Source organism: Brassica napus, chromosome C3 (assembly GCF_020379485.1).
Source record: "Brassica napus cultivar Da-Ae chromosome C3, Da-Ae, whole genome shotgun sequence".
In the NCBI taxonomy this organism is placed as follows: domain Eukaryota; kingdom Viridiplantae; phylum Streptophyta; class Magnoliopsida; order Brassicales; family Brassicaceae; genus Brassica; species Brassica napus.
Genome location: NC_063446.1, coordinates 38,964,261 through 39,105,211, shown reverse-complemented (window position 1 = coordinate 39,105,211; position 140,951 = coordinate 38,964,261). Strand labels below are relative to the sequence as shown.

At 35.8% G+C, this 140,951-nt stretch overlaps 19 protein-coding genes, 2 long non-coding RNA genes and 3 other non-coding genes across 29 annotated transcripts; 14 read left to right on the top strand and 10 right to left on the bottom strand.

Annotated features, from left to right (window-relative positions):
• Window positions 1–7,783: 7,783 nt before the first annotated feature.
• On the top strand, window positions 7,784–9,279 carry LOC106416734 (uncharacterized protein At4g04775-like). Its single transcript, XM_013857651.3, has 2 exons — window positions 7,784–8,875; window positions 8,958–9,279. Exons 1-2 carry the CDS (start codon window positions 8,702–8,704, stop codon window positions 9,246–9,248), a joined length of 465 nt encoding a protein of 154 aa, XP_013713105.2. The 5' UTR covers window positions 7,784–8,701; the 3' UTR covers window positions 9,249–9,279.
• A 326-nt stretch (window positions 9,280–9,605) lies between these two features.
• On the bottom strand, window positions 9,606–11,884 carry LOC106407009. Its single transcript, XM_048749617.1, has 5 exons — window positions 11,315–11,884; window positions 10,955–11,224; window positions 10,847–10,903; window positions 10,351–10,765; window positions 9,606–10,276 (listed from the first exon to the last, which is right to left on the bottom strand). The coding sequence occupies exons 1-5, from the start codon at window positions 11,882–11,884 to the stop codon at window positions 9,606–9,608; spliced, it is 1,983 nt and encodes a 660-aa protein (XP_048605574.1).
• Window positions 11,885–18,624: 6,740 nt separating this feature from the next.
• On the top strand, window positions 18,625–24,317 carry LOC106385333 (cellulose synthase A catalytic subunit 6 [UDP-forming]). The gene is made up of 14 exons (XM_048750663.1): window positions 18,625–19,150; window positions 19,421–19,616; window positions 19,703–19,905; window positions 19,980–20,085; window positions 20,164–20,329; window positions 20,413–20,679; window positions 20,753–21,098; window positions 21,195–21,332; window positions 21,601–21,726; window positions 21,803–22,015; window positions 22,095–22,371; window positions 22,454–22,650; window positions 22,949–23,299; window positions 23,389–24,317. Exons 1-14 carry the CDS (start codon window positions 19,070–19,072, stop codon window positions 23,968–23,970), a joined length of 3,249 nt encoding a protein of 1,082 aa, XP_048606620.1. The 5' UTR covers window positions 18,625–19,069; the 3' UTR covers window positions 23,971–24,317.
• On the bottom strand, window positions 24,047–34,196 carry LOC106409089. Of its 3 annotated transcripts, none has more exons than XR_007320565.1 (5): window positions 33,779–34,196; window positions 33,372–33,665; window positions 33,149–33,243; window positions 32,916–33,040; window positions 24,047–29,529 (listed from the first exon to the last, which is right to left on the bottom strand). It is a non-coding gene; the product is annotated as an uncharacterized LOC106409089 (long non-coding RNA). The 3 variants fall into 3 exon arrangements; XR_007320566.1 differs by lacking the exon at window positions 24,047–29,529 and having other exon boundaries at window positions 29,961–33,040; window positions 33,779–33,977; window positions 34,089–34,184; XR_002658985.2 differs by lacking the exon at window positions 24,047–29,529 and having other exon boundaries at window positions 29,961–33,040; window positions 33,779–34,192.
• Window positions 34,197–37,037: 2,841 nt separating this feature from the next.
• Window positions 37,038–37,370, bottom strand: LOC125583071 (secreted RxLR effector protein 78-like). Its single transcript, XM_048749616.1, has one exon. It carries the CDS (start codon window positions 37,368–37,370, stop codon window positions 37,038–37,040), a length of 333 nt encoding a protein of 110 aa, XP_048605573.1.
• A 2,371-nt stretch (window positions 37,371–39,741) lies between these two features.
• On the bottom strand, window positions 39,742–40,509 carry LOC125583557. Its single transcript, XM_048750662.1, has one exon. It carries the CDS (start codon window positions 40,507–40,509, stop codon window positions 39,742–39,744), a length of 768 nt encoding a protein of 255 aa, XP_048606619.1.
• Window positions 40,510–49,412: 8,903 nt separating this feature from the next.
• Window positions 49,413–51,539, bottom strand: LOC106393208. Its single transcript, XM_048749615.1, has 3 exons — window positions 51,336–51,539; window positions 50,328–51,218; window positions 49,413–50,252 (listed from the first exon to the last, which is right to left on the bottom strand). The coding sequence occupies exons 1-3, from the start codon at window positions 51,537–51,539 to the stop codon at window positions 49,413–49,415; spliced, it is 1,935 nt and encodes a 644-aa protein (XP_048605572.1).
• A 2,634-nt stretch (window positions 51,540–54,173) lies between these two features.
• Window positions 54,174–57,021, top strand: LOC106385325 (ethylene-responsive transcription factor ABR1). The gene is made up of 2 exons (XM_013825258.3): window positions 54,174–54,880; window positions 56,069–57,021. The coding sequence occupies exons 1-2, from the start codon at window positions 54,442–54,444 to the stop codon at window positions 56,806–56,808; spliced, it is 1,179 nt and encodes a 392-aa protein (XP_013680712.1). The 5' UTR covers window positions 54,174–54,441; the 3' UTR covers window positions 56,809–57,021.
• A 19,001-nt stretch (window positions 57,022–76,022) lies between these two features.
• On the bottom strand, window positions 76,023–76,735 carry LOC106374311 (protein GOLVEN 2). Its single transcript, XM_013814368.3, has 2 exons — window positions 76,608–76,735; window positions 76,023–76,481 (listed from the first exon to the last, which is right to left on the bottom strand). The coding sequence occupies exons 1-2, from the start codon at window positions 76,681–76,683 to the stop codon at window positions 76,315–76,317; spliced, it is 243 nt and encodes an 80-aa protein (XP_013669822.1). The 5' UTR covers window positions 76,684–76,735; the 3' UTR covers window positions 76,023–76,314.
• A 3,358-nt stretch (window positions 76,736–80,093) lies between these two features.
• On the bottom strand, window positions 80,094–81,640 carry BNAC03G49490D. The gene is made up of 3 exons (XM_013815554.3): window positions 81,319–81,640; window positions 80,635–80,715; window positions 80,094–80,505 (listed from the first exon to the last, which is right to left on the bottom strand). Exons 1-3 carry the CDS (start codon window positions 81,475–81,477, stop codon window positions 80,221–80,223), a joined length of 525 nt encoding a protein of 174 aa, XP_013671008.1. The 5' UTR covers window positions 81,478–81,640; the 3' UTR covers window positions 80,094–80,220.
• Window positions 81,641–84,649: 3,009 nt separating this feature from the next.
• Window positions 84,650–85,328, top strand: LOC106375601 (CLAVATA3/ESR (CLE)-related protein 21). The gene has a single exon (XM_013815553.3). The coding sequence runs from the start codon at window positions 84,650–84,652 to the stop codon at window positions 85,109–85,111; it is 462 nt and encodes a 153-aa protein (XP_013671007.1). The 3' UTR covers window positions 85,112–85,328.
• On the top strand, window positions 84,896–96,630 carry LOC106375600 (probable WRKY transcription factor 51). 4 transcript variants are annotated; one of them, XM_013815552.3, is made up of 4 exons: window positions 84,896–85,107; window positions 94,755–95,495; window positions 95,582–95,737; window positions 96,244–96,630. In XM_013815552.3, the coding sequence occupies exons 2-4, from the start codon at window positions 95,251–95,253 to the stop codon at window positions 96,461–96,463; spliced, it is 621 nt and encodes a 206-aa protein (XP_013671006.1). In that variant the 5' UTR covers window positions 84,896–85,107; window positions 94,755–95,250; the 3' UTR covers window positions 96,464–96,630. The 4 variants fall into 4 exon arrangements, with proteins under 4 accessions (XP_013671006.1, XP_013668634.2, XP_048606617.1 ...); XM_048750660.1 differs by having other exon boundaries at window positions 84,918–85,107; window positions 94,731–95,495; XM_048750659.1 differs by having other exon boundaries at window positions 84,920–85,107; window positions 94,736–95,495.
• A 3,164-nt stretch (window positions 96,631–99,794) lies between these two features.
• Window positions 99,795–102,400, top strand: LOC106375599 (small GTPase LIP1). Its single transcript, XM_013815551.3, has 7 exons — window positions 99,795–100,202; window positions 100,767–100,858; window positions 100,937–101,078; window positions 101,176–101,480; window positions 101,579–101,632; window positions 101,715–101,851; window positions 101,919–102,400. The coding sequence occupies exons 1-7, from the start codon at window positions 100,109–100,111 to the stop codon at window positions 102,118–102,120; spliced, it is 1,026 nt and encodes a 341-aa protein (XP_013671005.1). The 5' UTR covers window positions 99,795–100,108; the 3' UTR covers window positions 102,121–102,400.
• A 566-nt stretch (window positions 102,401–102,966) lies between these two features.
• On the top strand, window positions 102,967–103,492 carry LOC106375596 (uncharacterized protein At5g64816). The gene has a single exon (XM_013815547.3). The coding sequence runs from the start codon at window positions 102,967–102,969 to the stop codon at window positions 103,351–103,353; it is 387 nt and encodes a 128-aa protein (XP_013671001.1). The 3' UTR covers window positions 103,354–103,492.
• Window positions 103,403–104,004, bottom strand: LOC106375592. Its single transcript, XM_013815543.3, has 2 exons — window positions 103,765–104,004; window positions 103,403–103,694 (listed from the first exon to the last, which is right to left on the bottom strand). Exons 1-2 carry the CDS (start codon window positions 103,998–104,000, stop codon window positions 103,490–103,492), a joined length of 441 nt encoding a protein of 146 aa, XP_013670997.1. The 5' UTR covers window positions 104,001–104,004; the 3' UTR covers window positions 103,403–103,489.
• A 167-nt stretch (window positions 104,005–104,171) lies between these two features.
• LOC106375589 (programmed cell death protein 2-like) lies at window positions 104,172–105,949 on the bottom strand. Its single transcript, XM_013815540.3, has 5 exons — window positions 105,744–105,949; window positions 105,485–105,657; window positions 104,867–105,412; window positions 104,591–104,798; window positions 104,172–104,492 (listed from the first exon to the last, which is right to left on the bottom strand). Exons 1-5 carry the CDS (start codon window positions 105,834–105,836, stop codon window positions 104,388–104,390), a joined length of 1,125 nt encoding a protein of 374 aa, XP_013670994.1. The 5' UTR covers window positions 105,837–105,949; the 3' UTR covers window positions 104,172–104,387.
• A 219-nt stretch (window positions 105,950–106,168) lies between these two features.
• Window positions 106,169–107,125, top strand: LOC125583556. The gene is made up of 2 exons (XR_007320564.1): window positions 106,169–106,660; window positions 106,730–107,125. It is a non-coding gene; the product is annotated as an uncharacterized LOC125583556 (long non-coding RNA).
• A 5,583-nt stretch (window positions 107,126–112,708) lies between these two features.
• LOC125584609 lies at window positions 112,709–112,815 on the top strand. Its single transcript, XR_007321521.1, has one exon. It is a non-coding gene; the product is annotated as a small nucleolar RNA R71 (small nucleolar RNA).
• A 6,427-nt stretch (window positions 112,816–119,242) lies between these two features.
• On the top strand, window positions 119,243–121,155 carry LOC106433519. The gene is made up of 3 exons (XM_013874342.3): window positions 119,243–119,549; window positions 119,748–120,032; window positions 120,841–121,155. Exons 1-3 carry the CDS (start codon window positions 119,532–119,534, stop codon window positions 120,886–120,888), a joined length of 351 nt encoding a protein of 116 aa, XP_013729796.1. The 5' UTR covers window positions 119,243–119,531; the 3' UTR covers window positions 120,889–121,155.
• A 224-nt stretch (window positions 121,156–121,379) lies between these two features.
• Window positions 121,380–121,460, top strand: TRNAL-AAG. Its single transcript has one exon. It is a non-coding gene; the product is annotated as a tRNA-Leu (tRNA).
• A 463-nt stretch (window positions 121,461–121,923) lies between these two features.
• Window positions 121,924–122,119, top strand: LOC125584740. Its single transcript, XR_007321649.1, has one exon. It is a non-coding gene; the product is annotated as a U2 spliceosomal RNA (small nuclear RNA).
• A 1,398-nt stretch (window positions 122,120–123,517) lies between these two features.
• On the bottom strand, window positions 123,518–125,422 carry LOC106433517 (flotillin-like protein 3). Its single transcript, XM_013874340.3, has 2 exons — window positions 124,988–125,422; window positions 123,518–124,761 (listed from the first exon to the last, which is right to left on the bottom strand). The coding sequence occupies exons 1-2, from the start codon at window positions 125,349–125,351 to the stop codon at window positions 123,713–123,715; spliced, it is 1,413 nt and encodes a 470-aa protein (XP_013729794.1). The 5' UTR covers window positions 125,352–125,422; the 3' UTR covers window positions 123,518–123,712.
• Window positions 125,423–126,501: 1,079 nt separating this feature from the next.
• LOC106375585 lies at window positions 126,502–128,201 on the top strand. The gene is made up of 2 exons (XM_013874317.3): window positions 126,502–126,909; window positions 127,766–128,201. The coding sequence occupies exons 1-2, from the start codon at window positions 126,682–126,684 to the stop codon at window positions 127,997–127,999; spliced, it is 462 nt and encodes a 153-aa protein (XP_013729771.1). The 5' UTR covers window positions 126,502–126,681; the 3' UTR covers window positions 128,000–128,201.
• A 6,576-nt stretch (window positions 128,202–134,777) lies between these two features.
• Window positions 134,778–136,410, top strand: LOC106433504 (elicitor peptide 1-like). Its single transcript, XM_013814367.3, has 2 exons — window positions 134,778–135,062; window positions 135,933–136,410. Exons 1-2 carry the CDS (start codon window positions 134,898–134,900, stop codon window positions 136,086–136,088), a joined length of 321 nt encoding a protein of 106 aa, XP_013669821.1. The 5' UTR covers window positions 134,778–134,897; the 3' UTR covers window positions 136,089–136,410.
• The last annotated feature ends 4,541 nt before the right edge of the window (window positions 136,411–140,951 follow it).

Below are 140,951 nucleotides of genomic sequence, written 5' to 3'. Positions count from 1 at the left end.
ATTATCTTTTCTTATTTTTATATTTATTTATTCTAAATTTCTTGATTTTATATCAATGATAATATTACGATATATATTAAAAGTAATATTTTTTTATTTCTTATATACTATATTTACTTATTATTTATTTTTCTTATATTTTATATTTACTTATTCTAATAATACGATAATGTTTAGTATAATATTTCTATTTCTTATATTTTGTATTTAGTTATTATTTTATCGATGTTTAATTTAGTTTTTTCAATTCTTTATTGTATATTTGCTTATTCTAATTTTTTCCTTTTATATCATATACCAATATTATGATAGATGTTTAATGTAATATTTCTATTTATTATATTGTATATTTACTTATTATTTATTTTTCATTATATTGTATATTTACTTATTATTGTTTAATGCAATGTTTCTATTTCTTATATTGTGTATTTGCTTATTATATATTTTTCCTTATATTGCAAATTTACTTATTATTTATTTTATATTTTTGGTAATAATGCCACGTGTTATCTTTCGGGATAATTTTTTTCGCTGATGTGGACGCTCTATGGAGCCTCAAAAGGTCTCTTTTATTAGTATACTTATTCTAATAATACGATAATGTTTAGTATAATATTTCTATTTCTTATATTTTGTATTTAGTTATTATTTTATCGATGTTTAATTTAGTTTTTTCAATTCTTTCTTGTATATTTACTTATTCTAATTTTTTTCCTTTTATATCATATACCAATATTATGATAGATGTTTAATGTAATATTTCTATTTATTATATTGTATATTTACTTATTATTTATTTTTCATTATATTGTATATTTACTTATTATTGTTTAATGCAATGTTTCTATTTCTTATATTGTGTATTTACTTATTATATATTTTTCCTTATATTGCAAATTTACTTATTATTTATTTTATATTTTTGGTAATAATGTCACGTGTCATATTTCGGGAGAATTTTTTTCGCTGATGTGGACGCTCTACGGAGCCTCAAAAAGTCTCTTTTATTAGTATAGACTAGATTTTATACTCGCGCTACGCGCGAGTCTGTATTAATAATTTAGTTTAGTTTTTATAATAACTTTGAAGATAACAATTTAACTGATTTATATAATTTTCTTATTTGAAATATGGTTTGTTGATTTTATTATTTATCTTTATTTATAATTATATCATGCTATTAGCTATTTAGTTATTTGTATTTATAGATGCAATAACTATGGTTATAAACACATTCATAGTTTTTGAAATATTAAATTATATTTTAAAATATTATGTAGATTACTCAATGTATATAAACTGTTAATAAATTATAATATTTTTATCAAAAATTTATACATATTTTATTTGAATAACATAAGCGATTAAACTATTTGTATAATATCTAATTTTTCTTTATATTTAGAAAAACTTTATAATTAATGTGTGATTGTTATACATATATATATATATATGTAATAGTATAATATTTAGATTTAAAATTTAATCGCAACAAATATTTTGATGAACTTTAATTAATATTAATTAATCTTTGTAAGATAATATAAATTTAAAGTAAATATAATGAATTAAACAAATGTTAAATAATATTTTATTGAAATAATAATATAGAGAACCTATAGTATAATATTTATCTATTACTTGATCTAATTATTTAGTTGTATAGTATTTAAGCTTGTATGATTGTATAATGCACTACAATATATCATAATTTACTTTTTTATATGAAAAATATTATTTTGGTACGATAGATAATATATGTTTGTTTCGAAGTTTCCATGAATATTTTTAAGATCCTTTATAAAATATTATATAATTTGATAAAAAAATATTTCTAGTTGCTAAATGCTGGTGATAAGACAACGAACGTCTTAGATAGCGTACTCATTGTAATCTTGAGATTTTTTTAAATGTTATAAGTTTGTAAATTGGTATGTTTTTAGTTTGTTGATGATAAATTCATATTGATTATTTTTTCTATCATTCTTTTATGTTATCCTTCATGCTAATTTATTGCTCATTATCTTTATAATTTTATTCAAAATCTTAACTAATTTATTTGACATGCTTTCTTAGACTCTTTATTTTTTTATCTAACTTGTAAACATTGTTCTCTAAATATTTTCTTCAACATAACTCAACAGGGAGCATCTTAAACTTTATATGTTACATGAGATGAATCAGACTAATGATTATAAGAATTCATCATTTAGTTTGCTTTGATAATAATTGTTTTTAAAAATCTTGTAGATCACATCATGTTAGATTTATTTCAGTATAGCTATTTGTTTAGTTTATATGAAGATTTTAACTGTAACTGACTAAAAAAATATTTGTACAAACATAAAATAATAATGTTGATTAATATTTAAAATTTTAATGGATAAAAAATTCGTTAGTTTTTTGATTGATAAAAAATAATTTGAAACTCATAAATAAATTATGTCTTGCGATTCTCTCTCTCTATCTATGTTCTCTTTCTCTCTATCTCTGTTCTCTTACTTAACATCTTTTAGAGAGAGCAAATGTAAATTTCAAATATTTTTTTTATATTGAAATTATTCTCTACTCTATCCAATTTTTTGGTGTGATACATTTTTTGTATATTGGATTTTGTCTTCGGCGTTGTATGTCTACTTTCTGTCGCTGATGTTTTACATTTTTCTTTGTACTATTTCTCATTCACTATTATTGTTCATTCACTTCAAATCCTATATTCTTGACGCGTTCCTTGTTCATGAAGATTATGTTTGGTTTTTAGAATTGGATATTATTAAAGAAAATATATTTGATATTGATTTATAATTTATTTTGAAAATGCACTTTGAAATTTTATTCTGAAGAGTATATTTTTATTTTGTGTTCTGGAAGGAAACATATTGTATTATATCTATGAATCAATTTAATTTAATGATTTATTTAATAATTTACCTTATTTGATGTTGAATTCCATTTTGTATTATCAATTTTGGAAATTTTAACATTTTAAAAATAGTAAACTATAATTATAATTTTTCATATTTTAATTGTTTTTTTCTAATCCTATGTGTATACTCTCAATGACTCATAGCCTCATTATAGTATATTATAACTTAAATTAATCAATTTATAATTGTTTGAAAGTCTTGCATTTTTAATATAAATTCTTATTTTGTATTTTATTACATTTTTAGAAATATTATATATTAAGTAAATTTATTTATAATACTTTACTTTTGTTAACTTACCTTGTTTGATATTGGTTTCTTTTTTATTTTAAATGATTTAATGGAATTTCTTAAATCCTAATCAAAATATAATGAACTGTTTCTCACTGATTTATAGTCTTAACTTATATATAATGTATGTTATTTATGAATATTTTCAATAGCATATAGCCTAAATTTTGAAAATCATGAGTTAAATTTATAGTTATAATTTTTTGAATTATTCATTTTAAATTAATTATTATTTTTAGTTATTTTATGTTAAATTTCAAAATTAATTATTATTATATATATATTAAGTTAATGTATGTATAATGTTTTTACTTTTGTTAGTTTGCCTTATTCGATATTGATTTCTTTTTTATTATGAAATAAACCATTTTTGGAAACATTGACATATTTAAAAATAACAAATTAAAATGCTTATTTGCCTTAATACGATTGATTATTTTAAATCCTACGTGATCGGTCTCAATAAATTAAAGCCTCAATTTTTATGTGATAGTTTACCTTATTTGATGTTGAATTCCATTTTGTATTATCAATTTTGTAAATTTTAACATTTTAAAATAGTAAACTATAATTATGATTTTTTTATATTTTGATTTTTTTTCTCTAATCCTGTGTGTATACTCTCAATGACTTACAGCCTCATATATAGTAAATGTTATTTTGAGTATTTTCAATAGTATATAGCCTAAACTTTGAAAATCATGAGTTAAATTAATTTACTTATAATTGTTTGAAAGTCTTGTATTTTTAATATTAATTCTTATTTTATATTTTATTTTAATGTTACATTTTGAGAAATATTATATACTAAGTAAATTTATTTATAACTTTTTAGTTTTGTTAACTTACCTTTTTTGATATTGGTTTCTATTTTATTTTAAATGATTTTATGGAATTTTTTAAATCATAATCAAAATATAATCAATTGTTTCTCACTGATTTATAGTCTTACCTTATTTACTTATAATTGTTTGAATCTTCTATTTTTAATATTAATTATTATTTTGTATTTTATTTTAATGTTACATTTCAAGAAATACTATATATTTCTTATATTGAAAACCTGAGTGAAATTAATATACTTATAATTGTTTGAAAGTCTTGTATTTTTAATATTAATTCATATTTTGTATTTTATTTTAATGTTATATTTTGAGAAATATTATATATTAAATAAATTTATTTATAATGTTTTACTTTTGTTAACTTACCTTGTTTGATATTGATTTCTATTTTATTTTAAATGATTTTGCGAAATTTTTTAAATCCTAATCAAAATATAATGAATTGTTTATCACTGATTTATATTTTTAGCTTATATATAATGTATGTTATTTATAAATATTTTCAATAGCATATAGCCTAAATTTTGAAAATCATGAGTTAAACTTTTAGTTATAATTGTTTGAATTATTGTATTTTAAAATTAATTATTATTTTTATTAATTTATGTAGAATTTCGAAATTAATATTATATATATATATATATATATATATTAAGTCAATATATGTATAATGTTTTTATTTTTGTAAATGTATCTTATTTGATATTGAATTATATTTTTATTATGAAATAAACATTTTTTTTGTAATATTAACATTTTTAGAAATAGTAAACTTAAATAATGATTTGTCATACTACGATTGGTGGTTTAAAATCCTATGTGGACGTTCTTAATGGCTTATAGCCTCAACTTTTATATAGTATAGATTTCGTCTATTTCTTTGGGCTTAATTGTATAGAATATGACTTTCCAAATTTATTGCCACCACAAATAGTTTATTTTTTACAGGGTAAAAACTTAAAGCAATCGAGTCCCTGGCAAAAATAAAGAAAAAACAGAGGGGACAGTTTTGAAACAGAGCACTACAACATTCAGCAAATACAAAACGTAACTTAGAAAGGATTTTATCTAATCCAAGCGGCCATGAGGCAGTGATATCGTTTTCTATGTCGTCTACCATGGATGATGTTGAGAACCTCTCTATCAATGATTTTGAAAAGTGCTCCACTGGAAACAGACTGATTGTTATGAAGGTCATTATTTATTTGTCTCCAAAGATGGTAGATGGTGTCTTGGACAACAACTAGACGGAGCAAATCATTGGTTGAGTTATAGTTTTAAATTTTATAATGTAAAATTTTGTCTATATAACTTTTTGGTGTAAATATATCAGTTATACCTGTATAATTTGTTTCCAACATATAAAATTATTACTTTAAATAGGGTTTTATGGTCATTTTTTATGTTTTTACTGTAACTTTGGAAATTAATTCCAAGCATGATTGGTATTTACCGCCAGTCATACCTTTAATAAAAATGTTACTATTGATTATTGCAATAATTTACTTAACTAAAATTTCAATATTCATGTGCCAAACTGTATATTTTTCTTAGTATGCTATATACGTATTCAGAGTATCGATTTGATTTTTCCAAATAAATATATCATTTCTTTTCTACGTGCTGTGTTTTTTTTTTTGCAGTTCTTGGAACTTTTGTATTGTTTCTGCATTCTTCAAACTTTCTCAGAGTTAAAAAAAAAAGTTATTTAGGAGAATGATTTTTATCAATCTTTCTAGACCCTCCACCGACAGGAGAATTATCATTCAACACGTGGCATTAATAATTATTTATATATTATTGTCGTTTGTTATAAAATGAACTAGATTTAAAAGAGTAGATTTGTTTTTAAAATTAAATATTTTTCTTAATGAAATTCTATATAACATAGTGCTTGGACTTATTTGTTCGGAACAGGAAACCGAATCGTACTAAACTGAAAAACTCGAAACCAAAATTGAACTAAATCTCATAATAACCGAGCATATCATATATTTCTAGAACCAAAATAATTGAAACCGAAACTAGAACAAAATAGGTCCTGAATTTTTAAAATAAAAATTATGTAATTACAAATATTGATATATTTAATATCTAAATAACCATATTCTAAAATACTATTTATAAACCAAATTATCCTAATATTTTTTATTCAAAACATTATAAATTATCTGATATTTTTATCTGAACAATACGTATTACCTGAAATTTAAACTTGAAACCTCAAATTATCCGATATTTTTATCTATAAATCTTTAATTACCTGGAAAAACAGAATTGAACCGGAAGTGAATTGGACCTAGATTTTTTTTTTTGCATATTAGCCGGTTTCCAACTTTGCTATTGAACTGAACCAAAAACTGAAATAACTCAACTGAAACCAAAAAGAACTTTGTAAATACCTGGATGGTTCCTAAATATCTAGAACTGAACCGAATGATGAGGACTAATAGTGCATCTACATTTAAATGGTGTGAAGAAGCATTCTGTTTTTACAAATTATTTAACTCTTGTGGTTTATAGACGAATTAAAATATAAAATGTATTTTATATCTGATCCGAACCCGCAGTCGCATCGGTAAACCTGGCGACCGTGTATAATCCAGACATGCTTATGTTTTTCATGTAGCATTTTATCATAGGTTCTGTGAATTGATTTATTCCATAAAATTCAGATTTAATGAAAAATTATTTATTAAAATTTCGATAAAACCTAAGGACCAACCATTAACCCCTCAACTAACATCGGTTGACCCGAAAAAACCCAAAAAATTTCTTATAATATTTTTTAGAAAAAAATTGATCAAACTTCTTGTAATTTTATAATAGTACACATAACTGAATAAACTATTTGATTTATCGTATAAAGTAAATGCATTGTATTTATATTATGCATTTTATAATGATCAATACTATTACATTTCTAATGTAAATAATTTATTTATTTTGTTTAAAAGCATACAATGAGTTTAGATCTATTAATAAAATTAAATTTATGATTGTTGGAATAAGCTTTTATAAAGGGTCATAGATGCAATAAATTAAATTAATGGTTTTAAGCCGAAAGACAAAATTGCCATTAATTAGAATTAGATTTTCTTTGTAAATTTAGAAGTATTACATTTTCATCAAAGAGAAAAAGTAGTATAGATGAAACATGTATTAGCAGATAGGTTTTGGTTTGTATTTAGAATATGCTAAATGTTTGTATTGGAAATATGCTAAATTAAAAAAAAAAACTAAATCATGGAAAATATTTATAGAGAATACATACATAGATTCAAACTATACAAGAAAATAATGAGATTCAAATAAGTATATGAAACAAGGTATAAAATATAGGGTATAGGATATAGGGTATATGATAGAGGGTATAGTGTATATGATTTAGGGTTTTGGTTTGTATAGAAAATATGATTAATATTCGAAGAACATATATTTTGAGAGTTCATAAAAAAATTCAAGAAATACATGACTAACATATCACTTAATAAATATAATGAATATCGTTAAGTTTGTATTACGAAGGTATATATCAAAATAAAAAAAAATGGTTGTATTATGTTTGGTTATCTCCTTAGGGCCAAAAAAATGTATACATTGAATATTGGTACGTTGGTTATGACCATTTCCTTGCATTATGGCGTTTTCTCTATATTAGTTAAGATAATTAAGAGTAGTGGATGTTGTAATTGAGTTTCCATCAATGATGGTGTGAGAAAAACCAGAAATAAAAATTACAGTGCTTCAAAGATTTATGATCGTCATCTTTATGTCAATGAGCTCTACAATCAAGTAAGAGATGTAAAATTCTCAGTGTCAATTCTTAGGGATATGATCAACCCATGAATTTGGTTATCAGACAAATAATATCACAATTCAAAAACTTTACGAATATGCTGAAAATCTGGGCATAAATGGCTAAGAGAAACATAACAGAGATGTTGCAGCTGTTGTTTCTGTTACCGCAACCATCGAGGGAAAGATGTGGGTTGTGTTAGACGATTTTTCATCATCACTATTGGATTTAGGATTAGTTTAATAAATTAGATTGCTGTGAGTGGTTATTGAATCTTAAGACTTGATTCATTTTATGTGTGATGGGCTTTAACAGGTAAATTAATTCTGTTATTTTTTCTTAAGACAGTGGTTCGCTTACAATAAAATGATCTTCAAGCTAGATACAAGTCAAGCAATCTCTTGCACAAACACGGGCTGGCGATCTATTTCCCCACCGGAACTATGGTGTCGCACTATTTCTCCATCAAACTATTGCCTCGTTTCATTTCCCCACCAAACGAAAGTTAAATATCTATATACCCACCATATTAAAGTTAAATATCTCTTTCCCCACCCGACCAATTTCGATGGTTAAATGTCGAAACCCCAGTATCAAACCATCAAACCTCCGTTAGTAAACCGAAGGAAAACCCAAATATTGCTAAACCGGACCTATATCTCGGTGATAACCCGACACAACGGTCAAAAATCCCAAATCTAAAAAATCCCAAATTGATAAGAACCCTAGAAAAAACTGTAGAATGTGAATCTCAGAGTTCTTCTTCTTTTCTTATTGTCGAGTGCTTTTTGTTCTTAATCTCTTCTCACTTTGTGTTAATTTTCAGATCTAAAGCCATGAGTAACGTGTCTGGAGCTTCTAGTGGTTCGTCAAGTGGACGTTCTGGAGACAGAGTGTTTGGTGTGCCGAGAATTTGTCATTGTGGGGTTCAAATAATGGAATTGGTTTCTAAATCCAGCAACAATCCGTACCGGCGTTACTATCGTTGCGGATATGCTGTATCTAAGAAGGTAATTTGATTAATCCTTGCTTCTTCTTCATTGTATTAGTTAATGTTTTCTTTTCATAATTTTTTGTCTAAATAATGCCCAGCTCTCGAATGACAACCACACTTTCAAGTGGGTCGATGAGGCTTATTTAGATGAGATAGAGGCATTAAAAATGAAAAATGCTTCACTTGCGGCAAAACTGGAGACAGTTACAATGGAGAGGAAAGAGTTTGAGAGAATAGTGTTTGAGAATGTGCAAATGAAGCTTGAGAAGGAGATTTTCGAGAGAGTTGAAGAGGCTTTGGTTGAATCATCTTCTACAATGAAGAAAATGATGGTTGTTGTAGTTGTTTTGTGTATGGTCATGGTTGGGTTTAGTAAGCTCTTTGGTTGAAAAGGTTTATATAGGAATGGCCTTTGTTTTAGTAATCTTATGTTTTGTGTGTTTGATCATTGTGGTTTGTGTACTTTGACATGGTTTCAATTTTATTAATGCAATGACTTTGTCTATTTTAAGATGGTTGTTAAGCCTATTTTATTCAGTAGAATGCAATGATTTTAAAGAAAATATACAAGCTTTTAGTTGCAGTAACAAAGATAATATGAAGTGCAAAACAAAGATAGATAAATGTCATTACATTACATGGATCCAAGACCATTAAGTTCAAAACCAAAGATATATGTCATTACATAGCTGTCGAAAATTAAGTTCAAAACAAAAGATAATAGATGCCATTACATATCAAATCATTCAAGCTTGAGAAACACTAGCTTGAGTGAGAGTTCCTTGTGAGGATTCACCTGCAGTTTGAGATGTGCTTACCGGTACCGAATCATCATGCTTGCCCTGCTTTGTATGCCACCTCGAGTTGTGATTAGCCTTACCACAAATGCCACAATGCATAGTCCTTTTCTTGGCTTTTGGTAGCTTCTTGGTTGGTGACTCATTCACACCTCTTTTCCTTGTCTTATCCGCTCTGGTGAGCTTCTTCTTCTTCTTCCCTATTTCTTTCCCTCGTTCTCCCTCTGTTTCTTCCCCTTGTTCATCCTCTACAGGTGGAGCATGTACATCAGGAGCATCTGTTTTGGGCCAAAACATAGAACCCCGGACTGGAACAATTCCATCTGTGTAGTTTCTTCTCCACTTAGCCGTGCGAAACCACTCACAAACATAGTATGACGGATCAACCTTTAACTTCAGCATCACACCATATGCATGCTTACATGGAATTCCAGTGATGTCGAACTTTCTGCACGAACAAGTTCTTTTCTCCAAATGGACACGATGAGTTTGGCCATTCAATCTTGAGTCAAAGTAGCCTTTAACGCTTCTTCTAACAACACATTTGTTGGCTCCGTCTTTAAAGGGCTTATCAACAAGAGCCTTAGCGAGAACTCTCTTCACATATGGTGTACATTTTCCTGACAAAGAGAGAGCCAATTAAGTTAATTGAATTTATATTTTTTAGATATTAGAAGTATTGAAAAAAACTTACCTTGGTGTTCATGAGGTTCTCTGGATCTTGTGGCTATACGCACCATAGCAAGTCTTGCTATTGTTTCGAGCATATGCACAAATGGATTCTCTCTTGCCTTGTTGATGGAGCTGTTAAAGGACTCTGTCGAGTTGTTCTCCACATCTTCGCAGTAATTTCCCAGCTTGAAGAAAGCTCGGCACCAACTCCTCGGATTTGTAGCCATAACATCTGTATACACACCTGTATCGTAGCAACTTAACCTGTCCAAGTTTTGCTGATACTTTGCTTCATTGTAGCTCCATGCTACACTCCATATGTAAGACTTCATCTGTTTTTTGTTGCCATGTTTCTTCTTCAAATTCCCGTAGATGTGTCTTACACACTTCCGATGCTCCATCTTAGGCAACTCTATCTTAATAGCTCTGATCAATCCCTGATACAGAACCACAAACTTAATCAAACAACAACATAAAGAAACAGTGATTTCAACCAAAAAAAAAAACAAAAAACTTACCGGGCTACGGTCTGAGACAGCAATGTAATTGTCACCATCCTTTAGATCCAAATCAACCTTCAGTTTTTGCATAAACCATTGTCAATTCTCGTTATTTTCCACCTTTACAACAGCCCAAGCTATTGGATAAATTGCATTGTTTGCATCTCTACCTAAAGCAACCAATAACTGTCCCTTGATTCTTTCTTTGAGAAAGCAACCATCAAGTCCTATCAATGGCCTACAACTCTCCTTCCAAGTATTCCTGAGGGCGTCAAAGCAAATATAGATTCGATTGAAGACATCTTGACCTTCATCATTCTGGAACGTGTCTACTTCAACAGAAGAACCAGGATTTGATTCTACTATCTCGGCATCATAATCTTTAAGGCGTGCAAACTGTTGATCATGTTCACTCTTAATCCACTTCAAAGCTTTATTCCTACCAGCTTAACACTGAGGTCTAGACACACTAATATACCAATTTGCCATGATCAATTCCTCGATCTTCATAGGCATATAGTATGCCGGCTCTTCACGGATCTTGTTCACACACAACCTAGCTATCACAGGGACCTTCACCATCTCACACTCTCCATTAACCTCACATGTGTGGTTATCTACAAACAACCTAACTCTCCAAATTTTATCCTTCGGAAGGATCGAAGCATAAATTTTCCAGCCACAAGCTTCATCATTCTCACCATGACCAGCACATTCGAAACCAAGCATATCCTTATCATACCTGTATTGTCTGATATTGCAGCGAGTCCTAAGAGCATAATCGAGGACTCTGTCTTTGAAAGCCACACCATTGAAGAATGTCTGGTCTCGGTACAAATGCCCATCACCACGGCGTATATGCGTTCTCATTCTCTGTGGGGCTTCAGGATCTTCTTCTTCCTCATTATCTTCATCACTCTCAGGCAAGACGTCATGCTGAATTGGCGGCTCACTCACGAAATTTCGCAACAATTCGTCGAGTTCAAACTCTTCTCGCTCAACTTCTTCATCATCAATTTCGAACTCTCCTTCGCCGATTATAGGTACTACAGACATGGTAAACACGAATTCAATCGATTTCCTGTTGTTTTCTCTCAGGAATTCTCTCCCACTCTCTCTATTTCACGTTCTAGGGTTCTTGGGTTTTTGATTTGGGGATTTTTTGGGTTTAGATAGATTAGGATGTTTAAGTCGGGTTAAAAATAATTAAGTTCGGTTAAGTCGAGATTCGGTATTAGTAACCCGTCTTAACCAAACTAATAAACCAACTAAACATGGTTTTATGTGGATTTGAGTGTTTAATTTTTGTTGGGTGGGAAAGGGATATTTAACTTTGATATGGTGGGTATATAGATATTTAACTTTCGTTTGGTGGGGAAATGAAACGAGGCAATAGTTTGATGGAGAAATAGTGCGACACCATAGTTCCGGTGGGGAAATAGATCGCCACCCCCACAAACACATTATTCATGCCTCTCATGATCACAATCACAGCTTTAGAACAAGTACAGTCGATGGGAATATTATAGAGCTTACTCTGAGTACAAGGCTTCAATGTTTTGGTGGCGTTGCAAATGACAAGCTTTTGGACATTGGACAGAATAGATACTTGCTAACTTTGGTTACGTCAACGAAATATTGCTAATGAATGTATAATCAATTGTGTAAGAAGATGAAGAGTAGAGAAAAAAAAAACTTAGAGAGTCTTTGTCTTCAAAAGTTACGATGTCGAAGTTTACCCAAAAGAAAAAGTAACAATCAAATCGTACGTCCTCACCCCTTCTGACCACAATTGCTTTAGCTCTTCTATCAACGGTTGAAGAAAAACATCAAAAGACCGTTTTGGATGCTTCGGCCCAGGGATTAATATGGTCAAAAATAGAAATTCTTGTTCCATGCACATATCTGGCGGTAAATTGTACGGCAAAAGAATGACTGGCCACAAAGAATATTGTCTACCAGACATTCCAAATGGACTAAATCCATCGGTGCATAACCCAAGATAGACATTCCGAATATTTGTAGCAAAATCTGCGTGTACCTTGTTGAAATGTTTCCATGCTCTTGCGTCTGATGGATGTGCAACCTCACCATCTCTCTGGACATATTCCGCATGCCACCTCATCGACGCAGCAGTCCTCTCAGATTGATATAATCTTTTCAATCTGTCTGTAATTGATAGGTACCACATCCTTTGGTATGGTACCCTATTCCTCCCACGGCCTTGCGGTTTGAATCGTAGTTTTTTGCAGAATCGACACTCTTCTAACTTGTCATCTTCTTTCCAGTAGATCATGCAGTTGTCGATGCAAACATCAATCATCTCCGAAGGCAACCCAAGACTATAAACCAATTTCTGAATCTCATAATAAGATTCAGCAGACACGTTGTCTTCTGGCAAATACTCTTTAAACAACTCCGCCCATGCATCCATGCAATTCTCAGGTAAATTATGATCCGTTTTAATATTCATCATCCTAGCTGCTAGAGACAATTTAGAGAGACCTTCTCTACAACCAGTGTAGATTGGTTGATTTGCAACATCTAGCATTTCATAAAACATTTTTGCATCCAAATTAGGTTCTTCTACATTTCCAGTTCCATCAGCTATTGTTGTAGTTGTTTCTAAAAATGCATCACTAATCATATCTTGAACCCTATCATGATCTACCATCTGCTCATGATCTTGATGATAATTATATTCATTATGCAAATGATTCGGTTCTTCACTATGATGACCATCCTCAAAATTATTATTACTACTATTAGCTTCATTTCGCCCATAACCCTCTCCATGTTGATACCAAATGTAGTACTGTGGTGTAAATCCTCTGTTTACTAAATGCTTCCATACAGTTTCACTACGTGCAAATTTTGAATTTTTGCATTTCCGACAGGGGCAGAACATCTTACCGCTTTCCTGTGTAATCGGTGTACAGCCCGCCTGGTGCATGAATGTCTCTAGCCCGCTTAGAAATGCGTTCGTCACCCTCCCGTCGGAATCTTTGTGCAAATACATCCAACTCCGTAACTCGTAAATACTACCGCCACCGGCCATTTTTTTCTTAGATTTTTTTTGAAATCTTTTTTTTCGGATTTTTTTTTTCCGTTTGTGTGTTGTGAGGAAGAGAGTTGTGGGAAATAACATATATATAGAGAAATTTTCGAGTTGGGTAGTTGAAATATAACAACGATTTTACGAGGAATATTTTACATGTATTTTACATGGTTTTAACATAATATTTACAACGACTTTACGACGAAATTAGGCAAGTTAAAGCACATTGAATACATGTTTTCACCTAAATATAACGGTAACATGTTTCGTTGTAATGTCGATGTAATGATTGCGGCGTATTTCTCATTCCACGTACATTCGTCGTAAACTTACATGGATTTTACGACGAACAATATTCGTCGTAAATTTACATGGCGTTTACGACGAAAGTTGGATTCCTCGTAACTGAGTTGTAAACACCATGTAAATTTACGACGAAAATTTTCGTTGTTATGGGCACGTTTTCTTGTAGTGTAAAGTGAGAGAACAAATAAGTTAATTTTTTTATCAACTGTAAATATCATATAAATAAAAAAAAATTTAGAAGGTAATATTCTAGGTTTGAGTCATTTTGGCAAAAAAAAAACAAGATTGATCAGTGAGAATTAAAACCTGCAAAAAAAACCTATGCAGCCACATTGCCATGAGAGAGTTGAAGGATTTTTTTTAGTGTTTATCAGTTCTCTGTCAATACCATAGAAGACAATTGCAGCCGGGATTGACGTATGAATGTGTATGAGGTTGTTCCTTTGCTTCCACGGGTGGAAGATGACCATCTGAACTGCTAGCTTCCTCAAGAGTGTTTAAACAAACAAACCTCACAAATGGACAATTTTTTTTTGGTGCAAGAATCATGTGAACGACAAACAAACCCCACAAAATTGTGTTATTATCTCACTCGTTAACTATGTTATGCGTCGTTCAACAAATGGATCGAAGCAAATTGTAGGCGAAGCCGAGAAAACAAAACTAAACGTAGGCTTGATTAAGCGTTATGTGATTTCGATTTTAATAACTTTTGCCATTGTGTTTCTGTTGCAATATTCTAAATTATATGGTTTGCCAATTCCAATGGATTTATATAATTAGGTTCAAAACATCGAAAGTACGTTCCTGAAACTTGATGATCCAAAACAAATTGACAACCCGTTTTTGGTTTTCCTATTAATATGATATTTTACCTTTTGCAATTTTAAATAAGAAACGTGGGTTTATGTATTGATTAGGATATATTTGTTCATTGACAAAACCAAATTCATGTGTTTTTAACACAGGCGTCATGTCTAATTAACCAATACTCCGTATATCACAAATAGGCAAATTAACAACGATGACATACACACTTTTACAAGAATGATGTATTTTTTTAGGTGCACAACAAGAATGATGTATATATTAGGCACAAAGTGTCTTACATCACTGAAAAAAAAAAAAAAGTGTCTTACAGTTGGAATGGATCCTAAGTAATATATAAAATATATAGGTCAATTCATTTATAACCAATTGATTTTAGGTTGGAAACTCATCTAGTTTAACATGGTACTAGAGCCTGATTCACGTAGTCCAACCAGATCCACGTCGATTAGTCCAAAGCTGGTCCATCGATCATTGTCCGAACATTCTGAGATTGACGCTTAAAAAACCATCATCTCGAGGGGACATATTAAAGTGTCATGTAATGATAGTTGGAAGAGATCCTAAAAATGTATAAAATAAATAAATCAATTCATTTATCACCAATTGATTTTACGTTAGAAGTTTACGTAACTCAGCTGTATATTACCAAAAGGAAAAATATAGTCGTTACCTTTTGTCAAAACTTAAATTTATTTTGTTCGTCTCTTTCGACATCCGGTTCCCTCGTATTCTTTTAGCATTTTCTTCTCAAAACTAATCATTCATCCATATAATTCAACGGATTCAAACAAGTTCATTTTTAATTACATATATCTTTCTTTTTTTTTGATCGAATGGTTACATATATCATGATTCAGGTTTTAGATACAAAAGAAGTTAATTGAGAAAAATATTTATGCGAGTGAACTATTACCGAATTAAGTCAAATAACATGTTATACAATATGTATCAACAAATATAATAGTAAAATTTTATAGTATTCTTACAAATAGTTTGCATTTCAATATGTATAAGAAACCACATGCTCTATCGTTGAATTTACTGGAATATAATTTTTTTTTTTTTTTTTTGTCGTCCAAATTATATTCCAGTAAATTCAACGATAGAGCATGTGGTTTCTTATACATATTGAAATAGCTGTGATACGATCGAATCATGCTGAAGTACAGCAAATACGTTAATCGGTTTGACTTAAGTTTCTAATGACGAAATGTTTTAACGTATTTAAAGTGTGATTGGTTATTTTAGAGTAAATAAAAGAAAAATAAATAGGCGGGGAAAAGAGGAAAATAAAAGTAGGAAATAGAAGAAAGTGAAATAAATATATCTAAATAAATGGTAACCGGAAGAAATACATAAATAATGTTTTTTCCTTGATTGGTTAATTTAGAATAGCGAGGAGTAAGGGATTCAGAGAGAGGAAAAAAGCAGATCTGGTTTTGGGTCCGGCGTACAGCCGGTACGTGAGCGTTCGTGCCGTCGCCGGAGCCAATTTTCTGTTGGTTAGAAACGTTCCCCGACTTCTTCTTCACCTCCTCTCTCTGTTCGTTTTGTCGGAGCTCTGTCCAGTTTCCATCCGGAGTTGTCAACTCGGGGAGTGAACAGACACATGCGGTGGCGCGGTGGCAGGAGTAACGACGCGACTGGGTGAAGGGTGAGGTGGGGTGATGTCGGTTTGTCAGATTAGGGTTTCCTGGGAGGATGAGGCTTCTACAGATCCATCGCCGCCGGTCTAGTCTCCAGGAGGCGGAGGCTTCGTTAGCTCCGCTTTCGCCGGCTTCAGTTTCCAGGAGGCGGAGGCTTCGTTAGCTCCGCTTTCGCCGGCTTCAGTTTCCGGGGGGTGAAGGCGTTCTTTGCCTTGCGCCGCCGGCGTTTAGTCCCCTAGGTTTGTTAGGGTGTGTTTTTTTTTATCTTTGGTTTTTGCGGTTTCGGTTTGGTCTAGTTGGAGGAGTTCTCGTCGGAAGACGATTGAAGCTATCCGATGTTGAAGGGTTGGTTGTGCCGGCAAGCTTTCTTCCCAGTTCCGGTGACGAAAGGAGGCGGATGAGATCTTGGTTACCGATTGACTCTCTCCACTATTGGGAACTTGCGGTTGGAAGCGTTTGCGGCGAAGAGGTTGTGAAGCCAGTGAGTGAGGGTTTATCCGGTGGATCGTTGGGTTGATCACCGATGATGGCTAGAAGCGGGGGGACGCCGTGAGCGAACGGAGACGCCGCTTTTAGTTTTTCTCTAGGGTTTCGTTTGATAGACCTTGGGCATTTTTGTAATGCTGGGTTTGGCCCATAAAATAATAAAATTAACTATTGACGGAAAAAAAAAGAATAGCGAGGAGTAAACAATTTGTTCACCTTAATATTTTACTCTAAAGGTGCTTCTCAGTCGTAGTAATATTGTTGCTATATTCAGATTCCTGGTAAAAACAAGTAAATTTGTACAATAACAATAATAAAAAAAATGATATATAAGGGCACCGACAGTTTGTATGAGATCATGTGGCACGAAGGCTTGGAGAAGACAGTACACAGTATTCAAACAATCATGAAAACGACATTTGATGTGTAGTAACCTAATAAAGTTCCTCTTTCTACATTATATAATATATTTATGTTTATTGTGCAACATTATAATATATAGTTCTTATAATCTTTATTTCTCCCGGCTATCAACAAGTCAATAAATACTGAATTCCTAAAAGCCAAATATTGCCGTCTAGGTATGTTATATAAACCACGACCTATTTGTCGGCAAATGTATACATATATAGACATAATTCATGGGCATATATGTATTTCTGGTATGATACGATAGTGTCAATAATTTCACATTTTCTCTGGGAGAAAAAGTGAAAGTAAATTTTATCAATATGGCGACTGGGGCTGAGATTTAAAGTAAATAACTAAACATAAACCAAAACAAGTTACTATTAGCAGGACGAAATAACAAACAAAAATAAATTACCAAACAAATCTTTGGAAGGACGAAGATAAAAGTGAAACCAATGCAAGTCAAACAAATAATAAAGTGAAAAAACATGAAACGGCCCGTGCACAAAACGGTAGTTACATAATAATCTCTAAACATGGAGTGGAGTATGTTATCAGCATTAACACGCATAATTAGAACCAAGAAATAAAAAGAAAAGACCTAGAAAATAGCTAGGATCTTGGACACGATGCGTACAGAGTGTTTTATGTCTGGGACAGTAAATAAATGGGTGCCACCAATATATCTGTTTCTCAACATTTTTAAGTCTCTTTACATAATAAGTAGAAGACAATAACAATGACGTTGATTTTATTTTTTTTTAAATTCAGATGAAATTTCACTATAAATTATTTTCTTGCACATGCTGCAGTAATAATAAAAAGAAAAATTCTATCAAAATAATAATATAATTGGCTAGAATAATTGAGGTTAAATGCACATAACCAGATTTAATTTCAGAAGAAAAAAAAGACAAAAGTAGAAAAATGTGTAGTTGGGGTCTTGTTAACACAAGAAGAGCAACAAGTGGAATGGAGGACAGAGAGAGCACACATGTCTAATGGGTCCCCTCCCCAACAATATAATAATCTCACCATTTAACTAATCACTCTCTCTCACTAATTTTCTTCTCTGTTACGCGTTTGTAAAGATTTTGGGCCTGCCCGCCCCTTTACATCTTCCGCCTCTCTCTCCCACCATTGACTCTCTCTCTCTCTCTCTCTCTCTGTCCGGAATCATCCTATATTTCTGTGAATGTGCACTTTCGGAGAAGAGGAGGAGGAGAGAGGAAACAGATAAAAGGGCTGTGGCTTGCAGCTAAATCAATTACCATCACACACACACACACACACACACACACACACACATCTTTTCCCTTTCTAATTTCCTTGCATTATTTTGTAATCTTTCTTTTAGATATTTTTCTTTTCTTCTTTTAATCTGGTCGGACTCCGGAGACAAGAAGTAACCTCTGTTACATACAGATCTGAGAAACCGAGCTCTGCTTAATTTATCAATCACCTACTTTTCAACCGATCTGTGAGAAGAATCAATCCGACGAAATGAATACCGGTGGTCGGTTAGTCGCCGGTTCACACAACAGGAACGAGTTTGTTCTGATTAATGCCGACGAGAGTGCCCGAGTAAGAACAGATCTCTCCCTCCTTTACTTTTAATCAACTCTCTCTTTGTCTTTGGATCTGGGTTTCTCTGTTTCTGTGCTAAAAGTCTTTTCCTTTTTTTCTCTCTCTTCTGGATCTGTGTTTGACCTTTACAAATTTCAATTTAGATTTAGGGTTCCTTCTGCACATTGGATCTATACGTTGCCTGACACAAAGTGCAATCATGAATCTGAGATCCAATCTATGTTTCTTTTGATTTTTAAATGATGGTATTTGATTTGATTGGTGCAGATAAGATCAGTGCAGGAGCTGAGTGGGCAGACGTGTAAAATCTGCAGAGACGAGATCGAATTGACCGTCGATGGAGAGCCTTTCGTGGCGTGTAACGAGTGTGCATTCCCTGTTTGCAGACCTTGCTATGAGTATGAGAGGCGTGAAGGCAATCAAGCTTGTCCTCAGTGCAAAACCCGTTACAAACGGATCAAAGGTTTTTTTTTTTATTCTTTAGACTTGTCTTGTATTATATGCTTTTAGAGAGTTTGCTGATTTGTTGTTGTTGTTGTTGTTTGATAGGAAGTCCAAGAGTTGAAAATGATGAAGAGGAAGATGACATTGACGATTTAGACAATGAGTTTGAGTACGAGAACGGTGGGGTTGGATTTGATCAGGTCTCTGAGGGGATGTCTGTCTCTCGTCGCCACTCTGGTTTCCCACAGTCTGATTTGGATTCAGCTCCTCCTGGCTCCCAGATTCCATTGCTCACTTATGGCGACGAGGTAATTAGTCTCCTTCATTGCTCACACATCTTCAGTCTCTCTCTCACATTTTGGCTTTTTGTTAATAATCACAGGACATTGAGATTTCTTCTGACAGACATGCTCTCATCGTTCCTCCTTCAATTGGTGGTCACAGCAATAAAAGTCACCCAGCTTCTCTCTCTGACCCAACCATTGCTGGTACTTTACTTAATGAGTAGAAAAATGTGATGGACCTATGGTTACTGAGTTTTTCATTTGCTTTGTTTTAATATGCAGCACATCCGAGACCTATGGTTCCTCAGAAAGATCTTGCTGTCTACGGTTACGGAAGTGTGGCTTGGAAAGATCGTATGGAGGACTGGAAAAAGAAGCAGAATGAGAAACTCCAGGTGGTTAGACACGAAGGAGATCCTGATTTTGAAGATGGTGATGATATCCCAATGTAAAGACATAACACACACAAAGTCTTTTGCGTTTATGTCTCTGTGATATTTATGAACGCATTTTTTTTGTTGTATTTTATAGGATGGATGAGGGAAGGCAGCCATTGTCTAGGAAGATACCAATCAAATCAAGCAAGATCAATCCATACAGGATGTTGATTGTTCTGCGTCTTGTGATTCTTGGTCTCTTCTTTCACTACCGTATTCTTCACCCTGTCAAAGATGCTTACGCACTCTGGCTTATCTCCGTCATCTGTGAGATATGGTTTGCTGTTTCGTGGGTTCTTGATCAGTTCCCTAAGTGGTACCCTATCGAGCGAGAAACATACTTGGACAGACTCTCACTAAGGTAACTTGAAAAACATTAAGACTTTTGTTTTGGTAATAATATAATTTTTCACCTTTTTTTTCTGTTTTTGCAGATATGAGAAAGAAGGCAAACCATCGGAGCTATCAGCTGTGGATGTATTTGTCAGTACGGTGGATCCGTTGAAAGAGCCTCCACTTATTACAGCGAACACTGTCTTGTCTATTCTTGCGGTTGACTATCCAGTTGATAGGGTTGCTTGTTATGTATCTGATGATGGTGCTGCTATGCTTACTTTTGAAGCTCTCTCAGAGACTGCTGAGTTCGCGAGGAAATGGGTTCCTTTCTGTAAGAAGTACTGTATCGAGCCGCGTGCTCCTGAGTGGTACTTCTGCCATAAGATGGACTACTTGAAGAATAAAGTCCATCCTGCTTTTGTCAGGGAACGCCGAGCCATGAAGGTTACTTACTTCTTTGCTTAGTATCAGTCTTTTGTTATATTAGAGGATAATGATGGCTTTGGATATTGATTTGGAAGATTGTGTGTGTTTTGACAGAGAGATTATGAAGAATTCAAAGTAAAGATCAATGCTTTAGTAGCGACGGCACAGAAAGTGCCTGAGGAAGGTTGGACTATGCAAGATGGTACACCTTGGCCTGGTAATAGTGTAAGAGATCATCCTGGCATGATTCAGGTCAGTTTCATTTCATCATATGCTGCTTTTAATAGATGATGTTTTAAAACATAGATTAAGAAAATATTTGGTTCCTTACATTTTCTGAAAAAAACATCATTAACTATTCAACTAACTACAGTTTGACCAAGAGTAAAATAGACTGCTAATATCATTGGTCATATAACATAATCTAATTTGGAACCAAGAAAATTCTCTAAAACATCAAGTATTTAAAAACAGAGGGAGTATGTAATATGTAAACTTTAATGGTTTTCTCTTGTAATAGGTGTTCCTTGGAAGTGATGGTGTACGTGATGTGGAAAACAACGAGTTGCCTCGGTTGGTTTATGTCTCTCGTGAGAAGAGACCTGGATTTGATCATCATAAGAAGGCTGGAGCTATGAATTCACTGGTAAATATCAGCTCTTAAAACCTTCTTGTTGTAAATTCATTTCAACTGGTTCTTGACTCTTTTGATTCATCTACAGATACGTGTCTCGGGGGTTCTATCAAACGCTCCGTATCTTCTGAACGTCGACTGTGATCACTACATCAACAATAGCAAAGCTCTTAGAGAAGCAATGTGTTTCATGATGGATCCTCAGTCCGGAAAGAAAATCTGTTACGTTCAGTTCCCTCAAAGATTCGATGGGATTGATAGGCACGATCGATACTCTAATCGCAATGTTGTCTTCTTCGATGTAAGTAGTGCATCCACGAGTCTTCTTGAACATTCATGTTACATTTTCCCAACTAATAATGAATCTTTGTGGTTTACAGATCAATATGAAGGGTTTGGATGGGTTACAAGGGCCTATATACGTTGGGACAGGTTGTGTTTTCAGGAGGCAAGCGCTTTACGGGTTTGATGCACCAAAGAAGAAGAAGGCTCCGCGTAAGACATGCAACTGCTGGCCAAAATGGTGTTTCATGTGCTGTGGTTCGAGGAAGAACCGTCAAGCAAAGAAGGTGGCTGCGGATAAGAAGAAGAAGAATAGGGAAGCGTCTAAGCAGATCCACGCTCTAGAGAATATTGAAGAGGGTAGCGTCACTAAAGGTACATTGCAATTCCATGTGTGTATAATAAACTTCTTTCTTTGGTATCAGAAACGTTTGCTAAATAAATGCTTTTTTTTTAGGCTCTAATGTAGAACAATCAACGGAGGCGATGCAGCTGAAGTTGGAGAAGAAGTTTGGTCAGTCTCCTGTGTTTGTTGCGTCTGCTCGTATGCAGAACGGTGGGATGGCTAGAAACGCAAGCCCTGCTTGTCTGCTTAAAGAAGCTATCCAAGTCATTAGTTGCGGATATGAGGATAAAACCGAATGGGGAAAAGAGGTACGCAACTCCTCATTTTTCTACACATTTTCTTGTAGGTGTTCAATTCGGAAAATTAGGTACCATATTAAAACCATATCTACTTTAGTTTGGTTCGGTTTATATACCAAAACCATATCCATGCGGCTTTTAGAAAATAACATCCATTCCTTTTTTCGGTATTACCAAATCTAAATCACTTACTCTATTTCAGTTCGGTTTTAATTGGTTTGGATTACCGGATTGAACACTCCTAAATTTCTTGTGTGCAATAGATTATTGATTTTGATGATGACTTTTGTACCCAAAAAAAACACAGATTGGGTGGATCTACGGTTCTGTTACTGAAGATATTCTTACGGGTTTCAAGATGCATTCTCATGGTTGGAGGTCTGTGTACTGTACACCTAAGCTACCTGCTTTCAAAGGGTCAGCTCCAATCAATCTTTCAGACCGTCTTCATCAAGTTCTTAGATGGGCGCTTGGTTCCGTCGAGATTTTCTTGAGCAGGCATTGTCCTATTTGGTATGGTTATGGAGGTGGTTTGAAATGGCTTGAGAGGTTGTCCTACATTAACTCCGTGGTTTACCCGTGGACCTCTCTTCCTCTCATCGTTTACTGTTCTCTCCCTGCCATCTGTCTTCTCACAGGAAAATTCATCGTTCCTGAGGTATGAAACATTCATCTTCAGCTCTCACTTCTCAGATTATGAATCTTTATTACATGATGATTCTGAATTGGTTCTTTGTTTTTTTGCAGATAAGCAACTATGCGAGTATTCTCTTCATGGCGCTCTTCTCGTCCATTGCCATAACGGGTATCCTCGAGATGCAATGGGGCAAAGTTGGGATCGATGACTGGTGGAGAAACGAACAGTTTTGGGTCATAGGAGGTGTCTCTGCGCATCTCTTTGCTCTCTTCCAAGGTCTTCTCAAGGTTCTTGCTGGTGTGGACACTAACTTCACGGTCACGTCAAAAGCAGCTGATGACGGCGAGTTCTCAGACCTTTACCTCTTCAAATGGACTTCACTTCTCATCCCTCCAACGACTCTTCTCATCATAAACATGATTGGAATCGTAGTTGGAATCTCTGACGCTATAAGCAATGGATATGACTCATGGGGACCGCTTTTCGGAAGGTTGTTCTTTGCACTTTGGGTGGTGATTCATCTTTACCCTTTCCTTAAAGGTTTGCTTGGGAAACAAGATAGGATGCCGACCATTATTATCGTCTGGTCCATCCTCATTGCTTCTATTCTTACACTTCTTTGGGTTAGAGTTAATCCGTTTGTGGCGAAAGGTGGTCCTGTTCTTGAGATCTGCGGTTTGGACTGCTTGTGATTGGATCGGTTGGTGAAAAAGGTTTGGTTCCCACGGTTCAAGAGATGGTTATATACCTCTCTCAAGACTCCTTCACTGTGTTCATTAGATGTTGAAAAGGAAAAAATGGTCTACTTTTTGCAAGAATGTGTTGTAGATATAGATGAAGAAGAAGAAAGAAGGTTGTTGTCTATTTGTTTTGTTCTTTGGTTGTGAGATAAAAAAGATTTGTTTTCAAATTATTCTTTAATTGAATGTTTATGTTCTCTTTTGAATATTACATAAGAGGTGTTTCAGTCTGTAATCTTTTTACGTAAAGAACTATTTATTTTCATTTAAAGAAAATAACAAAGTGTGTTCCTCTGTTATCTATTGAAAAATGAATTTCGTAATGCTGTTCTTGTGTTATTGTTCAATCTCCTGCAAAGCTGTTCTTGTGTTTTGTGCTATGCTTATGATGATGATACAAGATCATATTTGCTCGGGTATTTAGGCTGTAGTGGCCCATTGAAGTATCATATTAGCCCAATACGGCCTCTATCGACATACGGTTAACAAGTGCGATGGTGCTTTTATTTCCGCGAGGTGCAAAACTGAGAATTAGTTAAGTTAGTTGCATATGAAAAGAACAATTTTTCCAGTGATATTATATAAAAACGTGATTTGTTATGTCACAATCCAACAAAAATGCTCGTGTGTATGCAGGGGCCTCAATGGTGTCATGGCCCTGCGGACAATTTTTTTTTAATTTCTAAGATATTATTTTTTAAAAAAAATTTGATGGATATAATTTTTTTCAACATACCAGAAGTATTTTTAAAAATAAATTTTTGAATATAAAAAAATATTCATATAAAAAAAATTTGGGTCTCATTTCTTATTTTTAATATAAAAATAAAAGAAAATTGGACCTTTATCTATTATTAAGAAATAGGGGGACAATGGATTATCATATTAGCCCAATACGGCCTCTATCGACATATGGCTTTTGTGCGTGTGTTCGCTATGGTTAATAAGTGCGATGCTATTTGGGCTGTAGTGGCCCATTGAAGTATCATATTAGCCCAATACGGCCTCTATCGACATATGGCTTTTGTGCGTGTGTTCGCTATGGTTAACAAGTGCGATGGTGCTTTTATTTCTGCGAGGTGCAAAACTGAGAATTAGTTAAGTTAGTTGCATATGAAAAGAACAATTTTTCCAGTGATATTATATAAAAACGTGATTTGTTCGGTCACATTTCAACAAAAATGCTCGTGTGTATGCAGGGGCCTCAATGGTGTCATGGCCCTGAACAATTTTTTTTTAATTTCTAAGCTATTATTTTTTTAAAAAAATCTGATAGATATTTTTTTTAAAAAATACCAGAAGTACTTTTAAAAATAAATTTTTGGAAATAAAAAAAATATTTTCATATAAAAAAAATTTGGGCTCCATTTCTTATTTTAATATAAAAATATATTTATTTTTAGAGAAAAATCAGACCTTTATCTATTAAAAAATAGGGGGACAACGGATTGGTTTCGTCCTATCTAAGCCGGCTCTATGTGTATGCATGTATGTCTAGTGTGTGTCACGTCTACTGTTACTTAGGGTGCTGAAATTAAAATGTGGGTTGTACTTATAAGTAAGTGACACGGAAACATACAAGGATTTCATGATTGTTACTCTCAGATACTATTATTTGTGATTTGATTTCAATTTGACTGTTGACTCGTGTTTAAATAAAATAAAATCTATATTATAATAGATCAGTTTTTGCTCACTTCTCAGCGCGCCACGTCATCGTTTTGTGGACTCCACTTTTAAAAAGTGTGAAAAAGTGTCAAGCCCATGGCTCGAAACAGGGTTATTGAGATATAAACACCAACATTTATACCACTAAGCTAACTGATACCTTTGTACATTGATGGCCGAACATAATATATATTTATGAAGGTCGGAAGCTCTTGCCCCTCGGCTTCCTCTGAGGGTCTTGAATCTTTGTGACACGTCAGCAACTCCTTTATGTTTGTGGGTCCCACATTTACATAAAGTCTCTCCGATATTTTAGATTTCCTGAGATATGGTTGAGACGAGACGTAGCTCTTCGCTTCCAAGCGTTTCTGTTCTTCTTCTTCATCTCCTGAACTGTGTCTTCATCGTCTCTACGCTCTACCAAGCGGTCTAAAGCTAAGATCGATGCCGCTATTGAATCTGTACGTTAGTTCTTGTCCGAATCTGAGTTTTTTTTTTGTTTCGAATCTAATTTTTGATTTTTTTTATAGCTTAGGCGAGCCGGCGGGGTCTTCCTCGGCGAGCCCGTGATGGAGATCTATCCTGAAGCCGATACACAAAACTAAATCTAATTGTTTATTGAATCTCAACCGATTTATTTCAGTAGTAAATTTAGGTGTTGATAAGGTTCATGTACGTCTCCTCGCAAAAACCCTCCAAATATGAAATGTTACACCTTCGTTGCAATTATAGATTTCTCTCACCAACTGATGTAATCAGTTGTGTTCTGTCTGTGTGATAATTTTGGTTAGGAAAAAAAAACAAGGGTTGTAATCAATTCGATTGATTTGAAGATATGGCAACTTTGAACCCTTTTGATCTGTTGGATGACGGCGCTAAGGATCCGAGCCAGATCGCCGTTTCCATCGCTGCAGATAAGCCTAAGAAACCTGCACCTGTTTCCGCCGTCTCTGCTAAGTCATCTGCTCCGTCGAGGCAGCTTGCTCAACCTGGTGAGATTCGCTTAACACGATTAGCAAGTTATTAAAATTCCGTATCTATTTGATTCCATTCGTGGTATCTGATTGTTTTTTAATGATGTTGATTAGTGAGAGAGGCTAGGAGTGATGCTCCACGTGGCGGTGGACGTGGTGGTGGAGACGGTGGATTTAGCCGTGGTCGTGGTGGTTACAACCGTGATTTTAGAGGCGGTGATGGTAACAGTAAGCCCTCTGAGGAAGCAGGCGTTTCAAAGCCTCTCTATAAGAAACGTAGTGTATATGGCGGTGCTCGTCGTGGTGGTGGTCGACGTGGTGAAGCTGGTGACGGTGAACGTCCTCAAAGGACATTCGAGCGTCATAGTGGAACAGACAGAGAGTCTGTCCTAACCTCATTCAATTTTTGTTGTTGTTGTTGCATTAATCTTTTAAGGTTAAGTTTTAAGTTTTGGTGAAGGGGTGACATCAAAAGCGAAGAAGCTGGTTGTGGAAATTGGGGAACACCAGGAGAAGAAGTTGTTGTTGTGTAAGCATTTTCTGATGTTTTGTCTCATAGTAGTGATTGTGAAATTGGATTAAAAAAGAAGCTCTGGTGTCTATTTTAGGGAGACTGAAAAAGTTTCTGGTGTTGAGACTGAGAAGCCTGCTGGTGATGAGGTTGCTGCTGATGCTAACAAGGAGAACACTGCTGAAGTGGAGGAGCAGAAAAAGTCTGAAGATAAGGTAAGCAGATGAGTTAAGAGAGATGTTAAGTTGCTAGATTAGGACATGGAACTGAACTTACTCTTGTCTCGGCTTTTTTCTTTATTATCCTTCAATGCTTATTGGCTTGTGGTTTGGTAGGAAATGACTCTGGATGAGTATGAGAAAAATACTTGAGGAGAAGAGAAAAGCCCTTCAGTCTCAGAACACCTCTGAAAGGAAAGTTGATACTAAAGTGTTTGAATCAATGCAAAAACTCTCAAACAAGAAGAAGTCTCGATGAAATCTTCATCAAGTTGGTAAGACATATTACCTCCCTGTCTTGTCGACTAGAAACACTCTTAACCGGTTCTGAACCTTGCATTTGATCTATCTCCCAGGGTTCTGATAAGGACAAACGCAAAGATGACAAAGAAGAGAAGCCTAAGAAGGTTTACATTGTTGTCTGAATGAAAGAGTTTGTAAAAGTCAATAAGTTTGCTTACGGATGTATTATGTGGTTTACAGGCTGTGAACATCAACGAGTTTTTGAAACCAGGTGAGGGTGAGAACTACTACCGAGGAGGAGGTCGTGGTGGTCGTGGAAGGGGACGTGGTGGTCGTGACGGGGAAGGTACTTCTGGTGGTGGATTTGATGGATACCGTAGTGAAGCTGCGCCTACCATTGGAGATACTGCTCAGTTCCCATCTCTTGGGGGCAAGTAGGATCCATCCTTGGAAACTTGTGCTGTCTCCTTCAGTTTTCCTCATCAAGACTGAAGTGTTTCATGCTGAGTGTTTGCCGGTCTGTTGTTGTCAGGTGTAAATTGTTAGTTGTCGTCAGTTTTTAGAGTTTCTGCAAACTTATGCATGACCTGTCTTTTTTTTTAACGTTTGAAACAATACCCTTTTCTATTTTGGTTTACCACTTAGTCTTTATAGTTGTTTGTTGTCTTCTCAATATGCCTTTTTTTTCACTCAACTCATCGTCTCCCATCTCTCTTGATTTCTTATATACTGATTACGTCAAAATCTCAAGCGATCATAACCAAAATCAGATGAACCACTATAAAAAACGAGCCCCCAAAAGAGATACCAACATCTGGTTGTTTCATTCTGTCCATCTCCACGTTGATGTTATTATCTCTCTGTTCTAAAATGATTACTGATGCGGTGATGCTATTTCTGACCGATGCGATTTGACGATATTCGTCCTTGCCAAATTTCAAAGGAGATTAGTGGTCGTCATCTCCGTTTCTGAGATTCACGTAACATCATGGGTATCATCCTCTTACTTTAAGATGAGAAGGTATGAACATCATGACCCTCGCACCAACTCATTAATTCATTACCATATTCTTAGCTTTGAAACAAATCGTTTTTATCTTAGACATGGCGAATTCATGGGCTTTCTACTTTGATTCTTGATCATGAAAAGTTATTTCAGTATATATACTTAAAAATATGTAACCTTCTATTTAGAATATGTGACTAATAACATCTTCACTCATTGTCCACATCATATTGTAATCCATGGCTTCATTTCAGCCTGACTTTTTTTTGTCTATCACAAATCATTTTTAACAAAGTCCAGTAAAAACTATAAAAATAAATAATTTTGTAATTATATAATTTTATAAATTTCTAGAGTTATTAATTTAATAAAAAAAACAGTATACTACAATTCTATATTTTTGAAGTTAATTTTGGATAAAAAAAAAAAAAATTATTGTTCATATAAATTGTTAAATTTTTAAATTCGAATATTATACATTTTTTTTACGCTATTTGATTTATATACTAACAACTACCTAAGTAAACACTAACCAATACCTTAAATTTCAACTTTTGAACATGGAAGCGCTAATAATGTTAATGTCCATCAAATCATTACGAAGATAAGATAATAAAATATCAACAAATATGAATTCGCCGGTCATTCTTATATCACCTTAATCAAACTGTGTGATATCCGATGTTCCATTCATCACCATAATAAACAACACGGAAAATCAAAAGTTAAAAAAAAAATGACAACAACCCATACACAACACTACAAAACTCATCAAATAATGTATCCGGCTCCGCGCTTGCGCGGGGGCTATGCCCCAAGTAAAAATAATGGTTGACTTGTCGGTATTGAGTGTATTGACTTTTTCATATTTTTGGCAAAATCAACCTTATTCTGCCACGTGTTAGACACAGTTTCAGTTTTTTTTAGTGTCAAGACGATCTATATTATTAAAAGAAAAAGACCAACCTTATTCCAATGAAAAGTTACTACACTCTTTCATTAATCTTTCAAAATAAGACTAACTAAAATAATTTTTGTAATATCCCCAGAATATTAAAAGAGAAACATTTTTAAAATTTATCTTAAAAGTTTATTGGCAAAAAATGTGACGTGGTGAAGTGGCATCACGAGAAGCTTTTATTTAGTAAACCGCTTAGGTGTCACGCAGAGAACGTTTCTCACAAAAACTGTGAACTTAATGCGTTCACACTAACATTCATTTAAAAGAACTTCATACCATCTATACTTTTTTCGACGAATACTTTTACGTGATAAACCTTCAGCTTCAAGTTCGATTAGTTGATTTATCAATCCTCTCAATATAATCATAGCATCAATAAAAATTCATTATTACTCTATTTTCTGTTAAAAACGGTAACCCATCTGATCTATCGCCATTAAATCGACAGATCCGTAGAGACGACAAAGCGATGAAACTTTAGTATGATGTCAAGTGTTAATGAAAGAACCCTTTTCTCCATACCTACTTTCATGCATTTAGCAGAGCACTCACGTTCTTGAGAACCGCCTCTCGTTGCTGAAAGAGGACGTTGAAAATCTATTTCTAGATAAATGTGTTGTACTCGGTTTTGTTACTGCTAGAAGAGGTAATCTCTGTTTCGAGGAGACTGAATCACTGTAAATCGTCTCGATTTAGTGTATTAGTCTTCTAAAGCAAGAAATATAAGCATGTGAGTGTCACCATCTTCACCGCCGTGAGAGTTCTGCTTTAGACGACCTTGAAGATGAGAAGAAACTTCCAGGAATGAACCACCAGCAAGTTTGACGTACTGGCCGCATCTGGAACAACCTTTACATAGGGTCAAATAACCTTCAATTTATTTTATTATGCAACTATGTTTTCTGAATTTAAAGGAGCTATACTTTTTTTATTTCACACAATTATTGTTTTGCTTATAATATGTTATTGATCCACTTTTTCGATTTTATGTGTTAAACCCCTAAATCCATAACTACTACAATGTGATAGGCGAAATATAAAAAAAATAAAATTTCAAAGCTTCTTGATAGACCATGGATTTTACCCACTTTCAGCCATGGTTTATAAGTGTTTTAATATATATTTACTACTCTATAGAGTCTATTTAGAGTATTTACAGGTTCATGTACGTTCTGAAGAAATATGGTGATTTTGGAGCCTTTTAAGGTGCAGAACTGCACATACGCGTCAGATGTCTAGCTATGGATGGAGACCCTCCGACCGTTAGATTGCACTCATCTTTTGACACAAGATATATATTTGAGTTAGCTTTCCAATGCCACAGTTTTCAGATCAATCAGCATCCAGTAGCAGAAGCTATGCCTGTTTTACTGAGGAGTGGTCAGTATGCCTCGCGAGAGGAAGCTGTAGAGAACATGAATGTATGTCGATCGATGCAACACTCTTGACATCGATCGATATGGATACCAGAACGTGGGCCGAGCATATTTTATGACTGACTGAAGCCCAGAAGAAACCCCAAATTACCAGAATACCCTTGGACGACCATAAACCCTATTTATGTGTTTTCTAAGCCATTGTTGACGGCTAAGCTTTATTTTATTCTTGTTCTTAGTTAGGAGAGAAAGTAGGAACTCCTTCAGAGTCCTCCTGGAACTCCATTGTTTTGGTTTTATATTATTTATGATTTTCATCTATTCTTTCTATGATTTCTGTGACAAACTTCATGTCTGAATAGATCCACCTGTTAGGTTTAGGGTTCAAATAGGTTAGAGGGATTATCCCCAACTATAGATTGCTAAGTTATGGTATTCATTGATTGATTGTTCTTAATGCTTGTTCTAGATTAGCTAACTAGAATATTGAACCTAGGAATCTGCATGAGTCAAGCATCCTTGACCATCCAGTCCTGAATCTAATCTGTCATACTAGACTACTGGAAAAGGGCTACCGCTGAACTAGAAAGCTAGTGAGCATTATCAACTTACGCCTAGGGCTTAACTAGAAGCATCGATCGATATTGTCTTCTGACAATCGATCGGTATTTGTGAAAGGTGTATCGATCGATATCCCTATAGGACCATCGATCGACACTTTCTTGTGATCAATAAACGACAGTTGAGATCCAAGATCTAGTTAGTTAACCAGTGAAACATTGCCATCGCTGATCACTGTGATTAAGGGGTTGAGCTCTAATATATCATGCATGCAACTGTTAGACATCTATAGGATTATAATCTCCAATACCTGAATAGAAACCCTAGATCTAGCAACCATCATTCCATCAAACAACTCCCTGCCAAGCTGAACAATAGTCTTGTTCAACTTGTTTATTGTTTACTGCTTTGCTATCTATATTTACTGCTTTAAAAACTATTAGCCTAGCTTAATCATAAACTATTTAGATTTAATTGGTTCCCTAGCTCCCTGTGAATTCGATCCCTAAGTACTACAACTCGACCTCTTATTTGAGAGAGTATAAATCACTCCTTAGGATAATTTGAGTGGTATCACTTCTTCTCAAACTTGCAAACACCATATATTAAATTTTAATGTTAGTGAACTCATTATAAAAAGTTTCTGGTTTCGCCTCTAATAACAATCATACCTTTAGTTCTATCTAACTATCGCTTAAATTATATCTTATGTTATACATAATCATAATATATAATTTCAACATTAATATATACATCTTATCCCGCACAACTATCTAGTCTCCTAATATTAATCATGTATGTACACTTCTTATTTAGAATATTATTAATATCAATATTTAAAAAATACACGTTAGTGATCCGTTTAAAAAATGGCAACATATTCGTAAAGTCACAATTAACACATACACTTGAACAGCAACTTAATTCTACGTTAGAAATCAACCTGAACTTCATGAGATATGAGCAATCAAAGTCAACATTACGATTTGCAAAACCTATCAAGCAAGCATTATATAGAGTGCGTGAAGAGCAAACTAAATCAACGTTAGACACTAACCTAAACTTGATGACCTTTTAGTAATAAAAGTCTAATTTATGATGGTCACTAACATAAGAACATGGATGCAGTGGTTTCTTGAAGAGGACACCATTTGGCACATGTATGTTTATTTCAAGTTTGAGATCATGAATCAAAACAAAATATCTTAACTACCACGCCTCAAAATATCCTAAATATCCACACCATTGCCTATGTATTTTCAAAATACATCAAATTGGTAAACAAGGATAACAGTACCAACATATGACAAACAACTTGGCAAAACAGTAAACGTGAGGATTAGCAGTGTGTTGGGTGTGCTAAAGGAAGAAATAGTTACCTACAAGGCGTTTTGTGTTCACTGGCGTGACTAAAAGCACGGTGGGATTGTGTTCACTGGATGTGAACTTCTTGTAGAAATCTTTTGCAGCGTGGTCCCAAAAGTAAATCTTCTTAACAGGTCTCCTGCAAAAAAAAAATTAATAGAGGTTAAGTTATATTGGTCTGTGCGGCAGAGGGGTCAGCTTTGCTCTAAAGAGAGAAGTCTGCATTCTATTAACAGGAAGCATTTACTCTTTCGACTGCAAATGAACCAAAAAGACGACACATGTTGCTAGTTCCACTTCGTCAAGGACGGAACAGTCAATGAGAGACTGTCCTTTAACCAGCTTCAAGTGGCCACCAACATATACAACATTTTTGAGGAAGATTAGTAGTTAAATGAAGCCAAAAATCTAAATTAATATGCAGACAAACAAATTAAGATGGAGAAGATTTTTAAAATGAGACAGATTACCGTAGATATCACCCCTGAGACCTTGGATATCGTCATGAGAGTGGAACCTGAACCTGTATGCGTCAATAGAGAAGCTGATGTCGTCAAGCACGAAGAGAACAAAGTTGTGCAAGAGGGAAATTGTTAAACTTTTCATTCAAAAAAAGAAATTGTTAAACTCTGATTAGCAACTCGATAAATCTCCTTGCTTCTGGTAGCTTAAAATTTCAGAAGGCTGTAAGTTGTTTTTGCTTTAGGATGAGGCGAGCATCGTGGAGCACGGGTAGATGAGATGAACTCATGCATCACAGTACCCTGACAGAGTAGATATTAAACCCAAAATTCACGGCCTTGTTTAATCTCATTTTGTATCAAACCCAAAACTCAATGAACTACGATGGAAAAAAGTCGGGTATAAGCACTCGTACCTGTTCGTCGTATTGGAGGAGCTCCAACCCAATAAAGGTCTTGCCTTTTGCAATGTTTCTTGCCTCCCAAAAATGGATTAACCGAAAAAGGAGCTCAATTTCGGCTGGTTCATGTGAGACGTCGCTAAAGATACAACGACGTGAGGCTTGCGGCTGGGGACTGGAGACTTTCCTGTGGATTTCATGGCGGTCGCTGTACCTTTTTCAGTGGAGGTTTTGAATAAGGGTTTGGATTAAACATCAGATTATATAGAAGGAGAAAGAGGGGGAGCTGGAACGAAACCATTAAAGGAAGATTTAAGAGCATTACAGATTCACGAAGGGTGGATTACAGTAATCGCGTAGTGCAGAGGAATCGATCGGTGAAGGCGAAGAGGAATAGTCATAAAAGAATAAATATTGACGCTTAACACGTAAGTTTGACATGGCGATTTAAAGCAATCCTATTGTCCGATTTTTCAATCAGACGTGGACAGTCTAAGAGTAGCTCATATCCCCTTTTTAGTATTGTAAAATAAGCTCAAAATAAAATAATATACAAACTTAAGAAGAGAAACACATAAGTCCAAAGAAAAAAAAAGTAGTTCCGATTTGTAACCATTGTTTAATCGCGGAATCACGGAAAAAATAATTAAACTGTGAAAAAAATTAAAATTTGCGGAATGGTGGAATACATATTAAACTGATCAAACTATTTTATATGGTATTCGATTTGTTATAATAATAAACAAATATCAATAATTGAACTAGTTATTACAAAATGTGAAAATAACTAAAATTTATTTAAATTTTTTTAATTTTTATTTTAAATATCTAGCTTATCTTTCAATATGTTTTAATAATATATTTACATGTAATAATATACAAATTATATTTTAACTTTATTTACGATATAATTATTTATCATTAAAAAAATTATTGGTATGTATTTTAAAATTTAAGATAGTATTAGCATATAATTTATTAATATGAAAGTGTTGATTTGGTAAATTTTCCGCCATAATATTTTTGTGAGTAAAAACGCAAATTATTTTATTGATTGGTAAAACGCAAACCAAATGAAACGCAAGTTTTATTTAACTAAGTAAAAACGTTCGTTCATAAGATATGTTTTTATGCTGAAAGTTTTATCACAAGAACTTCTAACTAAAGCCTTTTTCATTAAAGAAAAAAAAGAAAAGAAAATCTAACTAGCACTCACAGTTTTTTATTTTGTTATTCTTTCTTTTGGCATTGACAAGTAATCTGCCTCGATTCCAGTTTAGTCAGATAGTAGGTTAAGTTTTCGTTGCTGTAAAGAATTAGGTAGATGACCACATGTCCAGAATATCTATAGAAAATAATAATTTTCAAAAATCTTGGGCTTTCTTTGAGAAATGTAGTCGTCTAGATTAACATGTATTTGACATATAACTGTTACATACTTTGACATAATAATCTATAGTTACAACGGACACACGAAAAGTTCGATTCAACAGAATCCATTAAAATATGACTGAATAGAAGGTTGAATACTTATAAGTTGTCTTATTTTCCACCTTAAATTCCTTTTTTTTGTATTAATAACAAATTTGATTAATCAAACTATAGCAAAGTTTACCAATATCACCGTATCTTTTTTTTTAACTAATGTTGCCAAAAACATTATGCAATCCAGACTTGAAATGCTCTCTCCAACTTGAAATGCTCTCTCCAGTCTCTTGTCTTGAGTCTTTAGAGACATAACTCTGTTCTTGATCATCTTGTCTATTGTTCTGAAGAGGTTCTCCAGAGGTCGAGGATTCTCCTCATGATTTTTTGAATTTCTCTCTCGCCAAATTACGTACACTGCCGACTGGAAAACGTAACGAGCTAGGAAACTCTCAACCTGTGAGAGCTTTAGCTGAGACATAAAAGCCAGAATGGCATTCCACTCCTCCGTATAGCTATTCTCCATGATCCCATTCATCAACTTATGCTATAAGAGTGAAGTGTAACTACACTCAAAGAAAAGGTGATTTCGAGTCTCCAAGTGTTGATTACATAGCACACAGTTACCATCATTACTTGTGTTCCAAGCAATCATCCGGTCTCCTGTGGTAAGTCGGTTGCGTATAGCAAGCCAAGTGCAAAATCTGAATTTCGGAGTGGCATGACCAAACCAAATTCCTTTGTGCCAAGACACCTTTTCACATGTGGTTCTTACATGGTTCCACGTATCCCGAGTACTGAACTGAGGTTTATACACATCATGTTTCCCTCTCCAAAGAACCACGTCCTCTGCAGCAGATTGATTCAAACAGCAAAGCTGGTGTTCAATAGTGAGAAGACGATCTTGTTAATGAGTTCTTCTTCTTCTTTTTGTCCGAGCTGTCTGGATAGTATCATATTGTCTGATTCCCATGTCAATCTGACCCCATGGACCTATGGATTCCATCAAGCAACCCCCAGAAGACCACTGATCATACCAGAAAGAGGTCGACTTCCCGTTATTAACCTCAACTTTACAAAATTGCCGAGCAAGAGGTCGGATTTTTAGAATTTTGCGCCACATCCATGAACCTTTTTGATCATTCTCCTTTACATACCAGATTGACTCATTCTTGAGAATGGTTGAGTTAATCCATTTTACCCAGAGAGAGGACTTATTTGAGATCAGCCTCCACAAGAGCTTGAGCTGAGTGACCTTGTTCATATCTTTTAGAGATCGCAGACCAAGACCTCCTTCCTCTTTAGGATGACAAACTTCCTCCCAGGAAACCTTCGCTTGTTTGGGATTAAGATCACTGCCAGACCATAAGAAAGCTGAGAAAATCATATCTATCTCTCTTATACATGCTTGTGGGAGCCGAAAAGCAGAGAGCCAAAAGCTGGATATACTCCATATCACTGAGCCAAGGAGTTCCAGCCTTCCAGCATAAGATAAGAACCTGTTCTTCCGTGATCCTATTCGGTTTCGGATTGTTTCAATAAGAGGCTGGTAATCAGTGCTTGACATGCTCTTAGTGGTTAAAGGTAACCCTAAGTAGCGAACTGGAAGTTGATCCACTTAGAAATGAAATCTATTCTCAATCTCCAGCATGTTCTCTTCAGCTACTCCTCCCATGTAGATAGTTGATTTTTCCATACTGATTCTCAGCCCAGAGTACTTCGCAAATTGATCAAAAACTCCAACAATGCCCTCCACTGAACGCACTTTCCCATATGTTATCACCATAAGATCATCTGCAAACATCAAGTGGGTTAGGCCTTGATTTTTGCAGCGTGGGTGATAGGCAAATCATTGTACACTTGCTGCTTTGTCTAAGAGTTTAGAGAGAACATCCATGACAATCACAAACAGGTACGGAGATAGCGAGCAGCCTTGTCGAAGCCCTCTCGTACTCTGGAAGTAGCCATATAGCTCACCGTTAATCTGAACTGAAAAAGATGTGGAGATACATAAAGAGATCCAGTGAATAAACTGCTGGGGGAAGTTCATTGCGCTGAGGATGTTAAGAAGGAAAGGGCACTGAACAGAGTCAAATGCTTTAGAAATATCGATCTTGATAGCACATCTAGATGATATGTTTTTCTTGTGATAATCTTTCACAATCTCAGTAGCAAGCAACATATTTTCTATTAAGAGTCTCTCACTGACAAACGCTGACTGGTTTGCAGAAATAAACTGAGGAAGAATCAGCTTTAATCTGTTGGCAAAGAGTTTAGATATCACTTTGTAGATTACATTACAGCAAGAAATCAGACGATAATCCATCATCTCTGTAGCATCTGTTTTCTATGGATTCAGGGCTAATATTCTTGAGTTGACCCCTTTTGGTAAAAATCCTTTTGCGAAGAAAGCCTGAATAGCCACTACAAACTCTGCCCCAATGATTTCCCAAGTAGATTTATAAAACTCTGCATTATACCCATCTGGACCGGGTGATTTGTTACTTGGCATAGAAAACAGAACTTGTCTCACTTCTTCTGGTGTAACAGGACGTAGCAGAACATGTTGATCTTGTTCTACGCACCTGAAAGGTAGGAGATCCTGAAGGTTCTTGACAGTCATTATAGTGAAATCATCTGGCTGATGCTGCAGGAATTCTCGAAAAAATCCCTCTGCCTCTGCTTTAATTTCGCTTTCTTCTGTGACCAGAGTACCATCTCGACATCTGACTTCCCTGATACCATTAATGGTCTCCCGAGTAATAATGGCTCGATGATACATCTTATTATTTTGATGTCCTACAGATAGCCAATGTAACTTTAATCTCCGCTTGAGGAAGTCCTCTTCAAGACCAGCCACAAATTCCCATTTTGAATAAGCGTCACTCTCCAACTGTTGGTTCTGAATCGAGGGGGAGCAAAGGTTAACTTCTTGAGCTTTGCAGAGTTTCTCATGTGCTTCCTTAGCCTTTTTGACCAAGTTACCCATCTTATCTTTAGCCAGATTTTGAATTAACGGCTTTAGACTTTTAAATTTTTTGGAGAAACGAAATAATGATGAATTAGAGAGAAAAATTTCCTCTGTTCCTGCCCAAAACACTTTAACCATGGGTTTGAATTCTTCTAAAGAAATGACTGCATTTACAAACTTCAATGGTTTTCTTCTTGTGTGATAGACCGGTGGAGTGATATGAATCCGACACCTGAGATGATCAGAGCATCCACCAGCTTCAAAAACAGAGTACGATTGAGTATAATGCTGTCTCCAAACATCATTAACTAATACACGGTCCAGTTTCTTTGAGATAAGATATATTCCCCGTTTGTTGTTCCATGTGAATAGAGGCCCATGACAGGTCATGTCCACCAGAGAGCAGTGATTCACTGTATCCTGAAATCTTCTCATACCGGATGTAATAACTGGTGAGCAATCAAAATTCGAATGCTCATACATGTCTAAAGTTTCATTAATGTCCTCCAATATCATGCAAGGCTTGGGACCAATGATTGGAGAGTTATGGTGATCACATAAGTCCCTCCACAACTCCTTCCTTTCTTCTACCAGGTTTGATGCATAAACAAAAGAGCAAAAAAATTCTTCCTGCAGTGCATCAATTTTTACTGAACAAGTGATCAGTTGACTACTCTTAAAACAAGGAGTAAGTCTCACATTGTTCCTCCATACAACCCAAATCCTTCCTAAACGATAATGCTCATAGTTTGTGAGGATTGACCAGTTCAGAAATATAGTTCCCGTTAATCTTGGAACTCTTCCTTCTTTAACTTTTGTTTCAATCAAACAACCAAAATCAAACTGCCTCTCCACTAACCACTTCTTTATTATGGAAGGTTCTATAGATTTGTTTAGACCACATACATTCCAAAAGAAACCCGACATTATCAATGTTTCTTGGAGAAGTGTTTCCTGCTCATGCCACCAGGTTTATCCTTAGTGACAACAGCAGCAGTTTGAGCGTTACACGTTTAGCTACCCTCGCAGATCGGATAGGGTTAGATGCCTTTCCTTTATGTTCTTGCAGATTCAAACCTACTTCATCCTTCTGTAGGATTTCCCCCTCCTCTACATCCTCCACATCATTTTGCAGAGCAGGATCAGTCGCGCTCACCTCGGTTCCCTGAGTAGTACTCTGCTCATCCTCTTCCTCAGCTAGTAACTGAAAGTGAGAGGGAGAGATTACTGTCTCCGATTCCAGTCTTTTTTCATTTGATCTCCCTGCTTTCCCCGGTGAAACACTCAACCAGTTCCCGTCTTTTATTTCAGCACTAACCTCTACTTCACCATCAACTGTAACCCGCGCAGTGACATAGCTAGGTAGAGTATCGTTGTTCTTTTCCTCTTTAGTAGGAGTAGATATGATAGAATCTTCATTATCCTTCAACTCCTCTGTTTTTTCCTTATGTTCTTTTTCAGTAGATTCCTGCAGGATCTCCACTGTATCAACTGTAATAACCTCTTCCACTCGTGCAATCTGTTCCTGAGAACTCGAACCATGTTCTTTAGTTTCAGATTCTTGCACTTTTCTGTTATTATTCTATGTTTCTGTTAAACCCTTCTTGGTGCACTCATTTTCATGATGCCCCCATTTTGAGCAAAGAGAACACTTAGCAGGGACCCAAGGGTAAGTGAACTCAATATCTGCATTTATCCCCTGCTTAGAACGAAATCTGTATGCAGTTGGGAGTGACTTTATCATGTGTGCATTGACAAAATTTTTTGCCTCATCAAAGCTAGAGCATAACTCTGTTTCTGGATGTAGTCTAACAGGCTTCCCGACTGAACTAGCGATGAAGCCAAGACCCTTCCATGAGAACATGCTACGCGGTACATTCTTCAACGTCACCCACATAGGAATGACCTTGACCTCTGTTTCTGCCTCCACCTTTTCTTCCAATGGCGCCCACTTTGATAGGATCATTGGAATACCTGCAATATTCCACACTCCACGTCTCAGTATGCGACTCCTAGTCTGTTGATCACAGATCCTGAACTTCACCGTCTTTTCATTCACTACGAACACATCGATCTTAATATTTTTATTTCCCAATGGCCATATCTTATTGACAATGATATGGATCTTTGCTACATGAGGGGCTGGCTCAAGAAACTTTCCCTCAAGAAAATCTTCCCACAGAGGTACAGTATCAACGAGAAGGTCGTCTGGAATCTCCACCATCTCTGTCCCATCAATAACTTCAACTTTTACGTCATGGTTCTCCAAAACTTGTTTCTGTTGAACCGCCTTTACATAAGATTTCTTCATAACCTGTGATGCCTGACTTGTGTTCACCTCCGTCACCATCGGAGAATGCTCCTCCGGTGTCGGCGCCGCGATAGAGCGACTCCTGCAGCCATCAAAACTTTGAAACCGTAAAACCCTAGGATCGCCTTCAGAATCCCCTCAGAGCTAATTTAGGAAACTTTTTTAAATTTTGACAACACATAAAAGGATATCGCACATATTTAATATTACAGTTAACTAGATGAAACCATCTTCAACCTCGTTCCATATTTTATGTTAAAATATAGTTTAGAAGTCTTCATTCCGTAATGGAGTAAACATGGATTTACTCTATAAATATAGTAATCATTTTATTTTTTTTTGTCATTACTCTAGTTTTTATTCCAAAATAGAATAAGGTCAGAGCAAATTCAAATCTATTATAGAGTTATTCCATTATAAAATTACTCTATTTTAGAAAAAAATAGAATTTAACGTTGGAGACTTTGTTATCTACCATTGAATACCAAAATATTTTGAAAAATTTGTTGATGTCTGGTCATTAAAAATTCAAGAGATTATATTTTTTTTCAGGAGATTATAAAATTGATTTATCTAATATGGCAAATTATCAAATACTTATGAGTATGCAATAAACTTTATTTGAACCATACAAAAAAGCTGAGGCTCATATATGTATAGAATGAGATATCTAATCCCATGGCCATAGTATACTTTAATTTTCAGTGGTTATTTGAAAGCATGATGATAAATATGAACCTTTGCATGTAGTTACAGGTGATTAAATGACTTTATCAAGTTTTAATTTTGTTATATGAACATTAGAGATGAGTTGAGCAATTTGAAGCTACTGCTAAGGGTCTGCTTTATATTTGAAGGAACAACCAGGATGAGTTACCGGTATCAAAGAAAATCGATCATGTTCTCTTCAATCAGCATTGGGCAGAAGAATACCCTGACTCTTTTTGTGAATTTTTAGACTTTCTGCAATCCGATCTTGCACCTGGATTAATCTCAATGCCATCGATCCAGAGGAGAGTGGTGAAGCCATTTAAGTTCTTTCATCACACAGCTGATCACCTACAGTTCCTATCATGAGTTGGAGAAGCTTGGAACCTCATGCGATCACTAAAGCTACTTAAACCAGTGTTGAGGAAGCTTAACAAAACTCATTACAGTTGGATTTCTCAAAGGGTTAAAGATCACACTTCAAAGTTAACTCTCCTGCAGCGACAACTTCTCACCAATCTGGATCCTGTAACAGCTAGGCTGGAACACGAGGAGCGTTCAAAATGGCAGATGCTAATTGCAGCAGAAGAAAAATTCTACCGTCAGAAGTCTCGTGTCCTATGGCACCATCTGGGAGATAGAGATACTAAATTCTACCATAAGACTGTGATCCAGAGAGCTCACTGTAATCATATCCACTTCCTAAAAACAGAGAATGATGTGGTCATTGGTGCTTTTGAGGATATAAAGGCTCACTCTGTGGATTTCTTCGCAAGTACTTTGGGGTCTACTTCTCTGCCAGAGTCTCCCTGCTCTGTGGGACAAATACAAGATCTTCTACCGTTCAGATGCTCTGATCTCCAGTGTTGCTACCTGAAGAGAAAGGTGGCAGAAGTAGAAATCAAGAACACCTTGTTCGCTATGCCACTGGATAAGAGTCCAGGTCCAGATGGCTATTCAATTGAATTCTTCCGGTCATCATGGAGTATAATAGGAAAGGATGTTATTTGTCATATTTTATTAGGTTTTAAGTTTTTGTATAGGTAATTGATTTATTATTATTTTTAACTGAGTATTTATTAATTTGCACAAAATCAGTAATGAATTTATAATGAAACACGAATTTTATTTTAATAATATTAAATTTCTATTTTATATTAAAAAATTAATTATAAACTAATATAATAAAATTATGAAAATATATTTTAAAAATTAAGAGAATTCTTATATATATTATGTTGCTATCTGAAAACACTATTTTTATTATAAAGTTAAAAAAATTAAGATATAAAACAATTTATAATTAAATATTAGTCAAACAACAATATTCATATAAAGATATTTTTTAACTATTTTTAATATATGAGTGTTTTAAAACCTTTTAACACAATAATAAATATATACTTTGATGAACATTTTTTTTACATATATTAATAATATGATGTTTGATTTAACTATTTAAAATCATAAATAATAACTTAACTTGTGACTGAGTTTTAAACAAATTTTCTTTTAATTACTTTTACTTAAAACCAGTTTAACTTTAATCCGTTAAAAACTGTGACTTCAGTTGGTGACCACTAGAAGAATGAAAAAAATAAAACATAAAATTTCAGTTGAGGAATTGAAAAAATAATATAAAATATGAATTTTGTTCAATTTGTTCCTTATCAAAATTGCATAGAGAAATTTTTTCTTATAAATTCATTTCTCCATGGGGAATTTAGATGAAAAATATGGAATCTACTTTTCATAATTTGACTAAAATTTCAACATAACTGATATAAATTTTGAGGAACAAAGAATTTACCATAAATTTTTTTCTTTCAGCATGGTCACCAATTAGAGTTTTATTATGTCGATTTTTAGATTTATAAAACATAAATTAATAAATATTCGTAAAATGAGTATGTATGTATGTGCGGATAAAACACCTAGTTTTTTTTTTTTTTTGTCAACCGGATAAAACACCTAGTCAATAAATATAAAACACCGTGCTGGATACAATGTATCAACATAATTTTTTAATATATCAAAAGATGTAACAAACACGATTACTTATAGTAGCTTTCTTTTGGTAAAGCCCATTTATAGTACCTAGTAACTTTAAATAACACGATAGAATCAGAATTTTCATGCCGACAACATCTTTTCATATCATATTTATATCTATTTAATTTACTATTCCGTTTCATATTAAATATCACTGTAAAATAAATATTTCATTAAAAATAAATATCTTTTATGATTTTAGTGCAGTTTTCATTAATTTTTTATCAAATCAGTAATTTGTCTCTCCTTTAAAAAACTTCTAATTAAATAAAATAAATATAATATTAATAGTAAAATAGGAATAAAACTGAACTTTTCACGATTTTTTAATTTGTGTAAAAGACTTTTTAATAACATGTAATTTTTTTTTTGTCATCTAGTAGATTAAGATTATATCAAACATTCGGTTACACGGATACAATAACGACAATGTCTGAAGCCAAAAGTCGGCGAGGTAACAAGTACCACCCGAAGCCAAGAGCCGGCGAAGTAACAAATACCACCCGGAGCCAAAAGATAAACATAACACACACTCTTAAAGCTAATATATAACCAAGAAAAAAGAGACAAAATGCAGAAGAGTGAAAACCCAGCTTCAGCAAGGAATGCTCAACCATGCTCTCGAAGATGAACTTACCTAGCGAGACCTCATCAACCACTAACACCAGTAGAAAGGAGTAACAAGGAGGACTCGAAGCACACGAACATCACCGATACATAAAACTGAACTAAAAGAAGTTAGAATTTTTAACCGTCGCTGTAAACACCCTTCAATTCCAACTAAATCTCGCCATTGGACCTTGAAAGAGTTCTCCACGCGCCTCATATGCACCAACATACCATCACCCTAAGGCAAAGCCTAAGAAAGCTTTCCGACTACGTTGTAATTTAAAAGAGAGTAAAACATAACATTGGAAGAAAAAGTTTTCAGGTGCAGAAAAAAGAAAGAACAAGTTTTCTATGCTGTTTCCCATTAAAGATGATTGCGACATTGCGTCGTCACGTGCTACAACTAATCAAGCGGGTTATTAAAGCTGTATGTACTACTAGTAAATAGTAATAGTAATTACATTATATCACTGTTTCCCATGTTTCATCGCACATACCAAGTTGCGATGCCAAATTGTCAATTGTTGATGATATTTATATACAAGTGGCAACAGTTCCAACTTTATCCTTTACTCCTTCCGTTTCGTATGGTAAGTAGTTTTAAAAAAATATTTTTATTTCAAAATATAAGTAATTTTCGTAGTTCTAGGTAATTTTTACATTTATTGAATACAGTATGACCAATCAAATTAAATAAACTTACTTTTTATTGGTTAAATTATATCTAATCTATTTATTATAAAATATTTTTTAAAAACATAATAATTTTTTTTAATTTTCGTGTTTTTATCCAAAACTACTTATATTATGAAATGGAAGGGGAGTATTAAACTCCAAATTAGACATAAGTACCATCTAGTTGGCAAAAGGAAAGAATATGCTAAGCTTAAATAACTATTGTAATTCCTTTTTCATACGAATATTTTCTCTCGTCTCCTAAAAACATGAAGATAATAATTTCCCCACGTAGTATATACGACTACGGTGTTTTTTGTACATGCATTCTGATTTTAAAAGAATATCATAATCATTTAAGTGCACACTTGTAATATCAGTTTTAGCCACCTGAGTTTTTTTTTTCGAAAAAAAAGGCTCGCAACCTGAGTTTGTTACGATTTCTACTTATTTATTTTACAGAAATTTGGGAAAAGAGAACAAGATAACTACTACTTTGTCTCCTTAGAATTAAAACCAAAATTTTTGTCCCTATACTATAAACAATAATACTAATCTCGTTTTGTCCTTTCTATTAATTTTAAAATACATATATTAAAAAAGACATGTAATTTACTCAGGAAATAACTAACAAGTAAAAAAAAACAGATACAGAGTAAAAAATCATAACAAGTCGTCGACTCAGGTTTTGCTTTTTCTCTAACGAAGAGGCGGCGATTAGGTTTCGTTATCGACACCATCTTCTCCGGCCGTCTTAGTTCGTCGTAGACCTTGAACTCATCGTCACATCTCTCATTTGTCCTCCTTCTTTCTTCTTTCCTCTCTAAACACGACAGAGTATGATTACTTTGCAATCTCCGCCGGCTACAATTGAAGTTGTTCAAGCTCGGGAGAAGCTTCTTGTCGCTGATAAAGGACGATTAGCTTCACGTTGTTCTTCTCTTCCTCTTACTTCATGTCGGTACCAAAATCTTTGAGGTTAGGGTTTCGAAATCCCCTTTATGTTTTCTTGATGTGTTGATCTTAATTTCTTTATTTGCATGCACTAGGAAAAGATTTAAGTTGTTCTACGGACGAAGAGATTGACGTTGTTCGATTTTCATCTCGGTTTCTCTTTCCCTAAAATTGAAGGTAAAGTTTTGAGATCCCCTTTTCGATTTTTTTTTTTTGATTTAGTTGATGTTCATATCTTACTAAAAGTTTGAATGGAGTAGAAATCAAATTGATTCAAGTTTATTGTTTGAAATTTATTTTTTGTTCGTTATGTACTAGGAAGAGATTGAATTGTTTAAAAACAAATTAATTCATGTTGATGGTTTTCATTGTAGTTTGCGGTTGAGTTGATTGTGAGTTACATGGCAATATAAAGTGTTTACTAGTTTGATTGCGAGTTATAGTTTGATTTCCTTAAGGCATTACTAACGAGTTGAAGTTATTGCTTTTATGTTTTATAGGAATGGCATACGAGTTTCCACAACGCATACTTGAAGAAGGATCTGAGACGCAAATTGATAAGATTAACAACACGTGTCGACGTACAATTCTGGAGGAAGTGAAGGGTGTTCTCAACATTGAGTATGACGAAGTTTTGAAAGATTATGTCTTCGGTCCGCTTTTGGCAATCATAGAGAACAAGCTCATCTACTCAGGGAAGATCATTCACAGCTTCATATGCAAGCAGCTCAAGGTTTCGAAGCTTCACGAGCTGTGGCTTCTATTTGCAAAGAGGCCTCTTAGGTTTTCTGCGCACGAATTTCATGCTGTGACAGGATTGAAGTTCAAAGATGAACCTGACATAAACTTCAATGATTGGAAAGATGATAAGGGGTTCTGGAGCAATGTGCTGAGGAAAAATAGAAAGGTCAACTTATTCATGATAAGGACGAAGCTTCTTCACAAATGCAACAAGTGGACGTATGTGGACAGGGTTAGGCTAGTGTATCTGTGTGTCATACATGGATTCCTCGTAGCTAAGGATTCAAGAGTGTTCATCCCTCATGAATACATCCGTTTGGTGATGGATTTTGAGAAGATGAGGATGTATCTGTGGGGTCTTCACGCGTATGACGAGCTGCTTGCATCAATACTCAAAGCAAGGAGAGATTTGCATCTGAAGAACAGTTACGTGTTGGATGGATTCTCCTATGCGTTTCAGATATGGGTTATGGAGGCAATCCCAGACATTGGTAGTATGGTGGGTAAAAAGATCAAAAAAACACATGACCAAAGTGAGATGTAGGAATTGGAAAGGAAGTGGGAAAGTTTCCTATGCAGATATCATCAGCCTAGAGTCCCACTTTAATAAGGTAATAAGTTTTTTAAAATTATATTTGGTTCAGCTAACAAACAAAGAGTAACTTTATTGTTTGGGTTTGTTCTTGTCAGGGAGAGCTGTTCCCATTTATATCTGCTACTGGGAACAATGATGTGATTGTTAGCACTGAGTTCTATAGGGAAGATGAGAAGAAAGATGAACGAGTTGGTCTTATTGTTACTCTTCTCAATGCCAAACAGGATTGGACGGAATTCGTATGGGAAGTCGAGGCTTTGCCTCCAACTTTGGAGCTTTCTGATTCATAAAAGGATTGAGAGAATGTTGAAGTCGAAGATGTCACAAATACACATGTAGAGGAACCAACTGTTGTTGCAAGAAGGGGCAAGCGTAAGCTAAATGATCTTGGTGCGGAGGCTCGAAAGAAAGAATTGCTTTGTCAACGGGCGGCTGAACATAACAGTGGTATCTCCAGTGGAATGAAAACTTTCATTGAAGGTTTGTTCACCTTTGCTTTCAACTCTTTCAAGGAGGTGGTGTAGAATGACATCCAAGAGCGTTTTGAGAACGTCCAGAAAGAGATGGCTGAGCTCAAGCAAGCGGTGTCACAGATTCCGGGTCCTTCTGATACAATGGGAAAAGACAGCGCATCTGAGATTCCTTGTCCTTCAGCAACAATGGGGAAATCATCACAGAGTCTGTGTCCTGCAGCAACAAAGAAAAAAGGCAAAGGCAAGGTTGAGGAGAGTGTGGTTCCTCCTACGGTTCGTCGTAGCCCTCGGCAAGGAAGAAAGGTAACCATAAAATGAAGCTTTGTAATATGTCGGACTGTCTTTTTGTTGTAATTTTCTCTTGACTCTTTTGTAATGTCATTGTTGTTTGCTTGTAATATCGGCTTGTTGGGAATCGGCTTGTAATGTATTTTGGTGTTTACTATGAAGTGAACTTATGACTATGTTGATGACTGTTTTGGCTAATAATGTTAAGTTTGGTTTTATTAACAGGAGATTGAAACCGAAACTGATGATATGATGGATTTTTTGAAGAATTTGTCACAATCATCTACCTATGGGGAACCTTCATCGAAAAAAGAAGAAATGAGCACACAAGAGTATTTACAAGATGCCATGGGGAACCTTTCTCAAGTATCACATGTTAAAGGTTTCGATCCCTCACAAAAAACGAGTGATGAAGAATCACCTAAATGGGTTACTCCATTATCATCCTTGAAGCCTGGAGATTGGAGAACACCCACTCTCAAAGATATGAAATTACCTGAGGACCGGGTGAACGACGACGACTACTCTTATTTGACTCTCTTATTAAAGTCTATCGTAGGAAAAAAATGGAGATGGAGGGCATCGAACACTTCACCTACGGTAATTGTACCTACAACATAAACCACTGGACTAATTGAAACTATTGACATTAGTGGCTGATTACAAAATTAAATAAAGTGAATCTAAAGTAAGCCATACAACATATCAACCCCTAACGATACCCTAAATGAATCTAAACTAAGCCATACAACATATGAACCCCTAACGATACCCTAAATGAATCTAAACAGGGAGCCATACACGATCTAACCTAACTAGGCTACAAATCTTAATAGTCAATACAAATCTTAGTTTAGTATTGACAATAGCATAGGGTCTACTTGTATGTGTTGTGATAGTCATAAGATTTGTATTGACTTTTAAGATTTGGAAGGAATCCCTAAACCCCGATTAACAGTAGTCGTTTGCCCTAAACATAAACTTATATAACACCAATGACCAGAAACCCTACTTATTTCATCGTTTATTTCTCTTCTCCGTCTTTCTCTCCTTCTCAAAAACCGATCATGACTGACAATGTAGGGATTCCTTCCAGATGCTGGTGTGGGAAGGGGATTGTCACTTATGTTTCAAAAACGGAGGAGAACCCATACAGAAGATTCTTCCGATGTGAGATTGGTTTGAAGGTAATTACCTTAAATTATGACTTTTAATTCTTCTATGTTCCAATTGACCTTTTTGTGTTTCAATTCAGAGAAAGAAAGAGCAACATCTTTTTAAGTGGGTCGACGAGGCTCTGCTTGATGAGATACAAAGGATGCATGAGCAACAATCGATAATGGCCGAAGAAATTGAAGATTTGAGAAGTTCCTTGAAAAAGACAGTGGAGGAAGCAGTTATCGAGCACAAGAAGTCGGGAGATGTAGGACTAATTGGATCCATTCTCACTATTTTATGTCTCTGTTCTAAATTTGATTGATCTTGTAATTGCTTTATGGATCTATCTACTTTGTCAAAGATCAAATCAATTTGGTATTCAGATGTGTTGTCAATTTAGGGATCAAATCTTAATGTTAGACTTAAAATTTGCATAAAACGAAGTAAATACTGAAAACGTGCACAAAACATAAAACATAGTTGGTCCTGAAAAAACAGAGTTTGACATGCAACAAAGATAATTTTAGAAAAAACTCTGAAAAGTAACTTGCATAGACCGAATGGCTTGTATCCTATATTGCTCTATCACAGGTCGACCGGTTGTGACCTTCAATACCACATCGACTGCATTTACGACGTTTAGAGGTTTGAGTTCCTTGTGACGAGCGGATCTTGTCTTCAACTGTCTCTTACCTACGTTTCTTTCTCCGACCTGCAGCTCTTCTAGTTTCTGGAGGAAAGACTTTCTCTTGCTGAACGTGAGATGGGACAATCCATGCATCTTCCGGGACACCAATAGGATTTATGCTTTCCTCATAAATCGATCTCCATGAAGCAGTGGTGTACATGTCGTCAGTGAGTGTGTGTGCTTGTATGCCTACGCTGAAATCTGCTTTTATGGCGTGTCTGCATGGGATTTTCATCAGATCGAATTTCTCACATGAACATGTGCGTCTGACCAAGTCGACCATACATTCAAAAGTGTCACCTCGAACCAAAAACCTGTCATCGCTAACTGGGAAAACCTGAAACTTCTTACCCTTCTCAATCCTTCGATCAATCTTCTTCTCTACAGCAACAGTCAGTGGATGTTTATGCTTATAACTTAAAGTTCTACGTTTGAAAAACCATCGAGTCATCATTTCCCTTATGCTGTCCAACAAAGGTATAACTGGAAACTCTCTTGGCGAACGCAAAGCAGAATTTATTGATTCAGCAGGGTTATTGGTCCTAACATCGTACCTGTAACCCGGAAATTGACAACGAGCCCACCTTCTCACATCAGCTTGTATTAGATAGGTTCCAATTGCAGGACTAATTGAGAAAATAGCAGTGAATTGCTTCTTAAAATCAGCAACTCGGTAAGCTTTAGAAGCCTTTGCAACCAAACCAGCGACTCCTTTACCCTTGAAATATGTAACAACATTGTTCAGCAAGTGGTGAATGCAAATTCCGTGATGAGCATGCGGATACACTTTTGCAATAGCTTTAGCAAGTGAAGTATTCCGGTCAGACACAAAAGCTAAACCCTGATCATCAGCAATGACAACATTAAGTTATCTCATAAACCATTCACACGAGCGGTCATTCTCTGAGTCGACAACTCCAAATGCAATAGGATATAGGTTCGAGTTTCCATCCAAAGCAGTAGCAAGCAGTAACACTCCTTTGTATTTGCTTTTCAAGAAAGTCCCATCCACAACAATAACTTTCCGAATGGCAGCATAAAAACCGCGAATAGACTGACCATATGAGATGAAGAGGAATCTGAATCTCCCATTGCTATCAGTTTCGTAAAATGTGTGTGATCCTGGATTAGCTTCCTTCATCATGTGCAAGTATTTGGGAACTTTTTCATAACCCTTCTCTGGAATGCTTCTCACAACATTTACTGCATATTCACGTGCCTCCCAAGCTAAAGAGTAGGATATCTCAACTCCATGATCATTACGCATAAACTGGATGATATCATTAGGTTTCGGCCCTTCATTGACAGTTTCGTACTTATGCTTAATGAGACTACCAACTATTTTTGATGAAGCGGTCCGAACAGAGTGGTTCCTTGATGATGGAGAATATGAATGATCAGGTACATACTTTTTGATGATAAAATATGAAGAACCTGTTAATCCCTCTGCGCGAACACGCCAACGGCAATCATCATCCGCGCAACGAACGTACCAAACTCTTCTATCCGTTTTGCCAACCTTGTAGTCGAAATTATGTTTCATTGCGCATATTTCCATTGTTGCCTGCAGAGCTGCTTTGCTAGTAAAATGTTGACCCTTCTTCAAAACATCAACCAGAGAAAAACGGACATACTTTCCGTTGATCATATCTTTCTCACACTTGTTTTCATCATCACTTTCATATATCTTCGCATCTTCTTCTTCAAGCTCGGCTTCACCATCAGTATCATCTGAAACTTCACCCGACATACCCATTTCCTCTCTGTTAGGCAACTCAGCAGGCTCTCCATTCAAGTTAAATCTGACCTTAGATCAAATACACACACATAACCTTGTTGAAGCTTTGGTCTTCACATATGTAAGAAAATTTTGCAGTTGTCGATCATTGGTGATGAAAACAGGTGGTGAGTCGAGGCCAATCACCAAATCGGAAGGTAAGTAACTCAGCTCGATATTGACCAAGTTTAGATCGGTTCCAAAGTCCTCACAAACCATATCTTTTAGGTTGTCAAAGGTTTTGCTTGTGTCCAAAATAAGTAATCTACCTCCTGTTTCTTCATCAACAAGAAACTTCCACCCTTTTGTTTTGGACGATCTCCAAAAACCAGAATATGCATAGATGTGCATAGTCTCACGTTAGATTGACAAAAGTTTGGAGAAACTATGAAAAAAAGAAGAAGCTCCACGTTTTTTTGGTCCAAATCCTGGTTGGCAACCAAGAAAGAAAAATTTAGGGAAGAAGATTTAAAAAAGGAAATAAAAAATATTTAATAGATTTAGGGAATATTTTCTAACCGTTTTTTCCTAGATTTTCGGATTTTGTTTAAAATCTAGTAGAAAGTACATTCTACGTATGGTAGAATGAAGATAATGTGGTAGATATAGAATACAGATATTGTAGATATATGAGAAGTGAGACGAATGTATATACTTCCATAGAAGATATAAGAACGTTTATTATTACTTATGATCTACCAGAAAGGCAAAACATAGAAGAAAATATTGATTTTGTATTCTGCCATCTTAGATCTTAATGTTTCCGGTGCGCATTCTTCGGTATGTAGATCATTGTGTTTCAGTTAGAATGCATATTCTGAATCGCCGTAGATGGTAGATCTTATATACTAACACTTTTAGCTTATTTTTCAATTTACCATTCCAAATATCTTTTTAATCCAAAAATATTTTTCATAGATGCACATGTTTGACTACTTCAGGTTTTAGATTTTTCTTAATTTTTTGCATTGTAAATTAATTGATATGAATTTTTATAACTTTGAAAGGTAGTAAAAGTCCAAAAGTGACAAAATTTGATTTTGTACGAAAGGGACAATAGCATAGTTTAGCTGTTTCTTTTTTCCAAATTTCCCTTTATTTTATAGAAAGACACAAGTTGCTTATCGTTTTTTTTTAAAGAAGACATATTAGCGTATACGCCTGAACTTAATTAAGCTGATCATGCCTTTTCTCTGCTTTGGCCACGTTAAAATAGTTTTAAAATTGCAAGTTGGATGGATATATTCTTATAATAGTCCTTTTTAATCACCGTGTTAATGGAAATTTAATTAGGGATTAGCCGATTAGGTTAGGCGATAGGCGCACACACACATGCGAGAAAAATAATTATTTAATAATCGTATTTCCGTACTTGGATCGATCTCAATTTAGTTAGACTCTTATCTCCAATTTATTTTATTTTAATAATCCTGTATTAGAACGAGTTTTGTAATGCAATCGGTATCAAACTCGGAAATATTTGTTTCAAAGTTATCCGATATCACCGTGCAATGTTTCTTGTTAACATCTTAAGAAACTAAATGTCCTATATTAATAAGAAGGGACATTAACATCAGGCAAGTAAAAATGTGACCCTGTCATTAACCATCGAGTTTTAACAATTTCTTTTGTATCCCAGATTCTACAATAGTTTTTCACCTTTTTTCATAAAGAATAAAAAAAAATATGTGGCTGCTTAATTCACCAAGTAGAAATTAAGTGCGTAATTAACCAAATGCTCACGTGTAAAAATGTAAAAATACCGACTACGTCAACTTGTGAGCACGCTTGCTTAGATTTTGAAAATAAAACAAACGAATTCGAGATAGTCCTCAAGTTACTCCCACTATAAAAAAAACTCAGGTTAATATAATATTAATATCAATAGTTAATCACCTGTTCAGACTAAGTTGAACCTACGAGTAATCGCTGAACCATTCTTGGTCAAAATATGTATCGAGACAAGAATATGTTATATAGTTCCGTTTCAAATGTCATTCCATTTTATCTCTTTTACACTTTGCTTTTGTTGCATGTTTTATTTTCGGACCGAGAAATAAGAAACAAAGTATAATTATCATCTCGTACATAGACATTTAGTTTTACTTGTCATTTTTATTCAGCAGTTTTTAAATTTCGTCTTAGATATCCATATAAGTTGACAACGAGTAAAATATCCAGTTACTTTTTTATTAAAAAAAAGAAGAAAATATTTTAGAAACATTTTGACTGGAGCAAGAAAAATCGAAAACGAAGAATATTTCCTGGGTCAAACGGTCAAAATAATTAAACAAAAACGAACACGAGCTTTGGAACAAGTGGGCCGTTTGTAAGGCCCATAAAAGTCACGTGCGCTGGCCTTTCATCACCGAAACCGTCCAAACGGAACCTTTGACGTCGGCAATAACCAACACCGCACTCGTGTGAGACACGCGCTTTGTGCACGGCACGGCTCTTATCTGAGTTATCTCAACTTGACCTTCAAGCTCACCGTTCAGGCAAATATCTTATTTTAAAAAAATATCATTTAATGGTTTACCTATTTTTCAGCAATTCCTTTTTTTCATTACCATGGTAATCATATAAAATTTCCGAACCATAGAGTGTACTAATTAATAAGGAATGGTGTCAGAATGTCTAAATATTGTTTAACAGTGTTTATATGTTTTGGTTTTACTTGGCAACTTGTCTAATTAATGACCTTTTTCTTAATTCCTTTAGTTTATTAAGCTCGTTTAAGTTTTGAATATGACAGTTAAATAGTTCACTTGCATGTGGATGAAACTAGATACCACCCACAACACAAGTTGCAAAAGTTCCAGATACATTACTAATATAGTATCAGTTTATACAATTTGTTCATATTGGCCTGAATCTTCAAAACCAAATTTCCTTGTGTTAGTATAATTCAACTTTATAACATATGAGTTATTTACTCTATTTTATTATGTTTATATAAAAGTGCGTGTTTTCTATTCACACGGCTGAAACAGAGAGAGAATTCTTTTTATTTGGCGGCGGAATAAAAAAGAATTACAGAAGCAAAAATAGTTGTATATCTATGAAGCTTAAACCTCGTTCTCGGTCTTAAAAAGAAACATCTGTGTCTTTCTTTCTCTCTGCCTCTCTGTTTTTTTCTCTATCTACAGAGTTTTCTTTCCCTCTTAAGTAAGGAAAACGATATTTTTTAAATTTCTAGGTTTATAAGCTTTAAGTAGTTTCAGAGGAGGAATAAAATCAGAGGGGTTTTTTTATGTGTACCATAAAAGTGGCAAATCAAGAAGGAAACGTTGGTAAGAAAGCCGAGCCTACCACTCGAGAAGATGATCATGGGACGTTATCAGACATCGACCAATGGCTATACTTATTCGCGGAAGACGACAACCTCCACCGTGATAACGCTTTCACGCCTCCCTACTCCTCGTCTTCTCTTATGACGAGCTATAACAGTGAGATGGAGATGTCTGCAATCGTCTCTGCTTTGACACATGTAGTCGCTGGAAATGTTACTACTCATCAATACGGTGACGGTAGCGGTGGCGGTGGAGAAGGGAATTCGAATTCCTCTTCCTCCTCCGTACAAAAAAGGAGGAGAGAGGTGGAGGAAGATGGCGGTGGCGGGAAAGCAGTCGAGGCAGCTAATACTTTGACGGTTGATCAATATTTCTCCAGCGGCAGTTCTACTTCTAAAGGTGATTTCATGTCGCTGATTTAAAAAAAAAAAAATCATATCATCCATAACACACGCGTGCACTAATGAATTAGTACTGAAATATTTTCGACATGAATACAAACTACTATGCTAAAAATGATGGTAGTATAGATTTTTGTGCTTATAAATCTTTCTATTGTGTAAATACATATAAAAAGATAAAAAGCCCTTTGTCAAAAAAAAAAATACATATAAAAAGAATGGTCGACTTAAAACATTGACTAACGTTTTCCTTAATTTTGTTAAATTTTCAAATTAACGTTTTACATATATAGATATTTGATGTAGTATAAAATTATATGCATCAAGTGTATGGGTCACATCACATTTTTCTAAGTTAGAAATATAAATAGTGTTTTTTTTAAAGTGCTCTTTTTGTTTTTTTCATAAGAAGTTGCCCTAACACAATATACAAAAACAACATCAATAATACTTAATATGTTTTTCTATATACAAGTCCAATGCGATTGTTATAAAGTTATAAGTAATGAGTTGTTTTTCACAAGACTAGAGAAAATCTCAATTTGAAATTTCTTGTATTGAAAAACCAATGCACGTATATAAATATTTTCTTCCGAATGTTAAGGTGTTAATGTTTTTGAACTACAAAAAAAATAGAATATAATAACGAAAAAGAGAAAAAAAAGCTGGTGATCAAGGATGTACTATAGTAACAAATCTGTTAGACCATGATTCTTAGGATGGTGTTCTTATTTAAGAACCGATTTTTTAGTTTTTTTAATTAAAAATTAAGAGACGGTTTCTTATATTCCGTTAAGAACCTCATCCTAAGAACTCTCCATTAATCATGTTCTTACAGTTGAAAATATAAAAAGTGTACTTGATTATCCGGACATATAATTCGGACATATACTTAAAGAGTTGTAATAAAAAAAAAAAAGGCATGATATTAATTAAGAAAAAAAAAAGATGATGATATGCCAAAAGAATCCTTATCCTTCCATTTGCCTCGAGTCGTTTTCCACTTGCTTCTTTTCACTACTTGTTCATTGCTCTTTGTCCATTTGGCCTCATCGCTTTCTCATAATCACATAACACTCTTTTTTAAGGGCTTTCTCTTTCTTAGTCCTGTTTAAATAGAGTTAATTAACGAGTCAGAACAAAAGTGTGAAATTTTATATGTTTATTTTTGTTTGTTTGTTTGCAGTGAGAGAAGCTTCGAGCAACATGTCAGGGGGTTCAGGTCCAACGTATGAATACACTACTACAGAAAATGGTACTACCGAAACGTCGTCGTCTAGTGGGGACCAACCTCGAAGAAGATACAGGGGTGTGAGACAAAGACCGTGGGGGAAATGGGCGGCAGAGATTCGAGATCCGTTCAAAGCGGCTAGAGTTTGGCTCGGTACGTTCGACAATGCTGAGTCAGCTGCAAGAGCTTACGACGAAGCTGCTCTTCGTTTTAGAGGCAACAAAGCCAAACTCAACTTCCCTGAAAACGTTAAACTCGTTCGACCCGCTGCAACACAATCTGTGCCACAAACCGCTGTTCAGAGACCAACTCATTTAAGGAACTCGGGTTCTACAAGTACCATTTTGCCCATAAGACCTGCTTCGGAGCAAATCGTTCATTCTCAGCTGTTAATGCAACCGTACAGCATGAGTTACTCAGAGATGGCTCGTCAACAACAACAGTTTCAGCATCATCATCAACAACAATCTATGGATTTATATGATCAATTGTCATTTTCGTTGCCTTTTGGTCACACCGGAGACTCAACAATGCTATCCACATCATCATCGTCATCTCATTCTCGTCCTCTGTTTTCTCCAGCAGCAGTTCAACAACCGCCGGAATCAGCTAGTGAAACCGGTTATTTCAAGGAGTTAAAATGGTCACAAGACAAGACAAACAATAATAACTATAATAATAGTCCATCCTCCTAATGGAATTGCTTCATTTCTTATTTTTCTTTTTACTATAAATAAGTTAGCGTTTAGGTTTTTATGGCTTGCTTGCTTTATTATTTTTTTATGGCTTTCTTATTTGCATGTTTGTTTTCAATATTTTATCATATTTTGGGATAATATTAAGTTGTAAAAAATGAAAAATATAATAGTGAGAAAACAACTAAAAGACGAAGAGTTTTGTTTACTTTTTAAAGGTTTCCTTAAAAAAGATCACATACAAGAAACATTCTAATGCATGTGAGCCAAAACAAAGACAAAACAAAAAAACTCAAATGAAGAATTTTGGGACAGTGACAACAACCTGAAAAGATTATTTCTACTGGTGTTTGTGGCTTTCTCAAGCTCTTAGTGCAACTTTATCAACCATAGTTTATTTGTGGATTTGGTGACAACTCTTCTCAAATCATGTTTTTCCTCTTTGTGTGTTCAAAGAGTCCTTGCGTGTTCAATTATTCTTAAGGCTCTTAGCTTAAGATCTTCACAAGCTTTGTAACCTAAAGAGCCCCCAATCATGTTTTTCCTCTTTCTCAAACTCGCCCTTGTATTTGTTCCATAGAGACGTCCACTGGATCACCTCCATTGTCACAATCTGTTTTAGAAGCATCCTGCAACAGAATATAGTTATCTAATACAGAGAAGAAAGGAAGAAGTAAGGAAACACAAAGCTTATATCAAGACAAAGGCAAATACTTGAAATCAGGAATTTCTGATAAGCAGGCCCGGCCCTGTGCTAAAGCCTGTAAAGCAAAGGCTTTGGGCGACAGGGGTTTATGTATTATTTGGGGCGCCAAACAAAAAATAGATGCTTTGGTTTAGTGGTTTGTATGCATGCATTTTTGACCTGGGAAGCCGGGTTCGATTCTCACCTTTATTTTTCGTTTTTCATATTGATAATCCGTAAGAATATCCGATCTTAGCTAAACACGTGCTCAACTATCTAGGAAGTTTAGCTTCCTTTTAATGTATTACTAGATTTTGACCCGCGCTAAAGCGCGGAAATATTTTGGTAAAAACTTTATATAATCGTATTTTTCTTTATTGAAAATAGGTCTAAGTATAATATCCGTAACCCAAAGTCTGTACCGAATTTAAACAAAAAAACCCGATCCATACCCAATACGAAATGTAAGAAATCCCAGAATTGGTCTTGTGGGATGGTACATCATATATCTGAACCCGAAGTGTTATTAGCCGAACCCGAACGGGCAACCCGAAAAAACAAAAAAAAACATAAAAATGCAAAAAACGATAAGAAAGTCCAAATTAATCACAAATATAAATACTTGAAACATAAATATATACTTCAAATATTCAGTTCTATATTTATTATGAAATTATATCATAAATTAGTATTTAAATTTTCAATAAGTACCTTAAATATCCAATTCTATATAAATAAGTTTATTTCTTATGTTTTGCTTTAAAATTTTGGAATTAACTTCAGATATATCCGAACCGAACTAATATAACCTGAATTGGAAAAATATCTGTTACTTTATGAATTTTATGATGTGATACAAATTAGAAGCAAAACCAGTGTGTTATATCCAAACCCGATCCGTACTTATAAATTTACCTGAATGAGACATAGGATGTGATATAAGTTTGAACCGAAATTTCGAATACCCAACCTGTACCCAAGGCCCGAGCCTAACATAAAGTATGTTTTATGTTTGGTTCAGTTAGTTTTATATTTGATAAATATGGTTTATGTTTGTTGGAACAACCCGTAAAACTATGCTAAAAAAAATACCAATAATAACATGTTCCACCATATCATTAAATATTAATAACTATTATTATTCATTTTATCATATATATATATATATATATATATATATATCTAATTTTAATACTCTATCTATAAGAATTATATTATTATGTATTTGGTCTGAGATTTAAATAATTTGTTTCTTGCATTTGAATTAAAGTACAATTGTATATATGAGTTAGTAGGTATATATAATTCTTTTTATATTAATAAATAAAATATAATTGATTATTTACTTAAAAGTAGTGTTAATATAAATTGAATTCATTATTTAAAAAACAATAGATTAGTTATTTCGTTCCTTAATTTTAGGTTAGGGTATACATATATTTAATAATAATTAAATTAGATATAAGTAAAAATAATAGCAAAGCTAGTTAAATGTAATTGTCCAACCTAGATTATTTGTAAGTAGATAAAAAAATAGAACCCTAAATTAGTAGATTGGATTCTAAAATAAATAGAACTTATAGTATTTTTTTGATTATGTAAATATTTTTTTTTAAAACTTTCATTATCGACACTTTTATATTTTTTAAAAAGTGAAAGTATCTTACTAACATAGTATAGATAAATAATTTGTAAAGATGTTTCGTGATGTTATATTCCTTTATGATATAAATACAGTTTAGTGTATATAAATATTTTTAAACATATTAATCATTCTCCGTAAACATAAGATCATTAGTATATATAGTAGATCAATAAAGTTTAGAAAATAGCTCTCGATCTTGCATATTCCTAGATACACAAGTGCAGTTTTGTGAATATAAATATATTTTATACATATATCAATTGTAGTTACTATATTTAATTAGTATACTAATAAACTTCAGCAGATATAGGGTAGTTACTAACAAAAATATTGGAAATAAAAATAAGTCCAAAAGTTAAGAGATGTTACATTTATCTTTAGTGAGATGTGAATAGGTCCAAAAATTAATGACAACATTTTTAAGTAGATAAAAATTAGGACTCTGTTTTAATAGATTAGATTATAAAACAAACTAGATCTCGATCCGCGCAACCGCGCGGATTTTTGGTTTCATTTATTTTTATATAAACATTTTGTTTACAATTCTAAATTTGTATATATTATAATATATATGTGTCTATCAATTTTTAAAACATAATAAGTTTACGGTATATTTTATTCATTGAATAGATTGTTTCAAACTTTCACATATATTTGTATCTTCTTCTATATATATATTTTCGGATTATTATTTCATTATTAAAATCGTAACTTTATATATAAAGATTAGTAAAATACTATTTTATTGTCATATCCAAAGATATTGTAACATTTCACAAATTTAGAAAGTTTTTAAAAAACTAAACTTTTCGATTCATAGATTTATATTATCGAGTAAATAATTAAACATTTAGTTTTTGTTTAATTTTTAAAATAAACTATATAGTTTAGAATTTGTTTTCATTGGTTTAAGGCATTAAAGATGAATCATTGTTAGATAATATGATTTTTGTTATTTTAAATTTTTTTTTATAATTTTAAAAGTTAACATCGACAAATATTTAAATTATTAACATATAGAGGTATAATATTACAATATTAAATTATATTTATTTAATTTATACTATATATAAATCCAATGGATCATCTGTTGTTTAAATCCAATTATTGATAGCCCAATAAAAATTTCTGGTAGGCCCAAAATTTAAATTATAAGATTAGAGATTAAATGTAACATGACTTTATAAGAATAGATCTATTTTTTAAAAAATCACACTTGAATCAATGTTGTGACTTCTGTTTTAATATATAATAAGTTTTTGTTTAATTTTTAAAATAAACTATATAGTTTAGAATTTGTTTTCATTGGTTTAAGGCAGTAAAGATTAATCATTGTTAGATCATATGATTTTTGTTATTTAAAAAAAATCTTTATAATTTTAAAAGTTAACATCGACAAATATTTAAATTATTAACATATAGAGGTATGATATTACGACATTAAATTATATCTATTTAATTTATACTATATATAAATCCAATGGATCATCTGTTGTTTAAATCCAATTATTGATAGCCCAATAAAAAATTTTGGTATGCCCAAAATTTAAATTATAAGATTAGAGATTGAATGTAATATGACTTTATAAGAATAGCTAGACCCTGATCCGCGCGCCAGCGCGGATTTGAATTTTTGGTTTTTGGTTATTTATTTAACTAAATAATGTATTTGTAATATATGATGTATTATATTCACCAAGTAAATAATTTTTTGGCATCTTAAACCATCTATTTACGATGAATATTCGATATCATATAAAAAATTGAACAAATAGACGTAATTAGAGAATTGTAGACGATATATAAAAACAATGGTTATTAATGTAAAATATGAAGAAATATTATATTATGACTTAGTATGGCATAAACGATTTTAAATTAGTTATACATGTTTAAAGAAAATAAAATGATTTTTAAACTTCTATGAAAAATTTAACATATAAAAAAGGGCGATGAATTAGTCATCAAATTGTAAACAATTTCATAATTTTATTAATAATAAATTATTTATAGTCTTTGTTTTTCGTCAAGATAATTATTAAATGTCCATAACATTAATATGTTAAAAAACCATATTATGAAAGCTCATGTTGTAACCGTTTTTTTCCTGGAAGTGTAACAAAAAAAAATTACATTTAACTCTTCATTTTGTTTAAGTTTGTGTCGGTAAAAGATTAAAAAAAAATCTCTCTATCTTTTTCAATGTTCAATTTGAAGCTTATTATGCGAAAATCATACGCAAATATAGGCAATTGGTTAGAATCTCTATATCTTTATATTCTTATAAATTTTAAATTTATTGTTTCCTCTTCTGCAAGCAAATCAATTACCGAAGTAATAGATCAATTGGTTGGAATCAAATCTATTCTTATAATTAGTGTAATTTTGGTTACAGTTTCTATATTTAATAGGTACATTAAAGATACGACATTGAAGATATTCTGTTTTGATTGGATTTTGGATTTTGAGTTTGTATTTATTGATTTGTTTTTTTATAAAGCTTAGAAAATCAATGGGATGATTGGTTGGTTGATACATCCTATAAAGAAAACGAAAACTATAGGTGGTTTGAATATTGTAGATCGATTGATGCATGATGTAAGTTGACTATATAAAACTTGAACATGATCATTTCAAACTAAAGTATAGGTAGGTTATATGCATTTGTTATATTTTAAATATTACATAAGTCAAGTGATTCATGTTTTCGTAAAAATAAAATTCAAGTTCAGTATTGGGTCGTACTTGTACGTAATAAGCTACGTTAAATATGATGTATTTTTAGGTTCATTTAATGACAATAAGTTTAAATTTGATTAAGGAAAACTCATTAATTTAACTGGAAAAGACAAGCATTAAAATAGGTAGGTTTATTTAATGACATTAAGTTTAAATTTGATTAAGAAAAACTCATTAATTTAACTGGAAAAGACAAGCATTAAAATATGTAGTTTAATTTAATTCTCAGTGGCATGGAAGTGTAAATAAGTTAGAAAACTTAGGGGTATTTTTTAATGGGTACTTCTCTTTTAATAATAGAGATAGATCTATTTTTTAAAAAATCACACTTGAATCAATGTTGTGACTTCTGTTTTAATATATAATAAGTTTTTGTTTAATTTTTAAAATAAACTATATAGTTTAGAATTTGTTTTCATTGGTTTAAGGCAGTAAAGATTAATCATTGTTAGATAATATGATTTTTGTTATTTAAAAAAAATCTTTATAATTTTAAAAGTTAACATCGAAAAATATTTAAATTATTAACATATAGAGGTATAATATTACAACATTAAATTATATATATTTAATTTATACTATATATAAATCCAATGGATCATCTGTTGTTTAAATCCAATTATTGATAGCCCAATAAAAATTTTTGGTAGGCCCAAAATTTAAATTATAAGATTAGAGATTAAATGTAATATGACTTTATAAGAATAATAGGTTTATTTTTAAAAAAATCACACATGAATCAATGTTGTGACTTCTGTTTTAATATATAAGATTAGTTAATCCAAACCTGATTATTTCCTTTACTCTAGCATCTTGAAGTCTATATAATATTCTCTTTGTTTCACGCAAGAAAACTTCTCCTTCTTAAATTTATTTTCTCTGCTACCTGTGTAAATTTTTTTTTTCTTTTCTTTTCTTTCGTAAGTTCTATTTTTTTCTGGAAAGTTTTGAAATACAAACAAACATAAGACATAAAACTCTCTGTGGTTTCATGAATAATATACTGATGTTTTCTTCTTCTTTGGAAACATATAGTTTTTAATAATATTTTGATTTTTATTACATATTTTAAATATTAAATAATGACTTATTCTTGGATTCATCTCCTAGGTGAACCTCTAGGTTCACCAACCAATAGGATTGCGTTATTTCATATTATCTTTTAAAAAAGGAAACAAAATATTGTCGAATTATATTATGTTTTTAAAATTAAAAGGTAAAAATCACTAAACACTAAAACATTCAAGGGTTTATGGTTTAGGGTTTAGGGTTTAGGATTTAGGGTTTAGGGTTTAGAGTTTTAGTGTTTTTATTTAGAGTTTAGGATTTATCCAAGGGTTTAAGATTTATCCAAAGGTTTAGGGTTTATACAAAGGTTTAGGGTTTAGGATTTAGGGTTTAGGGATTAGGATTTAGAGTGTAATGTTTTGCTGACGACGTTAGAAATATATTTTAAAAGATTCTTTTTTCTGTAACTATTATCTTTTTTTTTTACTTTTTTTTATTTTAAAACATAATATAATTTGACAATATTTTGTTTCTTTTTTTAAAAGATATCGAATTTGAAATAATAAAATTTTATTGGTTGGTGAACCTAGAAGTTCATCTTAGGAGGTGAACCCGTTAATAACTCTTAAATAATTATATATGAGGGCAACATTTTTTGAGTGCGCTTTAGGAGCCCTTTATATCCGGACCGGCACTTGTCTTCCAATGTTGCATTAAGCAGGCTGGATTGCATCTGATCATGTGGTGCCAAGACCAAGAACCAGCAGATCTTCCTCAGAACCTATGATGAGATGATGATCAGGTGAAAAGTTAGTTCCAGCTGATTATAGAATGAATATAAACTAACGAGTATCAAAACAAGAGATATGAGACTTACCGGAATCTGCTCCGGGGTTTCCTTAACTGAAGGGTATGATGTTGTAGCTATGACATATCTCATTGTTGTGAGAATAGTGCCTACACGGAAGAATTAATATGTTTACTATATTAAGATCACACAGCCACATAAATAAAGGTATATCCAAATACAGAGCCTCTGTATTAGACCAAACAAAGCCTTACCAAAACATATTAGTTCATAGTAAATTCGCTTTAGCTCAAGCAGTGTTGGTATATCGGCTGGAGCCGCCTCCACAATGTTTTCACCTTCCTTTGGTTTCTTTTTCTGTTTCGTGATATCTGCGTTTAATACACTTGAGTTGATCTTCCTCGATAAGATTTGTGCACGGACAAAGTCCTATCGATCCAACCTTCAGAAGTTCAGATTCACTAATTAGCACCACAAAATACAAACAAATGGATTGTGAAAATATAACTGATAAAGAACAATACTCTTTGCAACTTGAAAGTACTCTTCTTTATTATCCTCTTAATACTCAATACAAGTACTAAGCCCCAAACCTCCTAAGAGATTTCCAATTACAACTCACCAAATGGCCAAACTATACAAATGACTCAACTACAATCTTTATACTCGAGACTTCACTCTACACTTCGTAACGGCCATAACCGATTCTGTTATAATCAGATCTTCTTATCAAGATACGTAGATCACTCTACCTGCTGATCCGCAGCTCCATTGGCCTCGTTACTCCTTTTCTTCCTTCTATAGTAGACTCTCCAACTCTTATCAATACCCCCTTCGGTGAGAGAGAGCTTGTCCTCAAGCTCAAAGGATGGGTACTCTCTAGCAATATCTTTCACCCGAAGCCATGCATCCTCATGGTCAGGCAAGCCCTTCCAATGAACCACAGCCTCAAGATGACCTTCAGCATCGTAACGAGTGATATGTATGTGTTCTGGCTCTAAGATAAACTCATCCGACTCCTCCAGCATTATCGGTAATGGTGATACTTCATGCTCCTTCCCCCAAAACCGGTTTCAACTGGGAAACATGAAAGACATGATGGATTCTACTCTCTGCAGGAAGTTGTAGCCTATAAGCCACTTCACCTACTTGCTCCAACACAGGAAATGGGCCATAGTATTTTGCTGCAAGCTTCTGACAGAAAGTCTTGGTCAAGGATGATTGCCGACAAGGTCTCAGTTTGAGGTACACCAAAGAACCAACACCAAATCGCGACATTTTTTATCAACATTGTTTTTCATCTATTCCTGAGCTCTTAATAGATGAGCTCGTGCATCCTTGAGAATCGAATCCCTCGTCTTCAACATATCTTCCAACTCATTGTTACCCGTAGAACCCTCTTCAAACCAAATTAGTTGTGGAGGGTCTCTGCCATAAACCATATTGAATGGGGTCGTCTGCAACGATGTATGGTATGTAGAATTATACCAAAACTCAGCTCATGACGGATACTTATGCCAAAGCTTGGGATAAGCTGATGTAACGCATCGCAGATATGATTCAAGGCATCTGTTGAGCACCTCCGTCTGGCCATCACTCTGCGGGTGGTAAGCTGTACTAAATTTCAATTTTGTTCCAGTTAATTTGAAGCACTCGCGCCAAAATTTGCTCAAGAAGTTCCTATCTCTGTCAGAGATAATCGAAGAGGGGTAACCATGAAGCCTCACGATCTCTTTGACAAATTTTTCTGCAATTGTTGTAGCTGTGATAGGGTGTCTGAGACTTAAGAAGTGTGCATACTTGCTCAGTCTATCCGCAACCACCAGTATCACGTCGACACCCTCAGATTTAGGAAGGACTTCAATGAAATCCATTGAAATTTCAGACCAAATTGAAGACGGTAGCGGACTCGGCTATAATAATCCAACTGGATTCAACGTTGAGTACTTGTGAGTTTGGCAAATGTTGCACTCCGCAACATGCTTTTTCACATCGTCTTTCATTTTGGACCAATAGAATAGTTGTTGGATCCATTTGATAGTTGTTGGGGTCGAAAACGGTTACGACGAAGTTAACGTCCAAATCCCCGAAGAAGAAAACGAAAAACCTTCTTCGACAAACACTTTTTCGAAATAGATTCTTCTTTACGAAAAGCTTTGCGGAGGAAACGCGAGTCATCGGACATAAGCTCGAAAAGGTTCGCTACGCGGCGACCGAACACGTGCTCCGCTCGGTCGCTACGTAGCGACCGAGTTCGAGCCAAAGCTCGGTCGTTAATTAGCGACCAAGCTCGAACCAAAGTTCGGTCGCTACGTAGCGATCGAGCGCTCGGTCGCTACGTAGCGACCGAGCTCTTCCAAAACGTCGATACGACATTAGTCCATGCATTCTCGTCTACCCATTGATGATATCTCCCGAAGACCGTAGCGAACCCATTTCACGTTCCCCGCCATTCTAAGTTATCGATCAAACTTTACCGTAAAAACCGCGGAAAGTTCGTTCTTTATCGAAAGAAGCCGTAATAAATGCTTCGAGTCAGAAGACGGCCCAAAGGGACCTAAGACATGACTCGAGGCCCAACTTACGATTTCTTAACCAACAGCCCGTAAGCCACATGACGGTTTACGCTTGGTTCGCGAGGAAAGATAAATGTCAAGTTTCCGCGGATAAATACGAAATTTTGAAGATAATTACGAAGATCGGAAAAAAATAGAATATCTCCATTTTTATGCTATGGCGGCTTAAGGGCAGAAGGTGAAAAGCGTAAACCGACCTTGGAGCCAGTATATAAGGAGTCCTAGGCGAGAGGCATGGGAGGGAACTTTTTCACATAAAACTTAGCACTTAGAGCGATTTTAGGCAATTTCCCGTTTTTGTTATTCGAGCTGCGACTCAATTAGGTTTTTACCGTCTTAGGGTTTTAGAACTAGGAATCTCGCCGACAGCTCTCGTAGCCCAGGCACTTACCTTGTTGTAAACACTCAAACGCAGATTTGGAATAAGAACTATCTTGCTCTCTTTTTCGATTTCTTATTTTATTATTGTTCTCGTTTCGTGTTCTTATTGCTTGGCGTGTGGTATTAGCAGATATCCGAGACCTCTGGGAAACTAGGGTTCTCCTACTTTCCTAATTTAAACGGAAATCGACAGTGCGAATTTCGGTTCTCACAGTTTGGCGCTAGAAGGAGGGGGGTACAGTCAATCTAACTCTCAACCACATCACGCTCAGCCAGACATGTCAACTGACGACACGGATAACGTGCAGACTCCTCTTAACGGAGGCAGTGGCACTGATGCCCACACTCCCACAGCGGACGTATCCGCGGCCAACGCACCAGCCAACGCCGCGGCGCTCGAGGAGTTTAAAAATATGTTCGCCACCTACGAAAAAAGGTCGGAAGAACAGGATAAGCTCGTGAGCACGTTGACCAAACAAGTTAAAACTTTAACGGCAAGGACTCGAGCAATCCGCCCCCGCGGAACCACTAAAGTCCGCGGGAAAAGACTCGACTTTGCAACCCCACTCAACAGGCCTGGAGCCGCGCAGGAACGACCTTCGGGTCAAAACCCTAGCGAGAAATCTCCCATCGAAAAGGGAAACTCTGAAAGCCCTCCGCCTCCCGCGAAGGCTTCGGAGGACAACGGAGTCGAGCAAGTCGACCTGGATCCTAGCGATGTCTCCAACGATACTGATGAGGACGTCGACAGACATCCAAGGAGGACCAGAAGCCGATTCACTCGGGAAAGCTCTCCATTCGACAAACCAATGACAGAAGAGGAGGAAATCCTCTATTGGAATGAACAAGAAGAGCTGGCTGAAAAGCAAACCGAGCTCACTCGCAGTAAACACCGACAAGCACGGAATTCTGCTGGCGAGACGTCGGATATACGCGATCTTCGCGACTATACCACCAAGACTGCCGCAGAAGTAAGAGCCGTAAAATCCCAAATCCATCCCGCTACCAGCGCAGTCCCCGAGATCGACAGGTTGCTGGAAGGGGCTCGGAAGACCCCTTTCACCACTCGCATCTCAGATACGAGGGTATCCGATCCAGGAAAAATCAAAGTACCGAAGTATGATGGTACGACCGATCCGAGAGCGCACCTTCAGGCTTTCCACATCACGATGGGAAGAGCGAGGCTGAAGGACGGCGAAAGAGACGCCGGCTACTGCCGCCTGTTCGTCGAGAATCTAGAAGGAGCAGCCCTCGAATGGTTCGCGCGCCTTAAGCGAAACTCTATCGGAAGTTTTCGACAACTTGCAACGGAATTTCTCAAGCAATACTCTATGTTCATAGATAGAAAAACTTCCGATGTCGATCTCTGGAGTCTGTCCCAGAGGGAAGACGAACCCCTCCGCGAGTTCATCAGCTGATTCAAGTTGTTAATGTCCAGGGTCAGCGGGATAAGCGACAAGGTGGCCATCGATGCGCTCAGAAAGGTGCTCTGGTACAAGTCAAAATTCAGAAAATGGATATCCCTCGAAAAACCGCGGACGATCCAAGACGCCCTCCACAAGGCGATGGACTACATCATGATCGAGGAAGAAACGAAAATCTTATCGCAAAAACATAAGTCGGCGAGATCATCCTCGAAAGATGTAGACCCAAACACGAAGAAGAAGAACCCTCGTAACGACAAGTATGTCCATCACGAGGGGGAAGATCTCCAAGGAGCGCACAATTACGCGATCGGCTCGGACCAGGGCTGAACCACGGGTAATACGTGGACTCGCAATCAAGGATATGATGAAAACACCTTCTGCGCGTTCCACCAGTCCCGAGGACACTCCATGACTAACTGCAAGGTCATGGGAGCAAGGCTGGCCGCGAAGCTACTAGCCGGAGAACTCTCGGAAGTGATAACCGTGAAAGATCTCATCCTCGAGACCGATCGCCCCCCAGAGCCGGACAGAAATCTTCCCGGGAGATAAGACGAAAATGGTTACGACGAAGTTAACGTTCAAATCCCCGAAGAAGAAAATGAAAAACCTTCTTCGACAAACACTTTTTCGAAATAGATTCTTCTTTACGAAAAGCTTTGCGGAGGAAACGCGAGTCATCGGACAAGAGCTCGAAAAGGGTCGCTACGCAGCGACCGAACACGTGCTCCGCTCGGTCACTACGTAGAGACCGAGTTCAAGCCAAAGCTCAGTCGCTACGTAGCGACCGAGCGTTCGTCCGCTCTGTCGCTACGTAGCGACCGAGCTCGAACCGAAGTTCGGTCGCTACATAGCGATCGAGCGCTCGGTCGCTACGTAGCAACCGAGCTCTTCCGAAACGTCGATACGACATTAGTCCATGCATTCTCGTCTACCCTTCGATGCTATCTCCCGAAGACCGTAGCGAATCCATTTCACGTTCCTCGCCATTCTAAGTTATCGATCAAACATTACCGTAAAAACCGCGGAAAGTTCGTTCTTTATCGAAAGAAGTCGTAATAAACGCTTCGAGTCAGAAGACGGCCCAAAGGGACCTAAGACATGACTCGAGGCCCAACTTACGATTTCTTAACCAACAGCCCATAAGCCACATGACGGTTTACGCTTGGTTCCAAGGAAAGATAAATGTCAAGTTTCCGCAGATCAATACGAAATTTTGAAGATAAATACGAAGATCGGAAAAAATGGAATATCTCCATTTTTATGCTATGGCGGCTTAAGGGCAGAAGGGGAAAAGCGTAAACCGACCTTGGAGCTAGTATATAAGGAGTCCTAGGCGAGAGGCATTTGAGGGAACTTTTTCACAGAAAACTTAGCACTTAGAGCGATTTTAGGCAATTTCCCGTTTTTGTTATTCGAGCTGCGACTCAATTAGGTTTTTACCGTCTTAGGGTTTTAGAACTAGGAATCTCGCCGACAGCTCTCGTAGCCCAGGCACTTACCTTGTTGTAAATGCTCAAACGCAGATTCGGAATAAGAACTATCTTGCTCTCTTTTTCGATTTTTTATTTTATTAGTGTTCTCGTTTTGTGTTCTGATTGCTTGGCGTGTGGTATTAGCAGATATCCGGGACCTCTGGGAAACTAGGGTTCTTCTACTTTCCTAATTTAAACGGAAATCGACAGTGCGAATTTTGGTTCCCACAATAGTCTTCAAAATGCTTGAATGACCTCCTAGAATACCGTCATGATATTCCTTCAATATCTGCGGAATGAACTGAGACTCTCGTGGTAGTACCAGACGACCCTTATACAACAATCTACCAGACACCACTGAATACCCCCACTTTCTCAGACTTTCCCATCATCACGTCTTTGATCATGTTGTTGATCTTCTCATCAGAATCAAGTTCATCAAAGATCTGTTGCATTTGGATAGAAGACGATACAGTCAAAGCGCATAACATACCTTCAGCGTTAACCTGGCTGTCTATCATCACTCTAGATAATCCATCTGCAACCTTATTCTCCACCCCGGCCTTGTAAAGAATCTCAAAGTCATAGCCTAAGAGTTTCGTTAGCCACTTTTGGTAGTCTAATGAAATGTCTCTTTGTTCCAACAAGCATTTGAAACTTTTCTGATCCGTATGAATGATAAATCTCTTTCCCATCAAGTAGTGCTTCCACTTCTGGACTGCCATGACTATAGCCATTAATTCTCGCTCATAGATAGGCTTCAACTATTCCTGGTCTGACAAACATTTGCTAAAGTATGCAGTCGGTTTCTGATTTTGCATTAGAACCGCGCCTAACCCATACCCTGAGGCGTCAGTTTCTACTACAAACGATCTGGTAGTGACAAAACTGGCGTTGTGATCATTGCCTGCTTGAGTCTCTCAAATGTTTGTTGTTCTTTGCTCGACCATTCAAAACTCTTCGCCTTCAACAGATCAGTAAGAGGTCTCGCCAACACGCCATAGCCCTTCACATAATTTATGTAGTATACTGTCAAACCCAAGAAGCTTCTCAACTCTTTAATTGTTCATGGAGTTGGCCAATTTTTCATTGCAGCAGTTTTACTAGGATCGGTAGCAACACCGGCAGCTGAGATAATATGCCCGAGATATTCAACTTGTTATTTGCCAAATGAGCACTTTTTTCTATTGGCAAACAACTGATGTTGCCTCAATTTCTGTAAAACCGCTGCTAAATGTGAGTTATGTTCTTCCTCTGATCGGTTGTAAACTAGGATATCATCAAAGAAGACCAAGACAAACTTGCGAAGGAAAGGTTTGAATATTTCATTCATGAGTGCTTGGAGAGTAGCAGGTGCATTGCTCAATCCAAAAGGCATCACGACAAATTTTTATTGTCCTTCATGAGTCTTGAATGATGTTTTCTCAATATCAGCTTCAACCATTCTGATCTGATGATATCCTGAACGTAAGTTGAGCTTGGAGAAGATCACTGTACCATGAAATTCATCGAGCAGTTGGTCATGACTGGTATCGGAAACTTGTCTGGTACCGTAGCCTTGTTAATAACTGCTCTATAATCCACACAAAATCTCCATCCCCCATCCTTTTTCTTTACGAGTAAAACAAGACTAGAGTATGAACTTCTGCTGTTTCTTATCACTCATGCCTCCAACATTTGCTTGACCATCTTCTCTATTGTCTCCATATGGGAATGAGGGTAACGGTACGGCCTTACTGAGATTGGTTTAGTCCCTTCCCAAAATCGTATAGCATGCTCAAATCCTCGGTTTGGTGGCAATTATGTAGGTACACTCAACGATTCTGTGATTCTCGGCGGTGTTCCTAACCCTGATTTTGTATATTCTGTAAACATAGTAACCATAGTGCCATCCTAATCAATACCCGAACACTCCACTGACTGATCATTAATCAAGTTATCTGACAGAACATCTCCTATTAGTGTAACTTTGCTTGTTTTTGTCATGAATGATAACTCTTGATTCTGCCAATCAACCTCGCATCTACCCAAAGTACGCAGCCACTGAACGCCCAGTATCACGTCTGCACTACCCGGTTCGAGCACAATGAAGTTTGTTGTCACCAATACTGACTGTAATTGTAGTTCCACTCCCTTGCAAATGTCACAACCATGTACTGATATTCATGTACCCACCATCACTGTAAACTTACTTCCCATTGTAGCATGTAATCAAACTTTCTTCACTACTTCAGGGGATATAAAGTTGTGTGTAGCCCCACTGTCAATCAAAACCACTACACTTGTCCTCCCAATCCTGCCTTTTATCTTTGTTGTTGTTGGAGAAGACCAACCAAAGAATGAATACAAAGATAACTCCATCACTTCTGTTCTCTCATCTCCCTCACATGTGTCAAAGAATTCTTTGTTTACCAATTCCATATCATAGCCCTAACTCACAACCATCACTTGCAACGACTTATTTTTGCAAACGTGAGCTTTGGACCACCGTTTCGGACATTTGTAGCAGAGACCATTCTTCTTCTTGTAATCATAATCCGCATCATAAAGCTTTAGTGGTTGGTGTTGCTTCTCCACCATCTTCGTCTGGCCTTGTTTATCTTCCTGTTTTTTTCCTGAATCGAAAGTTTGTTGCTTTGGTTTCCAATATTGAGAACTATAGCGCGGAGATGGTTCTGTGGACTGTTTCCCCGTCTTGTTCTCTTGTTCTTTAAGTAATGCAAACATTTTGCAAAACTCGCTATCTTCCATCTTCATTACTGCCTCAATATGATCCGGTAATGTTCTCGGTTTCTTCATCTTGATCACCTCTTTTAGCTCTTGTTTGAGACCATTAAAGAAGATGTCGATCAAATTTTCTTCCGCCAATTTAACCATATGAGCCAGCTCTTGAAACTCTCTGACATACTCTGCTGCTGAACCAGATTGCTGCAAACTGAACAACCTCTTCCCCGGTGTTTTCTCAAACGAGTTTGTAAACCGTGCTAGCAATCGTCGCTTGAACTCAGACCAATCCGTAAAAGGTCTGTACTCGAGCTCATAGTTGAACCAGCTCAGAGCGTCTTCCGTGAGGCTCAGCGAAACCAATTCCATCTTCCATTCTGGATCGCTTAACATGTCGCGAAAATATCTTTCTGCTTGTGCAATCCAATCAAACGGATGTTCACCAGCAAACAATGGCATTTCAACTTTCTTATACCTGCCTTCTCTACCCTCATATTTTTGAGCGCTACACCGATAACCTAGCTCAATATCATTCCGATTTCGTTCCAAGCTAGGAAGAATGATGTACCTGATTCGGATCTTGAGCGATCGGTTGAGTTTGCTGATCTCTGCTTGATTCGCCTTGTAGCGTTCTTGGACTTAATGATGCGATGAACTAATTCTTCACCGTCGCCGTAAGAGAATCTTTGTTGATCTGACTCTTCGCCGCAATTCTGTTGAATTTCTCATCCAGATCGTTGAATCGTCGGTTCTGATCAGCGACGGAGTTGTCCAACACGCCGATACGCTGCAGCGACTCATCGACTGCTCTGCATCTCGTCACCAACGTCATCGCCGTTCTGGACTCTCGTCACGTATCTCGAAGTTGCTCACCGCACCAAATGATAAAGAACAATACTCTTTGTAACGTGAAAGTACTCTTCTTTATTATCCTCTTAATACTCAATACAATTACTAAGCCCCAAACCTCCTAAGAGATTACCAATTACAACTCACCAAATGGCCAAACTATACAAATGACTCAACTACAATCTTTATACTCGAGACTTCACTCTACACTTCGTAACGGCCATAACCGATTCTGTTATAGTCACATCTTCTTATCAAGATACGTAGATCACTCTATCAGCTGATCCGCAGCTCCATTGGCCTCGGTACTCCTTTTCTTCCTTCTATAGTAGACTCTCCAACTCTTATTAATAACACAATGATGAATGCAATCTTCTCAGTTTTTGCCATAGCACCAAAAGTCTCCACCTTTTGAGGAAACTTAGAAAAAAAAATGCTTACAGCAACTTGTTCTTGCATAAGATCTGCAGCTTCGGCAATGAGACCCTGGTCTTCCTTAATCTTCCTTAAACGAGCTCTCTCGATCTCAACATATATATATATATATATATATATATATATATATATATATATATATATATATAACTACAAAGAAAGCACAAAACTTTCACAAAATGATAAAGAAGACAAAGAGCATCACATAGTATATGATCTCTTACCTTTCCAGCAGATACACTGTTGGTGTCTGATCAATATACTGCATTGCTTGCCTTGTGATTCTTGGAGAGATTCAGAATAAAGATCAGAGAGATACATACACAAATGAAGATGAAAACTTTAACTTTCTTTGTTATTCAACTTGTCTTTTGCGTTACACATGAGCTGCTATTTATACACAACCTTAAACCTTATCTTCTAGCTAGGTCACACAGTGACAGCACACAATCTTAAACAGCTAAATCTGTTGGCTGTCTCAATCATGTGAGCTGGCTGAACCGTACAACGAGCTCCCTTTGTGTGAGTCTTTGTCGTTAACGCTTCAGCGTATTTGACTGTTGAATGAGACACATCAGTGGGCTTAGAGTGGTTGGTCTGGTCATGGGCTTCTTATCGCAGTCCATCAGTTTCGGAGCCCATATGACTATTACAGAATCCGTTCATTGAGAAGTATCAAGTCTTTAGCTTCGGAACAAAGCTTCAGAATCTCCGTAGCGCAATTCTTCGTTACGGAGATGTTTTCTGCTAGCCTCGCCTGCTACCACGTCATCATCAAATGAGACAGAGTGCATGCGAAGCTGTACAGAAACAGAATACAACTTTCAGTTTAGAATCATCGAAAACTCTGAGAAATAGTTTGTTAGCTTTCTTCTTCCTCTAGACTCTGTGTATGTTTTCTCCATTGAAATTGACTCATCTTGTTTGAAGACCTTTCTCTTTTCACGGTCTTCCACATTTGGATTGCGGATTGTTGTTTTATGAACGGCAATTCGATTCAATAACGGAATCTTAGGATTACCGTTAAGAAAAAGTTGGAAATCAGAATGAGATATATCGGAGACTTACCATCACGAATCGCTGGGGATCAATACTCCAAGAGAGTAGCAGCTAGGTCAAAGTTCCGTTTAAGAAACAGATTTGAACTTCAAAATTTCAGAGAGTGAGAGAGAGAGCCAAGGTGATTGTTGATAAGCTCAACCTTGGGCCGATGATACGTTTTCTTTAATGGGCTGTAACATTTGTAAGACTATTCTGACGATAATATGGCTTTAAAATGAGGAGGCTTAAAAAGCCCATTATTACTCTAGCCTCGACAACCCCCAATAGCAAGCTTCTATGAATATGAGACCGTGAAAAGTTTCAATTATTTTCTTCAAAACTCAGAGGTGAAAACTTAGGCCTTTTATGGTATAGTGTAAGGTGGGCAAGAATCAAATATCCAGATTTTTGAAGGTATTCATGATCCGATTCATTTCGTCCAAATAATCAATTATCTAAACCAATTTGATTCGTAGCCATCCAAATATTCGGTATCCCGGATATCGAGAAAATTTTAAATTTTTGTCTGGATAACTGATTAGATCCGTAAAAATAAATAAATCCAATATAATATAAAATAATAATATTTTATTAAAAATAAAAAGTTATTTATTTTTAAAAATTCAATAACTAATATAATAAATTTAGTAAATAAAAATATTGTAAAACTTATATAAATTATAATATTTATATAACTTATATATATAATTTTTAATATATGCATATAATGGATCGAATCGGATATTCGTTCTTAAAAATATTAGTATATGTGATTTGTTTTGTTTCTTATGAATATTGCATATTAATATTTGCTTTGCTTTGCTTTGCTTTGCTTCGCTTCGTAGAGTTATAGATATTCAAATTTTTTAATTCGAATCGAATCAAAATTTACGGATATTTTGCCAAGTCATGCCTATCGTTTAGGCCTTTTGTTTTTGGTTGTACTGGGCTTTGTCTCGTTTTTGGGTTTCCCCCTTTATAGAATACTTGTTAACAAAAAAACTGTGAAAACTTAACCTTTTTCATTTTTTATTCTACATCTTAATGCAAATATTCATATGTTATGCGTTTGGATACCATGCAAAATCTATAAAATCTAGAATATCTACATATTTGAAATGCAAAAAAAATGTAGAGTTAAAATTAAATTATATTATAAACTTTTGATATTTTAAACTATTATATAAATTTTGACGACATGTTTTGTTATCGTGATATAGTTTTTACATGATTTGTTTCAACAAATTATTTAGAACTACAATATTCATGTCCTCAAGATGATGTCTATGTCATACATAAGTCACACATGTTTTTTAAACTACATGTAACACATGCAATCATTTTTTTGACAAAGGGTTCGTAACACATGCGATCAAAATGAATAATATTCAAACAATAAACTTAAAAGAAGATGTTAGAGTATATACACATACAAATATCTATTGATGACATTTAATCGCAAACAGAAACTCACGATGCAATCCATACATAAACACACACAAACTATGAGTATTACATAAAACTTTTTTATCGAGACAAGGCTGTACACATATGTAGGGCATACAACCTCGATTATACTTATGTTCATATATAACATAGTTTACGATTATTTCAATACTTAAAGTAATTTCTTTTGAATATATCACATAAATCTCGGGATATCTTAGAACCTCTGGATATCTCACAAGAAATTGATAAGCTCGTCATCATATGTGTTTATTTGCGATTATGTATCGGTCTTTTCTTGTTCGCACTATTATAATCCATGTCAACCAATCCATCACCATCACTTCCTCCTCCGTTTTGCCATGAGTTCCGACTCTCTTGATCCTTCTCCCCAACCATTAGTGTTCTCTTCCTCACGATTCCTCCTATGTTTCGTGCTTCAATTCCAAAACAAACTATCATCAGAAAAATATTTTTTGGTATTCTATTTTAGTATTCGTAAAATCTTGATGGATATATACTTGATATAACTATAAAACTCACTGTATTAGCTATAAATTTACCTTGAGCAGGAGAACAAATGAAGAAGATGAGAAGAAGTGCCAGGAGGAGAGACTTGTGGGAAACCCTAATTGCCATTTCTGGAAGAGACTCTCTTTTGTTTTTCTTTGGATGTATGTCTTATCTTTTTTATTGAACCTTTTTGTGTTTATATATAGGAGATGAATGATTCTATGGTGAGCTTAGGGTCCCAATTGTATATCAGAATTAAATAACGTTTTGGAAGTTATTGGGACATATGGGTCGAATGATTTGACGTCAACACTTCTATGTCTTCCCACATTAACATAAATCTATCCGTTGACAAAAAAAAAAAACATAAATCTATCCCCACAATTTAGTTTTTTCTTGTTTGCAACCGAAACAGAATCAAATTATCTGCTTATGTAAGACATTTAATTAGTGTGGACGCGTTAAAACCAACACACGTATACTTCAGCCTAGTTTAGCCATAAAACTGGTTTGGAACTTGCTCGGAATCAGACGCATTGGTCGGTATATTGCCAAGTCATTGTGCAAAATAACAGTTACGTTATACCTATACGAGCTACGTGCAATAAATTCATTGATATGGTAAGATCAAATTCGAGGAGATGATAGGAGATCGAGTGGTCCTTTGGATCATATGGAGATATTGAAATTGTGGTCCTTTAGAGGAATACGATCTATCAGAACATCGGAAACAAATAATTTATATGAAAGTCTATGCATATAATGATAATCTATAGTTTACAACTTTACATCCTATTAATACTGTCTTTTGTTTTTGTTTGACCAAATTCAATTAATATTAAATTTTCAAAAAAAAAAAAATTCAATTAATATTGTTCATATTCATGCATGTTATGCGTAGTCAAGCGTGGACAAAGAGAGATACTAGCAATCTCATATCGAGAGATAAAGTGTAAGAGATCTAGCATGTTATCCAATAACCCTAAAACTGTAAACCATATTTGCTCGATATCGATTGATTTTGGAAGTAAATAACGTTTAATGATAAGAGGACATATCAGTTTTACAGGAACCGAAATTCAGTTACAAAGATTATAGGCATATAAAACTTTCGATTTAGATAAATCATGAATTGAAATGTAGTTGTTAACGTGAAAAATTTACCTAATTATTTAATTTGGATTAAAACAAAATAATATGGACCACGTTAGCTAGGGATGTAGAAATTAGGAGTGTGGGGGTCGGGGACATGGTAGAGAGAGTGTATAAATATAGCAAAAAGGACGTAAAGTTTGTAGAGTCATGTGTTTCCCAATTAGCCATTCATTATAACAATTCAATTTCTTCACCTATAAAATTTTCAGACAAGAGTGGGTCTACTTTCTTTTTCCAATTATTTAAAAATTAAATCACACAAAAATAAAGTATTAATATTATTATAATTACACGTGAATAGAATAATATACATAGACTTATGATATCTTGCGTATTAAAACAGAAGTCACAACTTTAATTCATGCGTGATTTTTTAAAAAATGGATTCTCACTAGAAATCATTTATAATTCATTTATTACTAATAATATGTATTAATAATATATCATTTCTAATATAACATCGACTCCTAAAAATCCGGATTGGTTAACAAACTCACTTTGATTCATGTGTGATATTTTAATTTGGATCATCATTTAAATTTTTTATTAAATGTATTTCCTTAATGCTAATATATAATCTTTTAACTACTTAAATCATAATATAATTTGATATCTTTTAATTTAAAATATAAATATATATATTTATTTATTTTAGCAAATGTGTTGAAAAACATTATAACAATATCTTAATTATCAAAAATTGTATATAAATATTTTCACTAATTTTGTAATTAGTAATGAAATTAATGTTATTATACATTAATATATATATATATTCAGTTATCTTTTATAAAATGGAAAAAATTATATCAAATTTTACTATTTTATAGTTATATCTATCATTTTAAAATAAAACATTGTATTTACTAAATATGATAAAATTATTTTAAACTTATAAATTAATATATTTTATTTTCAAAAACATTAAAAATTTATGCTAGAAATATAATATGTTGGTAGAATGAGTTAACATTAGTAAATTAGATAATTCATGTATAAAATTAACTTATCTTAAATTTATATATATATAGTTATTATCTTAAATGAATAAACATAAAAAAATATTGATAAATAAAATCTATCGCTTTGAATTACGGATCAGGATCATAATAATTGAATAAAAAATAATTTTAAAATATATATAATAAAATATACCAAATATATGTGATGATTTGAAATAATCAATTAACTTACAGAATGAAAACTATCAAATTGTTATATTTAAAATAATTATATATAAACATTTAAATATATAAATAACTTAAAAAATATATTTTAATTATATAAAATATATATAAACATGAAAATTAATACATGCACGGTTGTGCAGGTCCAAATCTAGTTTCACTTCTTAAAATTAATTTACAGTTATTCAAATCCTAATGTGTTAACTGAAAGGAAAATTGACAATTCTAGTATAAACAATATTGTGACTCGATTTGATCGATGAGATAAATGGACTCAAACAGTTTGAATTTTTTTGTTATTAAGATATCTACTCCCATGTAATAAATGGGTATATGACCTGATATTGTTATTTGTGGACCTAACTATTTTAAATTATCTGCGGTCGTTGTTCCAAGACAATGGAATTAGATTAGTGGTTTAACTAAAAGTTCATGATCTCTTGTACATCAAGAGGATTAGTTTTAGATTATAAGAAAATGCAAATTAAGCAGAATATTAGAAACAAATGTACAAGAGATCAGCATAAATTAAGAAATACCATTAGAATGGATCTCAAAAACGCTCAGAGTGGTGTATAGGTAGATGTGAATCTCCATAAGATATACAATCCTCTATCTAATATTTTCGTACAATAATTAACTAACGTTAGAAAAAGTTGTTTCCAAAACTATAATTTTACTACAGTTTCATTTGATTAGCCACATACGTTGATTAGACTGTTAGGTTTGAAAAAATGGTAAAAAGAAACAAGGAATGGAAAAGTCCAGAGAGATCAACCAAAATGTCATGTACAAAGAATCAATGACAATCTCTAGACATTAGACAACCCCTGCTGATGAATGTTTTGTTAGTACAGAGAAAGTCGTGACCAAGGGAAGAAGTGTGTTTCTGTAACTTTTGATTTTGTCCATCTTCAGAGTTATTCAAAGACTTCTCAGGTTTTATATAGAAACACGTAACTCGCCGGAGACCGAGATGGAAGCAATGTTTTTGGCAAGACAAGTTAGATAGAGAGAGGGGGGACCATAAGCACATGCAAGGTTTGGTCTCATTTGAATATATAATCAGAGTCTCTGTCTCTCTTTCATCACTGTTAACAAGCTCTACATTTAAGTCTTGAGAGCTTAGACAAGACATGAAATTATCAATATCGCCGTCTCTAGACAAAGTCGTTATCAGAGATTTTATCTATCTAGGGGTCAAATTTAAACTCTTCCAAAGATTTAAAGAAAGTATTTAGTGTATTACATGAAACAATTGAGACTTTACAATTGAACTTTTGGTTTTAAATTGTTGACAAATGAAACAAAAGATAATCAGTTAAAAGAACCCCTGGCCGGTAGAGTTTGGATGGTGGTGGTTACCAGGCTCAGCCTCACGCAAGCTGAAATCCTGAAGGGTTCTTCGAACAGGACTGGAGAGACCATTTGGTTGAGTCAAAAAGACTTTCTCCTGGTTAAAATCATAGTGTTGGGCTATGTGACTTGAAGGAGCAAGAGCTGCAGAAGAAGTATGTACGTTTGGTGGAGCGAACTGGTGGTTATGATGGAACTCTTGCATGGGGGCTGGTATCGAAGTCTCCTCAGGTTCATATTCAAGCTCATTCTGTATAAAGGGGGTTTTGTAACAGCAAACACAAAGTTACTTTCAAATCAAACAAATCATAACACTTGTTTGAAGTTTGGGTTATAAAGCATAAACACAAATCAGATACTGTTTCAAGAAGGAAAGAACCTGCAAGTAGGTAGTAATGTCATCTGTGGACACTCTTGTTCCTTCTTCTTCTTGTCTCACAATCCATTGGTGAAGCTTCTCCTGTAAAACAAGAAGAAGAAGTTGAATTCAGCGGAAGAGTTCAAATGATTCAAAGATCTCATGAAAATGTAACAAAAAACAAGAACACGACAAAGCATCCACTAAAGAGGACTAATGATCCGAGTTGCTTATATACCTCCAACTAAACTAGACACGTTAGATATCAAAAGGCTAACGAGTAAGACTGCTTAGCTTTAGAGATCAGAACATAAAAAAATCCTAACGAATGAAACCCTCCTAGCCCATCAATCTAGTTGTGCAGATACCTTAGCCTGAGAGCTAAAGCAAAACTAGGCAAAGGCCACAACTTTGTACCAATAAGACTGCTGAGTTTAATATGCAAACAAGCTACACTCCATCAATCAGAGCATAAGATCCGTGATCAGTACCAATTCACAAAGCAAAAAAAAAAGCAGAGTTTGCCAAAGCAACACAAGAACCAAGATTGAATTTCAGGTTATATAAAACACCTTCGATGATTCATTACAAAGAAAAGTATCCAACTTTGTGTTCCCCTGACAAGAATCAGACTATCTATAATCTACCAAACCCAGAAACCAAACAATCAAAACAAGATGTATAAGAGAGAGAGAGAGGACAGACCAGCCCGCGACGTTCACCGGCGAGGAAAGATACGCGTTGGTGGTTCATGGCATGGGTATAGAGCTGAGATAGCGAATTAGCAGCACCTCGAAACGCGCCGTACATGGTTCGATCCACCTCATCGAGTCGACTGGCGTCAGATTTTCGCTTCTTCACCATTATTACAGCACGAACGAATCAAAGTCCAAGACTTTGGAGATTCGTTTGAATTTGTAAATTAGGGATTTGATTTGAGGATTTCGAAAGTTTGGGTGCGATAAGGGGTAAAGAATGATTGTTGGTGAGGCAAAGATGAAGAAGAGAGACTTGTGTGGGCGGCGTTTACTCTGTTTTTATTCTGCCACGTGGATTTCATGCTACTTATTGGGTCCTACATATGTTATAGGCCCACCGTTGTTATTTTGCTACGTGGATTTTAGCCATTTTTTGTTGTTTAATGAAAACTAGATTCTGATTCGGGTATATTTGTCTTTATTTAGAAATTTAGAAATTTAATTTTTATATATTTTTTTTAATCATATTTGTGTTTTTCTTTGAGATCATATTTGTGTATAAATTTTAATGAAAATCTATTTATAAATAATAGCAATTTAAAAGTTGATCCGACATACGCTCGAATTTTTTAATCATATATGTTCGTATGTCCGTTTCTTTGTAACCATATTGGTTCTATTCTAGATTTTGATCTGCATTTTTAAAATGTAGATTTATTTGCTAAACAAATCAAATTTATTTGATTTAAATTTGTATTTTGATTATTATTTACATTTAAATGTTACAAAGAAAGCATTATAATAGTGCAGATTATAATATGTTTAACATTTTAATAGAAATAATTTTGATGATGAAATATGTAACCAAGTTTTAATAAAATCAGGATATTTTTGCATTTTTAGCATTTTGAATTATCAGAGTAATTTATAATATTCGTACTCGAAAACCTATGTGACATCTACCCGTAAGTCTAGGTCCTGGATCCGGTTAAATACGACCTATATACTCAAAAATATTAATTTATTGTATTGATCTAAATTTTGCTAAATTTAATTTATAATATAATTTTAATATCTTTTCGTGATATTTTTATATTTGATCATAATCCATGATAAAAATGGTAAATTGAGTGATCTGCATATAATTTATCTCAAATTTTGGATTAAATTATAAAATTTATTTTTAAAAACTCCATAAAATTCGGTTAAAACCAAAAAAAAATATTGACCTGTGATCCAGTAATGGTTGACCCGAAAAAACCTAGATAAATCTAATGGTCACCTATATGAAAATATTATAAAGTTGGTAATTTAAGTAATGTAGTGTGCTTTAGGCATATTTGAATGCTACCAGCAAATTTATAGATTTGAAATGTTGTTATGCATAGGTAGACATGTTCTCTATTTATTAAATAAATAGTAACAATGTCAATTAGGTATAGACCATGGTCCGTATTTTTAGCTAAAAGATAAAAAAGATATTTGAGAAAAATAATATATTTGTATTTCTCGTCATGAGAAAATAATTTATGGGTTAAATCATTTATTAAATAGTAGAAGGGAGTGGGTTCTGCCGATTACAGGGAAAATGATCACCTCGTTTGTTTCCTCTAAAAACCTTTTATATGTGGTGTATATGCGGTGGTTACATTCGGAAATTAAAAAAATGCTGCAGTTATCATATAAAAATGTATATGTTGTTGAAATAATAGTTGGACTCTACTTTTATCCGTTGTTTTAATAGAATAGATACTAATAGCTAAAGAATATATATTTTTTATCAATAGATAATAGAGATTTAAATATTGAATAAAATGAAGCAACTTTACATAGCAGCAAATATACCATAGAAAAAAAATCGTTTTTCACTATCTATTTTGATATTATATTGGTCACCTCACATTATCATCACTACCAGTATTTTTACGTTTAAATTACTACTATTTTCTTACAGGCCACAAATTTTCGTTATTTTTAACGTTTAAAAATGTTATATATATATAAGCTTTGAAATATATTATATTTTGTAAATTAGCATTGAAACAGTAATAAGCAAAAAAAAACATCATTCATTGAAATTTCCGTTCTTTCCGGTATTTATACAACAGATCATACGATGGAACACCGAAGTTTATGCTTAGATTCAACGAGACAAGGAAGGTGTGCAATAATTTAGATAAACAATGGTGCGTTCTGAACAATGACTCGGTCAGTAATCTAGATGGCGTTGCTCCGGAACTACACTCTGCCTGCTACCAAGGTGATCTGCACCGCGATGGAGGGCGGTACAACCAACATGTAGTTTAGCTTGATTACTAAAAACAATGGCATGCATTAGTGTGAGAATTGAGATTGCTTGTTTCCTATTAAGATCGTTAATGTATGTAAGTGACGATATAAGGATCAGCTTCCTGTTCGGAAGACTCATTGTCGTTGGACTTGTTCTTATTGAATTGGACCGGTCACGGCTATATAATTTGTTTCTTTTTGCACCTTTAGTGGAAGTGATGTCATACAAATAACTGTTTAGTTGGTGTTTGATTGATAACATTTAAGTTAGTTGATTTATAATATATGTTTTATAGATTGGTATAATTAAATCATATACTCGTTTATAGGGTTATTTTTCACTTGAGTTTCAGTTCTGATTTGTGTGTATATTGTTCATTATGGATACTCAAAAGTGCTGAGTTGTATATCGTCATTTCACAGATTGATCATTATATTGTTCTGCAATTTTACTGTTGCGTTAAATTTTGGCTACTGATTTTCTCGCCATATTAACTAGTTTTTTTTAATTTTCTACACCAATTATGATCTAGGTAGAAATATTTTGCAGACCTTGTGACATCCAAATGGAAAAGACAGACATAACGATAAATGCGGGTCGTTGAGAGTACTAAATGCTATTCGAAAGAGGGAGTGTATATATGCCCCAGTGCTTTCATATTTTTTATATATTTATCTATATTATTTAAAATTTTCCCCTATTAACAATATATGAGTAATAGTGTAATACACATGTTTACATAATAAGAGTTCGAGCAAAAAATAAATATTATTATATTTTTTCTAAACTTTGTAATTAAGGTATAGACTAGATTAAAGTAGTTCGTAGATGTGACTGAGATTTTTGGGGTTTGCAAAGCCAAATAGTTGGAAGCGATTGCGTACAGAGAACATACTGATCAGAATACATGAAAGCAGAACTAGGATCGATCTATTATCATTTCTAATTTGTTAATACACACATAATTATTCTTGAACGAAATGATAAGTTTAGATAATTATGTAGTCATATCACTGCAATAAGTTATTGCCAATAACTAATGTAATGAATGCTGCTGCTGACCCATTCTATTTATTATCTCCTTTGTTCATCTTTAATTCTCTTAGGTCTTAATACAGAGAAGAAGAGGAAGAAGAGTAATCAAGATTTGAGAGAAAGATATTCAAGTTTTTTTTTTTCATTTTTAAAGATGGTACTATTTTCTTCGCGGTGTGCAATGAAACGAGATGTTATCATTGTGATGATCTTTACAATCTTAGTTTTAATAATTTTGTCGCGTTCGAGTTCTATCCAGGCTGGAAGATTCATCACTACGAAAAGAAGGCATAATTTGAGCGTTGCTCGAGTACAAGATTACAAAAATCATCACGCGTTTGTGATCACCGAGATGTCAACGTTTAAAAAATTCAGAGGAAGATCATCTAAAGTTAGGAGAAAGATAGACGGTAACGAAGACGAAGAAGAGAAGCGAATCATCCCGGCAGGTCCAAACCCCTTGCACAACAGGTAGTAGGTTAATGAGAGATGCAAAACATACTTCGACTGCATAATTAGTTCATTATATATACATATTAGTTTTGATTTTGAGATTAATAATTGTTCTGAAGATAACACATTTTCTGCTAAAGTTTCATTCATCTCGTTAGATCGATATTGTATTGAGAAGCTTTTTAGGTTGGGCTGGGAAATCTAATATATGTGACTGTAAGGTCAATAACATTATGTCAGTTGATATATGTTTAGTCAATCTTAAAATATAACTTAAAAGTGTATTAGGGATGTGTAACTTCCTGTCCAAAATTCACGGTATCATGCCCACGGTTACATATCTATTCTATTAAAACAGCAACATGACCGGTTGATAAAGATTGTGTCCAACATTTTTTCTGAAATTTAAAATATAAACCTAATTATATAACAATAATAACTAACTATCAATACTATTAAATCAGAAACATGATCAGTTGATATATGTTTAGTCCTTCTTAAAATATAACTATATAATGTAAAATATAACTGCATAGTGTATTAGGGATGTGTAACCTTCTATCCAAAATTCTATTATATTAAAACATGACCGATTGATAAATGTTGTGTCCAACATTTTTTTGAAATTTAAAATATAAACCTAATTACATAACAATAATAACCAACTATACACGGTTAATACGTATTTTGAAACAACTCCTTCCAAAATATCCGGGACCAACTTCTCTCTATAATGATTTATTGCTTTTGACGCAACGACAAAGCATCTAATATATTACTTGATACTATGATTACATCATAATTGATTAATTTCTGTGTAAGTTCATTTTATACCTACCCAATCTGTTTATTCTATATAATAATACATATACAACTAAATCATAAATTGATATATATAATACTAAAACATGAATAAATATAAACCGATGGAAATATATTTCTTAAGTTTGTTTACTATAAAATGAAACTTTAAAATTTAACTAATTTTTTTTCAAAAAAAATATATAGTTAACTAATATTTATATTAATTAGTGGTGGAACGGGTTATTAGTGACATTTAATTTTTATAAGTGGACTTTTAATAGAAATAAATATTCATATGAACTCATTTAGTTTAGTGAGTTTTAAATAGGTCATTCGATTAAAAAATATTTATTAAATGTAATTTAACTTAAAGTTAGTGAAGATCATATTAACGCATTTACATATATATTTATATATATAACAGAAAATATTAAAAATTATTTTTTTCAAATAATTCAAAAATTTTATTAGGTTTTCGGTGTGGATTGGGTTTGATATTGGTATCCGAATATAACACTATAAGAACTGTTCGAATATATAGGCCAAGTCTAAAAGAGTACGAGATTTTCGATTTTTGGGTCAATTCCGTGTCGGTTTTTTCGGTATAAATATTTTTGACTAATTATGTTAGGTAACTATTAAGAAAATATAATATGTTGCAAACTTTAAGAATAAAGTTTAAAAATAATTTCTAAAATGCATATGACACAAGTGTATAGTTATGCAATTTGACATATTTAATATAATTTAATATATTTTTTTGGTAAATATATTAAATACAATATGATTACAAAAAAAACAAAATATAAAAATTAAGTTTCAACAAAAAAAATTGAAAAAAAAAATATACCGAATCTAGTTGGTGTTTAAAACCTCAGATGTCTATTATTTGTAACGAATGTAAATAGACTTGCTCAACCGAGAAGTAAAAAGTCTTTAAGATCCCGAGTTCAAATAACAACAACAACAAGAAAGTACCTAACATGCCCTCAATTCCACCCAAAGAATCATGGATACAAGGTCCAGAAGTTTTTGTTCACCAGCAAAGTTGTCAAATAGCTCAGCTCAAACCCTATTTTGTTGGGATGTAAATGTTATTCAGGGTTCTACATAGCTAGTTTAATAAAAATTGGACCCACAACTTTTTCATGCTTCCCATTGGAACTCAAGGAATATCAATATCATTTTATAGTAAAATAAATTTTCCTAGCATACAGAAGCATGCATTTTTTTTTCTCATCAGAAATATATATATTCCATAACTGTGTTCCTTACAAGAACAAAAAACACCATCGACCTTCTAGCACCTACTAGAAAATAAATAAATGCATCCTTCTTTTTCTTTTTCATTGACTTAGGTGTACTCATAAAAAAAAAAAAAAAAAAAAAAACAAGCTGAGAACACCTAAATCAATGAAAAAGAAAAAGAAGGATGCATTTATTTATTTTCTAATAGGTGGTAGGCGTTCATTAATATATATCTCCATCACTTTCAAAGCAATTCATAAAAGATACTTGCAGTAGTACATAAGTAAATTTTGTAATTATAGACTTACCCCCACAAAATGGTTTATCTAGACTTGAACCCCACACTGGCGTATGTGTTTACCTTTGACCAGCCGCCGCTCATCTGTTTCAGTCTTTCAGTTTATTTTAAGTACAGTATGTTTTATCTTCTGCTTAAACTTACATTAATCATATATTTTAAGCACCATTGATTTCAGAGTTAAAGCAACGCACTATCTGGTTTCAAAATTCTAACCATTAGCATGTAATAACTAACTCAAACAGGTAGTATATATATGATTACCTCGCATGTATTTTCTTACAATAAAGCCACATCACATGTTTCTGTTTTTTCTCTCTGTTAATTCATTTGTTTGAACTTCTAACCCAATAAAGACCACTTTGGATCATTGTGGTGACAAACACAATCAACAGTGGCACGAGGAAATTTCGTCCTACGGTCCTACCTTCAAGACAAGATTAAAAGACCACATTGGATCGTTGACGTAGGAATAGACTTTGAAATTTTGTTCATGTATACGTGGGTCAGTGCTATAAGCTAGAACTTAAACAAAACGAATTTTTAAAATAATAAACTCTTTCCGGCAAGGTCTATGACCGTTGGGAGATGATTTCAAAAAGGATGGAGGAAATGTGGAGACGATTTCCGGCAAGGTCTATGACTGTTAGTTGCCTTTTTTAATCTTTCAAATCTTTCCCTTGTCTTTATTGGAACCATTTATCGGCCCTTTTGTCACAGTGTTTTATTTTGGAAATTATATTTTATTCCTTTTCTTCTCAGCTCCATCTCACATGTTTCCTTCTCTGGTCTAGAGTTTTATTTCATGTTTCCCCTTTCTTCTCAAAATTCTCTGTTTCTTTCCTAAACTAATGATTTCTCAGAAATTCGTGGCCGAATTTTGCCTTATTAATGGCAAATTTGCTTCAATCACGGTAGATCTACTGCCAAAGAATTTTTTCCTCCACCACGGTTCTACCCTGAATTCATCTCCGACGACTGCGAACATGGCTGACCTCCTCCACAAAGCGATAAGAGCTATGTCCATTGGTGATGATGAAGAGCCCCTTACCCTACCTGATGAACCCCGTTTCCGTGTTATTGATGAGAATGAAACTAGTATCCTTGGCCGCTTGCTGAACCCCGAATGTCAGTCCATGGCTCGAATGATAGACTATATGCCTACAGCGTGGCGTGTTTACGGTCGTGTTCGAGGGATTGCTCTCTCGAAAGACAGGTTCCAGTTTGTTTTCCAGCGAGAGGAAGATCTACAGACGGTCCTCAAAGATAGACCCTGGTCTTATAATCATTGGGCTATGGCTTTGGAGAGATGGACAGCTAACCCTCCTGATGACTTCCTCAAAACGATGGATCTGTGGATTCGGATTAGGCATATCCCAGTGGAGTTCTTCACTACTGATACTATGTACCGCCTGGCGTCAGAGGTTGGAAAAGTTGATGTTATTGCTTACGATCCTAAGGTTTCCCAGACTAAGGACTACATCAGAGCCAAAGTTTGCTTCAACCTGGATAACCCGGCCAAGGCATTCAGAAGATTGAACCTCAAGTCTGGTGGGACGGTGACCATTGAATTTGAATATGAAAAGATTCATAAGAGATGTTTTCACTGTCTGCGCCTTACCCATGAAAAGATCAGATGCCCACTTTTGCGTAGAGGTGGTGTGAAGGAGAAACAAGTATCTAATGACCGAGAGGCATTGCCTGAGCCTCGTCCTAATCTTCCCATTGTGAGAGCTTCACTACTGGATGAGGGCCCGCCTGGTTTTCCTCCCATGTTTCCGGAGCTTTCAAAGCAAGACCAAAAAATGGCTATGTTGTATATCTCACATGCTGATGAGACAGAACGCAGAGCTAGAATCGAAAGAGTCAAGCAAGGTATTGCTGATAGTGCTGCTGAAGCTTCGGTCCGTATCACTCGGATTACCAATGAGCTAGACAAAGGAAAAGGCCACGTTTTCTCTTATCAAGACGATACACTGGTCTCTAAAAAACAGAGACCCCTCTTACTTGGAGCTTACTCAGAAGGTTATGTTCAATCTCTGGAGGAAGGTGAGGCTGATTCTTCGGCTACAAATGGCTCCTTTACGTCTGCTCCCACTGCGGTTCTGTCGGGTTTTCAGCTTGGCCCTTCCTCGGGAGGGCGAGTCTCCGGGAACCAAAATGCCAGCAAGACCCAAAGGAAGAGGCCTCCGTCCTGGAAGAGGAAACCCAATACCAGTCGTGCCCAGGCTTCTTATCCTGCTCCTTCTCAGCACCTGAACAAGGCAAAGAGAAAGTCTTCTCCCCCTCCACAGACAGCGTCCGAGAACAAATCTGCAAAGCTTACAGACCCTACGGTGGCTTCCGTATTGAAGCCGCTGCTCCCCCAATGAGCATTTGGTGTTGGAACTGTCAAGGTGCTGGGAGTACTGAGACAGTTTAGAAAATTCGGGAAGTTAGACGTCTACACTTTCCGGATTTCATGTTTTTGATGGAGACTAAACAAAAATATGCGTATGTTTCTGGATTACAAAAAAGCTTGGGTTACGATAAGTTGTTCACAGTGGAGCCTAATGGTTTAAATGGTGGGCTAGCTGTGATGTGGAAGGATAGTTACAATGTTGAGATACTGTCTAGTGATAAGAAGATTATTGACATGAAGATTTCGTCGGGTCCTTTGGATTTCTTTCTCTCTTGTATTTATGGAGATCCCGTGCGAGCTAGGAGGCAGGCGGTATGGGATCGTCTTGTTGATATTGGGTTGGTGAGAGATACGGCTTGGGTCCTCGCAGGTGATTTTAATGAAATTATGTCTAATGAGGAAAAACTTGGTGGAGAAGAAAGGAGTGAGTCGACATTTTGGGGCTTTCGTAGTATGGCTCAAAACTGCAAGTTGAAGGAAATTAGAAGCTCGGGTAATATCTTCTCTTGGGCGGGGAAAAGAGAATCAGGTTGGATTCAATGTCGTCTTGATAGAGGGTTTGGGAATGACGAGTGGTTCAATATGTTTCCCCGCTCACATTTACAATACTCAGATATGTGGGCTTATGATCATAGACCCTTCCTAATCAGATTTGCTCATGAGAGTGAAGATCATTACAAGAGAAGGTTCTACTTTGATAAAAGAATGGCTGATGAGGAAGGTTTTGAAGACCTGATAAAGCAGAGCTGGTGTAGGGCTGAAGAGGATGATTCCTGTACTGTTGCACGTATTGTTCGATGTCGTCAAGACATTGCTAAGTGGAAACGCCATACCAGTTTCAACTCGAAGGATAAGATCACACGGTTGAAGCTTGATCTGGAGTTTGAAGTGTCTAAGCTTCATCCCAACTTTCACTCTATGAAGCTCTTGCGTCAGCAACTAGCTACTGCCTATTTGGATGAAGAACGATACTGGAGGCAAAAATGCAGGGAGGAATGGCTGAAAGCAGGGGACCGGAATACTCGGTATTTTCATAACTGTGTCAAGGGGAAGAAGATCCAGAATCGGATTCTCATGTTATTAGACGAGCTGGGAGGTGAGCATTTCTCGGAGGGAGCTAAAGGTTACATAGCAGTAGAGTATTTCAGGGATCTATTCATGAGTACTAACCCTTTCGATCTCGAGTCTCTCTTTGAAGGATTCCAAAGTAGGGTCACGCAAGAGATGAATACAACGCTTACTGCAATGGTTACAGCTGATGAGATCAAGCAGGCAGCCTTCAGTGTGAAGGGAAGCAGCGCCCCTGGTGAGGATGGTCTTACAGGAGTATTCTACCAAAGGTTTTGGCACATTGTGGGTCCTGCTCTCGTTAAGGAGATTCAACTTTTCTTCTCAACCTCGACAATCCCGGATGGGTGGAACCATACTCAGCTGAGCCTGATCCCTAAAGTCACCAAACTGTCGAGAATGCAGGACTTAAGACCCATAAGCCTATGCTCGGTACAGTACAAAATTATCTCCAAGATTCTGTGTAAGCGGCTAAAAATCTATCTGCCGGAGCTCATATCAGAAACTCAAGGTGCATTCATCTCAGGCCGTTTGATATCTGATAACATCCTCATTGCACATGAGATGGTACATGGACTACGTACCAATAGCAGAGTGGATAAGAGTTTCATGGCCATTAAGACTGATATGTCTAAGGCTTATGATATAGTGGAGTGGAGCTTCCTCGAGATTCTCTTGGAGAAAATGGGTTTTGACAGAATTTGGATACATTGGATCATGGGTTGTGTGAGCTATGTTTCTTACTCGGTTCTTCTCAATGGTAATTCACACGGCTTCATTAAACCGGAACGAGGCATTAGGCAAGGAGACCCGCTTTCTCCCTTCCTATTTATCCTCTGCGCTGAAGCTTTAGTGAACTGCCTTAACCACTCAGAAGCGAATGGGAGAATCAATGGTATTAGATTGGCGGCTACGGGCCCTTCAGTTCATCATCTCCTATTCGCTGATGATAGCCTACTGATGTGTAGAGCGAGTGTGGAGGATGCTCTGGAAATCTCACGCTGCCTTAAATTATATGGTGATGCATCGGGTCAGATGATAAATCAGCAGAAATCCTCTATTATCTTTGGATCTAATGTCCCTGAGGAAATCAAAATGGAGGTCAAAGTAGCTCTTGGAATCGATACGGAAGGAGGAGAGGGTTCCTACCTTGGCTTACCTGAATGTTTCAGTGGTTCCAAGAGGAAGTTACTTAGCTTTCTCCGTGAAAAGCTTCATGGCCGGCTGAACGGTTGGTTCTCAAAGGCACTATCTCAAGGTGGCAAAGAGATACTACTCAAATCCATTTGTCTGGCTCTGCCGATCTACGCTATGACATGTTTCAAGCTTCCTAAAGATACATGTGAAAGAATGACCAGTGCTATGATTCAGTTTTGGTGGAGCAGTGGCAATAATAAGAGCAAAATTGCTTGGGTTGCTTGGCAGAAACTATGCAAGTCTAAAGAGGTTGGTGGACTTGGTTTTCATGATCTTGAGAAGTTTAACCAAGCCATGTTAGGCAAGCAGGCTTGGCGTCTCTGGAGCTCTCCTAACTCTCTGCTGGCGCAAATACTCAAACATCGTTACCATAAGAACTGTAACTTCCTTGATAGTTCTGTTGGTACGAGACCCTCATACGCTTGGAGGAGTATCCTTCATGGGAGAGAGCTTCTTGCGAAAGGTCTGTTGCGGTCTATTGGCAGTGGTGAGAACACTCTTGTGTGGCAAGAAAATTGGCTGCTTGATGATCTACCTCAAGTTCCCAACTACAGACAAGAAGCTCCGGTGGATCTCACGTTGAAGGTTTCTGATCTTATCGATGTTCATTCTGGCCAATGGATAGTGCCACGTGTTAGAGAGACGTTTAGTCCTGATGATGTGCGACTTGTCCTCAACACCAAGATCAACCCCTCACGTCACGATAATACGATCTGGTGCTTCACAAAAAGTGGACAATATTCGTCGAAGAGCGGCTACAAACTCCTCGTGGACTTACAGGAGATGAACTCTCCTTTCCCAGCCTTGCCCCCCATTGAAAAACAGCTCTGGTCTGATCTATGGAGAACAAAAACATCCCCTAAACTCAGACATTTTCTGTGGCGCGCTCTATCTGGAGCTTTGGCGGTGAAGGAAAGATTACGTACTAGAGGCATCCACCTTGACACTACATGTGTATCTTGTGGGTCTGCGTCAGAATCTATTTGTCATGTTCTATTCCAGTGTAGGTTTGCGCAGGAAGTATGGTCTCTATCCGGTATTCCTCCTCCTACTGCTGGCTACTCTCAGACATCGATGTTCTTAAACCTTTTCCATCTCTTGAAGTGTAGCAGAAACCCGTCCCTCCCCTTGGGTGTGCGTCTCGCTTTTCCATGGGTCCTATGGCATATATGGAAAGCTAGAAATGGCTTTATCTTTGAGCATGTGAGAATGGAGCCTTCCCTGGTTCTATCTCGAGCTATGGAAGAAGCGGGTATGTGGCTTACTGTTAACTCATGTGTTGAGTCGACTGAAACCCCTGCTGTGGCACCTACAATTGAGACACCTAAGAGAACCTGGTCCAAACCTCCCCGAGGTTTGCTTAAGTGCAATGTTGGAACCTCTTGGCAACCTAGCAATCTTGGTAGTGGTGCGTCTTGGATTGTCAGAGATGAGATAGGTAATCCTGTGATACATAGCAGAAGAGCTTTCTCTGGTGTTCTTTCTGAGTTGGAAGCTTCGCTTCGCTCTCTTGCGTGGTCGATCATGGCGCTTTCTGATCTCCACCTTGACAAAGTGATCATCGAGTTCTCATGTGTTATGATGGCAGAAGCCCTGCTAAACCCTACTAAGTTTCCTGAGGTCCAGTACTTAATTCAAGAAACTTTGCAATCTCTCCATCGTTTCTCAACCTATACTTTGAATCATGTTGAACCGGAGAAGAACAGAGTGGCTAAACTCATTGCAGTGAGTGTCACCAAGGATCAACGATATCAATCGTATGTGGCTCAAGGAGGCCCTGCTTGGTTGGCTCACACCATTCAAAGAGAGGCCCTGCCTCATGATCTATAGCCCCTAACAGGTGGCTCTGTGATCTCTACGGGTGTGCGAATAATCGCCTTTTAAGCACCTACTGGTGTCTTTTCCCTTTGCTGTTTTTTTTAACTTTATGTCTCTACTCTCTATTGTTTCTTTGTTCTTCCTCCCAATCCTCTTATGTGAGGTGTGTGTTACATTTTTGGAGGTTTCTCTTTATAATTTGAATACAACCAGCGTCAAAAAAAAAAAAACTCTTTCCGTTCCTAAAAGATCCATGTTTTAGAATTTTCATATTTTTTAATAAAACATATTAAAACTTAGGTATAAATGCATAGTTTTTTGTAATTTTATATTTTCTATATTTTTAAACCAATAAAATTTTAAGAAATGCAATTAATGTTCTTGAACTTCACAATTTCTCATTATTAATTGACAAAAAATATATTGAAAATAAAAAATATAATCTTTTCGAAACAAAAGTTTTCTCTAGAATATGGATCTATTAGGGACGGAGGGAGTACGATCGTTTCTCAATAACAAGAAACAATGACGTAATTAGATATAGGCTTCCTATAAAAAAAACCGGAGTAGATTTGATTTATAAGTTTTTTGAAAACATACCGATGCGTTATGCTTGACCAAATATATAAATCTTTTTTTTTTTTAACATCTGCATTAGATTAGATACGATAGCCTTTGTTCTATATCGCTTTAACGAAAGTTAGGCCAAACAAATCGATAAAGTTTATCACAATATCTATGAAAATATAATTACATTTTCAAGAATTCAATAAGTCAAATCTTATTGTCTTGGTGTGCACTGTAAAGTACAGAAAGTCCTGTCTGTTTCAGACGCAGCAGAAGCAAACATACAACTTGCATCTTCAGCCGTCGATCTGCAAACCAAAATCCAAATATTCACGTTACCGAGCACTAACGTTAAGGTGGACCGTAACGTAGGTGATAACATCTCTAGAAGCAAAACTCATTACTTTGAAAGTGGAAGCTCACTTTTCACCACCCTGCCGTCGCTCCTTACGTCATTTTGATGACGTAATCGTTCTCTTCTTTCCACACGTGGCCTTGAAGCACCTTCCTAGTATCTACCCTGAAATTGCTTGTCATTAGTAAATGTTTATTAATCTTATCTCTTACTTAATTATCTTTCTTTATAAATGTTTAAAAAAGATTCGTACATAAATATACTAAAGATATATTATATATATATGCATATAAATAAACGACCATTCATCTCTGTCTCCCCTTCTTCACTTGCTGTACTAGTTCTTAGATGCTTTAAGATCTCTCTGTCTTTCAATTTTTTTTTGGTATTTAAAAAGAAAGAAAAATGAATATTTCCCAAAACCCTAGCCCTAATTTCCCCTTCTTCTCCGATGAAAACTTTATTAATCCTTTCATGGATAATTTCGATTTCACGGATTTGATCTTCGATGTTAATGAAGGAGGCAACAATAATGGATTCATCCAGGAGGAAACTTCATCTCCTATAAGCATCGTTTCATCGGAGACATTTACCGGCGAAAGCGGTGGATCCGGCAGCGGAATAACGACGTCAAGTAAAAAGGAACCAACGTGAGTTTTAGTTATATTTGTTGGCTAGATTCTTCTTAACCAAAACTTTATCAACTTTATTAATATATAACAATTTGTTTTAATAGTTTTGGATGCAAAAGTAGGGGAAGTAAAGACGGCGAGACGAAGGAGATGGGCCATAGAGTTGCATTTAGAACGAGATCAAAGATTGATGTGATGGATGATGGTTATAAATGGAGGAAATATGGGAAGAAATCTGTGAAGAACAACACAAACAAGAGGTAATCAATGATCAAAAAGTTGAATAACTCGTTTCATTTAATTATTGAATGATAATATCTCAAGTAGTTGTTTATTAAAAGTTAACATATGGGTTGCTTGATCATTTTCTATCATCATCTTGTAATCCTATTGGTATACTAGAATATATTCCACTAATTAACTAGAACATATAGTGATTTGAAAACTGTTTAATGGTCCCGTATTAGTTACCAACCCACTAGTATTAAAAAAAAACAGATTCCACATGCATCCTTGTCTACGTTTTGTGTTTATATATATATATATTCATATGTTTCTGATTGAAAAGAGGTAAATTCACTAATCCATGGCTGGGAAGCATTCAGCATATAGATCTTATTTTGACTTATATCATTGAAGAAACAAAACAAATCGCCCACATGTATCTTGAAAACACATTTTAGTGATCAGTCTCGGCTATGCAGTTTATTATTGGTGGGAAATTTATTAAAGTAAATAAAACTAATGGATGTGAATATATATATAGGAATTATTACAAATGCTCAAATGAAGGTTGCACGGTGAAGAAGAGAGTAGAGAGAGATGGTGAGGATGCAGCTTATGTGATTACAACATATGATGGAGTGCATAACCATGAGAGTCCCTCACATGTCTATTACAATGACATGGTTTTGTCATATGATCATGATAATCGGAACCAACACTCTCTTCTTGAAGCTATCCAACAAATATCTCCTCCATACTGAGATTATTAGATAACTACCATCGTCATAATCTCAATGTATTATTGCCTTGTGTAATAATAAAAAGTTCGTTATATCGCTTATAACTGTATTGATATAATGTAAATGGTTATGAAACCTTTTGTAGTTATCTAGATATCAAAATATCAATGTATATATAGTTCATAATATGCAGTGTTGTGCTTAGTTTTATAAAATGTCTAGAATGAATTTTCCTGGATGTTATTAACCGATACAAATCATACCAAGTATATATATGTGTTAAAGAGTTATCTCTTCTGGTAATAAAGGTGGAAGAAGAAACCACTTGAGTGCGTACAATATCATCGCTAGAGTTCTCATCTTCTATGTGTCTTTGAAATAAACTACATCGTATCAAAATGAGTTATAGTTCATAAGTTCACTCCGCTCAGGTCAATTTTTCATAAGCATGATCTCTGTTTTTAGGTTCATTTAATAAATGAGATTAATGATTGAGCTTAAATTAGATAACGAGTTATATGAGCAATATTTAATGATCTTGAGCTAACTCATGAGGTTGGTCGCTTTTATACTTTATATATATATATATGACTTCTATTTTTGTTATGAAAGAAAAAATAGTTTCTATATTAATCGTATTTAACTTCTAAAATTAAAATGTAAAACCAAAAAATTATAAATATATACAAAAATGTAAAAGAATATTGATATCAATCCTCGTATCATATATCGTTAGGATTAAAATCTAAAACAAAATATTCCTAAGACTCTCATGCAGAATATATATCCTTATTATTTGAATAGATGAAGATTTTGAACATGAATCATCTCAAGACTCTAATGTAGAATAGTTTTTCGGATCACTAGTTTAGCTTTGATTTAATTTATTATTAGGTGTTATATTTATTCAATATTTAATATTAATGTTTTGGATTAATTTTAAATTATATAATGAAAATATTTTATTTTCTATTTTCTAATTTTTATTTTTTATATTTGATCACAAGTTAACTCATTTAACTCATAATCTAGATGATCTGAGTTCGAGTTTACATATTGAAGCTCATACAATAAATGAGCTGAGCTACCTCATGAAATATCTGAGCTCGTTGTAAGCTAAGCTGAGTTGAGAGAGCTAGCTTATTTTGACACCCATACCCTATATATTAATCCAAAAGCATTACAACATGTTTTTGTATACATGTGTCATCACGAAGATGATTCTTAGAATTCTTAGAAAAATAAATTGGTCCATATAAACATATACTATGCTTTTTATTAAAACTATCAAATTAATTAGTAGTGTACAAAATAATATTTGTCTTTCCTTAAATAAAAACTACGGAATTACCTAATATGATTAACATATATATGACAATTAATGATTATGAATAATACGTATTTGATAACAATTTTGTATTCTCTCTATTTTTTGTTTAATTTTATATTATTAAAAAAAATTAAACAATTACATTAATCATATAATAAAAAAATCTAGATTTTTCTCATATGTTATATTTTGAATTTTTTTAAACGACTATAAATTACAAAAAATGGTAAAAGTTCCACACTGAAATTTTTTGATCAATGGTTTAATTTTTTTTGTTCAAGTAAGATACAAATGATCATACATCGTAGGGGTGAGCGTTCGGATACCCGTTCGGGTTTGTATCCGGTATTTGGGATTTTTGGGTATTTCAGTATAATGGTATAGAAACCGTTTGGGTATTTCTACACTTCGGATCAGGTTCGTTATGTTCAGATATTTTGGATCGGGTTACGATATTTAAAATTTTAAAAATAAATAAATAAATTATTCATTGTTTGTGTTTTTTATTTAAAATATGGTTTTCTAATTTTTAAAAGATTAAACTATTCATATGTTTAGAGATAAACTTTAAATCGAAGTGATCCTGACAATCCAAAAAAAAACACTTCTTCAAATCGAAGTGATTTTTAATATTGGAAGCACTATATATATTATTTCATTCAGATTAAATAATGGGCAAAGAAAATGACCTAAATAGCTCTTTTTTATTTTGAAATTTTTAATTTTTTATTTTTTAAAATTTGAAACTCTATCTTCAAAACCACACCCATTAACTTTAAACTCTAAGTTTAGAGTAGTTAACCCTAGGGTAAAAAGCTATCTTCAAAACCACACCCATTAAAACTTATTTTGGTCATTTTTCTCATTGAGAACTATTTTGTGACAAAAACTTAAAAAAACTATCATATGGAATTCTCTTAAATAATTTAGTCTTGATTTGTTTCTTAAAAAACTTTTAATGAAATATCGTGACAAGATTACAGTCACATTCTTTTGATTTTGTTCGAAGAATGAGAAATTTGATCATTCGTTTGATATTTGTTTCTCCCTAATATCCTATATAACTATTATAATTGTAAGAATGAGAGATTTGAACTATTTATTATAAATTTTATGGTTTATCATTTAATAAATCAAACAGTTCTTAGTTTATAGTTTACATATACTAGAATGGTAAATTATTATATATTTTTTTATCTATATACGTAACTAAACCTCAAAAGCATAAGCTAATAAAATAAGTAATTTTTTTTTGTTCTAGAATTAGATGATTTTTAGACCATACTGGTGAATATATACTAGACAAACATTTATATTTCGAGTCTGCACTTATATTCTATAACTTGATATATTAGATTTGAACATTTATCTCTTAATAGAGTTTCCCGGTGATTTTCTTCAAAATATTGATTCTTAGATATATATCTGAAGTGGAACTAATTTTTACAAATGTCTATATTTTTAAATTAATACTTATATAATTCACCGAATTCATAGAATTTTTTTTTTTTAAAGCACTAAATTTATATCAATGATTCAGAGACGAGAACGAAAACACAATTTTATAGAGGTGAAAAATGAGATCACATATGGAGATTCAATAGTAAACAAATCGAAAGCAGAAAACCTAATACTCTTTTATCATTATACAATCGATGATGCCTATCTAGTTTTGGTGATTTGTGTCAATCGCAAAACTTAATTTTTTTTGTGTATATGAAGTTTTAAAAATAATTAAAATGAACTGTAATACATTAATTCTTCAACAACAATGATACATTTAAGAGACCAACATTTTTATTCGTCATTTTACGATCGATAAAAATCGTAGTATAACAAAATCTTAAAATTATTTAATGAACAAACATTATTATAAAAACTCAGTTCGTTAACATAAGTATTTGTGGAAAAGCCCATATGCGACTCAGCGGTAGCTTTTCCGGTTCACATATGGAAATTACTATCCCGGTTGAAATGACTCCGGTTTATAAGAGATTTAGTTTGATCGGTTTGATTTACGATCCGGTTTTTCTGGGGTAAACTGTTAAACACAGGAAAGGAAGTCGTTTCAATTGTTCTTCCGCCCAAATCTGAAACACTAACTTGTTAGTATTTTCCAAGGGAATCTCTGATCTCGATCCAGATTCATTCGTGGAGGAAGACGACCGAACCCTACTTCATTGATTACGCTGGAGAGATCTGTGTAAACAATTTGGATTCCGTTTTGTCGTAATCGCAGATCCCGCTGCTTCTCTCGATCGAAAAGAATCTGAATCGAGATTGATTAGTGTTGGTGTGCTATGAGTGTTAGTGTATGAGCAAAAATAAAAAAAAAAATGAAGTTTTGGAGAGAACGTGAAAGGGAAAGCAAAGAGCAGATCTTAGCTCCATTATGTGGCCAAGTTCGAGTCTTGGTCGTTGGTGATTCAGGTATATTGATCTAGTTAGGTTTTATAGGATGATTCAGATTGATTGATAGATCATTGTGGTTAGGAGTAATGGTTGTGTGGTCGTTTAGTTAGTATCTTAAAGCCAACATTGTTTTCCTTACACTCTGTTAGTTACTTTCCGTGTTTGATTTTTGCTTATGATGAGTCATGGCTCATGTTCATGTTGAGTCTTGGTTGTTGGTGGATTCAGGTAAATCACAAGCTCTACCTTCATGTAGGTTTCTTAGATTATATGGAACCAAACCAAGTTAGTCGTTTACAATGGGTTTTGTTAAGATTGGTTTATACTATTTGGACACTCATGCTATACCTGATCATGTGTGGCTCAGGTAGATAGATCATTGTGGTTAGGGGTAATGATTGTGTGCTCGTTGAGCTATCTTTAGTCAACATTGTTTTCCTTAGCGAGTGTTACTTACTGTGTTTGCTTTTGCTCATGGCTCATGTCAATGGTTGAGCTCAAAAGTCTGAAAATATTCATACTTTGCATTATTTGAGTTAATTTTAATCTTTTCGAATCTCAATTTTTTCTTTTTTTTGTTAGGTGTGGGGAAAACATCACTTGTACACCTCATTAACAAAGGTTCTTCTATTCATCGCCCATCTCAAACGATTGGATGCACAGTTGGTGTCAAGGTAACTTATGTTCTCTTATTTAAATGCTTATGGAGCAGAAGTTTTGACTTTTTTTTCTCCTACTTTCCTGTTGTGTAGCATATAACTTACGGGAGTCCAGCTAGTTCTTCGAGTAGCATTCAAGGGGACGCAGAGAGAGATTTCTTTGTTGAGCTCTGGGATGTTTCAGGGCACGAGAGATACAAAGATTGCCGCTCACTCTTCTATTCACAAATCAATGGTCTCTCCTAGGTCACTTATGTATCCATGTTGTTTATCCTTTTTTTTTTTTTGTCTCTGAAACAATGTCATGAAGCGAGAAATTTACCTATTTGCAGGAGTTATATTTGTTCATGATCTGTCTCAAAGAAGAACAAAAACTAGCTTGCAGAAATGGGCGTCTGAGGTTGCAGCGACTGGAACCTTTTCAGCTCCTCTTCCCTCAGGAGGTCCTGGTGGTCTTCCTGTTCCGTACATTGTTGTTGGAAACAAAGCAGATATTGCTGCAAAAGAAGGAACAAAAGGAAGCAGCGGAAACCTTGTCGATGCAGCTCGTCATTGGGTCGAGAAGCAAGGTTTGCTTTCCTCAAGCGAAGAGCTTCCTCTCTTTGAAAGCTTTCCTGGTAATAGCGGTCTCATAGCGGTAAGTAACCATGCAGACTAATCACACTAGTTTCTCTTTACCGTACATAGTGTTTTGCCTTTTAACTTGTATGATCTGGTGCGTGGGTTTTGGCACAGGCGGCCAAAGAAACCAGATACGATAAGGAAGCTTTGAACAAATTTTTCCGGATGGTTAGTGTCATTAAACACACCTTTCTTTATGGCTACATCTCCAAAGTACCCTTCTCTAAACCGATAAAACAATTTTTAACAGTTGATAAGAAGAAGATATTTCTCAGATGAACAACCAGCAGCTTCACCGTGGTCTATTTCGCCGCATCGAACCTCATCATCCCAACGGTTAGACGACGAGATCACAAGCGATGATGACCAATTCTACAAGCGGACAAGGTAAAACAACGCTAAAAGCAAAGATCTTTTAAAAGTCAGGTTTGGTCTTAACAGTTGATTGTTGCAGTTTACATGGAGATCCTTACAAGTACAACAACAACACGTTACCGCCACTTCCAGCACAACGCAACCTAACTCCGCCTCCTACGCTATTTCCACAGCAGCCGGTCTCTACTCCTGACAACTACGCTATCCCGAGATTCTCACTTTCGAGTGAAACAAGTAACAATGGCAGTGGTAGATCAAAGCGAATGGATATTAACGTTTGAAACCATGCATCTCTTTATCGTTACAAGAAAACTTAATGAAGATGTGTTGCTTTTGGTATTGATGGTATCTATGAGTATTCTTTTTTGAATGTTCCAATGGTTTTTCTTTTCTTTCGAGATAGTGGTAAAGTGAATATGCGTGTAACCAGTAACCAAACCCTCCCTCTTTTGATTGTTCTCGTAGCAAATTCTGTCTGAAACAGAATAAGAAAAACTGTGAATGATTTATAATAGTACTTATTGATAAATATATGTTGAATTTACAATCTGTTTTTGTACATTTGTTTCGATTTATTATCACCCAAATTTGATATTTATTTACAAAAGAAAATGTTTGATTTAATTCAGCTTTTGGTAAATATTAAAAAGAATTATTCACTCGTACATTTTAACAGAGATAGAGGAGAGAGACACACACAAAAGAGTTGGACACGACAAGCTGTTCCTAACACCAGCGAGATAAAACAGCGAAGGTATGTGACTTTGTTCCCTAAGAATTACACTTTCCATTGAATCTTTCTTCTCTTAGAACCTTCTGGGTTGCTAAATTCAGCTGAAAACCCTAATCTATGTCTCTATTTACATGTGCAAAAACCCTAAACCCTAATCCGTAGTTCTGTACCATTTGCTCAATCTCCTTTTATTCAATTTCGAATTTGATTGGGTTCAGTTTACGTTTCGGAATTGTTGATTACTGAAAATCTAGTAATTGATTTCTCTCAAACCAAAAAGCTTGAATTTTTAAATTTTATATCACTTCATTAAAGTTACAAGCTTTTCTTTAACTTTGTGTTCTTGATTAATTCCTGGTGTGATATAAATTTTGAAGTCTTTAACAAAAAGAAAATGGTGGAAGTGTGGTGGCCTCTGTTAGCAGCAGCAGTCCCTGCGCTAATCGGAGGACAAGCACTGAGGATAAAGAAGAGACGCGGCGAAGAAGAGAGGATCAAGAGTGCTCGGGGAAGAGAGAAAAGCTCTGACGAGATCTTTGTCTGCGAAAGAGTTTGCACTTCCAAAAGAATGCTGAAGAAAGTTGGAGCTTTCTCTAAAGATCCTATTCCCGACACTTGTGTTACTGTCTGCGGCGTATCTGAGCTTGACGCTTGCTCTGATGCTTGTGCTCGAACCGTCTGTGTCAACCAGCACCAAGTTGCTAACTGGAATGACATTTGTCTTAGGAGGTGTCAGAGTGAGTGTCTTAAGCTCTCTTCTTCTTCTTCTCGCTCTTCTTGATATGTTTTTTAAGAGTTTGAATCTCTCTTTTGTGTTGTTTAAGTTTGAGTCTGAACGCTATGATTCGTTCCTTTTGAATCTGATTTTTTTTTTGTAAGTTAAATAACATTATGAGCAAATCTTTGGTGGGTTACATTTACATTTCATCATGTGAGGTTTGTTTAGCAACTTTCTCAGCTGTTTTGTGAACTGCTTCTCCTACAACACCTCCTGCTAGTTTCGCTGATTCTTCAATGGCTTCCTTGCTTAATTCAAGGCTCCTTGTGGCCGCTTCTTTCACTTTCTCTACTTTGTCTTCTCCTTCTTTGTCCTTGGTGTTTTTGTCGCTGTTGCTTCTGAAACTGTCATAACAAAACAACACATATGAGCTTAAAAACCAAGATCATAGTGTATGAATGCTTGTTTGTTTACTCTATATTTGGAGGGTAAAGCTTCGTTTGGATCTTCTGCATTGCTCCTTGAATCAATTCCCAAGAGCTAGGAGGAAATTTCTTGCCAAAGATCCCACATATGATCTTTACAAGTGACGGATTCTCTTCTTTCTTGGCCACACCATCATCATCTGAAGATACCGGTAAAATCCCCCCAGAGATCAAGATGATGATGATGATGAAGAAACTAAATCTGATTCTTCTTGATTCATTCATGACCTATATATTAATTCGTTAAGAAGCTTCAGAGAAATCAAGAAAGGGACCAAAAGGATATGAAAGATGAGATAAAGTTGACGCCATGTTTCTCGCACCAATAGAAGCAGATCAGACTTTTGGTTATTTGAACGGTTCTTGCGTAACACTTGCATTGACTTTAGAGACAACTTAATCGAAACCAATCCAATATTTAATTAGACATTACATAGAAAAAGACTCGTTTTTGTCTCGTATAAGTTTAAACAAAAAAAAAACACACACAAAATTTGAGCAGCTCCCTCTTCTAGGTAACCTGTCCTGAACCCTTGATCAAAACCATATCATTGTCCAGATTCTTTTCTATAATCCCTTCATCACATCTTCTCAACCAATCAAAGTATCACTTCATTTGAAGAAGCTAGCATGATCAAGATTCATCGGCTTCTCATACTGCACGGCTATACAACCCTCACCAACAACCCAATTGCCATCCACCGCAGTTGCACAGCTCTACAAACAGTTATCATTAAGCTCCCAAATGATTTTAAAAAACTATTTTCTTGAAGACTATTGAGTTAACTAGTTGGAATATATGAGAGATCCCATACCTTGGTACAAGTGTAGACAATAAGTGTCATCCAATCCCAGTTATCCAACGATTGCTTCAGCCCTTCATCAACAACAGCCTCATGCAGAAAATATATCAAAGGAGACATGAGTTGCATCTCAAAGACCATCGGAGAGTCGCAACGTCTGCACTTCTCAGGAGACTTCAGGTCTTCCGTGGCCAGCAACGGTTTACCTTCATATGAGTACCTGACCATGAAGAGACAGTCAGACCAAAGCTCAAAAACCATTCAGTAAAAGATACGAGCAATGATTACCTGAAACATTGCTCAGAGTTCGCATCTAGCCGTTTTTTGAACTTAAGGTAAGTCCTATCTGCATTCAAGGCTTTGTCATATTCATACTTCTCATCCTCCCAAGCTTCTTCAGCTTCACTCTCATCGTTCTTGCTTGGTTCTTTATCCTTAATGGACATAGAAGAGTAACTCATGGAGACACGATCCACATCTTTTATCGAGACTTTCTCTTCCTTTGTGTAAATGTAGAAGCAGGGAAGCACCGGACCAGTCTCGACTTTAAACTGATCCAATGATTTCAAAGGTGAAGGCTTTGCTTTAGTCCCTGAGCTAGCACTGCCGCTCGGTTTACTCTTCGGTTTCTTAGAGTTGGATGCAACGGTAGTAGCAGCTTCCGCAATTTCTTTAGCTAAACTCTCAAAATCAAAATCAAAATCTTCTTCATCATCATCATCGTCTAACCAATGAGTTTTAGAAGGTGTATCCTTAGGTGAGGCAACAGGAAGATCCTCTGAATCAATAGATTCTTTCTCCTTTATAGCTTTCTGAACGCTTAAAGCTCTCCAGCTGAACCAAGACCAGAACAAATTTCAGACCTTTGATCATTCTTAGAGAAATAATGAGATAAAAAGATAAAACCTTTGTTCAGAAGCTCCACATTTAGGCATCAAGCAACCGAAGATATAGAGCGTACGCTCTTCTTCAGTTGAGATTGGGGAGTAAACCTGAGCTACAAGGGAGAGTTTACTTCCACATGAACAACAACTGAGCAGCTCTGGTTTCACTACATCATCTGGTAATGGCGGCCAATCCTGGAAGCAGACTTATGATCAAAACCCATAAAGAAAAATCTGAACTTTATATGTGAAAAAGAAGTGATGAAGAGAAGGAGTGTTACCGGAAGACCTCCGATTTTAGTTGTGTAGTGATCAGAAGACTCGAGCTCGCCTTCTGCCCACTGTCCAGGCAAACCCAGAAGAACTCCGACCATGATGATAACAGTTCTCCGACCAAAGCAGAACAGAGAGATTCTTGGTGAAGTTAGCTCTGTTTCGAAACAACAACGGTGAGGACGACGAAGCGAGAGGTGGAAAGACTAAAGCCAGTTAGGGTAATTAGAAAACCGGTTTAAATCGAACCAATTGGTTTAAATTGAATTGAACGATTTCAATTGAACCAGTTGTGTTTTTTTGGTTGACGTCGATTGGCCCCCTGAACTACATAAACCAACGATTTTTCCACCCAGACTTCTTGCCTCATCAATTGTCTCTCTAAACAAAATAATCGATCGATTTTCCACAATTTTAAACAGATTACCTAAATCACGTTTAATGACTCAAATTCGCGATTAAAAACACCTGATTGCCCAATAAAAGATCCGATTAAACCTTAACCCAACTCTAATACTTCAACCCGATTTCACATACTTATTGGAGGGATTTTCTTCAATTTTTAAAATTAGGGTTCGTAGAGAAAACTGGGACATCGACCATAAAAGAGAGAAGGAATGAATTTGAGCAAGTGATTTCTGGGTAAGTCGTCGAATCCACTATCTTCTTCTTCTTCTGTTCATAAGTCCTCTCCGTTTTCAATGTTGGATAAATTGTTGCTTACGGGTTCTTTGTGTTTGATTCTGTGTAAATTAGAGAATGGGGTGAAAACATGAGAGGTGAAGGTTCTTGTTCAAGGATAAATGCACTGTCAATTCATGGTGTTCCAACACGGTGTTGGCGTGGATGTGGCATTACTACTTATGTTTCGAAGACAAGGAAGAATCCATTTTGAAAATTTTATCGGTATAAAGTAGCTGTGCAGGTACGTTTAACTCATTAAAATGAAAAACTGTTTGTTTTTGCTGGTTTCACGAGTTAGCTTTTGTTGCAGAGAATTGGAGAAAATCATCTCTTTAAATGGGTTAATGAAACTTGGAATGAAGAGATTCTTATGGTGGAAACAAGACAGAGAACACTTGAAGAAGAATTTGAAGGTCTTAGGATGATTGTTAGTGATAATTCTGAGGAAGGTGAGCTTCAAAGGATGAAGCTTCAAAAGATAATGGTTGTCTTGGAGTTATTACACTGCTTTGTAGTAAATTTTGGTAATTGTGTTTGTTAGTAAAAGAGAATGTATTGTCCTTTTATGTGTTATCTAGGAGCAATGACGAGATTCATATGTTTACGTAAGATAAGTTATGAACACCAGCCTGTTTATGTGTTGCTTTATTACCTAATGTATTGTCTCATTTGGCTTCATCTTTATGAATTATTCCATGTTTGATCTTCCCTGTGTGAGAGTAGACTCGAAATAGAGACAAGAGATGATCTAGATGATGCATTAAAAATTTACCAAATATTATTCTTGACCAGAGACAAGAAATGATCCAGATGATGCATAAAAAAACAGAGACAGGAGATGATCCAGATGTTCATAATAAATACAACAACAACACAACAAAGACAACAACGACACAGTAAAGACAATATTCATAATAACATATGTTCTTCATAAAACCGTGAAAACAGAGAACAAGTAGGCAAAAAATAAGTTGAAGTTTTAAAACCATGAAAACTATACACACATAACATAACACTTAACAACGAAAGAGAAGTACTAGCTACTTTACACCAATAACAAACGCAAAACACAAGTAGGAGATGGCTGTCAAACGGTTGCAGCTTCGGGTCCAGAAGAGCTTCCCGCTTTGGGTTCAGTCTTGATCTTCTTCTTTGGGTGAATTTTGCATCTAGCTGCATTATGGTCAGCTTCCCCGCATTTGGAGCAAAGCATTATGCGGCCTCGCTTCCAAGCGTTTCTTCTTGCTTCTTCCTCGTCTACTTCGGTGATTCATGTTTACCTTTCATTCTCGGATAGCTCTTTTTCATATTCTTTTTTTTCCTCCCAGGAAGTGAAGGCTCTGGTGGTTCCACCACTAACTTGTATCTGCCCTTCTTCATCAAAAATCGTGGTCCTATAACTGTGTTGTATTTGCCCTTCTTCATCCAAAATCGTGGTCCTCTAACTGTGTTGATAGAATAACTGTAAGTCATTTGCCATATATGAGTGGAGAAGAACTCAGAAACATAATCATCAGCATCCAAGCCAACATCTATCATCGCTCCATAGGCATGTTCAAATGGTATTCTGATGTTAGGAGTTTTCAAGGCTCCTAAGACAAATGTTGTAGTATAGTGAATGTCGAACCAGTTCTGAGGGATATCAAAGCAATGAGAATGCAAGTACTCACTTAATCTAAATGCAACCGATGATTTAGATGGGTTTTAAACTACTACTAATACTAGAAAGCAATTACAGAATGATACTTTCTTGACTAAGGGAAAAGAGAACTCATGAGCATAGGGATTAGACCTTGGGTGATCAAGTTTCGAACTAAGGATGGCAAACGATCAATCAAACTATCAACCTTAAGCTTAGACACAATCTTAAACAAACTCTATGTCTAGATGAATGTTCATTTGCTAACATATTTCAAACATCAAATGTCTTTGGTTAAATAATATGAAAGCAATCATTACTAACAAGTCTATTGGCTATCTTAACACATTTAACAACAAATGTCTTTGGTAAAGTGTGTTAAAAGCTTAGGAGAGTTGTCTCAAGCATTTCATCAAACACCTTGTGGGTGGGAAATGCCTAAAGATCAACTTTTGAGTGGCCAACTCAGAAGATGCATTATGAATACTCTACTAGCAAGGAACAAGAATGATCTACACTAAAACATCCTAGAACTAACCTAATCACCCTTAATCTCCCTAACCCATGAATTCAAAAGGTGATCACTCACTAATCTCCATGATTCCTCTTAAACCCATGGTGGATTTCAGATTAATCATGTAGAGAAATAGATAAGAAATCAACAAGAACGAGAGCAATGAAATCTGAATCAAAAGGAGTTTTTCTAGTTGTTCTCTGGAAAAGAGATTCTTTCCTGGTGGCTTACAAAAAAAGTACTTAAAACATAGGTTTTCAGAAGTAAAAACGTGCATAATGAAATGACCAAAATGCCCTTAAGTAGAAATGAATTCGAGCAAACAGAAGGCGCGCAGCGACCTCCAGTAGTCGCTTCAGGCTTCGGGAGCAACCTGGAAGGGTCGCTGCGAGACGTCGCTCTGGGTCGCTCTTCGCAAGCGACCTCGCTGCGTCGCTCCGGTCACGTCGCTCCGAGTGATGGAGACGCGAGCGACCTCGCTGCGTCGCTCCGGTCAAGTCTCTCCGGGTGATGGAGACGCGAGCGACCCCGCTGCGTCACTCCAGTCAAGTCGCTCTGAAAGGGTGTCACAGCGACTTCACGGTGTCGCTCATGTGAGGTCGCTCCCATGCACTGCTCGTCCAATGATCACCTTTTTCACCTCTTTTGAGCTCCAAATGCACCCAAATGTCTCCAAGAACTCCATGTGGTACTCCAATACCTGATAAGGACTCATGTATGCAAAATGCAACCTAAACATGGCTAAATCCTAGTCTATATGATCAAAATGCACATGGGTGAATGAATAAGACAATGAAAATATGCAAGATATCAACTCCCCCAAACTTGTTCTTTTACTTGTCCACAAGTGAACTTTCTAGAACTCATAGGAAGAGAGGTTTGAAGGTGGGAGCTCATAGCCAAAAGAAACACAACTAGCACTCGATTCAACATCTAATCTAACATGAGCACACTCTCTTATCACACTTTAGCTTCTCTAGGCCTATCTCAACTCTTTTTACCCTTATACTCATCATCAAGCATCCACACATTCAAATCAACCAACTCTCACATCCATTAAGCATAAAACATCAAGTGAATTCTTGCAAATGGTCAATTGGTCCAAATCATTTGGTTGAGTAAGGGAAGGCTTTTATTCAAGTGGGTCAAGAGGTTCGAAATCCATGATCTTTTAAAGTGGTTTACTCTCGAAACGAGTAGCCTTGACATTGCACATAATATATCTAAGAAAGGGACCAACTCATGCATACAATGCTCAATCTCCATTGTTCTACCCTTTTCCCAAATATACAAGTTACACAATCACTTCATAATGTCGAACCCAACTCTCATCTCTCACCAAAAGACCCGAAGAACACTTTGCACATAAAACTCTTTTTCTTTGAAATCTATAAAGGATTTTCTTAACTTCTAAACAAATCTTAGCTCTAAACAACTTTGCTAGCCCCATTTTTTTTTCTATTTTTTCTTTTTTTATTTTGTTTTTGTTTGGGGGCCAAGACTTTTCACAAATCGAGCTAGAAGTTTCTCTACTTATCCCATAAAGACTAGTCAATTAAACACAAGAGTTCACTCTTTTCCTTCAACTTTCTCATACTCCCAAATCGAACTTCACAACACTCGCCCCCGTCCTATGGCTAGACAATAATGTGCCTAATCTAGCAAGAATGAAGATCAAACATTGTCGTTCCCGATACTCTCAACATTATGTGCATGTAAGACTTTCCGAAAAAGGCCTCACTCATCAATCAATGAAGGCTTAAACAGAGGAAGGGATTTTGGGGAGAGGTCTACCACTAGAGGTTGTCAAAAAGATTGGCATAAAGGATGTGACAACTCAAGTGTGTATATCCATGATTCAGTACACAAGGGACCATGAGCAAGATGTATTAAGTTCGTTCAGTTCAAATAAGGTTGTAGTTGGCTTTAAAGACTGAGTTTCAGCAATCAACAAGTTTCAGGAAGAGTCTTCAAGGCTCGAAGCATACAAGTGTTTTTGAGAGGTGCATAAGCTACTCAGGTGCAAAGTAATGTTCTTTACAAGGCATTTCAAATCATTGCTCCCAATGCAAGTAAATGCAACCTATATGCTCTAGACTCTCCTAGAAATGCAAATGATGCAAACTAAATGATTTTTTTATGCAAATATATATGTATAATGCAATGCATGAGACTCAAAATCATCAAAGCAAACGTGATCAAATACTTGGTACCTCCCCCAAACTTAAATGACACAGTCTCTGTGTTGTCAAGGAGAGAGAGATACCCAAAAAGAAAAAGCTAATATGCAAAAACGAAATGGTATATACAAGGGAAAGTAGTGGGTTACCTTCTATGAGGAATGAGTAGAGGGAGATGCTCCCTCCTCGTCGTCCTCAGGTGGTAACTCTTAAAGGTGCTCATCAGCAAGAGTGCCCATCTCTTCAATGTAGAAGGCTTGCCCGAACACAGTTGGTTTCTTCATTTTCTCCTTGATGTCAAAGTGGCGAACATGCCCTTTACCCAAATGGAGATCAATCGTGCCCTCTTTCACCTTAACAATTGCTCCTGCTGTAGCTAAGAATGGCCTTCCAAGAATCAATGGGTCTTGAGCCTCCTCACCCATCTCAAGCACCACAAAATCTGTAGGTATCTCATACTTTCCAATCTTCACAGGTAGGTCCTCTAAGATGCCCACAGGGTACTTCACTTAACGATCAGCTAACACCAGAGAGAGTCTACACTTCTTGTACTGAGTGAATCCAAGCTTCTTTGCTACAGACAAAGGCATCACGCTGACACTAATTCCCAAATCGTAGAGACATTTCTCAAATACCATAGGTCCAAGAGCACAAGGTAGTGTGAAGCATCCTGGATCCTCTAACTTCTCTGGAACATCAAGCCTCTGGATGATGGCACTGCACTCATGGGTAAGAATCATCATGCTTTCCATTTCCTTCTTCTTTGCAGCTACAACATCTTTCAGGAACTTGTTGTATTGAGTAATCAACATGAAAGCATCGATGATGGGCATTGCAACCTGAGCTTCACTCATTTGCTTCTCAAACAAAGCCTTGTACTTCTCTAGCAGCTGCCTCTTGAATCTACCAGGGAATGGTAGTTTGGGTTCATAGGGAGGAGGAACAAAAGAATTCTCACTTGCTGGAGCAAGAACTTCACCATCTTTCACTGTTTTCTTCTCTTCCCCCACCTTTCCTTTACCTTTGACTTCCACAATCTTCTCCAAGATTTCATCATTGATTTTCTCATCAACAATCACTACTTCATCATCTAAGTTGATGGCCACCTCCTCACCTAGTTTCTCAGCATCCCTGGTGAGGGTTGTAGGAGGTAACTGCTTACCACTCCTAAGGGTGATAGCTTTGGCCTCCTTGGGGTTTTGGTCAGATTTTCCAGGTAGAGATCCTTGCTGGCGAGTCTGGTGAGTGTTCATGGAAGCAAACTGATTCTCTAAATTCTTGACTGTAGAAGCAAGATGTGAGAACTTGTTGTTGAGCTCATTGTAGCTCCCATCAATCTTGGAATGAAGGTTCTTCAACTCATAACCAACATGCTTCTCACTTCTAGTCCGAGACTCCAAGATTTGTTTCAGCAGGGTGTCAGTGCTGCTCTCTTGAGTAGCAGAGGAACCAGATGAGGGGTTTTGCTGAGGTTGATATCTGCCTTGCTGGTTGTTTCGAGGCGGATAACCACTCTGTTGGTTGTTGGGATAGGATTTCTTTTGGTAGTTGTTGTACTGAAAGTTGGACTCTTTTTTGTACCAGCTACCATTGTTGTTGATGAAACACAGCTCTTCCTGACCTTCCAAACCCTCAACCTCATGGACAATAGGTGGTGTCTCTTGGCTTGGGTTACCAACAAAGTGCAGCTGCTCTTGTGTGGCTTTATCAGCAAGGAGGATGTCTATCTTATCCTGTAGAGCTTTCAACTCATTCCTCGTCTGCTTATCATCTGTTCGACTGCCTCTGTCGTGGTCTCCACTGTAGACTGCATCACTCTTTACCATGTTGTCAACCAGCTCATCTGCATCTTCCCCAGTTCTCCTCAAGAAGAACCCATTGCTAGCTGTATCCAGTCTGGCCCTGTACTTAGGAAGAGCACCACGGTAGAATGTGCTCAGCAAGCTCTCCTTAGAGAAACCATGGTGTGGGCATTGAGCTTGGTAGCCCTTGAATCTCTCCCAGGCTTCACTGAAGCCTTCCAAGTTCTTCTGTTGAAAGCTGGAAATCTCATTTCTCAGCTTAGCAGTTCTTGAAGTAGAGAAGAACTTCTCCAAGAATGCTCTCTTGCAATCATCCCAAGTGGTGATAGAGTCGCTGGGTAGAGACTTCTCCCACTGGCGTGCCTTATCCCCCAAAGAGAAAGGGAATAGCTTAAGCTTTAAGACATCTTCGGACACACCATTGGTTTTTGACAACCCACAGTAGCTGTCGAACTTGTCCAAGTGATCAAATGGGTCCTATAGAGCCAAGCCATGATACTTGTTGTTCTCGATCACGTTGAGGAGTCCCGACTTGACCTCAAAGTTGTTGGCTGCCACTGCCGGTGCTCGGATTCCCAGTCTATGACCATGAATGTTGGGCCGGTCATAAGTACCAATGGGTCGAGCTGCCCGCGGTTGGTGTTCTGCCCCTTGCGGTTGATCTTCCATATCAATATTGAATCTCTGCAAGTGGGCTTGTTGTTCTTCTTCTCTTGTAGCTCTAGCACACTCCCTCTCAAAAGCTCTGATGTCTGCTACTATTGGAACTAGGTTTGATGGACCCCTGCTCCTCAAGTTCATACACCTGAAAGTGAAAGGTAGGTGAAGAAAAAGAATCAGTAACAAAACAAAATTAAAATGACTTAGTCTCAAGCAAGTGACTAAATCTCAATGTTTAAATCTACTCAGAATTTGGCAACGGCGCCAATTTGATGTTAGGAGTTTTCAAGGCTCCTAAGACAAATGTTGTAGTATAGTGAATGTCGAACCATTTCTGAGGGATATCAAAGCAATGAGAATGCAAGTACTCAACTTAATCTAAGTGCAACCGATGATTTAGATGGGTTTTAAACTACTACTAATACTAGAAAGCAATTACAGAATGATACTTTCTTGACTAAGGGAAAGGAGAACTCATGGGCATAGGGATTAGACCTTGGGTGATCAAGTTTCGAACTAAGGATGACAAACGATCAATCAAAATATCAACTTTAAGCTTAGACACAATCTTAAACAAACTCTATGTCTAGATGAATGTTCATTTGCTAACATATTTCAAACATCAAATGTCTTTGGTTGAATAATATGAAATCAATCATTACTAACAAGTCTATTGGCTATCTTAACACCTTTAACAACAAATGTCTTTGGTAAAGTATGTTAAAAGCTTAGGAGAGCTGTCTCAGGCATTTCATCAAATACCTTGTGGGTGGGAAATGCCTAAAAATCAACTTTTGAGTGGCTAACTCAGAAGATGCATTATGAATACTCTACTAGCAAGGAACAAGAATGATCTACACTAAAACATCCTAGAACTAACCTAATCACCCTTAATCTCCCTAACCCATGAATTCAAAAGGTGATTACTCACTAATCTCCATGATTCCTCTTAAACCCATGGTGGATTTCAGATTAATCATGTAGAGAAATAGATAATAAATCAACAAGAACACAAGATGAGAGCAATGAAATCTGAATCCAAAAGAGTTTTTCCAGTTGTTCTCTGGAAAAGAGATTCTTTCCTGGTGGCTTACAAAAAAAGTACTTAAAACATAAGTTTTCAGAAGTAAAAACGTGCATAATGAAATGACCAAAAGGCCCTTGAGTAGAAATGAATTCGAGCAAACAGAAGGCGCGCAGCGACCTCCAGTAGTCGCTCCGGGAGGTCGCTCCAGGCTTCGGGAGCGACCTGGAGGGGTCGCTGCGAGAGGTCGCTCTGGGTTGCTCTTCGCGAGCGACCTCGCTGCGTCGCTCCGGTCACGTCGCTCCGAGTGATGGAGACGCGAGCGACCTCGCTGCGTCGCTCCGGTCAAGTCGCTCCGGGTGATGGAGACGCGAGCGACCTCGCTGTGTCGCTCCGGTCAAGTCGCTCTGAAAGGGTGTCACAGCGACTTCACGATGTCGCTCCGGTGAGGTCGCTCCCATGCACTGCTCGTCCAATGATCACCTTTTTCACCTCTTTTGAGCTCCAAATGCACCCAAATGTCTCCAAGAACTCCATGTGGTACTCCAATACCTGATAAGGACTCATGTATGTAAAATGCAACCTAAACATGGCTAAATCCTAATCTATATGATCAAATTGCACATGAGTGAATGGATAAGACAATGAAAATATGCATGATATCATATTCTTGTGATCTGCCACTTCCTGCATGTACACGTCCTCCTCATTGTGTTAACATCATATGAGTTACTTTCCAAACGTACATCAAATACCCCATGAGTACAAGGAGTCGTTATACACTTGTCAGCATCTTCCTTCGCAGACTTAAGCATATCGACAACATATTTGGTAAACTTCTTCTGTCGCCTCTGTGATTTCTTGTTCCTCTTCGCTATTTGGAGCATGGCTTTCCTTCTAATAGTCTCCAACATAGGCACAAATGACTTAGCTCGAGCTCCGGTAATAGTTGAGTTAAACGATTCAGTAGCATTATTGTCGACATCCTCATAGAAGCTACCGAGTCTATAGTATGCTAAAGACCATGTCTTTGGTTCCCTATTTCATCACATCTTCGTACAAAGACATACTATAGTCCTTCAACTTACTGAGTTCTTCCTTGAACTGTGTCGGATTACAGCTCCAAGCGAGATTCCACACCTTTGTTTTCAGAAAATCTTTCTTCTTGTGCTTTTTCTTCAGATTCTCAACTATATACTTCACACATCTTCTATGCTCCGTCTGTGGTAACTCTTGTTTAATAGCACTTATAAGTCCCTGAAAAGTTTAAAAAAAAAATTAAACAAGCAATCACTCAAATTTAAACAAGAAAGCCGTAATCTTGAAAAATGATTTCTTTACCTTTGAACATTCTGATAGAAGAACAAATTTTCTACCATCTCCAAGATTGAGATCATGCTTCAGTCGCTTGATAAACCAAAACCATGTATCTGAATTCTCACCTTGTACCACCGCCCAAGCAAACAGATAAATCTGATTATTAGCGTCATGTCCTACAGGAATGAGTAGTATTCCTTTTGTAGCGACCTTTAAAAATCAAGCCCTATGATTGGCCTACAAGTCCCACTCCACAAGCTTCTAAGCTTCTCGAAGCAGACGTAGAATCGATCAAACACATCTTTTTTAGCAGCATTAGGAATGGTTTCAAGTACTACACTTGTACATGAGTTGGTCTTTTCAATATCTCTCACATAACCTTGGAGATGAGCAAATTGGTCGGCATACTCCTTGTCAAGCCACTGCAAAGTCACTGTTCTTCTTCTTTGGCATTGATTTCTTGAAGCTATCAGTTTCCACTTTTCCTTTATCTGCTCTTGAATCTTCTCAGGCATTAATTTATTATCCTCTCGCAGTTTATCAAGAAACAACCTAGTTATAACCGGACTCCTTAGAAGCTTACACTTCCCATTAGGCGTACAACTATGATATATGTACCTAGTCTTTACCAACCACTTCTGCTTCGGCTGATCAAAAGCACAATAGACCCTCCATTTGCACTTGCCTCCATTTGCACACTTGAAGCTAAGCTTCGTTTTGTCCCACCTGCTTTGCTCAATGTTTCGACCTTTGCTCAATTCGTAGTGTAAGGCCGCTTCTTTGAACTCGTAACCAGACTAGAAAGTTGTTCCCACTTCTAGTTTATCCTTCGATTTTTTGCTTCGTCGATACCTAATATTTAACTCATCTTCGTCTTCATCCGATCTTTCTGGAATTACATTCCTGCCAATGAACTCCTCATCCTGAAAATCAGCCATTGAAGCCTCAATTTCAAACTCGTAACGATCTTCAAGCTCTTCTTCTTCATTGTTTTTGATTTGAGCATTCCCATCTTCTTCGTTTTCCGTCTCACACTCTCTTGGCTTCTGACCAATTTCATACTCCCAATACTCCTCATCATCGTCGTTTGCTTCATCCATCCTCGACGCTTCAGTAACAGGAGTTACAAGAGTAACATAAATGCTCCATTCTCTATTTGCCTCCTCTTCATCTGTAGTCGCCGAAGTTACTAGGACAGGAAACCAAGTTTCTTCATCGACCTCCATTGTCGCAGTGTCAACACGAACCGAACTTTCTCCATGTCCTTCATCGTCCTCCATAAATCCTTCAAGAACCCTATATTCTCGATTACAGTTGCTTAAATCGATGTCAATGAACCCAAGATATTGGTATCAACTTTGTCGATGTCGATGAACCCTAACCCCCAATTTGTAATTGAATTTGACGCAAAAAAAAAATATCATAAGATATTGTGGTATTAGAATCGGGTCAAGCTTTAATCGAGTCTTTTATTGGGCAATCAGGTGTTTTTAATCGCGAATTTGAGTCACTAAACGCGTTTTAGCTAATCTGTTTAAAATTGTGGAAAATTGATCGATTATTTTGTTCAGGAGGGCAATTGATGAGGCAAGAAGTCTGAGTGGAAAAATCGTTGGTTCATGTAGTTTAGGGGCCAATCGACGTCAACCCGGTTATTTTTATTGAGCTGAATGATTTCGAAATATTTGTCACATAGTGTATTTGGTGGTTCGGTCCACAGAAAAGATTCATGCCACTACTGGTATGAGATTGTAACGTTTCTTAATTTCTAAACCTGCTCCATATACATTCCAGTTACCACAAAATATTGATCATGCTTGTTGACTGTAATTAATAATAGAATACTGACTTATTCGTTTTTTCAGTTCCGTCTCTTGGAATGTCATATCCAATGCATGTGTTCTTTAAAAGTCAATAATTAAAAGACAACAAAGAAAAGTAAAAAGTTGTGATTGTGGGAGAGGAGATGGTCGAAGCTGACACTGCCAAATTACCACTGTGTGGTTCATATAAATCCTGGGAACGAAAGACACTTGTCACGGTCTGCCACTAGTCAAAATACAACACCAGGCACGTAAACTGCTCTAGGGGCAGCCCTGGGACGGATCCGGATATCCGGAAAATTTAGGGTATCCAGATCCGGATCCGGATCCGGATTCGGATTCGTGGTTTCCAGATATCCGGGTTTCGGATATCCGTCTCGATATTCTATTATCCGCGGATATCCGGATCCGGATCCGGATCCGGATCCGTCAAAATAATTAAAAATAATTTTTTTAACAAAAAATACTAATTTTTTAATATAATACATAAACTAAATATTTATAAATATATTTATATATGTTTATAATATTGTAAAAACTAAAATATAATATTATAAGATTAATTTATGTATAAATATTAATATATCAAATATAAATATTAATAAAATTTAAAAATTTAATGTATTTTAAAAATACGGATCCGGATCCAGATATCCGGACCTAAAAATTAAGATATCCGGATCCGGATTCGGTTTACACGGATCCAAGATTTTACTATCCGGATTCGGATCCGAGCACCCCGGATATCCTATTTTTGGAGCGGATCCAGAGCGGATCTCGGATCGAATCCGGATTTCGGGTAATAAGTCTCAGGCCTATCTATGGGTAACGCCACCAAGTTTTAGGTTTTATTCTCCTTTAAATATCGTTACAAAAAGTGAATGAATCTGTATATATTAAATATCATGCAATAAAATTGAAAACAATCTCCATCTATAAATTTATTAATATATATCACGTACCGGCTGGCAACATTAAACATGAAGTTACTTATGTTAATCGCCTCCATGATTATATATCTAACCAAACTAAGTCGTCCTTATTTTTATTAACTAACTAGGCGTCTTGCCCGCATATGCGGGCTTAATCACTTTACAAATATTTATTAGTTTATTTTTTTTATTAATTTAAAAATTAGCATAATAACTTATTATATATGTTTTCAAAAAATTAAATCAAATATATATATATATATATGACAAAAATCTAACTAAATATATATGTTTAATTTAAATTTATTAAAGATAACATTGACTTTAATCACTTAATTTATTATAATTGTTTTATATTTTATTTTTAAATCTTATAATTGAAAAATATGTTTTAAGATAACAACCCAATATATAAGAATTATCTTATTTTTTTTAAAAGTTAATATTATTAATAAAAATTTGTTTTTGATTATATAATTAATTATATATAAAATTCATTAAGGGTAGTATAGATATTAACCGCTCTAACTTTGAACGTGAGAGCTCTGATGCTAAAAATTACTTCGCAAATAGTATAGATTTTAGACTTTTGTTTTTTAATATGTACATATTCATATTCAGTAACGATAGATAGTCGGCTAGGTTTGATTTTTATATAACAAAACACATCTATCTACTTATGTTAAAATATGTTATGGCTTTTCTTTCTTGTCAACATGTTATGGAATCCTTTTTTTTTTGTTTGGAGTGCGTGTAATTCGCTAACTAATTCTCTAGGAAAAAATAGAATTTTATAAAATCGAGAATCAGATTAGATCAAAAATCAAAAATCAAAAATCGTATCCATATTCAATAGCTAGACCAGCAAAACCACGTATGGGGTACGCTCACAGAAGATAGAAGCAAAAGCTGACGCGCATAAAGCGTGTGCATGTCCCAGTGAATGACATTATTAGTAATCTGTTCACAAATGCTTTTATCTTTTTTTTTTGATAGAAAAAAATATAAAAAGAACGTAAAATAAAATATTTGAATACATGTTGTGTAACACTGTATTCGTACCACCCAATCTAGCTGTAATTTTGCTCTATTAAATATTGCATACCTTCCTGCTTTCTTTATATATGTTCTCTCCATTACCATCTCTCTTGCTCCTGATATCATATTTTCAAGAAAACAAGATACAGGAGGATTCTCTCTTCTCACTACAGCTTTGGTCGTATGGATGATCTAAAGGAGGTTTAAATCTCTCAAACCTTTCTTATTCTTCTGTTTTTCCTCTAGAGAATCAATTCTAAAGTTGAAATGATCCATGATCATTCGCTTTTATAGAGTGAATTTTTACATGTTTTTTAATTAATCTCTTATATATCGAAACTATTGAATCTGTTGAGAATCAGAACAAACGATTTAAGGGTTTTTTTCTTTTGTTGACAGAACAAGAACTCGCCATGGCTATCAGTACCACAGTTTGGAGACTGGGATCAGAAAGGAGGAACCATTCCTGACTACTCAATGGATTTCACAAAGATCAGAGAGATGAGGAAACAGAACAAGAGAGATCTTTCTCGAGCCAGTCTTGGCAACGAAGAAGACCTCATTAACCCTTTTCATAACCAACCTACTTCAGTTGATAATACGAAGCCTAAACTCACGACTGTTCACAGCGACAACAACAGAACCAACACTGAGTTCTCTCACCACCAGCCACTTTCTCCATCTGTAAGAGATTTCAATTTTTTTTGTTGATAACTGAATGATTGATTGTGTTCAGGATCAGTTCTGTGCCATTAATATAGGCTATCGAATATAACTTTGTAGTAATTTGGTTACACAATGTTTGTTCTATATAGTTGATCATGTGTTTATATTAATTGAGTTACATGCATACACTTGAATTTCCCATCTTAACATTCATTTTTTCTTGCTGTGGGTGTATATGATCTAGATGATTGATTGTGTCTTCAAACCGTTAGGTAGGTGTATGTAATTTAGTTAGGTTGTGGAATCTAGCTTTGTAACTTTATATGGTTAGATGTTGGGTCACACATTGTTTGTTCTACTTTACCTTTTTCAAAATTGCAGACTTTTTCTTTTAGATTTTGACTGAGTTGTGTCTATGTGAATTGGATGATTGTGTATTTTGGATTATAGCTGTGTGTGTTCATTTGATGTGCGCCTTACCTTCTTGGGTTGATTATCTAACTTTGTAAGCATTATATGGCTTCTTCTAGCAATTGGGTGAATGTGGTCCCTCGGTGTTTGGTCTAAGTTAAGTTGCTAGCTGCTATTTATATATACACATGATATTAACACCCCCACCAAACTTCATAGAGTAGATTTTGTGTTTATATTAGATCTGGAGCATGATTGGGTATGGTTGAGGGGGTTTACATGGTTATAGAATCACATCAAAGAAATAACTATATAGTTCTTGTAATGGTTTCTTTTAATCAAAGTAAAGCATAATCCTTTACAAGAAAAATGTGTGGCTTATAAACTTTTGTGACCTACCACGTGAACTGCACAGACGAGGAGAGGAATCTTCAGCTGCTTCAACTGCTGCGTTAAAGCTTGAAGGTTTTTTTTTATAATAGAGACGACGATGAGATGAATCTTCAGCTGTTTCGATTATTTATAATAATGAAGTGTAATGGTAGAGTGAAACCATTACACTTATATTTTTCTGCGGAAGCAGTAAAGTATTAATCAAGTTTGTCTGCCGTTTACTGTTATCTTCCAGTGTCTAACTATGTTTTTGGTATTAATTTGAAGTGTAGTTTAACTTTCCCAGAGATTGATGTTTTCAGTATTGTGTAATGCAGAGTAGATTCTTTTGTACTTACTTTGAATTGCGTTTGCCATCTCTAACTATCTAAGTATCTGATAATCAAAACACATAAGATACGTTTACTACAATCATCCTCGTAAAGTCTTAAACTACCTTAACTAAGCTTATTGGAGGCTATAGTGTAAATAGAGAAGTCACACTAAGAAAGATGTACATGTCCTCGTCTATTTCTGATGAAAACGATTATGAACAGTGAACATTGAAATTGAATCAACAAAGTTGATATGGCCGAGTTGGTCTAAGGCGCCAGATTAAGGTTCTGGTCCGAAAGGGCGTGGGTTCAAATCCCACTGTCAACAGTTTTTTTTTTTTTTTCATTACTCGTTAAAACAGATCTTATTAGTTACTACTGATTCCACTTATAAGGCTATAACCCGTCGATCTAAACCTCTCCTTTTGTTACTGGTCCAAAGTCATCAAAGTAAAATACAAAGCTTTACGGACAAGATCTTATCACAGGTTTTTGAAGAGATACAGACTATAACAAACTTGCTTTGAAGATCGTGTGGCTGAAAGAACGAAACAAGATAAGATAATGCTTTTTAGATTCCCAGAGTTTGCATTCGTTAGAACCCATCAACTATGATCAGTGGGGGAAAAGTCGAAAACAAAAACGAAGTAATTAAGTAAAAAGAGGTTATTTTCGGAATAACCGGTAGGCGGTTGTTTTGTGTTACGTTTTCTCCTCCCACATCGGTTAGCTAGAAAAAGTTAGATCTTCTAGCAAGTATAAATAAGAGGCCGTGTCACATCGTTCAATTTATACCTTTCTCGGCCTTTTGGCTAAGATCAAGTGTAGTATCTGTTCTTATCAGTTTAATATTTGATATATGGGTCATCGGCCCATACGATGTTAACTATATTTTTTCAGGGGGGAAGCCCATCAAGATAGCTTGCTATCTGGGCTTTCGGGAGTTGCCCTTGCGTTGCACTACTGCACGGGCCTGGCTCAACCCATCAATCAAATAGTCCAATTTTTTTGTGTTTACTCCGAAAAGCACTGGTTCGTATTTAGTTACATGCCTGTTAGGGGTAATAGGGCATGTTTTGTTCTAAGGAATACTGGTCACGGGTTGGCTATGTTTGTAACTCGAAAAAGAGTAATTGGGCCTTTAGTGATAGCCCTATAAGTTGGACGACGAGAGCAGATCCTATATCATTCAAAGCCCATCACATTGTATATATTGACTTGTTTTCCTATTATGTTCAAAGTCTTGAAATTTAGATTTTTTTATTGTTTTTACTTTTTACTAATTTAAGTATTTATCAAATTGTACGATTTGAAAATGGTCAATTATATACTATCAACGTGTTTAACATATAAGTAAAATAAATTGTTATTAATCTATTTCAACCACTGGTAACTTTTGTACTTACTAAGTTAAAATTATTGTTAGGTTAATGTTTATACTTTATACTGTGCAATTTTTTCGACATTGGTTAATTTAAAAATGTTTTTAAATTCAGTGGAACCTATCGTCTTGAAAATTTTACCCACTGCTCTTGAATGACAACTACGATAATTAATGCTATTTTGCTAAAAAGAGGATATTGCAGTTAAGGGAGTGGAGGACCACTCTTTAGAAATGTTCCGACTGAGGAAAGCTAATCGGAGGGTGGTCCGTGGTCCCTCGATGCATTTCAAATTAGTGATCATCGGGCCATCGCAATAAAGTTTGTATGCTTTGGACCATTGTCTTGATGGATAATCAAGAGAGATGAAAGGTAATATCATCACACATCACACAATACTCTGATACAAGCCTTTTTTTTCCCTTAAAAGTCAATGAAAATTTCACATTCTTTTCGAAAGCTCTTTCCAAGTCAGATTTGGCAGATGCTATTGTGTGTATAATACAATGCTAGACTTTTAATGTTCTCAAAGCGTTAAAAAATAAAAACTCCAGTTTTTGTTTGTTGGTCTTTAATAATTAGTCACTTAGTTTAGCGAATTGATCGTGACCTGTGAGTCTTGGTCAAATAAATATCCCTCTTGTAAATAACCATTGACAACAAAAAAAGCTTAAACCATAGCTGCTACCACTATTTTTTCAAGTAGTTTGATAATGATGCAATCATGTAATGTATAATATTCATGAGGGTCTAGATCATAATAATATGCCCGAGGGTCTAGATCATGATTTATTACAATTTGCAGAGACCAAATTACAATTTGCATAGTCAAAGCCTATATATATATATATATATATGTATGTATATGTATGTATCATTATTTTTCAAAGTAAAACATGTCTGCCGTAGTTGTGTAACATAGTCAAGCTTTTTAAATAGTTTTTTTTATCTGAATCAGTTGTACCTACAATCTTCGCAGTTACACCCACTGGTCGATATTCAATTAAAAAAACAATTGATGCTGGATATATTGAAATAATTAAACACACTTGATGAAAGACTTAGTCATAGACACGATTCTAAGATGAAATTGTGATTATCATCTCTACAAAGCATTAAAAAAACACACCCAAAAGCTTAAAATAAATGTTAAAAAGCACTCTTGAAACTCTCAACCGTTATGTTGTTGAACCCGAAGTTACTGTCTGGACTCAGCACCACGTAGTGTACCAATCCAAGCAGGTGGCTGCATCCCGGTCTGCTCATAAACCGTATCAAGAACCGGTGGCAACATCTTGTAGAGTCCAGCAATTTCCTTCATACCACCACTACCCATCCCCTGATCAACACCAGCACCACCACCTTGGTTCCACACACTGATCTTAGGCTGCAAGTCCCTGATGGCCAAAGCATTGGTCTTGGCGATATCCTGATAAACCCCATTGTTGATCATCAAAAAGTCCCTCATCGCCGAGTAGTCATTGTCAACCGCGTCCAAGAGAGTCTTGATGTAAGTCCCTTGAGCAGTGGCCATGGCCACAAGCCCATCCGCATCTCTCTGTTTAGCATAGAAGGATGCATCAGCTGCAGCTTTAGTAGCCTCCGCTTGCTTCTGCTTCTCGTAAAGAACAGCTTCTGCCTTCTTCTGCTTGTCATACAGCTCCCAGTTAGCTTCTTGCACCTTGGTCTCATACTCAACAGTGGCTTTGCTGAGGAACTCGGCTTTGAGCTTCTCCGTCCGAGTCAAAGCATTCATCTTCTCGACTTGCGTCTGAAGCTCAGCTTCCCTCATAGCAACGGCCTTGCCAGCTTCAACCTCAGCCACACGAGAGTTTTTGGTCAAAGCAGCCTTCTGAATCGCGAGTGCTGCATCAGCGTGAGCGACGAGAGCCTCCTTCTCGTTCTGAAACACTTGGACCTCGGTCTTCACCTTGATCTCCTCCTTTGTCCCTTCTCCTAGCCTCTGAGTTGCGATGATCTTCGACTCAGCGTCGATCTTGGCTGCGTTCTGGATGGTGAGACCGGTACGTTCTTTAGCACCGACCTCTCCCTTCATCTTAGCCTCGGCGACATCGATCTTGGCTTGGTTAGCTGCTTCCATCTGAGTCTTCTGACCCAAGTAAGAGAAGTACTCATGTCCAGGGACATCAACGAGCTGCTTCACGTTGGCGTTGTAGATCACAAGACCAAACTGGTTTAGCTCAAGTTGAACCTTCTCAAACACTTCCTGCTTAAACTCCTTTGTTCCTACGAAAAAAAAAACACAATAATCAAACTTCAAGAGGCAAATCAGCGAAAAGAATATTATAAACAATTTAGTAAGAATTTATATAATTAAAATTCTTTAACAAAAATAATTAAATAATAAAAAAATAAAAAATAAAATTGGGGATTTCACTAGCCTATGTTCAAGACTTGCCACGCAAGCAAGATACAAATCTAGGGTTTCAAGATTTGTATCTGGTGATTTTACCTTTGAAGACCTCTTCCATGGTCATGGAGGCGACGAGGACACGAGTCTCTCCTTCGATAACACCCTGAACAAGCTCGTTGACGTGGTTAGAGTGCTTGTCGTGCTGAGACATAAGCATGGCGTACAACAAGAGAGCGTGAGGGTCATCGACGCGTGGACCGATGGTGAACACGGCGGGGATAACAAAGGGGAGTTTCTCGGAACTCATGGCTTGGACCTCGAAGGTGTAGTTGACCGGAGAGACGTCGAAGACGGTACAAGATTGCCATGGAAAGACCCACGACTTCTTGGCGAGTTTGATGTCTTTGATCCCACCACCGGTGATGGCGAGGTACTGCGATGCTCTTGCGACTTTGTAACTCATTCTTCTTTGAAACTTGTTAGGTTTGTTTGTGTATGTATGTGTGTAGAGAGAGGTATCATAAGACGCAAGTACTTATATAAGAGTTCTTAATATATACGCGTAATTAGGAAAAATGGAAAATAATACTCGGAAACAAACAAATTATTATTATTAATTTCCTTTTCTTTATCTCCAAGTTTACAATTTAGTGATCTACATGTATTATATGTTTGCTTTTTTTGGGTCAAAGTCTACTAAATAAATTGTTATTATACGATAAATCCATGTATATTTATTGATAAATATCAATGGTGTTTAATGTTTATCTTTGACTTTTTTATTAAAGTATAATATTCCATCGATTCCCAAAAAACAAGTTTTAGATTTTTTACTCATATTAAAATAATATATTGTTGACAAAAAAAATTACAATACTAAATTAATTTGTGATTATCAAATGCATTACTTTTTCTAATTAATTATTTTCTTACATTTTAACCAATATAATATAATAAACACAATTTTTTTGAAGTTTACATTTTATCATTAAATAGTGCATTAAAAAAATATTTTAACCGAAAAATATAAAAAATATTCTTCTAAAACATAGATATTTTGGAATGGAAAGAATATTTATAAAAAAAGATTGAAAGAATAATTAAATAAAAGATATATTATGGTTTATGGTTGATATATTGGTGAAGCATCCAAGAAACTCCGGAACATCTTTTAAATATTCGTAAAGAATACTCATATATGACATATCCGAACAAGCTGTATTCTATATGGGATTTCAGTTTATTTTCTTCTCAATACCCACAGATTGTGTATGACTAGTTTTTAATTAAAAATAGAGAAATAAAGGATAACTATTAGCTAAATTTGTCGTTGAATTGAATAAATATTGAATTCAGGAACTCACCAGTAGTCATATCCATCCATATCTGAAAAAACACAAGACGAGTTTCTCATAACTAATCAAATGCAATCGCTAATTAAAAATTAAACATACTAACAACTTACATAAAATCACGGGAAAATCGTAAACGACATACAACGATGGCGTGTTTTTTTTCCAACATTTTAACAAATCAACGTGCTACACGTGGACTACCAACTAAAGCAAGCCGTTATTTTCAGGAGAAAGGAAGGATCACAGCTCCGTCGCTTTATCTATCCACCCACCCACCCACCCAATATCTCGTCGTCTTTCCGTTGATCATCATCTTCTTCCCAACAATCAATCAATCAAAAGAGAGAGAGAGAGAGTCTCTCGTGGATTCAGAATCTCTCCTTCGGTCAAATTCATATTCTTCCTCTCTCTCTATATATATATATATTGGAGTTTCTGATGGTAGACAGCTATAGTAACCTCTCGTGGCTCGTATGGATCCAAATGTTCGTCTTCTTCCTCCTCCTCTGCGTCTTCGGATTGTTATCCTCAGATGTCAGCGAGAGCAGTGTCTCATCTTCCGATTCACTTCCTTCTACGTCCGCCTCTGGGAGGTTTCTTGCTGGAGATCCGATCCCGATCAGCCACCACCGTGGCTTGGGGTTCTCCGTAGTACAGTCTAATCAGGTAAACTCTTAATGCTTCCCCGTTGACTTGCTGTTTTTTTTTTTTGTAATGTGTGTTCCAATTGAGATATATGATCTGAAATCGAATCTTTAGGGGTTAGATTGTAATTTACGAAAATAGCAGAGCCAGGATTAGCTGCATTAGAATGTAATGCCCAGCGAGAAAAAGTTGTAATTAGATTTTAAGAAAGTAATCTAAACATTGACAATGTGTGATTCCTAATTATGGTTTTTTTTTTGGATCTTTATATGTTTTTAAGTTTATGTCATCTCTTATGCGATTCAATTGCTGAGAGCCATGTGTCTTTAGATCTTGACACTGAGATTTTTCAGGTTTATTATGTGTGTTTTGGAACTTCTTGATTACTTGAAGATTAAAGATTTTGTTTTTATCTTGGCGTTAAAGCTTTTGCCGTACGTAGGTTTCATAAGAGATGTCTAATGTTATCTTTAAGCAATGATAATCTTCTGTTTGTTGTCTTTTAAGTAAACAACTTACTTCCTCTATTGCCCTTCTTTACTTTGCTACAACAGTTTCAACAGGAAAGCTTTTGTTTACAAGTTTGGTTTTTTGGTTGCCACATGTTTGGAAAAACCGGCACATTAGTCTCAGATTCTTAGATAATTATGGAACTAGAACTTGTAAATTTAAGTTGCGTGTCAGACATTTTGGATTATTGATCTGGAGACTAGAGAGGAGTTAGAAGAACCTTCTCTAGTTAGTACGGTTTTTCCAAATTCTTCTCGTCAAAATATTGTGTGGTATTTACACGCATTATTATAGGTTATGGTTAATCACAGACCCGTTTCTTAGATCCATCGTTTGTTGATGAAGTCATGTGCATTTGTTATGACAGATGGGAAGTTCTCAGGCCATAAAAGGAGAGATAGCACCAGCTGAGACAAGGAGAGTCACGAGAACAGAGGAAGAGGAAAGTTCTTCTGATGAAGATTCGAGTAGTAGTATTTTGTATCATCCTTGTAATTTGTTTCAGCTTGCTGGAACCGCATTCCTTAAGTGTTTTGGGCTTGACCGGAGTACAGAAGAAACTGACGATTCTCTGAGACCTGAATCTAAGAAACAGAGGTGATCCAAGTTCTTGTGAATATAGAAGAAGAACATACACGTTTTTAATATGTGTTGTTGATGCGTAGCACTATTGAGTAGGAGAGAAATGAAGAAACTTGTAACTATATGGAAAGGTTATATTGTTGGGGTTAACACGAACGAGTTAACTCAGTGAATAACTGTGGGTTAAAATATTTTAAATGCGTTTTTTTATATCGGTGGTACATTTGAAATCTCCCGACCGCGTGTCAATTTGTGTCCAAAATATATCGACTGCTATTAGAAAGTTAGACTATAATGTGAAGTGTTGATAGTAAACTTAAAATGACTAAACTTCAACTAAGTTAATATTTTAAAGAATAAACAAACTGAAAATGTATCCAAACTATTCACACCATATATTTCGTTTTTAGTTATTTAAATCGAAAATAAACATGTAAACAAACAAAACTTAGTTGTAGTTAAAGACAGTATTGAGATTGGGCCTTCTCCGAAAGCCCAAACGAGTGATAAGAAGAAGAGTGATACACAGTCTCAGCCCAAGAAGCAATCTTTGTCCTGTTCTGATAAGGCTGTCAACACACAGCTCTTGCGTGAGCGTTGTACGATCAAGCCAGCTAAGGGCATTGTTACAACGAATAGATTTGGATGCCTAGACAGCTGTGCTACAGTGTGCTGATGTTAGGAACTAGGATAAGATCTAAAGGATGTATATAATGATGTAAGGGGTGGCTGAGAAAGACAAGTTGAAAAAGAAGTAATAAAAACAAAAATATTTTCTTTTTCATTACGTTTCTCTGTTAGGTTTCACATGGTATCAGAGCCATGGAAGAGCCTTCAGCAATCGTTTCTACTCCATCTTTAAGTATCACACAGTGTGTTACTCTGAAGCTCTCATCTTCGAACTATCTTCTCTGGAAGACCCAGTTCGAATCGTTTCTTTCTAGCCAGTCTCTGTTGGGGTTCATCAATGGGACTACTCTGCGGCCTTCTCCTACGATTACAATCAGGAGTGGCGATACAGTTAGTGAAGAAGTCAATCCTGAGTTTGCGAAGTGGATGCGTAAAGATCAGTTGGTCATCGCGTGGTTGTTTGGTTCCTTGTCAGAAGAAGCTTTGCGTGCAGTTTACGGCTTACACTCGGCTCAGGACGTCTGGGTCTCTCTTGGTCAGAAGTACAACAGAGTGTCTGCTACACGGAAGTTAGATTTGCAAAGGAAACGGCAAGGTATGACAAAAGGTCAGAAATCTATGTCTGAGTACTTAGGAGATGTTAAAGGAGTTTGTGATCAGTTAGACTCTATCGGTTGTGCCATAACGGAACAAGAAATGATCTATGGTGCATTGAGTGGTTTAGGCAAGGAGTATGAGTCAATCTGTACAGTTATTGAGCACTCTATGGATACAATCCCACAACTGAGTTTTGAAGATGCAGTGTTCAAGCTCATAACTTTTGACGACAAGCTCAAGGTCTACAATCAGTCAACAGAAGTGAGTCCTCACTTGGCATTTCATGCTGGTCGAGGCTACAATACAAGAGGCCGTGGTAACTACAATCAGAGAGGAGGTCACCGAGGCAGAGGTAACTCATCATACTCTACTCGTGGAAGAGGATTCCAACATCAGTTTGCAGGAGGATCTAGTGCTAACTCAAACACAAGACCTACTTGCCAAATCTGTGGCTGCTATGGACACTCTGCAGCTCGGTGTTATAATCGTTTTGATCAAGATTACCAGTCTCCGGATTCAGTTCATTCTGCACTCACAGCGATGACACTCTTCTCCAATCATCAGAACTCTGGTCAAGAATGGTACCCCGACTCTGCAGCTTCCGCTCACATCACCAACAACACTGCTCAGCTTCAATCATCTGAACCATATTTAGGTGATGATCAAGTGATCGTTGGCAACGGTGATTACTTACCCATCACTCATGTTGGCTCTATTTCTCTTCAGACTCCACAAGGTACATTGCCTCTTAAAGATATTTTGATCTGTCCAGGAATAACCAAATCACTGTTGTCTGTCTCAAAGTTGACAGTTGATTATCCTTGTGAATTTACCTTCGATGCTAATTCTGTGTGTGTTAAGGACAAAGCAACCAGCAAGGTGATAACACAAGGAAGAAGACATAAAGACTTGTATGTGCTGAAGGACTCAAGATTTCAAGCTTTCTATTCTACAAGACAGCAAGCTACAAGTGATTGTGTATGGCATAAGAGGTTGGGTCATACACACATGGAGGTTCTTCAGCAACTGTCTCAACAATCAGCTATAGTTATGAATAAAGCAAGCTCACGTTTATGTTGTGATGCTTGTCATTTAGATAAAAGTTCTAATCTCCCTTTTGTAGCCTCGTTATCTGTTTCACATCGTCCTCTGGAATGGATTCATTGTGATTTGTGGGGACCAAGTCCTGTGGTTTCCTCACAAGGATTCAAGTATTATGTTATTTTCATCGATAATTTCTCAAGATTTGCTTGGTTCTATCCGTTGAAGCTCAAGTCAGATTTCTTTTCTGTGTTTGTTCGTTTTCAAAGCTTGGTTGAGAATCAGTATCAACACAGAATTGGTCAGTTTCAGTGTGATGGAGGAGGTGAATTTATCAACAAACAGTTTCTGAAGCATCTTGAGTTTCATGGTATCAAACAACTGCTTTCATGTCCACATACACCGCATCAAAATGGTCTTTCTGAGCGAAAACACAGACACATTACAGAGCTTGGAATCACCATGATGCTTGACAGCAAAGTTCCCCAGCAGTTATGGGTTGAAGCGTTTTTTACTGCTAACTTCATTGGAAACTTGCTTCCTTCGTCTGTTCTTAAAGACAGGAAGAGTCCGTTTGAAGTTCTAAATGGAAAGGCACCAGTATATACTTCACTACGAGTTTTTGGGTGCAAATGTTACCCCTATCTGAGACCATATATGAAGAACAAATTTGATCCCAAATCACTGGTCTGTGTGTTCTTGGGATATAATGAGAAGTACAAGGGGTATCGTTGTTTGTATCCGCCAACTGGAAGAGTTTTCATCTCAAGGCATGTGTTGTTTGATGAAAGTCAGTTTCCGTTTGGAGACATGTATAGTTCATATCACAAACCTACTGATTCTGTCTTGTTGAACTCCTGGAAGACAATGAATCTTCATTCAAGCATAGGCGTATCTGATCAAGACATCGCCAAGCAACAAGAAGTTCAAGTTGAAGAACTTCCGCCTCAGTTTGTGGTAGTTGATAATCCAGTCCAGGAACTTCACAGCTCAATAGTGCAGGGAACACCTATATATGATCATAATCATGTTAGTGAATCTTCTGGATCAGCTGAATCACATCAAAGTAATGAGGTGATTGATCAAGCAGCTCCAGTGCTTCATCCCATGACTACTCGAGCGCGTGTTGGAATTGTAAAACCCAATCCAAGGTATGCTATGGTTGCAGTCAAGTCTGTCTATCCTGAACCAAAAAGTATTAAAGCTGCTCTCCAAGATCCGGGTTGGAAAAATGCAATGCAAGTTGAGATCGACAACATGGTAGAGACATGAACCTTTGAGTTGGTGCCACCAGAAGAAGGACAAAATCCAGTTAGTTGTGGTTGGGTTCACAAGACCAAGTTGGATGCATTTGGCACATTGCTTAAGCTCAGATCGAGATTGGTGGCCAGGGGAAATGAACAAGAAGAGGGCATTGATTTTTTGGAGACATTCAGCCCTGTTGTGAGAACGGCAACAATAAGAACAGTCTTGCATGTCGATGTGACTAAGAAGTGGAAGATTAAACAGTTAGATGTACATAACGCTTTCTTACATGGTGACTTGAAGGAGACTGTCTATATGACTCAACCTCCCGGTTTTGTTGACTCCACAAGACCAGATCATGTCTGAAAACTGAAGAAAGCTATATATGGCTTAAAACAGGCTCCAAGAGCATGGTTTGACAAATTCAATAATTTTCTTTTGGAGTTTGGGTTCGAGTGTAGCTTCCCTGATCCCTCCTTGTTTGTCTATCATCACGGTACCAACGTCATCTACCTCCTCTTATATGTCGATGATATGATACTGACAGGAAACAATGATGTGTTAGTAAACACACTGCTGGACCATTTGAGTTCTGTGTTCAGGATGAAAGATATGGGTTCACTCCACTACTTCTTGGGTATACAAGTGCATCAGTGTGATGATGGTCTCTTTATGAATCAGTCAAAGTATGCTCAAGATCTCCTCATCAACGCTGGTATGCAAGATTGTTCCCCAATGCCAACTTCGTTGCCGTTGAAGCTTGATAACTTACCAGGCCATGATGAATTGTTTGCGGAGCCATCGTACTTTCGAAGTCTAGCAGGCAAATTGCAGTACCTGACCTTAACAAGACCAGATCTTCAATTCTCGGTGAACTATATTTGTCAAAAGATGCATCAACCGAGTAACTCTGATTTCAGTCTGTTGAAGAGGATTCTGAGGTATGTCAAAGGAACATTTGAGATGGGAATTAGCATCAAGTCAAATACCAGCTCTACACTGGTCTGTTACAGTGATTCTGATTGGGCCGGTTGCAAAGAAACTCGCCGTTCCACAGGTGGATTATGTACTCTCTTCGGCTCTAATGTGATATCTTGGTCTGCAAAGCGTCATGATACTGTCTCAAAGTCTTCCACAGAAGCTGAGTATCGAACCATGTCAGTTGCAGCATCGGAGATCGTTTGGTTGCAAAATATGTTGAGGATTATGGGTTTGCAGCAATAGGTTACGCCTCTGCTTCTCTGTGACAATCTTTTGGCGGTTTGTCTCACAGCCAACCCTATGTTTCACAAAAGGACTAAACATTTTGATATCGATTATCACTATGTTCGTGAAAGGGTTGCTCTCAAAGCTCTCGAGGTGAAACACATTCCAGGAACGTTACAGCTTGCTGATGTTTTCACGAAGTCTCTGTCTCATGAGCCATTTTTCAAATGGCGAGGCAAACTTGGTGTTTCCGTGCCTCCTACGCCAAGTTTGAGGGGGTGTAAAGACAATATTGAGATTGGGCCTTCTCCGAAATCCCAAACGAGTGATAAGAAGAAGAGTGATACACAGTCTCAGCCCAAGAAGCAATCTTTGTCCTGTTCTGATAAGGCTGTCAACACACAGCTCTTGCGTGAGCGTTGTACGATCAAGCCAGCTAAGGGCATTGTTACAACGAATAGATTTGGATGCCTAGACAGCTGTGCTACAGTGTGCTGATGTTAGGAACTAGGATAAGATCTAAAGGATGTATATAATGATGTAAGGGGTGGCTGAGAAAGACAAGTTAAAAAAGAAGTAATAAAAATAAAAGTATTTTCTTCTTCATTACGTTTCTCTGTTAGGTTTCACAGTACTCTCAATGACAATACATGATTATAGATACTAACTGTGAAACAACAAAGAAAACAAAGTATGTGGAAATATTAAAAACAATCACATTAATCTAGTGTTGACCAAAAAAAAATCACATTAATCGAGTTTTAAAATAAAAACGTGTGCTGGTCAAACAAAAATAGTTAACGGGGATCAAAAAACGTCTTGGAAAGCAAAACAATTCGGAAAATCCAAAAGACTTATCCAATGCCAATGCGTCGTTGTTTCTTGTTATTTCTTCTCTTTACTTTTTTTTTCCGAGACAACAATATTTGACCACATGCGTTTTTCTACAATCGAATGTGACCTGAACTAGTATATTATTATTCCTTATATTTATTTCCCTATATAAATTTCGTAAGGTTTCAAAGTTTACGAAACGTTTCCCATTCCTTCTTATTTTTTAACAAACCCTTCCTTTTTTTGTAACACTGTACAAACCCTTCCTAAAACGTTAAATTAGTGATACTTTTGATATTTGTAACTTTGATAGTTATATTTGAAAATTAAAACATACAATATCATAAGTTTTTTAAAATTATCTTTCTTAATTATGAAATGTCCAGGGGACCAGGTCCACCGATAAGGGATGTCCACCGATAAGAAAGAACTAGAGAAAGTTGCTTTTCGATTTTAATCGTCACTAAACTATCTAACTGCAGTTACCAAGTTTTAGTTAAATGTTACTCCAGTTTATTTCACAAGACAATACATCGGTTGGTTAGATGATTATAGTAAATAATTAAACGAACTCTAAGTTAGATGATTAGCAGAGCTTTATGCGATCAAACGAGCTCTAAGTCAGATGATTAGTAGAGTCATCAACCCACGAAAAGGTCAAAGCCACATGCTTGATATAGCTAATGACAACAATATATACATAATTTAGTATACGCATCAATAATCATTTCATTCTATCAACAAAATAAATTAAAAACCGGTGCTTCCACCGTAGTCTAGTGGTTAAAATTTAAAGGTTTCTACACCCAAGTCTAGAGTTCAAATCTCAGGCTATGCAATTTTTTGCAGATTGTACATTAAAAGAAGTTCAGGTTTCAATTCCCGGAGAAAGCGATTTATTAAACAATTATACAGACTATGGAAGAAAGGCTTACAAGAAATCTTCACCATGGTGCAAGTAAATCCGGTTGGCGTAGATCTTCGAAGGACGGCTCAGGTGATGCAGTTAAGCGTAGATCCTCATAAGGCAAATAATATTGTCGGTTGTCATCAACGTTAAAAAAAAAAATTTAAAAACTCCCAGTGTAATTAATTAATTCTATCCGAAAGTCATGATTTAAGAAACGATACTCCCTCCGTTTTTAATTGTAAGTAGTTTTGTTTCAAAGCACCAATATTTAGAATATTCTAGTATAGTATTAAAAAAAGAGTCACGCCAAATACCGAGTTACCATCCCACTATAAAACGCAAAGCTGTTTCTCTAGCCTCTCTTCTCAATCACTCACCTTACAAGAACAGCTTCAATTCTCTCACTAAACTTAATCATCCGACTAGTAAAAGTCTTAACTCAGATCTCATCCCAATGGAAAAAATTGAGAGACAAACCGAAGAAGCATCTTATCTAGGGCTTCCTTTTAATTTCCTCAACCAAACTCTTAAAGCTATCTTAAGGTGTCTTGGAATACTTCGTCATGATCCTCCCACGGTTACGAAAACGTCGTCAGATTCTGCACCCTTAAACCAGCCGGTAAGTTTCTCTAGCAATATTTACATCAAAATCCAAGATAAATATATTGGATGAATTCCCTGTTCTGGAACGCGTTAGGCGCTAGTTGGGCGGTCGGGTTGGACCTAGCGCCTAAAGAAAAAATCAATCGGGGATTAATCGGAAATTACGCGGGGCGGAATTTTTAGATGGTTTACTATGTTATAAAACATGTTAATCTTTAATTGTGTATAACATTAATACATTTTCATGTTTATGATTGTATAAACACACACAAATAGAATATATAAATTTAATATAGTGTAATTTTCATCAAAATTATGAATATAAATGATATTTATAAAATTTTAGATCAAATAAACAAATAAAAATATTATTAAAACTAAAAAACAAAATTAAAAAAAAAAAAAAAAAATTAGGCGGCCGCCTAGGCGGCTAGGCGGTCATTTAGGCGGCTAGGCGGTCATTTAGGCGGTCTAGGCGGAAAAAATCGGATATCCGATTTTTTAAACCGATTTGGCATAAATCGGGGCGGAAAAGTGACGCGTAACGCCTAGGCGGCCGCCTAGATTTTTAGAACAGGGGATGAATTTAAGTTTCGTTTTCTGATGTTGTGTTGTATAAAGTATTTAGCTGCCTATCTTCGGAAGTTATATACTTTTTAGAAAAATCATGTTAATTGTTTTACAAATTACATTAAGTTTGCGTAACAACAACACTCGCGTTATAGGTTAATAATATATATTTAAGCAAAAAATGATTAATAATATGCGCAACGACAGAAAAAAAAGTTGATATTCAGGCTAAACATCAGTATTTTGAATAGAATGTCTTTAATTAGTAGTATTACGAAACAAAACTCAAACATGTGTGTTCTGATTCTACTTGCAGGAGGAGGAAGAAGATGTGGTCATGGAAGACAACGTCGTTGTGGCGACTATGGGCAGTAAAAACGGCATCATAATAACGAGTAGGGGATCAAAGGTGAAAGCAAAGAAAAAGGACAAGGAAAAAGTTAGCTCAGGACGACCGGGGCAACATCACTAGCAGTTTCACTACATTACTGCTCCTTCTTTTCGTAATATAACTAGTTTTGGCTAAAAACACGAAGATTAAGAAGTATTTTATAATAAATAGGTTAGATATTATTTAACCAATAAAAAATAAGTCTATTTAATTTGATTGGTCACACTGTATTCAATAAATGTAAAAATTACCTAGAAATACGAAAACTACTTACATGACAAAAATATTTCCCTAAAACTAGTTACAATATGAAACGGAGGGAGTATTATTTAGTTTGATTCGCAGTTATGATTTTTGTTTTAATAAATGTTTCAATAATGGTAGTATAGTGTTGTTGTTTGTATTGATAGTTCTTAATGATATTAACTATCTACGGACTACGGATACAAAATGGCTAAGCTAGTTCATTAATCTGAGAACAACAATAAAGTTTCATTAATATTCCAGCGTAAATTCACAACCACTACTAATACTATCGTACGTAACTGTCATTAATCAATGTTAAACATTAAAGGTCTACCTGAATCCTAATTATTTTGGTGTTTAAACCACTAGTCATCAGCTCGTCCTACCTCACATTATATTATAGGTCGGTAAGCCTACTCGTGTGAATCAACTACGACGTGTGCTTTGTAGGTTATAGTTTTAAATGTCTCCACTCCTATATATCTGCAACACTGTTTTTTCTTAAAGTAAAAGAAAAAGAGACAAAATGAATTAAAGAAAGATCAAATCACAAATTCACAATGTGAATTATACATGATAACATCAAAGTTACCGATTAAGAGATGATATTATACTCTTCATAAAAAAATTAAATATTTGATAACAGATATATATATACATATATATATATATATATATATAGTGAGGAGCATGCAAACCAACGCGGTTGGCCTAGAGGTAGTTGAGGCCCATAACCAATACGCTCCCCGCAGGTTCGACTCGCGTTGGCCACCCGAGCTAGGGTTAAATCCCAAGAATACGTGGAGTGCCGTGGGCTTCGCGGGAATAGTCGGTTGACCACGGTCGCCGGAAACCTGCGGTTACCTGAAAAAAAAAAAAATAGTGAGGAGCATGCAGCACCAATTTCGAATATATAAAACAATATAACATTCTTCATTCTTAGACATCTACACCAACTAAGAATTTATGTTATATTCTCTTTATACAAATTAATATAAAAGTAGGAAAACATTTCATAAACCCAATCATAAACCATAGGTGGTGATAAGTCTCGCGTCACTTAAGAATCATAATGATTAAACAAGGCATAGTAGTTGGTGACCCATGAGACAGAAGGTTGGGGGTCTTAATAATAATAGGTCCTACAGGATAAAAAGAACACGATATGCCCTAAAATAATCATGATCCTCTACTTATAGAATTACAATTTGTAAGAGACCAGTACCACGGCCACGACTACCACCATAGTGACCATGAAATGCATTAAGCCATTAGCAAACAAACAAAAAGCTGCATCACGTTAAAGGAATAATGCGAGTGTTGAATTGTTTGAACATTCATTACGTATTATCTGCAAACTAATAAAGTAAAGTACAAAATATGATTCCATAGTACTATATTAGTTATGTGGGAGGTTATGATATCCACTTGTTGCGGAATACAAGCTCATAATACCTCTGTCTCTTTCACTACTCATACGATTCATCCTTGTTCATGACTCAAGAATTGTTCACCCAGTTCACGGCCGCAGCTCGCTATATCTGGGGTGGATTCAAGATCCACAACATCCACTATGAAGTATCGTAAAACACCTCCGATGTGGTTTACAAGATCATTACTCTCTGTCCTGGGTATACAAACTCTAGAGAGTATAAAAAAAATACAATAGAAGTACATGGCTAAGAGCTAAGCCTAGGATTACATATCTATCACTAGCTTACTCTATTTCTCAAAGAGACGCCATGGAAGCTCCCACCTCTTAGAGGCTCAGTTTGAGCTTGGAGATCCCTGTCGTGATCTCTCCTTCTTTGTATCAGCACTTTACCTAATGGACTTCAACGATTAGGCCCATATGTTGTCCGCGCGTAACTTGTGCAAGCCGGCCCAACATTGAATATGTCTGATAGGCTTTACCAAACCTCACAAAACTCCACCTGTTTGGTCTAAGTCCATAACCCTTACTTTGTGCCGACACCTCTTGATGCTTGAGCAAGCCTGCTCATCTTCTGCATCTCTTTGTCTTCTCTTATCTCTTCTCACTTCTCTCAGCTCCACTTTGAGCTAAGCTTGAAGTTCCTTCATGATCTTCTTTAAACCTGCATAAGCTTCAAGTTATACACCACAACTGCTTAAGTAGATTAAACACTTAAATCCACTTAGTTTCACTAATGAACATAGACATCACGCCTGATGAAAGGTATGTGACAATCCCATTGCCAATCTGAATATCCATCACCTTCATCTATTGTCTTGAGTTGCGAACTCAACTGCTACACTCCAAGTGTCAAGATCAACTCCTCATTGATGTCGTGTTACTTCATATCTTGTTACTCCTCGTGAACTTATCAACAACACAACCTTGCTGTCAAAATCACAAACCTGTTCAAGTGCTTGAACAGAAACCTGAACATCCTTCTGCATATTGATTTTCTCTTTGGCCTTTCGATTCCATCCATGTGCACTGAGCCTTGAATCAAATTCCTTCAATATTGTGCAACAACCTTCGAACCACATATGCTTCAGACCTGAAACAACCTCTGATTCTCTACTTGTTTAAAACACTTCAGCCTTGAACACGTTTTGTACCGCTGCTACTCTGAACAGGACCTGCCATCCAATCATCACTGCTGGACAGACTTTCGACACAACCTTGGTTCACCCTTCATGTGGTTAACAAAAATTGCTACCACATAAATCTCCTTGAATCAACTGCAAACCCTTGAAGTCACTCATGCTCCATATCTCTGAAACAGTTTTTGACTTACCCTTGATGTTCTTGAACAGATTACACTTGAGCATCACTTTGTACCACTACTATCACAAGTAGGTCACGCCGTCTAAAACCACATGATTAGGAAGACTTTCGACACAAATATCTTTGCTTCACCATATGATCAACCTGTTCTGCAACAACAAAACCCCACTAACATATTTAGACCCCACTGCTAGTTAAATGAACTGGAGCCTCATACCATCTAATCCATGATACGCCTTGGCTCTCCTCACGAGTTGCTTGTGATATCCTATCTAGAATCCCTGATATCATTCCTTTACTCAGCCGTGAAATCATTATCTCAATACCCTTCTTGTATTAAGATGTCTTCAAACACCAAAACATGTGCATCACCATCAACGACTTGAACACACCTGTTACTCGTTTAAATCACCATTAGCCTGATGAGTATCTGGCCATTAGCTAAGGGACTTTCCTGAGGACACTGCCTCAATATTCCCCTGTGATGCGACCATATATCCAGAACTCCACATGTTCTGATCCATAAATGCAATCGGCTTTTCTAGGACTTATGCCTTCATGAAACTTCTTTCAGTTCCATGACCAGAGCTTAAGATGAGCCTGCTTGTGGAGAACAAGTCTTACCCTTCCTGAGATGGACATACTGTAAGACAATTCCCTGCAATCCCTGCAATGTCTTCTAACAGTTTCTTACTTTGCTTCATCTCACCATTCTTCATCTTCACTGCTCAATATTTCAGTATATCTTGATACTTACTTCCTTTCAGTTTAACTAAGTACCTCACCACGTGTTATCTTGCATCATACTCGACACTGATTTTTCTTGGTCCTCTGTATCAACCTCACTGCAGTGTACTCATGATACATATGCCGATTTACTTGTCTCACCGACAAGTTCCCTTATGTAAGACTCCTCTTACAAATCTCCTAATGATGCACCTTGTACTTGTTAAGTAATCTTGACACTCCTGACCTTGACACTCTGAACATATCCACGACCCTCTAGTCATGGAATAACCTTTCCTTTCAGCTCTTACTCCCTTAAGCTGACCATGTTGCTAACCGAAAATTTTACCATTCAGCTGAACCAATCAAGACATCTTCTAACCAGTGACTCACTCCACCTGGAATCAGATTATATATATCCCTGATGCATCAATCCTTATATAATCTCAGTGGCTCCACCTGAATCAAATAACCCTTTAGAAGTACCATGTCTCTGTAACTAAGTTTCTGCAACTGTTCATTGTTCATGTCGGCGTTTCACTGTATCTCTCATCATCCAACCCTGCGATGCTCCTGAGATACTCCATTACAGCTTCTCTCGTCTCAAAACTCGAACCCATGACGAGTTTCTCAAGCTGTAACTAAAACCTGAACCCTGACTTGTTCAAGCATGAAGTTCCGACCTGGTCAATTCTGCAAATTTCTCCTTTTGCCTTTGAGCTTGATTCTCATCTGAGAGCTCCACCTTGACCACTATGGTCGGACATCAGACTGGTGTTCCTTACTCCTTTTGAGTCTATTCATCTTGAATTTTCGAGTCAGGCATCCACGACGATTCCTCTAAGGTATAACTCACACACGCTTCTACTAGCTGTGGTAGCGACTTTCTGCTTCAGGAACAAGTGTTGATGACTATTGTCTCATACCCTTTATCCTCATGATTACAACCAGTCGTAACAACCTGTTCAACCCGATTCCGCCTGCGCATTTTTCTCTGCCTTTGACCAGAATCTTCAAGCTAAGTCTAACCTTGAATCGCCTTTTCCCTTTAGGTTTCTCCTGTCACTCACACGACCTCACTAAAGCTTCTACATGTTGTTACCACAAATAGCCATTGCTCCAACATAGTCTTTTGTAGGCTTTACACACTTTGTGCCTTCACTCTAGTTGCTTCTTCGTGGAGGTACAACCTATTCCTGCCACACTGACTTGGTGAC

Bases quoted from the DNA above. Each gene is read 5' to 3' on its own strand.
- LOC106416734 (XM_013857651.3), top strand. From the start codon at position 8,702: ATGAGTAACGTGTCTGGAGCTTCTAGTGGTTCGTCAAGTGGACGTTCT. The intron at 8,876-8,957 runs GTAATTTGATTA...AATAATGCCCAG, and splicing joins GATATGCTGTATCTAAGAAG to CTCTCGAATGACAACCACAC.
- LOC106407009 (XM_048749617.1), bottom strand. From the start codon at position 11,884: ATGTCTGTAGTACCTATAATCGGCGAAGGAGAGTTCGAAATTGATGAT. The intron at 11,225-11,314 runs GCAAATTGGTAT...CATGATCAACAG, and splicing joins AGATCGAGGAATTGATCATG to TTTGCACGCCTTAAAGATTA. The intron at 10,766-10,846 runs GTAAGTTTTTTG...GTTCTGTATCAG, and splicing joins CTGTCTCAGACCGTAGCCCG to GGATTGATCAGAGCTATTAA.
- LOC106385333 (XM_048750663.1), top strand. From the start codon at position 19,070: ATGAATACCGGTGGTCGGTTAGTCGCCGGTTCACACAACAGGAACGAG. The intron at 21,333-21,600 runs GTCAGTTTCATT...CTCTTGTAATAG, and splicing joins ATCATCCTGGCATGATTCAG to GTGTTCCTTGGAAGTGATGG. The intron at 22,016-22,094 runs GTAAGTAGTGCA...TGTGGTTTACAG, and splicing joins GCAATGTTGTCTTCTTCGAT to ATCAATATGAAGGGTTTGGA.
- LOC125583071 (XM_048749616.1), bottom strand. From the start codon at position 37,370: ATGTTGCTTGCTACTGAGATTGTGAAAGATTATCACAAGAAAAACATA.
- LOC125583557 (XM_048750662.1), bottom strand. From the start codon at position 40,509: ATGGTGACGGAGGTGAACACAAGTCAGGCATCACAGGTTATGAAGAAA.
- LOC106393208 (XM_048749615.1), bottom strand. From the start codon at position 51,539: ATGCACATCTATGCATATTCTGGTTTTTGGAGATCGTCCAAAACAAAA. The intron at 51,219-51,335 runs GTGATTGGCCTC...ATTTGATCTAAG, and splicing joins GTTACTTACCTTCCGATTTG to GTCAGATTTAACTTGAATGG. The intron at 50,253-50,327 runs GTTGTCGACTCA...GCTGATGATCAG, and splicing joins TATATCCTATTGCATTTGGA to GGTTTAGCTTTTGTGTCTGA.
- LOC106385325 (XM_013825258.3), top strand. From the start codon at position 54,442: ATGTGTACCATAAAAGTGGCAAATCAAGAAGGAAACGTTGGTAAGAAA. The intron at 54,881-56,068 runs GTGATTTCATGT...GTTTGTTTGCAG, and splicing joins CGGCAGTTCTACTTCTAAAG to TGAGAGAAGCTTCGAGCAAC.
- LOC106374311 (XM_013814368.3), bottom strand. From the start codon at position 76,683: ATGGCAATTAGGGTTTCCCACAAGTCTCTCCTCCTGGCACTTCTTCTC. The intron at 76,482-76,607 runs GTAAATTTATAG...TTGGAATTGAAG, and splicing joins CATTTGTTCTCCTGCTCAAG to CACGAAACATAGGAGGAATC.
- BNAC03G49490D (XM_013815554.3), bottom strand. From the start codon at position 81,477: ATGGTGAAGAAGCGAAAATCTGACGCCAGTCGACTCGATGAGGTGGAT. The intron at 80,716-81,318 runs GTCTGTCCTCTC...CTTGTTTTACAG, and splicing joins CCGGTGAACGTCGCGGGCTG to GAGAAGCTTCACCAATGGAT. The intron at 80,506-80,634 runs GTTCTTTCCTTC...CCCTTTATACAG, and splicing joins ACATTACTACCTACTTGCAG to AATGAGCTTGAATATGAACC.
- LOC106375601 (XM_013815553.3), top strand. From the start codon at position 84,650: ATGCTGCTGCTGACCCATTCTATTTATTATCTCCTTTGTTCATCTTTA.
- LOC106375600 (XM_013813180.2), top strand. From the start codon at position 88,291: ATGATTTCTCAGAAATTCGTGGCCGAATTTTGCCTTATTAATGGCAAA.
- LOC106375599 (XM_013815551.3), top strand. From the start codon at position 100,109: ATGAAGTTTTGGAGAGAACGTGAAAGGGAAAGCAAAGAGCAGATCTTA. The intron at 100,203-100,766 runs GTATATTGATCT...TTTTTTTGTTAG, and splicing joins CTTGGTCGTTGGTGATTCAG to GTGTGGGGAAAACATCACTT. The intron at 101,079-101,175 runs GTCTCTCCTAGG...ACCTATTTGCAG, and splicing joins CTTCTATTCACAAATCAATG to GAGTTATATTTGTTCATGAT.
- LOC106375596 (XM_013815547.3), top strand. From the start codon at position 102,967: ATGGTGGAAGTGTGGTGGCCTCTGTTAGCAGCAGCAGTCCCTGCGCTA.
- LOC106375592 (XM_013815543.3), bottom strand. From the start codon at position 104,000: ATGAATGAATCAAGAAGAATCAGATTTAGTTTCTTCATCATCATCATC. The intron at 103,695-103,764 runs GTAAACAAACAA...TTGTTATGACAG, and splicing joins CTTTACCCTCCAAATATAGA to TTTCAGAAGCAACAGCGACA.
- LOC106375589 (XM_013815540.3), bottom strand. From the start codon at position 105,836: ATGGTCGGAGTTCTTCTGGGTTTGCCTGGACAGTGGGCAGAAGGCGAG. The intron at 105,413-105,484 runs GTTTTATCTTTT...GTCTTGGTTCAG, and splicing joins TGTGGAGCTTCTGAACAAAG to CTGGAGAGCTTTAAGCGTTC. The intron at 104,799-104,866 runs GTAATCATTGCT...CTTCATGGTCAG, and splicing joins AACTCTGAGCAATGTTTCAG to GTACTCATATGAAGGTAAAC.
- LOC106433519 (XM_013874342.3), top strand. The intron at 120,033-120,840 runs GTAAGAGATTTC...TGAACTGCACAG, and splicing joins ACCAGCCACTTTCTCCATCT to ACGAGGAGAGGAATCTTCAG.
- LOC106433517 (XM_013874340.3), bottom strand. From the start codon at position 125,351: ATGAGTTACAAAGTCGCAAGAGCATCGCAGTACCTCGCCATCACCGGT. The intron at 124,762-124,987 runs GTAAAATCACCA...TTTTTTTCGTAG, and splicing joins CATGGAAGAGGTCTTCAAAG to GAACAAAGGAGTTTAAGCAG.
- LOC106375585 (XM_013874317.3), top strand. From the start codon at position 126,682: ATGGTAGACAGCTATAGTAACCTCTCGTGGCTCGTATGGATCCAAATG. The intron at 126,910-127,765 runs GTAAACTCTTAA...TTGTTATGACAG, and splicing joins CCGTAGTACAGTCTAATCAG to ATGGGAAGTTCTCAGGCCAT.
- LOC106433504 (XM_013814367.3), top strand. From the start codon at position 134,898: ATGGAAAAAATTGAGAGACAAACCGAAGAAGCATCTTATCTAGGGCTT. The intron at 135,063-135,932 runs GTAAGTTTCTCT...TTCTACTTGCAG, and splicing joins CTGCACCCTTAAACCAGCCG to GAGGAGGAAGAAGATGTGGT.